This window comes from Lithobates pipiens, unplaced genomic scaffold (assembly GCF_037356315.1).
Source record: "Lithobates pipiens isolate NorthernLeopardFrog02 unplaced genomic scaffold, aLitPip1_a1.2 Scaffold_18, whole genome shotgun sequence".
NCBI classification, from domain to species: domain Eukaryota; kingdom Metazoa; phylum Chordata; class Amphibia; order Anura; family Ranidae; genus Lithobates; species Lithobates pipiens.
The window spans coordinates 353,935,834-354,059,216 of NW_027507758.1; the positions used below are offsets into that span (position 1 = coordinate 353,935,834).

Sequence of the window (123,383 nt, forward strand, 5' to 3'; positions counted from 1 at the left end):
TGCGCTGGAGCAGTCGCGAGACCACCACCGGGATACCGCCATCTCCCTCCAACTACACATGGAGGACCTGGAAGACCAGAGCAGCCGCAATAACCTGCGGCTCCGGGGGGTCCCGGAGGCGGCGGGACCGGAAGATGTAGGAGAGGTGGTCAGGGGCATTTTCCGCACGGTGCTCGGTGATCCGGAGGTGGTGGTGGCCTTGGACAGGGCGCACAGAGCCCTCGGCCCGAAATCGACTGACCCAGACAGACCATGGGACATTGTGTGCAGGCTACACCGCTACACGCAAAAGGAATCTATCCTGAGACACGCCTGGGAGCACGGTGATGTGGAGGTGAATGGCGCGAGCATCCGTATCCCGCAGGACCTATCCCGCTCTACGCTGTGACGGAGGGCCCTCCTCAGACCGCTCCTGGACCTGGCCAGGCAGCTCGGCGGTACGTATCGCTGGGGTTATCCCCTGTCAATCATATTCCGCAAGGAAGTTGGAATCTTCACCCTACAGACTGCCGCCGACCTGCCGGCACTCTTTCGGTTCCTGGGTGCGGAGCCTATCCCGGTTCCGGACTGGCTACAGCTGCTTCCGCGGCAGCTGGGTAGATCAGGCGCATCGGCCAACGTGAGTAGGCCATGGGCCACCCTCTCCAGACACTCATCCCACTCCCATATGGCAGGAATAGCACTGGCATAGGTGGTAGGAGCGCTCTGCACCAGTTTTGTTTGTGCCCTTGACTCCTTCACTATCTAGCCCTCCCATGGGAACACCCCCTGCCCCCTTGCCAGTAGATCACCCCATCACTTGCATGGAGCTCCCCCCAGAGAAGCACCATGGCCACGCTGGATCGAGCCGGTGACACGGGCTCTTAGCCACGTTTCCGGGCAGGACTCATTTTTGTTTCTGTTTTGTTTGTTTTTTAAGACCCGGCATCCCGGCCAGAACGAACAGACCCGTGGTGTCATGGGTTTACCATGGCTGAATGTCACCATTGCCACCCATTTTGTCCAGTGCAGGGATGCTCTTCATTGACTCTACGCCCCTTCTTTTTCTTGAGCCACGGTGCGGAGGAGCACATTGCCGGCCCTGACTATATTTTTTGCTGGGGGAGGAGATCTGGCTGGGACATCCTGACTCAGGTCAACAATCCTCAGGTCCGACAGCAGGTCCACTATCTGCAGGAACATTTTACACCCCAGTACAGAGGGAGCAGCTGGGACTTCCACCCCTGGGGACATGTTATATGACACATAGCAAGCAGATTGCTTGGGGGGAGGAGCCCGGGGGTTTGCATTGACCTGCTACCTTTTTGCACTAGGGGAGGTGGGGGGAACCACGGGTCTGCCAGAGAGCCTTTGAAGGCCTTTACGCCTGATTGAGCACTTGACCTGACGGTATTGGGGGAGGGGGTTCTCAGATAAACTGATCTATGCCTCCGCACCGGGGCATGTGTTCTGGAGAATGTGGGATTTCCTGGTGGGGCTGGTGGCCACAGCGGGGACACGGACCCCACTAGTTCTAGAGTTCGGTACAGGGCACTGGTGTCCCTCTGCGGCTTCCGCTTCCGCGTGGCGGTCCCTCATGATCCGTGCGGCCTCTTGCCATTGGTAGTATACCTTCCACACTGTTAAACTTGCGGGCGCAGATGCCAACACACATAAATGCTAACCTGTTGTCCTTATTTTTTGCTTTTCTTGTTATCCCGGTTTCTATATCTGTTTTTATTTTTTCTAGTGTATGGTTGTGGGTTGCCGGGGGTGGGGTACCGTGAAGGGCCGGGAGTTCACCTCTACAACTCGGTTCACCCCAGCTCCCACTTAGGTCTACGCTCAGTAACCAGAAGTAGCTCTGGAGATCGTTGCAGCCGACTGTGGTGACGGCCCCATACCCCACACATATTTTACTTACGTCCCTCCCCTTCCCTTCTGCTTCCCATTTATTATAACCCCCTCCCATCCCCCCTCCCCCCTGTTCTGTTTTTATTTTCTCCTTCTTCCTCCCTCCCCCCTTCCCCTCCCCTGACTTGGTATACTATTGCTTATAGCGATGGACTCTCTCCACATAGTCTCCATCAACGCAAAGGGTCTCAATATACCTGAAAAACGTAGGATCCTTATCCACTATATGCGACGTGCCAAAGCGGACGTGGTGTATATACAGGAAACTCACTTCAAGGACAGTTGTCTGCCATTACTTAAAAATCGACATTTCCCATTAGCTTACCACTCCAAATATACTGCAGCCAAATCTAGGGGGGTAACGATCCTCATCTCGGCAAGGGTGCCGTGGACACTGATAGAATCCCAGACAGATAAGGAGGGACGCTTCCTGTATTTGAAGGGTGTGATTGGGGGGAGGAAGGTCACGTTAGCAAACCTTTATGCCCCAAACGACCGTCAGGACGTATTCCTTCGCAAAAGACTGGAACACCTTCTACGTTTTGCTGACGGCCAGTTAATAGTGGGAGGCGACCTGAACATCCCCCTCAACCCTATCGAAGACACTTCTTCAGGTACATCTACTACCACGAGAGACACGCGCAAACGTATAGGCCTCTCCTTACATTCGGCACAACTCATAGACGTCTGGCGACTCCTCCATTCAGGGGAACGCGACTACACATTCTTCTCAAAGCCACACCAGACTTACTCACGTCTGGACTATTTTCTGATACCACACAGACAACTGCACGCAGTGGCGCACACTTCCATCGGGTCGATTACGTGGTCTGATCACGCCCCGATCAGCATGCAGTATAATTTGTCAGACAAACATACGCACCCTCAAACGCAGTGGCGCCTTAATGAGAGTTTGCTACAAGACCCCGTTGTCCTGGCAGACGTGATCAAGGAAATAGGCCATTACTTTGACACAAACAACACTCCGGACAGCGACATGGGCGTAGTGTGGGAAGCCCATAAGGCGGTAATCAGGGGGGTCCTCATAAAACACGGGGCCAGACTGAAAAGACAGAGGACTGAAAAATTTGACTCCCTCCTTGCTAAGCTTCATTCCACGGAACAGACGCATAAAACAGCCCCATCTCGGGCCCTTGGCGTAGAACTAGACGTTATCCGCTCACAAATAAATGACCTCCTCCAGTATAGAGCTAAAGCAGCTCTACAGAAATGTAGGCGGACGGTGTACGAGTCGGGCAACAAATGCGGACGACATCTTGCTCAGACCTTGAAAACGCAACGTATAGCGTCCTATGTCTCACATGTCACGACACCATCGGGACAGAAACAGTCGTTACCCCTACAGATCTCCCAAGAGTTCAAGAACTATTACAGCTCACTGTACAACTTGTCCGGGCCACCGCCATCCCCCGCTGCTATCTCACAATATCTTGTAGACTCCAAAATGCCATCCCTATCGCCAGAAATACGAGACTCCCTGGAGGGACCCATTACGTTGACGGAAGTACAATCGGCCTTGAAGAGTGCGAAACCGGGCAAAGCACCAGGCCCAGGCGGCTTGACACTCGCCTACTATAAGACCCTGCTCCTATCTTTGGGTAGCCCCCTAGTGGATCTCTTCAATAGGCTGGGGACAGGGACCAGATTACACGACACCACTCTGCGAGCGCATATATCGGTCATCCCCAAAGAGGGTAAGGACCTGTCCCAATGCGGGAGTTACCGCCCGATCTCCCTCCTAAACTTGGACCTGAAACTTTTCACCAAAATTCTGGGCACGAGGCTGCAGCAACATCTCCCCCAGCTGATCCACATGGACCAAGTCGGTTTTGTACCATCTAGAGAGGCAAGGGACAACACTACGAAAGTCCTTAACCTGCTCCACATAACCTCCAGAACCAAGACCCCGAGTGTGTTTCTGGGCACGGATGCCGAGAAGGCATTCGATCGGGTCGAGTGGTCTATACAAAGCCATCGGCCAGGGTACGAGTGAACGGGATACTTTGTGATGCATTCCCTATTACGAACGGCACTCGACAGGGCTGCCCCCTGTCCCCCTTGCTGTTTGCTTTGACCTTAGAACCCTTTTTATGCCATGTTCGTATTAACGCTGACATTACGGGAATAGGGACCAAAGAGACTCGGCATAAGGTATCTGCTTATGCCGATGACCTTATGTTCTCCTTAGCAAACCCTGAGACTTCTCTTAAGATCCTTATGCGGGAGTTTCATGTATATGGCCAACTATCTAACCTGCGGATCAACTTCTCCAAGTCGGAAGCAATGGGGGTGGGGATACCACACACACGACTACAACATCTAAAGGACTCTTTTAAACTGAAGTGGTCGGATACTGCCCTGAAATATCTGTGCACTTATATTCCCCCTTCATTATCGCATCTTTATAAACGTAATTTCCCCCCTTTACTGAAATTGGTACAGAAGCTTCTGGATAGTTGGGAGGGCGGTATGCACTCCTGGCTAGGCCGGTGTAATATTCTTAAAATGTCGATACTGCCAAACTTCCTTTATCTACTCCAGGCCCTCCCGATCCATATCCCCAGAGCCTTTTTTGGGCAGGTTCACTCACTTTTCACCCGTTTCTTATGGGCAGGTAACTTTCCAGGACCTTAGTAGGCAAGGCCTTTTCCAGGCGTCCCATTTTAGTGTAATGGGTAGGTGGAGGACATACACGGAACTGACGGACCCCAGGGGCCCATACCACCTAGACTTTCTGCGGGCTTCCCAGCTTACCCACTTTCTTAAGAACACACCGCCACCTCCCAATGATTCACAGAGACCCCTTACGAACCTAGAAAAGCTCTGCACGGAGAGCGGGACCCTCACCCACACATTGTCCATAACATACGCGATGTTGATTGAACCCCTGAAAGATTTCCAGCCCCCATATCTTGCTAAGTGGGAAGGAGACCTAGCTAATACCTTTACAGACAATCAGAAACAACAAATACTTAATTTCACTCACAAATCCTCACTATGCACCAGGCAACAGGAAACAAACTTTAAAATTCTCTCACGCTGGTACAAAACCCCCGCTCTTTTACATAAGATCTTCCCGACGACCTCGGACAGGTGCTGGAGGTGCCACTCAGACGAGGGCACCCTCCTGCATATATTCTGGTCCTGCCCCCGTTTGTATAATTTTTGGAGAGAGGTGTGGCGTATCACCCAGACATTCACTGACCGTGTGGTGCCGTTTTCACCGGCCTATTTTCTTTTCCACGTGACGGATATACCTTCCCGGAAATATGGCAGATCTGTGATACGGCACCTTCTGGATGCAGCTAAGACGTGCATACCTCTTAACAGGAAATCCCCAAACCCACCAACTACCGCCCAATGGCTACATAAAGTAGATGATATTAGCCGACTGGAGGACTTGATCCTCACCAGCCAGCACTGGCAGGAAACATATTCTAAAACGTAGCAGGCATGGAATGCCTTCAGATACTCTAATGAAGGCCGTGCTCTCAGGAGAGTTGACTGACAACCCTTTCAAGATAATGACACAGTACCCTCCCTCCCAACCCTCCCCTTTTTTATTTTTATTTTTTCCCCCCTTCTAATGACCCGACCCGTATTGCCCTGTCACACCCCTCCCCCGCGGACCCCCCCCCCCGGTCCTCTAATAACCTTAGGGACAACCCTAGAGAGAGAAAAAAAAAAAAAAAAGGCAAGACCACACTTACAGGGTCAGACACGCCGCCGCTCTCCTCGCCTAGTATTTTTGCAGTGCTTTTTGCGGTGCTTGCTGCGTTTTTGGACACGCGTTTTTACAGTGATTTTTCCCCGATTTTGCTGCGTTTTGCGTTTTTTTAATTTCTTTTTTTTTTATACACTGTGGTGCACCAGATATATACAGTGAAAAAAACTGAAAAAAAAACCCCCTGCAAAATGCAAATCATGGCAAAATCGCGGGAAAAATGCGGTAAAAATGCGGTAAAAGTGCGGTACTTGCATTTTTGATGCAGGTCCATTCACTTTTACATGCAAAACACTGCATTTTGCATGAAAAAAAAGTCCCCGACCCTTTCCAAAAACGCAGAGGCACAAAATGCATTGATGTGAACCTGTTCCATAGGAACCCATGTTAAAAAATTTCCTTGCATTTCTGCAAAATGCAAAATGCATCAAAAAACACGCTAGTGGGAATCGAGCCGAAGTGTATAGGGAGCACTCGAGTCTTGGAGCCTGTGTGCACTGCATGTATTTTGCACATTAGGGATACTCCACTAACTGCACCACACACATTGTTATGTGTTGACTAGGGATGAGCCGAACACCCTCAGGTTTGGTTCTCACCAGAACTTTTGAACGGACCGAAAATTTGTGCGAACTTTAGAACTCCATTGAAGTCTATGGGACTCGAATGTTCGAAATAAAAAGTGCTAATTTTAATGGCTAATATGCAAGATATTGTCCTACAAAAGGGTTTGGGGACCTGGCTCCTGCCCCAGGGGACATGGGTCAATGCCTAAAATGTTTTTAAAAAAGGACGTTTTTTCGGGAGCACAGTTTTTAATGACGATTAAAGTGAAAAAAAAAAGTGAAATATTCCTTTCAATATCGTGCCTGGGGGGTGTCTATAGTATGCCTGTGAAGTTGCACCTGTTTCCCCTGTTTAGAACAGTCCCTGCACAAAATGACATTTAACAGAAAAAAAGTAATTTAAAACTGCTTGCTGTTTTAATGTAATATCTGGTTCTGGCAATATGGATGAAAATCATTGAGAAAAATGGCATATGTAGCCCCCCCTGCCCATTACCAGCCCCTTTGGGTCTTGTACAGATATTAAGGGGAACCCCGTACCCATATTAAAAAAAGGAAAGGCGTAGGGCCCCCAGGCCCTATATATTCAGAACAGGAGTATACAGGCGGTGCAAAAAAGATAGGGACTGTGTAGGTTTGTTGTTTTAAGTAGAATCTGTTTGCAATTTTGAACCGGTACATTTTTAAAGTGTAGCTCCAGTCAAAAAATCTATTTTTAAGCTTTTTGGAAAACATAGGGAAGGGTTATTAACCCAGTATTATTTTTTTTGCCCTCCGTCTTTTTTCTTTTTTTTTTTTTTCCACAAAAATTTTTATTCGTAGATAAAGTACATGCATACATGTCATAGCAAACGAGTACAGAAAGGCAGCATCAATTACTGTGCGGTACAATGGTAAATCACATAGAAACAAAACAATCAAATTACTAGACATGAAGAGAGGGAGTACACAATGTACTAAGCAGAAGTAACTCATAAACAGATAGATTTAGTGTATTTACTACCAACAATTACTTGCTCCCGAGAGGCTCCAGTCTAGTGGCGGCAAGTTTAATCAAGAGTAGACAATGCCCACGGGGACCACCTATACTAGGTCCTCTCGTGGACTCAAAAAGATCATAAAACTTGCATATAGGTTTATGAAATGTGAAGTGCCTCCCGGTATCATTACTTCACGGGGTGAGGGTCATCCTTGTTGAGTAGTGTGTTAATGAAATGGAGTATACCTATGGGGAGTTGAAAGAAAGGGGTAAAAGCGGGAAAGGGAGGGGAAGACAGGGGGGAAGGAGGGAGCAAGAAGGTCCATATGGGGGACCTTAGAGGGGCATCGGTGTAGGGGTAGGGGGGAAGGGATGGAGAACGGGGAATAAGGGGAGTATGGGGGGGCCGCTCCTCTTCCCGGCCCCGCTACATCGTTCAGGCCCAGTCAGGGTCCAGCTCTGGTGGCTTATAGTTATAACTATCAATGTGGAAAGTAAGATTTGTATCTTTCCGTGGACTTAAAATGCGTCCAGCAGGCCCACGTGGTGGAGAATTTCTGCATACGGTCCTGAGAGGTATAGATCAGTTCCTCTATCTCCTCAATTTTAGTGATCCTTGTCAGCCAGTCTCTAATAGTTGGGGTCTTATTGGAGCGCCAAAGCGCAGGAATGCATATTCTAGCCGCATTTACCATGTGCATGGCCAGGGATTTGTAATATGACCGTTTGGTCAAAGAAGTGTGATGGAGGAGATACTGAGCAGCATTAAAATCTAGGGTGTATGTGGTGACTTGTGCTATTATGGCGTGTACTTCTTTCCAGAATGGTTGTAGCATGGTGCATTCCCACCATATATGGAGCATAGAGCCCTCTTCTTTATTACACCTCCAACATATATTCGGGATTAAGGGAGAGAATTTATGTAAGCGGGATGGTGTCCTGTACCACTTTGTGATAATCTTGTAGCCGTTTTCTTGAATGGCTACATTCAGTGACTCTGTATGTGCATACGTGGCAATAGTACCCCAGGTCTCATCTGTAAATGACAATTGCAGGTCCCTACCCCATGATGCTTTAGGGGGATCAGTCTGAGGGGTGTGGGATTCGTCTTGGAGGATAGAATAGATCTGGGATATTAGGTGTCTTTGTGGCGTGGTTTGGGAATGAAGAGATTCGAATGGGGTGAGTCGTCTTGTCCAAACGTCGGTGTGGTTCTTGGAAGTAAAGAAATGCATTAGTTGTCTATAGGTCCAAAAGGGAAACTCTTTCATGAGTGAGATAGATTTAAGTGCGTCATAGGATCTAAGTCGTCCTTTGTGAAAGAATTGCTGTGCGAAGACGTCATCATGTGGCCATTCCTGTGTAAGAAATGTGATTGACTCCCCGGGAGAGAAGTCAGGGTTCCCCCTCAGGGGTGTCAGTGGGCCTAGATATGAGGAGAGATGGTGGGAGGCCACAGCTTTCTTGAAGGCCAGCAAGGAGGTGTGAATGAACGGGTGGGTCTTGACGGAGTGAGACCAGTGCGTTGGTGAAAGCCAGGGAAGAGTGTGCAATGGGTAACCTGAGCAGGAGCTTTCCAGGGCCACCCAGGTCTTCCCTTTCCTATGAGCTTTCCAGTCCATCAGTCTCGTCAGGTGGCATGCTAGGTAGTAATGGTATAAATCAGGTAAGGCAATGCCACCCTTGGTCTTAGGGCGCGTCAGGCGAGTGTATTTAATACGGGGAGCATTGCCTCTCCAGATAAACAGTGTGCATAGCTTTTTTTATGACAGAAAAAAAGACGGGGGTAAATGGATTGGTATTGTCTGTAGGAGATATAATATGCGTGGAAGGATTATCATTTTTATTAAGGCAGAGCGGCCAAACCATGATACATTAAGGTTTGCCCAATTCTTCAAGTCTGTTTGGATTCTGGCTAGAGCCGTCAGGTAATTGTGGGCATAAAGGCCTGCCGTTCCCTTGGTGAGTTGAATGCCAAGGTAAGTGATCGCTTCCCTCTTCCACTGAAAGGGAAAGGAGTCTTGGCAGTGAGATACGTCATGTGGGGATAGAGAAATATTGAGGGCGTGGGATTTAGAATAATTGATTTTGAGGTTGGATAAGAGTCCAAAACTCTTAATGTCTTTTAAGAGGTTAGGTAGAGATGTCCGAGGCGTTTGGAGTGTCAATAAAATATCGTCCGCGAATGCGGCAACCTTGTATTCCCTGCGGTTAATAAAGATCCCTTGGATGTCTGTGTTGGCACGTATTCTGTTGAGAAGAGGTTCTAATGTTAGGACAAATATCAGGGGGGATAGTGGGCATCCTTGCCGAGTGCCGTTGCTAATGGGGAAGGCGTTTGACAGGAGGCCGTTGGCTCTCACCCTTGCGGAAGGATTTGTATATAGAGCGTTGATATATGCGAGCATACGGGGGGGAAGGCCAATGGCCCTCAGAACCTCCCACATATAGTCCCAGGCCACCCTGTCAAACGCCTTCTCTGCGTCAAGTGAAAGACGGAATCCCTCAGTCTCGCTTGTAGCAAGCCAGTGTTGGATATTTAAAGTCCGGATAGTATTGTCCCTAGCCTCTCTCCCCGGAACAAAACCTACCTGGTCGGGGGAGACGAGGCCAGGGACAAGAGGTGAGAGTCTATTTGCGATCATAGAGCTTGATATCTACGTTCAGTAGAGAAATGGGCCTGTAGTTAGAGACCTGGGAAGGGTCTTTACCCTCTTTGGGGATGACGGCTATATGAGCTCCTAGCATATGCCCCGCGTGGGTAGAGGGGTTCGCGAGGGAGTTCAGAGTTGTCAGCAGTCGAGGAGAGAGTATGTCAGAGAAGCTTTTGTAGTAGGTAAGGGGGAAGCCATAAGGACCCGGGCTTTTGCCTGGCTTCATTTGTTTTATGGCGAGGGACAATTCCTCGGTGGAAAATGGTTGGTCTAAGGTCGTGGTTTGCTGCGGGGTGATTGGGTTGGGGCTATATTGGGATAAGAAGTCTCTTATTTGTGAAAGTCGGTCAGGTGCGTCAGGGGGCCCTACGTTGCCCTCTGGTAGATTATAAAGTGCAGAATAAAATTTTTCAAAGTGCGCTGCTATGTCTTCGTTTTTAGAGAGGAGTGAGTCCTGGTCGTCTCTGAGAGTGTGGAGAGTATGGACGAGGTTTTAGCTGTTTGAATCGTGGGTGCCAACAGCCGCCCACTTTTATTGCCGTGTTCATAGAGCACTCTATGTTGAAGGATATATCTACGTCTAGTGCGTTTGCCCAATTCATCTATCAAAGAAGAGCGGGCGTATAAGAGGTCTTGCAGTGTGGCTTGCAGGGTCGATTGCTTATGTGCCGTTTCAAGTCTCTTGATTGTGCTAATAAGGGACGCGATCTTTTCTTGGTGTTGCCGTTTAGCCTTTGCAGCCATGGAGATAAGTTCCCCCCTCAATACGCATTTATGTGCTTCCCAGAGTGAGATGGGTGAAACGTCAGGGGAGGCATTTTCCTGAAAATATAGGCGTATTTTGGCGTTTAGGTGTTGTAGATTTTCCGGGTCTTTTAAAAGGGATGGGTTCAGCCTCCAGGTCTTGGATATAGTTTTAGAGTCGGGGAAGGTAAGGGTCATTTTTATGGGGTGGTGATCAGAAAGGAACATTGGTTCTATCGTGGCTTGGGAGAGGAGTGAGAGGTCGGTCTGGGAAAGAAATATGTAATCTATTCTGGAATATTTCTGATGTGGGTGGGAATAAAAGGTGTAGTCCTTGTCCGTCGGGAACATGTGTGCGCCAAGTGTCGTGGAGAGTCAAATTCTGTAGTTGAATTTTAATCTGTCTTAGTGTGCGGTAGGGAAGTGCAGAGGCTCCCGTAGAGGAGTCCAGGACCGGATTAAGTGGGACATTGAAGTCTCCCCCCAGGATTAGAATTCCCTCCTTAAATGAGGACAAAAGATCACAAGCTGTCCTGAAGAAGGCCACTTGGTGTTCATTCGGACAGTAAATATTAGCCACCGTAACAGGCTTGGATGCGCATGTGCCTTTGATAAAGATATATCTACCATCCTGGTCACTCAAGGTGTCAGTTAGTTGGAAGTCAGCAAGTTTGGAAATAAGGATAGATACCCCTTTAGTCTTGGAGGCAGGATTGGTGGAGTGAAACGCACGTTTGTACATATGGTTCGTCAGTTTAGGGATCACATCGGAGCGAAAGTGTGTTTCCTGTAACATGATAAAGTGTGCTTTATGTTTAGACAAGGCCGAGAGAACCTGTGATCTCTTCTCCGGAAGGTTCAAGCCTTTCACGTTGAGAGAGAGGCATTTCAGTGAGAGCTGTGTCTGCGCGTTCGAAACTTCCTGCATTGTGCTAGACTGTAAGGTCCTGGGATTAGGATCGTGAGGAAAAGTAATTATACTATATATAGAAAAAAAAAGGGAAAAAAATTTCCTTTCCCTTCTCTTTTCCTTTTTCTCTTTTGTTTTTTATATCTAGTGAGGATTGACTTTATGTCCCAAAAAAGAAAAAAAAAAAATGGGGGAATAGGAAGAGGAGGGGCCCCGCTTAAGAAGGGGGGGAGAGGAGCAAAAAATGGGGTGGGGAGGGGAAAGGGAAGGGGGGGTAAGGGCAGAGATGGAGAAGAGGGTAAGGAGGGGGAGAGGAAAGAAGGAAAGGGGAGAAAGTACTCAGGAATCCAAGTAGATTTCTGACAGGGATTTATACCGGAGGTGGGTGTAGGCGTGCCTATCCACCTAATGGGGGAGAACCGGGTTGTCAGCTCGGGTCAATGTGACCAGCTGTGTGGGGTCAGTGAGCTTGGGGAGGGTCAGGAGAAGCAGCACCGAGGAGGACGGGTATAGCAAACAGATAAGACAGAGGAATGTGCGTACTGTACAGGGCAGTACTCATTAATAAGCGTTAGCATGGGGACTAACTCGTAGTGTAGGATGTTTGGCCTAACTTCCACCTGCTATGTGTAAGATCAGCCCTCCAAAACTGGAGGCGAGGGCTTGCTAGGTATAAAAAATTGGAGGGAGGCCGCCTTATGGGCATGTGATATGCGGCAGGGAACACATGCAAATAACCAGTGTTGAAACTCAATTGCAGCATGAAAATAAACATATATAAGCAAAATACCCAAAGCATAAACAACATAATATACGCCTGTTTCAGGCCCCATAAATATGAGGAGAGAAAGAAAGCGTGAACAAATAACCTAACAAAGTGGCAACATAATGGTGCGCTGTGCCGTCTGAAGAGTAACACGACAGCCATGCAGTCCCAAAAAAATAAAAAAATAAAAAATAATAAAAAAAAGGGGGGAGGGAGGGATGCATGTAGAGGGGTCTATGATTACCATTACTGGAACAGTCCTGAGAGCAGAGTGGATGGTGGCACAGACCCGTTAAGGGGATAGGTTTCCATAATAAAGCTCTAGCCTGTGAACAGGCAGGTGCCAGAACAGTGACAGTACCTGGGTCCAAGTAGATGAGGACGTCTAGAGTGCTTGCTTCAGAGGGGTCTTCCAGAGAGGCCATCCTCACAGGGTGTTGAGCGTCAGAGGGGTCTTCCAAAGAAGCCATCCTTGCAAGGTATTGAGAGTCATCGGCTCTTCGTGCCTAGAGCAGGTTGGAGAGAAAAATAAAATGCCAAGAAAGAAAAAAAAAAGGTGGGGGGGGAAAGGGGGGGGGGAGAGGAGACAGCACCCGAAGCAGGTGGCTGTGGAGATGGAACTGGTAGACTGCCGTTGTCCTCAGACGGGAACGTGAAGAAGAGAAAAAAAAAAGTGTCAAGGTGGGCTAGTCATTCTGGCGATCTCGTCTTGGGGTGTCCGCAAGGTTTGCGCTGCGTGATGAGAGGTCTCTTCTGGATTGGCGGTCTCCAGGGGAGGTGGGGTCCAATCTGCGGCGTCTGGAGCTTGGTCGTTGGCTCTTAGGCGATGCGTTGAGGGCCACTGATTTCCACGGCTCAGTAGGAAAGTAAAAGGCACACCACTTCGGAATATCCACCAACGGTATGTCTAGCTGTTCGCAAAACATAGGTAAGTCCTCCGGGGTCCTGAGCAATGCGGTGCGCCCTCTGGAGGTGGCTGAAAGACAAAATGGGAACTTCTACCTATACTGGATATTGCGTGTTCGCAGTATGTCCAGCAGGGGGCGCAGCGTGCGCCTGCTCTGCAGAGTTATTTGTGAGAGATCCTGGAAAAGTTTTACTTCTGAGCCGTTAAATAAAATACGTCCCCGTTCTCTCGCCTTCCTGAGGACTTCTTCCTTAAGAGGGAAGTTAACAATACAGCAGATAATGTCTCTAGGGGGTTCGGAGTCTCGGGGGGGGGGGGTCTCAGCGCGCGGTGGATACGCTCCATCTCAATTGGGGTGTCAGCAGGCCGATCCAGCAGGTTGTTAAAAATGGCACAAACTGTTTGTGGCATGGCGGCTGCATCTACACTCTCCGGAACCCCTCTCAGTCTAAGGTTGTGTCTGCGGCCCCTATTGTCCAAATCTTCCACTTGGCGGTGGATCCCATATATGTGGGGAAGTTGTAAATCAAAAGATCTTTGTACTTGCCTGATAGCTGCAGCCTGTAACTGGGAAGTATCTTCTACTGCTGCCAGGCGGTGATTCATAGCATGTATGTCCGTCTTCAATTCAGCAATGGCAGATTGCAGGGTGTGTTTAATATCCAGCACAACGTTCTGCAGGTCCCTCTGGAGATCTAGAAGGCTAGGCGCCGCGGGGCTCTCCGACATCCGTTCCTACAGCTGACTGAAAGCTCAATTACAGAAGAGCAATATAGCTAGCTATATAGGTGGATAATGGTGTATACTGCGGTCAGGGCACGCAGACAACACCCACAAACTCCTACAGCTGACTGAAAGCTCAATTACAGAAGAGTAATATAGCTAGCTATATAGGTGGATAATGGTGTATACTGCAGTCAGGGCACGCAGACAACACCCACAAACTCCTACAGCTGACTGAAAGCTTAATTACAGAAGAGTAATATAGCTAGCTATATAGGTGGATAATGGTGTATACTGCGGTCAGGGCACGCAGACAGCACCCACAAACTCCTACAGCTGACTGAAAGCTGAATTACAGAAGTGCAATATAGCTAGCTGTATAGGTGGATAATGGTGTATACTGCGGTCAGGGCACGCAGACAACACCCACAAACTCCTACAGCTGACTAAAAGCTGAATTACAGAAGAGCAATATAGCTAGCTGTATAGGTGGATAATGGTGTATACTGCGGTCAGGGCACGCAGACAACACCCACAAACTCCTACAGCTGACTGAAAGCTCAATTACAGAAGAGCAATATAGCTAGCTATATAGGTGGATAATGGTGTATACTGCGGTCAGGGCACGCAGACAACACCCACAAACTCCTACAGCTGACTGAAAGCTCAATTACAGAAGAGTAATATAGCTAGCTATATAGGTGGATAATGGTGTATACTGCGGTCAGGGCATGCAGACAACACCCACAAACTCCTACAGCTGACTAAAAGCTGAATTACAGAAGAGCAATATAGCTAGCTATATAGGTGGATAATGGTGTATACTGCGGTCAGGGCATGCAGACAACACCCACAAACTCCTACAGCTGACTGAAAGCTCAATTACAGAAGAGCAATATAGCTAGCTATATAGGTGGATAATGGTGTATACTGCGGTCAGGGCACGCAGACAACACCCACAAACTCCTACAGCTGACTAAAAGCTGAATTACAGAAGAGCAATATAGCTAGCTATATAGGTGGATAATGGTGTATACTGCGGTCAGGGCATGCAGACAACACCCACAAACTCCTACAGCTGACTGAAAGCTCAATTACAGAAGAGCAATATAGCTAGCTATATAGGTGGATAATGGTGTATACTGCGGTCAGGGCACGCAGACAACACCCACAAACTCCTACAGCTGACTGAAAGCTCAATTATAGAAGAGTAATATAGCTAGCTATATAGGTGGATAATGGTGTATACTGCGGTCAGGGCATGCAGACAACACCCACAAACTCCTACAGCTGACTAAAAGCTGAATTACAGAAGAGCAATATAGCTAGCTATATAGGTGGATAATGGTGTATACTGCGGTCAGGGCACGCAAACAACACCCAAAAACTCCTACAGCTGACTGAAAGCTCAATTACAGAAGAGCAATATAGCTAGCTATATAGGTGGATAATGGTGTATACTGCGGTCAGGGCACGCAGACAACACCCACAAACTCCTACAGCTGACTGAAAGCTCAATTACAGAAGAGCAATATAGCTAGCTATTTAGGTGGATAATGGTGTATACTGCGGTCAGGGCACGCAGACAACACCCACAAACTCCTACAGCTGACTAAAAGCTGAATTACAGAAGAGCAATATAGCTAGCTATATAGGTGGATAATGGTGTATACTGCGGTCAGGGCACGCAGACAACACCCATAAACTCCTACAGCTGACTAAAAGCTGAATTACAGAAGAGCAATATAGCTAGCTATATAGGTGGATAATGGTGTATACTGCGGTCAGGGCACGCAGACAACACCCAAAAACTCCAACAGCTGACTAAAAGCTGAATTACAGAAGAGCAATATAGCTAGCTATATAGGTGGATAATGGTGTATACTGCGGTCAGGGCACGCAAACAACACCCAAAAACTCCTACAGCTGACTGAAAGCTCAATTACAGAAGAGCAATATAGCTAGCTATATAGGTGGATAATGGTGTATACTGCGGTCAGGGCACGCAGACAACACCCACAGACTCCTACAGCTGACTGAAAGCTCAATTACAGAAGAGCAATAAAGCTAGCTATATAGGTGGATAATGGTGTATACTGCGGTCAGGGCATGCAGACAACACCCACAAACTCCTACAGCTGACTAAAAGCTGAATTACAGAAGAGCAATATAGCTAGCTATATAGGTGGATAATGGTGTATACTGCGGTCAGGGGACGCAAACAACACCCAAAAACTCCTACAGCTGACTGAAAGCTCAATTACAGAAGAGCAATATAGCTAGCTATATAGGTGGATAATGGTGTATACTGCGGTCAGGGCACGCAGACAACACCCACAAACTCCTACAGCTGACTGAAAGCTCAATTACAGAAGAGCAATATACCTAGCTATATAGGTGGATAATGGTGTATACTGCGGTCAGGGCACGCAGACAACACCCACAAACTCCTACAGCTGACTAAAAGCTGAATTACAGAAGAGCAATATAGCTAGCTATATAGGTGGATAATGGTGTATACTGCGGTCAGGGCACGCAGACAACACCCAAAAACTCCAACAGCTGACTGAAAGCTCAATTATCGAAGAGCAATATAGCTAGCTATATAGGTGGATAATGGTGTATACTGCGGTCAGGGCACACAGACAACACCCACAAACTCCTACAGCTAACTGAAAGCTCAATTACAGAAGAGCAAGAATGTTAAATCAGTGGATAATGGTGTATACTGTGCTCAGGGCACACAGACAACACCCACAAACTCCTGCAGATGGCTGAAAGCTCAATTACAGAAGAGCAAGAATGCTAAATCGGTTGATAGCGAACGGTGTATACTGCGTTGAAGGTACACAGAGAACACCCACTAACTCCTACAGACGCCAACACACTACACAAGGCCGCCACGCTGGCGCCCTTATATAGTGTTGGGCGTGTACTACACAGCCTGAGCTATGATTGACCACAGGCATCCTGCCTGTGCCCAATCATGGCTCTCCTTGCTGCCGGCGCTGTGATTGGCCAAGCATGCGCGGTCACAGTGCATGCTTGGTCAATCATGAGCCAGCAATGCACTGCGATGGCGCAGTGCATTGTGGGCCGTGAGCGTCACACGAATTTGGCACGAATGGCCCATAACGTTCGGTATTCGCTGAACGTGCGAACAGCCGATGTTCGAGTCGAACGTATGTTCGACTCGAACACCTAGCTCATCCCTACTCACGATCCTGATGGGTTTACTTGGAGCACGGATCCCAGGAATCCTCCACAGAGAGGAATGTCTCATCCATACTATTTGCATATCCACTCTTTGGGCCATTGCCCTTCATTGGAAGTCTCCGTTGGTCCCCATAGCCTCTATTCAAAATAGAATAGATACAGTATGGTAATGATTATGGAGAGGATATTTTACACTCTTCAGTTTAGGATACACCTGTTTGATAAAAAGTGGGAGCCTTGGAAGTCATAGAGACACATCCTGTTGGAATAAATTGGAAAACGGCAAGGAACAGTTGGGCTCTAGATATTTAACACCTCCAAGCATAAGTTCTATGTGCTATTCTTTCTAAGTTCTGAAAATATGCCTTGTATCAAGACTGTGCAACATATTGTATTTGCTATACTTTAGATGTCAAAAGTATGATGTACACTATCACGTGGCGATATGTTTTAATTTTATTTTCTGTTTTGTTTTTTCATCTTTGAAGCAAGCAATAAAAATGTTTGCAATAAAAGATAATATTGGCTTAATAGGTGGTGTGATATATTTTTCTAGGCAACATTGTTGCATTATGAATAGTTAATGTTTTCAGCATTGGTAAACTGTATATATTATTTTGTAGTACACTTTATTGAATTTTAAATACATTGTCATCATTGTGACTAGAAAGTCCATCATCCAACAATTTTCTTTAATCTCTTGTTTGAGATAATGCTTTCTACAGATCAGCATGTGTTCCACCGTCCGTGCCAGAAGTGACGAATAAGGGATTCAGGCTTGACACATTTCGTCGTCTGAGTGCGATGTTATCAAAAGCAGACCTTTATCAATTTATTTAATAGTATTATTCATTTTATTAGTCAAACATTCCCAGGATTACCTTATCCAATTTGTATTTATTATTTAATTATTCATGTACTGTATTAGCACAGAAAGGTTCACATAAAGTTATTTGTTCAGACACAGAATAATCACACACAGATTTGTTAATTTACTTATAGGTGTGGTGAGGTAAGTGCTGTTTAGCTATATATATCAATTTATCATTTTCCTTCCACTTTACAATTATGTGCCACTTAGTGCTGGTCTATCATATAAAATCCCAATAAAATACATTTATGTTTTTGGTTGTAACATGAAAAAACGTGTAAAATTTCAAGGGGTATGAATACTTTTTCAAGGCACTGTACATTACACTACAAGCCTAATTGGTAATGACACCCCAATTGTGGTTAGCATGGTATTATGGTGATGCAAGCATGACGTTTTCAAAACTCATGGCAAAAGTGCTTTTTGTGTGGATTGGAAACACATAGATGTGACTGTAGCCTAATTGTTAATTACACCTTAATCGTTGTTAGCAATGCCATTATGGCAATGCACGTGGAATGCAACTTTGCAGTACATGGGAGGCAGTCAAAGATCTATAGAGTAAGGCCAGTGTAAGCCAGAAGGGCTGAATTTTTTATTTATTTTTTTAATGGAAGACACATTCTGAATACCCAGGTGAGGAAAACTCTGATTTTGAAGCCTGGAATTGTAATGAATCTTTCTTTTAATAAAATTGGATAAGAAAAGCCCTTAAAGAAGAAAAAGAAAGCAAGCGGCTGAGTCCTTAACCACCTCGCGCCCGCCCTATAGCCGAATGACAGCCGTAGGGCAGGCACGTTCGTCTGGGAGGCCGTCCCTGGACGTCCTAATGTTTACTTCCTCAATGCGCGTCGCCGCGGGCGCGCATCGTGGAAGTTCTGTGTTCGCCGTGTCCCCCAGGGACAGGCAAACACAGATCGCTGTAAATGGCCAATCACAGCGGCCGTTTACAGCGCAATCGGCGTGTCCAATGGGAGATGATCTCATATGTAATCATATGTGATCATCTCTCAGCGCCGCTCTCCCTCCTCACACAGACAGCGTGTGAGAGGGGAGAGATGAACGGCTGCAGCGGCAAAAGTAAAAAAAAATCACTGACCTGAGGAACATGTGCTAATGTAGATTTTTTTTTTTTAAAGTGTATTTATTTTTATTTTTTTATGGCAAGCATGTAATACCTGTTTTGTGCAATCCTCCTCTGCTGGGGTCCCCTGCTGCCCCAATCCTCCTCTGTTGGTGTCCCTTGCTGATGTGCCTAGCTTCTCCTGCTTTCTCAGTACCCCCCCAACAAGCTGCTTGCTAGGGGGTAGGGGTACATTTGCCACACCCCCTGCTCCCTCATCATAGCATTTGATTGATAGCAGCAGGATCCAATTGCTCCCACTGCTATCAATCTGCCCTGTGAGGAGAGAGAGCCAAGAGAGCCGCTGCTCTTGTGCACAGTGAACATAAATTGCATGTCTATTCGTTTTAATAAATATAAAGTGACACTCAACAAATTTTGCTCTATGATTATAGTATGTAAATAATATTTTAAGAAAATCTTTAAACAAATTGACCTATTGTGTAAGAATAGGACACCATGTGCATTCCCCTTTAAGGGGTCTCATACACTATTTTCAGATGTCTGGGGTTCACTCAACCAGGTCAACCCTTCATCAATCCCAACGGTCACAGTAGAACAAAGCTTTCTCCCCGATACATCCACTCAAAAAAGAAAAACTTGCATAGGGTTTTACCCACATATAAATACAATTCTTTATTAAAAGCAAAAAGAGCCCTTAACCACTTTCAGACCGGACCATTTTGCTGGTAAATGACCAGAGGTCTTTTTACACTTTGGCACTGCGCTGCTTTAACTGGTAATTGCGCGGTCATGCAATGTTGTACCCAAACAAAATTTGCGTCCTTTTCTTCCCACAAATAGAGCTTTCTTTTGATGGTATTTGATTGCCTCTGCGATTTTTATTTTTTGCGATATAAACGTAAAAAGACCGCAAATTTTGAAAAAAAATGATATTTTCTACTTTTTGTTATTAGAAAAATCCAATAAACTCAATTTTAGTCATACATTTAGGCCAAAATGTATTCAGCCACATGTCTTTGGTAAAAAAAAAGTCAATAATTGTATATTTATTGGTTTGCGCAAAAGTTGTCACATCTACAAACTAAGGTACGTTTTCTGCAATTTACGCAGCTTTTAGTTTACGACTGCCTATCTCATTTCTTGAGGTGCTAAAATGGCAGGGCAGTACAAAACCCCCCCAAATGACCCCATTTTGGAAAGTAGACCCCCTAAGGAAATTGATAAGAGGCATGTTGAGCCCATTGAATATTTTATTTTTTTGCCTCAAGCGATTGAATAATGACAAAAAAAAAAATTTTTTTTTTTTTTTACACAAAGTTGTCACTAAATGATATATTGCTCACACATGCTATGGGCGTATGTGAAATAACACCCCAAAATAAATTCTGCTGCTTCTCCTGAGTACGGGGATACCACATATGTGGGACTTTTTGGGAGCCTAGCCGCGTACGGGGCCCCGAAAACCAAGCACCGCCTTCAGGCTTTCTAAGGGCGTACATTTTTGAGTTCACTTCTCACTACCTATTACAGTTTTGAAGGCCATAAAATGCCAAGATGGCACAAAACCCCCACAAATGACCCCATTTTAGAAAGTAGACACCCCAAGCTATTTGCTGAGAGGCATGTTGAGTTCATGGAATATTTTATATTTTGCCACAAGTTGCGGGAAAATTACAAACTTTTTTTTTTTTTTTTTTTTTTTCACAAAGTTGTCACTAAATGATATATTGCTCACACATGCCATGGGCATATGTGAAATGACACCCCAAAATAAATTCTGCTGCTTCTCCTGAGTACGGGGATACCACATATGTGGGACTTTTTGGGAGCCTAGCCGCGTACGGGGCCCCGAAAACCAAGCACCGCCTTCAGGCTTTCTAAGGGCGTAAATTTTTGAGTTCACTTCTCACTACCTATTACAGTTTTGAAGGCCATAAAATGCCAAGATGGCACAAAACCCCCACAAATGACCCCATTTTAGAAAGTAGACACCCCAAGCTATTTGCTGAGAGGCATGTTGAGTCCATGGAATATTTTATATTTTGCCACAAGTTGCGGGAAAATTACAAACTTTTTTTTTTTTTTTTTTTTTTTCACAAAGTTGTCACTAAATGATATATTGCTCACGCATGCCATGGGCATATGTGAAATGACACCCCAAAATAAATTCTGCTGCTTCTCCTGAGTACGGGGATACCACATATGTGGGACTTTTTGGGAGCCTAGCCGCGTACGGGGCCCCGAAAACCAAGCACCGCCTTCAGGCTTTCTAAGGGCGTTACAGTTTTGAAGGCCATAAAATGCCAAGATGGCACAAACCCCCCCCAAATGACCCCATTTTGGAAAGTAGACACCCCTAAATTTAGGGGTACACTAGTGAGACTAGGTAATAAATGGCGGGTGCCCTGAAACTATAAAAAAATAACTAACCAACCAGCGTCACCTGTAACAGTTATATGGTGATCACTGGTGAAAGGGTTAACTAGGGGGCAATCAGGGGGCTTTATGCGGTAGTATATGGGGGTCCCTGGCGCTATAAAAAGCTGCGGCGAACCTAAATACCTACCTGCCTAACTAGCGTCACCTGTGACACTAATACAGCGATCAGAAAAACGATCGCTTATTAGGCTGGGTTCACACTGGAGCGATGCGGGAACGCCACGAATGCGCGGCGGGTTCCCGCATCGCATGCCTCCCGGCGGCAGTTCACACTGCCCTATGCGAACTGCTGGGAGTGTCAGTGAAATGTTACTGACACCCCCAGATCAGTTCGCATATCGCAGTGCGATCTGCAAACTCGGATCGCATGGTGTGAACACCCATGCGATCCGATTCTGCTGCGGGCCAAAAAAAGGGTCCCGTGCGAATTTGCGGCGGGTGCGGCGGGTGCGGCGGGTGCGGCGAATGGCTGAACTCGAATCGCACAGAGATCGGATGTGATTTGCACTGCAGTGCGGTGCGAATCACATCCGTTCTCATAAACCGCTGCAATGTGAACCCAGCCTTAGTGACACTGGCGACGGGGGGTGATCACGGGGTTAAACCTTTATTGGGGGGGTTAGGGGGGTACCTTAGAACTAAAGGGGGCTAACCCTAACTGCCCTAACAGTTATTAGTCACAAATGACACCCGCCGGGTGATCAGGGGGTTAAACCTTTATTAGGTAATAAATGGCGGGTGCCCTGAAACTATAAAAAATAACTAACCAACCAGCGTCACCTGTAACAGTTATATGGTGATCACTGGTGAAAGGGTTAACTAGGGGGCAATCAGGGGGCTTTATGCGGTAGTATATGGGGGTCCCTGGCGCTATAAAAAGCTGCGGCGAACCTAAATACCTACCTGCCTAACTAGCGTCACCTGTGACACTAATACGGCGATCAGAAAAATGATCGCTTATTAGGCTGGGTTCACACTGGAGCGATGCGGAAACGCCGCAAATCCGCGGCGGGTTCCCGCATCGCATGCCTCCCGGCGGCAGTTCACACTGCCCTATGCGAACTGCTGGGAGTGTCAGTGAAATGTTACTGACACCCCCAGATCAGTTCGCATATCGCAGTGCGATCTGCAAACTCGGATCGCATGGTGTGAACACCCATGCGATCCGATTCTGCTGCGGGCCAAAAAAAGGGTCCCGTGCGAATTTGCGGTGGGTGCGGCGGGTGTGGCGGGTGCGGCGGGTGCGGCGAATGGCTGAACTCGAATCGCACAGAGATCGGATGTGATTTGCACTGCAGTGCGGTGCGAATCACATTCGTTCTCATAAACCGCTGCAATGTGAACCCAGCCTTAGTGACACTGGCGACGGGGGGTGATCACGGGGTTAAACCTTTATTGGGGGGGTTAGGGGGGTACATTAGAACTAAAGGGGGCTAACTCTAACTGCCCTAACAGTTATTACAGTCACAAATGACACCAATGCAAAAAAAAAAAAAAAAAAAAAAAAAAATGACATTGGTGTCACTGTGACTGGGGGGCAGGGGTAATTGGGGGGGTGATCGGGGGGTAAAGGGGGGGTGTGAGTGTGCCTGGCATGTTCTACTGTGTGTGTAGAGTGTTGGTGCAACTCACCGATCCGCTCTCCTCCGTGTCGGAACGGAAAATACCGACACGGAGGAGAGAATACATCACTTCCTCTCCTGTGTTTACATTACAGGAGAGGAAGTGATGTCACGGGGGATTCCTATTCGTCGGGAGCGATCGCGAGGGGGTGGCCATGAACGAATGGCCGTCCCCTCGTCCGGGATCGCTCCCGCACGAATACCGACCGCCGCAGGCACCGGGCGGGGGCCCGATCGGGCCCCCGACCCGCGGGAGGCAAGGGACGTACATGTACGCCAATATGCCTGCCCGTGCCATGCTATCGACGTACATCGTCGTGCGGCGGTCGGCAACTGGTTAATAAAGGAATTTAAAGAAAAATGTAAGACATGAAGCCATCCTCCTTTGCCAGTAGTGGGTTGTTATAGTTTAGTAAAAAATAGTGTGGTTACCCCAACGCCTATTTTATTTGAACAGCTCACCAATATGGATTTCTGGAGTGTGGTTTAGGAAACTAGAGGGCCTTTTTAGAAATTTGATTTTAAGTAAAGGACAAGCTAGAGTTTGTCTGCTGGTACTGTAATTACCAAGAGATAAGAGTGGCCCAGCTTCAACAGGTGGGGGGCTGGTAGGTAGGTAATGACACCCCTAGCTATAACAGATGAGCCTTGTTGGCCTGTATGTCTCATGCATCCTTGGTTGAAGCATTAGAAGCAGACTCATTGGAAAAGGAGGTGCAACGCTCTACAGTACATCTGTTATTTTTTCGGTATTCAGGGTTCACAGAGTATGCGCCCATCTGGGGTAATAAAAAAATACCTGAGCTTGAGGGGCTAGAGAACTTTAATAACTGGAAACATGGGGAATGGTCAAACTGTTGCAATTAAATTCATCTGGGGTGTTGAAAACATTTCAGGAGTTGAAAAAGGAGTTTGGATTTTCAAATAGAACTTTTACCAGTACTTACAGTTAAGACACAAATTGACAACTCAGTTTAAAGTGATTGTAAAGTCTTGTTTTTTTTTTCCTATAAAAGTAAGAAACATATTATACTTGTTGCAGTGGATTTGCACAGGGCAGCCTGGATTCTCCACTTCTCGGGTCCCTCTTCTGTGATCCTGGCCACTGCCTCCTGTTCAGTGCCCCCACAGCAAGCGGCTTGCTATGGGGGTACTCAAGCCAAGTCACATCTCCCTGTGTTCATTCAGACATGGAGCCCAGACCTGGCCCAGACTCAGGCCCCACTCCCTCTCCCCTAATTGGCTAGCTGACAATGATTGACAGCAGTGGCAGCCAATGGTGCCAATGCTGTGTCTCAGCCAATCAGGGAAGAGAATCTTGAACAACTGAGAAACTCGTGAACATTGCTGGACAGAGAGGGACCTCATGTAAGTATTAGGGGGCTGATTGAGGCTGCTGCACACAGAAGGGTTTTTATCTTAATGCATAGAATGCATTAAGATAAAAAATCTTCTGCCATTACAACCTCTTTAAGGATGTGAGGTTAGAACGGAGTAAAGCCCCTTTACAAAAAAAAAGTTTGTAGATGCCACTTCCTTAACCACTTAAGGACTGTCCCATGCAGATTTAGTGCGGTAGGGTGGCCTTTAAGCGCAAATTCACATACCTGTATGTGATTCTCATGAAGGGCTCTGGGGCACTCCCGTGCGATGGCCACCTGCGATCGCTTGCTGGAGAGACAGAACCACGGTCTGCCTATATAAACAAGGCAGATTGTCGTTCTGTCAGACAGGAAAAGAGACATCTGTGATTTCTGCTAATCAGGAACACAGATGGCTCTCTTCCTTGAGTGCGTCCGTCCCCCACACAGTGAGAAAACACTCAGAGGGAACACAGTTAACCCTTTGATTGCCCCTGATGTTAACCCCTTCCCTGCCAGTGTACTTTATACAGTGTCAGTGCATTTTATTTAGCACTGATCACTGTATTGGTGTCACTGGTCCTCAAAAAGTGTCAGATTTGTCCGCAGCAATGTCGCAGTCCCGCTAAAAATCACTGATCGCCGCCATTACTAGTGAAAGCATTAAAAAAAAGTCAATAAATCTATCCCATAGATTGTAGACATTATAACTTTTGCGCAAACCAATCAATATATGCTTTTTGGGGATTTTTTTTTACCAAAAATATGGAGCAGAATACAAATTGACTTAAATTTATGTAGAAATTTGATTTTTGAATTTTTTTTTTTTACTGAGAATGTTTTATAGCAGAAAGTAAAAAATTGTTTTGTTTTTCCCCAAATTGTTTGTCTTTTTTTGTTTGTAGCGCTAAAAATAAAATTTGCAGAGGTGATCAAATACCACCAAAAGAAAGCTCTACTCGTGGGAAAAAGGACATCAATTTTATTCTGCGCAATCATCAGTTAAAGCAGCCCAGTGCCGTATTGCAAAAAATGTGAGGGAGTTAAGGTAGAGTTCCAATCAGAAATGGAACTTCCACTTATCTGGTCCCCCCCCCCCTCCAGTGTCACATTTGGAACCTTTCAGGGGGGAGCAGATACCTGTCTAATACAGAATCTGCGACTATATTGGCTTCTGGGAGACACACAGGTCACAGAAGACATCAGGGACCAGTCAAGACGTGCAGCGCGACTCGGGCATGCACAGTAGGGAACCAGGTTGTGAAGCCTTACTGAATATGCTGGTGCTTGCACCTGGAGCCGAGAGACGGGTCGACTTCGCAGGCACCCTAGACAGGTAAGTGTACATATTTTAAAAGTCAGCAGCTGCAGTATTTGTTAGACAGTATTTGGTAAAGACACCTCAACACTGCTATCCATGTGGGTACATGGAAAGTGTGTGGGATCTGCATCTACATGGATAGCAGTGTTGAGGTGTCTTTACCAAGCTAGGAAATTGATTACCTTTAAATGGATAAATCCTAGGCCTCCTACTATATTGGTCAAGAATGGTTAAAGGGTAACTCCACTTTCATGGGGAAAGAAAGTAGCAAATAAAGAAAAAAATAACATAGCATGTACAATTGCGATACAAGTCATATTGGAATTAAATGTTATTAAAAATGACCTTTCCTTTTCAATCTGCAGCCACTGTAAATTTTTATAAATGCAAAGCTATATGGCTACATGGAGTTGTTCTGTACACAGAATGTGTGCTGACCACTCCCCAGAAATATCACTTCCTGCTTGTGTGATTGGCTCACCAATTTTCCCAGAATCCTGCCTAAGATACAGGTCCGATTTCAGGCATCCTCTGCAACAAAAATTTTCTCATTAGTGCTCTGCAGCTGCCACAGCTGACTGATAAATATGAAAACACTCCCATTAGACTCACTGAGCACAGAGGCACAGACAAACACACATGGATTTCTTCAGAATAACAAAAGGTAGGAATCTGCAACAAAGCTTGTTATAATGCTTGCAATGTACATAGATCACCAAGGGGGGGATGTTTTTTTCTCCACAAAAGTAGAGTTACGCTTTAATAACATAATAATAATAAAATAAAAATGAGCCTATATAAGGAGGGGATATGTAGCTAGATTTGAAAGGATTTGGAAAGTATGGATTGAAAACCTGGGACTGGCACCTGGAGTCAAAGATACATAAAATGTTTGTTTTGGTAATATATTAAGCCTAACAGTGACTCAAGGAAGGGGATGGGGGGAGGGAAAACTCATATGTATACAATTATGTGACTGTTTTTATATTTTGTATGGAAGTGTATCCTATTGGAAAAGGAAAAAAAAAATATGAATAGAATTTAAAAAAGCAAACAAAAATAATTGCACTCACAAATAAAGTGTGCTGGAAACAACAGTGCACCACTTTAAAAGTCATATGCACATTCCAGGTGCATATCCCCTATAGCCTTATGCCTTGTGCACACCGTCGGACATTCCGACAACAAAATCCATTGGATTTTTTCCGACAGATTTTGTGCCAAACTTGTCTTGCATACACATGGTTGGACAAAGTTGACGGAAAATCCGATTGTTCGGAACGAGGTGACGTTTGTTGCTTACGATGGGACTACATAGAGGCTAGTAGCCAATAGCTTTGGTCTCGTAATTTAACCTGAGCATGCATGGCACTTTGTCCGTCGGAATTCTCTACAAACATTTAGAAAAAGTCTGATCGGATTTTGTTGATTTTCCGTCGAGATTTCCGACACAGAAAAGTCTGATAAAGCCCATACACGATCGGATTTTCTGACAACCTAATCCAATCGGACCTTTTCCATCTGAAAATCCGACCGTGTGTACAGGGCATAAGACCACAGCATCACCTTAACCAGCAATCCAATGGTGACTTTTGGGTGGTCATGAGAATATCAGTAGGCTCTGCCCTGACCTTGGGGACTTTTTTAAACAAATTCATGGCATTTGTAACTGTGAAAGCTAGTAAAACATTGGGGGTGTCACACTAAAGTTGCTGTTGTAAAGAACAGAAGCTAAGCACCCATTTTTAGACAGTAATGGTAGCAGGCTTATAACAGTGTCAGGAAATGTTCACAGTGGCAGATAGTGGGATGTCAAGTGGCTGGGTGTATTCATAGAGACCAGACATGGAAATGGTGGTAGCATGTGATATTTAGTTTGTGGCCGGCAACTGTGAAAGGAGCAGCTTTGGATGAAGCCCAAAAAAAGGAGGATTGCATAATCCCCCTCATTTTTATTAATCAACAACATCTGCAGCAGGGGCTTGGTAGCTACTGCCATCCAAGACTAGCTCATTTACACAAATGCCAGCATGTCAACAGTGTCCATGGACAGATATACTCATTTTTCCATCACAAAACCCACCATAGCACTTAGAGCACACTGGCAGCCTAGCAGCTAATTTGCATACTGGACAAGCTCTGACCTGTGGTCCAGCCACATGACTTAGTATTCACTTTCAAAATATTTTATTTTTGAATACAGCTTAGGAAACAAGAGATAGGCTCACACGGCCAGCAGATGATTTAACAAAACATTTAAACCATGCACAATCAAACATTTGAACAGAGGAAAGCTATGTCTTTTAGAGTCTGATCCAACCAACATAGGGTTATTAAGGTCCAGGAACCTAACGTATACCAGTACTCTAGAAAGGTAGAGCACTGTTCAGGGAAGAAAACAATCTAAAGAAGTCCCCTACAGATTCCAGGACCTGGGATAAGGAAAACACCCTAGCGGTCCCTGGGCCACTCGGCACCCCTCGCGGGATCATGCTGTGCCAAGTGAGGGACCTAGCCAGAGGGCTCCCATAAGTAGGAGGCCAATCCCCCCACCCCTAAACCCACAAAACGGATCATATCTGACATCATAATAAGGACATGTGAAAAAAAATTTGAGGTCAGCTGTCGGCCATACAAGCCAAACATAACCACAAAGAGAAGTAAAGAAGGGAGAAGATAAGGAAAAGAGGGGGAAAGATAAAGGGGAGGGGGATCAAGTAGAATGGTCCATAGTTAAACCAAAGGACTGTGCTATCTACCCAAGTTCTGATGCTCTAGAAGCAATAATAGGTGATCATAGCTCCAATGGGGCGTGGATTAAGGAGATGCCCATGAGCGTAGCCCATGGTTCCCAAACAATGTCAAATTTAGTGCGTTTATCAGATATAATGCTAGCCATTTTCTCTTGAGCCATGATCCAGGAGACTTTCCTTTGAGCCGCCTTGACCGAAACTGAGGGCTGTTTCCAAGCTTTTGCAATGGTGAGCTTGGCTCCTATTAGAATAAATCTGATCAGACTCATAGAATGCTTGGGGATCTTGATAATTGGAGCATTAAGAAGAGCAATGGTAGGGGACCGGGGGACCCGGCACCCAGCGATCCCGTCGATAATTTTAAAAATTCTTATCCAAAAGGGTCGTAACCGGGGACACTCCCACCACACGTGGGCCAGAGTACCCCTGAGGTGACAACCCCTGAAGCACAGCGGATCAGCAGAGGGGTATATGCCGGCCAGCCTAGCCGGGGTGTAGTACCAGCGTAGAATAACTTTTAGACTAGCTTCTACTAAAGACGTGTTTAGTATTCCTTTGTAGGCCACCGAGATCGCCGTGTGCCAGGACCCCAGGTCCCAATTAAACTGGAGATCCTCTTCCCATTTGGTCATGACTGATGTCTTAGATTTGGGCTGCGTCAGTGAAGAGTATATGCAAGAGATACCTCCCCTCTGCTCCGGGCCTTGACCACACCATGTCTCATACTCTGTGAAATTAGGAGGAAAAGGTTTTTCGAGCCAGATAGAATGTAGGAAGTGGGAGATTTGATGGAATCTGAACCTCTCCGACTGTGGCAATTCTAGCTTTTTAATGTAATGACTTAGTATTCAAGGGAAATCATCCATTCGTAGGATAATCTGATATCAAGTGATGTAGTTGTAGCCAAAAGGTGCTGTGAGCAGACAGCTCTAGGCACTGAGGACTCCCTCAGATAACCAACCACCCCCACCATATACTGTATCACCTAATTCCCTGAAATGTGTTTGTTAGTGTTCTTCTGAAAATATTCTCTTTATCCTGTTTCCTGCTTTTATGAAGCATTACAATAATCAGGGAAGCATTCCAATGTCCAATATTTTTTGTTTATTTAGGCAGGTTATAATCAACATATTACATGTCATAAATAGGCAAAGAAAGTGTAAAAGTTTTGAAGTAATGAAATACAGTATATAGAATTAGTTATTATCTTTACATTATCATCCTCATCCTCAAAAGCAAGGTGATTCTGGGCTCCTGCCTCTTTGCTCTTTACCCACATGTTGACATTTTCTTTTGTGCTCAGTTTATCTCTGTCCTTTGGTTCCCATGCAATGACAGACTGATCAGACCTGCTATCTTGTCACTTTCCACCGGCTAATTTACAGACTTATAGTTTCCCGTTTCTTAAAAGGTTTGTTAATCTACATTATTTACTTCATATAATCTGCTCAGTCTATCCTAAGGCTATGTCCCCCTGTGTTTGTGTTGTATTAAAAAAAGGCGTATATACCTTATCTGTGAGCGCTGATCTGTGGTCACATGCCACGCCACATCTCTCCTCTCCTCATCAGGGCTATCTCCTCATTAGGGCTATCATCAGGGCTGTGGATGACGGAGACATGCAAACTAACCACGGTTTCAGGGCTCAGCAGCCACGATTACTGTGGTCAATTTACATAGGGGAGGGTAGAATCTGGTAGGATCAGCCAGGTTTTTTAGGTGTTGCAGGGGTCCAAATGACACAGCACAACCAATGTGTCATATAACATGCTTTAAAGAAGCATTTTTTTTTCAAGTAAACGTACGCTTTAAGCTTCATCTTTTAAATTACTATTAAATGCCATATTTACTGGGCCCTTGACAATACATAGGGGAAAAGTATACTCTAAATCTACTTGATGAGATGTCACTTCCAGTTTCAAAGGGTTACGACGAGTCAAACACTCCATTCTTCTTTCTTCTATAAAAAGTAAAGGAAAATAATTAATCCGAAGCACAAGCTGTGTTTTGAACAGGTATACATTATTGTGTTTCATTATCACTTAACCACTTCAATACAGGGCACTTTTGCCCCCTTCCTTCCCAGCCCAATTTTCAGCTTTCATCGCTCTAGCGATTTCAGTGACAATTGCGCGGTCATGCTACACTGTACCCAAATGAAATTTTTATCATTTTGTTTGCACAAATAGAGCTTTATTTTAGTGGTATTTATTCATGACTCGGTTTTTTATTTTTTGCGATATAAGCGCAAAAAGCGGAAATTTTAAAAAAAAACAATATTTTCTTTTTTCTATTTTAAAAGAAATCCAATAAAATCAAATGTTGTCATAAATTTAAGCCAAAATGTATTTTGCTACATGTTTTTGGTAAAAAAAAATCCGTTAAGTGTATAATAATTGGTTTGTGTGATCAAGGACATATGTACGCAAATGATCATGTACATATGTGTGCAGGCGATCACGTATATACGTGTGCAGATAATCATTGGAACATGTGATTTTAGTGGGACATATGTGGGGGACATGTTTTTATTATTAGGGACATGAGTTTTTATTATTTGGGGACATATATGTTTTGGGGACATGTATGTTTTGGGGACATGTATGTTTTGGGGACATATGTGGGGACTGTGTTTATACTGTGTGGTGTGTGTGTTGTGTATTACACTAGACTGGTGATCAGTTAGTAAAAAGCTGTAAAAAACAGCTCATACTCACTGATCATCAGCCGGCTGCAGCGATCTGCTCTCCTCTCCTCAGCGATGACTTCTGTGTGAGGAGAGGAGGAGCCGATTGCCTAGCAACCGGCTGTTGTTTACATCACATGACGGCCGTGATTGGACACGGCCGTCATGTGATCAGGAGGGCCAATCAGAGAGCCCTCCTGTCGATCTGAGATGCGCCGTGTCGGGTGACACGGGCACATCGGGATCGCGCCGCTGCGCGGGCACACGCGCGCGTGATCCCGCTCCTTCTGATGGACGTTTCTGAACGTCCTATCAGAAGTAGACGGCTCCCACCCGGCCGTACATGTGCATTGGCCGGGTGGGAAGTGGTTAAACTACTGTAGCTGTGTGAGGGGAATTTAAAGTTCTAGTCGACACTAAAAAGAAAAGGAGAGACTAAAGTGCATTAAAAATGAAATCCAAGAATAAATAAAAATACTATTTAATGTAGTTGTGTTGTTCCTTTCGGTGGCTATGGGTGGTACTAGAAGCTAATCAGGCTCTACTGCACGTGTTGACAGGGATCATGCAGATAGCAGGAGAGAACAAGTGTATTTTTGCTCTGTTATTGGCTGTGTATTCCTTCAAGGGACACTGTCTCCTTGCCTTGCCCATAAAGAGCAAAGTGACAGGGTTTCTGCAAAGGGATCACCTCAACCTATAAATACTTAACTAAAGCCCCATACACACTATCAGATTTTCTGCTGATTGTTTCCTTCAGATTTACCAAAACCATGTAGTACAAGGGCCTGCCTGATTGCATACACATTGAAACTCCTAAGGTTTGAACTCATATTATAAGGTTTTGGTAAATCTGAAGGAAAAAATCAGCATACAATCTGATAGTGTGTATTTGGCCTTACTCTCACTTCCTCCTTTCCATTCTTTCCTCCATTGCAGCCAATACTAAAATCACCAGTGACAAGGGGGAGCAGTGATGTCATTTGAAGAGACACCCCCCCCCCCCCCCCCCCATTCAGATCCTTGTTTAGCAATCGACAACTTAACCTTTGCAGAGACACTGTCAATTTGCCCTGCATAGGAAAAAATACAGTGGAGGGAATGTGTCAAAAATCAAGCAGCCAGAATCTAGAGCAGCTGTGCATGGTAATCAATCAGCTTTTATCTTGTTCAGGTAACCTTTGTATATTAAATATAGAAGATGATTGGTTGCCCATGTACAGCTGCAGATTCTGGATGCTCCAATTTTGATGAACTGCCCTCAGTGTCTGTTTAAGGCTGGGTTCACACCGCTGTGGGTGGGAGACCCGGATGTGATTCGCACCGCACTGCAGTGCAAATCACATCCGATCTCTGTGCGATGCGAGTTCAGCCATACAGATAGTATGGCTGAATTCGCATCGCACCCGCCGCAAACTCGCACAGGACCCTTTTTTTGGTCCACAGCAGAATCGGATCGCATGGGTGTTCACACCATGCGATCCGATTCCTGTCCGAGTTTGCAGATCGCACTGCGATATGCGGACTGATCTGGGGGTGTCATTAAGATTTCATTGACACTCCCAGCAGTCCGCATAGGGCAGTGTGAACTGCCGGCGGGAGGCATGCGATGTGGGAAAACGCCGCGGATTCGCGGCATTCCCGCATCGCTCCGGTGTGAACCCAGCCTAACACAGAAAGGAGCAGCGACACTCCTGGTCATGCCGTCTGGAAGAAAGGTGGAAATCATAGGTGTGGCTTAACAAAAAAATATAAGACAGTTAACATACATGTATGTCAAATGTTGACTGGAGTTCATTTTTAAATACAAAATAAAAAATAAAAAATAAGTCACATGACAGGTAAATAGGAAAAAAACAAAGAGACACGTAGACATTATGTGAGTGTTTGCTCTGGTGTGCAGCTGGAGAAAGACAATGGGCATGTGAAAAAGAGGGGATATTTGGAAATATATATGTGTATATATACACACACACACACACACATACACACACACACACACACACACATACACACACACACACAGTATCTCACAAAATGAATACAACCCTCACATTTTTGTAAATATTTTATTGTCTCTTTTCATGTGACAGCACTGAAGAAATTGCACTTTGCTACAATGTACAGTAGTGAGTGTACAGTTTGTATAACAGTGTAAATGTGCTGTTCCCAACTCAACACACAGCCATTAATGTGTAAACCGCTGGCAACAAAAGTGAGTACACCCCTAAGGGAAAATGTCCAAATTGGGCCTAGTGTCAATATTTTTTTGTGTGGCCACCATTATTTTTCCAGCACTGCCTTAACCCTCTTGTGCATGGAGTTCATCAGAGTTTCACAGGTTTCCACTCCTATATGATGACATCATGGAGCTCGTGGATGTTAGAGACCTTGCTCTATTCTACCTTCCGTTTGAGGATGCCCCACAGATGCTCAATAGGGTTTAGGTCTGGAGACGTGCTTGGCCAGTCCATCACCTTTACCCTCAGCTTTTTTAGCAAGGCAGTGGTCATTTTGGAGGTGTGTCTGGGGTCGTTATCATGTTGGAATACTGCCCTGTGGCACAGTCTCCGAAGGGAGGAGGGTCATGCTCTACTTCAGTATGTCACAGTACATGTTGGCATTTATGGTTCCCTCAATGAACTGTAGCTTCCCAGTGCTGGCAGCACTTATGCAGACCCAGACTATGACACTCCCACCACCATGCTTGACTGTAGGCAAGACACACTTGTCTTTGTACTCCTCACCTGGTTGCTGCCACACACCCTTGACACCATCTGAGCCAAATAAGACTATCTTGGTCTCATCACACCACAGGACATGGTTCCAGTAATCCATGTCCTTAGTCTGCTTGTCTTCAGCAAACTGTTTGCAGGCTTTCTTGTGCAGCATCATTAGAAGAGGCTTCCTTCTGGGACGACAGCCATGCAGACCAATTTGATGCAGCGTGCAGCGTATAGTCGCACTGACAGGCTGACTCCCCACCCCTTCAACCTCCCCACCCCTTCAACTCATCTATTTCCCAAAGACAACCTTTGGATATGATGCTGGGCAAAAGCTCTAGACTTCTTTGGTCGACCAGGGCTAGGCCTGTTCTGAGTGGAACCTGTCTTGTTAAACTGCTGCATGGTCTTGGCCACCACGCTGCAGCTCAGTTTCAGGGTCTTGACAATCTTCTTAGCCTAGTCCATCTTTATGTAGAGCAAAAAAAATGTTTTTCAGATCCTCAGAGAGTTCTTTGCCATGAGGTGCCATGTTGAACTTCCAGTGACCAGTATGAAAGAGTGAGAGCGATAACATTCACATCTAAGATCTTGTAAAACTAATGAGTCACAAAACACCAGGGAAGGAAAATAGCTAATTGGGGCCAATTTGGACATTTTCACTTAGGGGTGTACTCACTTTTGTTGCCAGTGGTTTAGACATTAATGGCTGTGTGTTGAGTTATTTTGAGGGGACAGCAAATTTACACTGTTATACAAGCTGTACACTCACAACTTTACATTGTAGCAAAGTGTCATTTCTTCAGTGTTGTCACATGAAAAGATATAATGAAATATTTACAAATATGTGAGGGGTGTGCTCACTTTTGTGAGAGAGTGTGTGTGTATATATATATATATATATATATATATATATATATATATATATATATATACAATATAAATTACAAAAAAACATGAAAAAGACCTACCTAGACTTTGTCTGTAGAAACAATAAGCGATATTATGCAACGATAAATACAAAGCTGATGGCAAGGATTCCAAGCACAATGCCAGCTGCAGTGTACATAACTGTGTTGATCACTATAAGACAACAATCAGATATTTATTAGAATAGAATAAATAGAATAAGTTTAACAATAAAATAAATATGTGTCAAGTAACACAATACACAAAGTGACTCTACAAAATAGCAATATGACTAGGTATGCAATGTATGGTAAGAAAATAATAATTATTTGCTGAGATCTACTGAGACATGTATGCTAATGCAGCACGAGGGCAAATGTAATGCTCAACTGCAAATTCATTAAGTGCAATAACATGCAGAAACAGTTAATTTCTTAAAAAGCTGACCTCTGATTGGTTGCTTTAGATTACTGCAATTAACCACTTCTAGATCAAGCCTATTTTTGACACTTGTTTACAAGATAAATCAGTATTTTTTGCTAGCAAATTACCTAGAACCCCAAACATTATATATATATATATATCTATATCTATATCTATATCTATCTATATATATATATATATATATATATATATATATATATATATATATATATATAGATAGATAGATAGATAGATAGATAGATAGATAGATTTAGCAAAGACTCTGGAAAATAAAATGATGATTGTTGTAATATTTTATGCCACACGGTATTTGCGCAGCAGTCTTTCAAGCGTATTTTGTTTGGAAAAAAAAAATTCACTGAATCTAAAAAAAAAATGTTTGGAATAGCGCCAACCCGGGGTCAGACATAGGTTATGGGGGGCCGAATTTAGAGGGAGGTGTTACCTCGTTATCGACCCCAAATATTAGCTCCCTAATTTGTCAATTTAGCTCTTTCCTTGGTTGTATATACTATAATATAAGGAAAGCCTGAGACAAAGGAAATATGATGAATTGATATATTTTATGTCTGTATATGAAAATGCAATGAAAAGCATTTGGAAAGACTGTAAACACGATCAAACAATCCGGTGGAAAAGTCAATCCCCCAGTGTGTGGGCTCCGGCGGACTAAGAAAGTATTTTTGCACTCCAATCTGTCCACTGGTCTCGCATTTCGGCGGACAATCTGGCCGCGTGTGTGCCAGTCCGCCGTACTCTTGAAATGAATGGACTTTTCCCGCCTGGAGAAAAGTCCGCTCATTTTGAGCGCGTCTCCAGGTAGCCGGGGCCAGCGAACGAGGCGTCGCTGTCCCCGTCACTTGGTATGGACTTAAAAAATCGGCGAGGGGGTCCCCCCCAGGTCCATATCAGACCCTTATCCGAGCACGCTACCCGGCTGCCCAAGAAAGGGGGTGGGGACTAGCGAGCGGCCCCCCTTCCTCCTGAGCTGTACCAGGCCGCGTGCCCTCGACATGGGGGGGTGCCCCCCACCCCAAAGCACCTTGTCCCCATGTTGATGAGGACAAGGGCCTCTTCCCGACAACCCTGGCCGTTGGTTGTCGGGGTCTGCGGGCGTGGGCTTATCGGAATCCAGCAGCCCTCTAATAAAGGGGCCCCCGGATACCGGCCCCCCCACCCTATGTGAATGAGTATGGGGTACAATGTACCCATTCACCTGTGAAAAAAGGTAAAAAAAAAAAAAACACAACACACAAGGGTTAAAATAGTTTATTGCACAGCTCCGGGGGTCTTCTTCCGTCTTCGGGGGTCTTCTCGCCGGACTCCTCTGCTATCTTCTGCTAGCTCTTTTACTAGCGGAGGAGCCCATATTTCTTCTTCGCCACTGCCCTCTTCTTCCGACTTCGGGGGTCTTGTCCCCCTCTTTGGGGGTCTTGTCCCCCCTCTTTGGTTCTTCTTGCCGGGCCAACGCGCCTTCTTCTAGCTCTTTTACAAGCGGTGGCCCGGTCTTCTGTCGCCGGTGTCTTCTGGCCTTCTGTTCTTCTCTTCTAGAAATGTTGCCTCGTCGCTCTCTCCAGTCACAATGACAGAGAAGCGGCGTACGGCGACTTATATGGGGACATTCCGGATGATGTCCCCGCCCATTATGATGTCACAGTCCCAGCATCGCTCGTCCCCCCCCCTTTCCTGGCCGGCTGGGTAGCGCGTTCGCATAAATAAGGGTCTGATATGGACCTGGGGGGGACCCCCACGCCGATTTTTCGGCGTAGGGATTCCCCTTTAAATCTGTACCAGGTGACGGGGCCAGCGACGCCTCCTTCGCTGGCCCCGGCTACCTGGAGACACGCTCAAAATGAGAATACTTTCGTCTGCGTGTGTGGGCGAGTCCGTTCATTTCAAAAGTACGGCGGATAGTCCGGTGGACTTAGTACGCCGTATTAGTCTGCTGAAAAAGTGCCGTGTGTGGGCAAGTCGCTCATTCGGAAAGTCCGGCGAACAGTCTGCTACGAGTGTAGGTGGCATAAGTTTCCATTCTTGTTTAAAAGGAAAAAAAGGAGAAAAAATAAAGAAATTGAAAAAAAAATGCTTGGGATATTGTGAAAGATGATGCTATGCCAAGTACATAGATACCTAATATGTTACGCTTTAAAATTGCGCACACTCTTGAAATGGTGACCAATAGGGATGAGCTTGGTGTTCGAGTCGACCGTATGTTTGACTCGAATATCGGCTGTTCGCACATTCGGTGAATACCAACGTTATGAGCTGTACGCGCCAAATTCGTGTGGTGCTCACGGCCCACAATGCACTGCGCCATTGCAGTGCATTGCTGGCTCATGATTGGCCAAGCATGCACTGTGACCTCACATGCTTGGCCAATCACAGCGCCGGCAGCGAGGAGAGCCATGATTGGCCAAAGGCAGGATACCTGTGGCCAATTATAGCTCAGGCTGTGTAGTACACGCCCCGCACTATATAATGCCGCCAGTGCAGCGGCCTTGTGTAGTGTTGCGGCGTCTGCAGGAGTTAGTGGGTGTTGTCTGTGTGTCTTCAGCCCAGTATACACCTGTATCTACATATATTGCTCTTTTCTAATTGAGCCATCAGCCATCTGCAGGAGTTTGTGGGTGTTGTCTGTGTTCCTTCAGCGCAGTATACACCTGTATCTACATATATTGCTCTTCTCTAATTGAGCCATCAGCCATCTGCAGGAGTTTGTCTGTGTTGTCTGTGTGCCTTCAGCGCAGTACACACCTGTATCTACATATATTGCTCTTCTCTAATTGAGCCATCAGCCATCTGCAGGAGTTAGTGGGTGTTGTCTGTGTGCCTTCAGCGCAGTATACACCTGTATCTACCCTTTGTTGATGTTGTCTAATTGAGCCATCAGCCATCTGCAGGAGTTAGTGAGTGTTGTCTGTGTGCTTCCAGCGCAGTATACACCTGTATCTACCTTTATTGCTCTTCTCTAATTGAGCCATCTGACACCTGCAGGAGTTAGTGGGTGTTGTGTGCCTCCAGCACAGCACAATATACACCTGTATCTACCCTTTATTGCTGCTGTTCTATAATAAAGGCATCTGCAGGAGTTAGTTGGTGTTGTGTGCCTCCAGCACAGCACAGTATACACCGATATCTACCCTTTATTTGCTTGGGTTCTATAATAAAGGCATCTGCAGGAGTTAGTGGGTGTTTTGTGCCTCCAGCACAATATACACTACCCAATTGCTGGTTTCCCCAACTCCCTGCAGGCCATTACCATGTCTGGAAGGCCAACAAGGAGAGGAAGAAAGGCACAAGCCAATAAAAGAGGGCAAGCAGGCTCTGTGTCTAGAGACAACAGTGCTGGTCGTGGATGCGGTGCATCGTCATCAGCCATGGGACATGCTTGTCCTTATTTTTGGCAGCTGGACGTGTTGAGCCGCATCATGCCGAAGACTTGGTATAGTGGATGACCAAGCCCTCTTCATCCTCCTCATCCTCTCTCACCCAAGCTCAGGGTACTAGCAAAGCAGCTGCCAATGCATCCTCTTCCCTCGTCTCAATGTCATCATCAGTGACTCCTTCCTTAGACCCACCACGTCCTCCTGAGGAGTCCCCCAAACTGTTTAAGCACAGTGTTGGGTACATGCTCCAGGAGGATGCCCAGTGTTTTGTAGGCTCTGATGATGATACTCAGCTAGAGGAAGGCAGTGTCATGGTCGGTCCCGAGTCCCAGCAGCCCGTGGAAGACTTACCCACAATGTTGGTCCGTTGAGCGCTGATAGGTCTTCCCGGGCGCGCGTTAACGCGAACGGACGCACGCTGGTGCGAGCAGGCACGATCGGGCGCACGCGGGTGCGCAGGGTTGCAAACGTGCGCACGCGGGTGCGCGGGGTCACGGTCGGTTGCACGGTTTGACGTGGGCGCGAACGGACGTGCCGTGCGACCGCCCTTGGCGCCCAGAAGGCTTCTTAAGTGATTCATTCTAGTGGCCCGTTGCTGTCCTGTCTACAGCGTTCCTGAGAGTTGCCTCTGATTACCTGATTGTTCCTGTCTCTGATCTACCTCGGCTTGTTCCTGATTATCCTGCCTGCTGCCAGCCCTGACCTTCGGACCTCCTGACTATTCTTCTGCCTGCTCCTTCGGTACCTCTGCTGCCAGACCCGGCTTGTGTTTACCCCGCTTCTGCCTGCTGTTCCAGTCCGTGTTCTGTGACCACCGCTGCCTGCCGCCTGCCTGTCAGCCCTTCCGGTGTGCCCACCTGCTTGCTGCCAGCTGCTGACCTCCAGCCGTTCCAGAGTCACCTGTCTTCTTCCACTGCTGTCTGACGCCAGTTCCTGGACCAGGCCCACCTACACGGACTTGGCACTTGTGCCCTCTGCCCTCCAGAACCCCTGTTCTCACTCCCAGGGGGTCTCGAGCCAGAGGCTTACGAGAGGCCGCTCCCTGCACTCCGGGCTCTCACCACCAGGTACGTGACAGGCAGTAACGTGAGTGCAGAGAGAGGGGATGCTCAAGAAAGACAGCAATCATGTTCCACAAGCTGCAGCATACTGCCAGGTTTGCTCCAGTGATGAAGAGGTAGGGGATGATGAGGGCACTGACTCCACGTGGGTGCCTGATAGGAGAGAGGAGGAGGAGGAGGCACATCTCCAATGAGGCAGGATGCCCTTTGGGGGCCAGCTTAGGGGCAGCACACCGACTGAATCGCACCGCAGAGCTCCGCCTGTGCAGGGCGCTGCCTCTGTGCATTATTCTAAAAGTTCTTTGGTGTGGGCCTTTTTTGAGATGAGTGCATCAGATCGCACCGCTGCTATTTGCAGCATCTGTCTCAAGCGTATCTCACGTGGCCAAAACATCAGCCGCTTGGGCACCACATGCTTGACCAGACATATGTTGACCTGTCATGCACCTCGTTGGCAAGCTTACCTCAAAGACCCACACCAAAGAACAAAGCAGACCTCTCCTTGCTCCTCATCAGCTGAGATCTCCAACCCCACTAGACCTTCAGTCCTGTCTGAAACCTGCACTGAGAGGAATGAAGGTATAGAATTAGGTGTGTCACAGCCCATTACTTGCGGGCACTCTGCTAGCAGTACACCCACGTCCGATTGTAGCAGGCAAATTTCCCTGCCCCAGCTGCTGGACCGTAGAAAGAAGTTCACTCCCAGCCATCCACATGCCCAGTGGTTGAATGCTAGCTTGGCTAAATTGCTAGCACTTCAACTGCTACCGAGTTGGTAGACTCGGCCCCCTTCTGTGAATTTGTTCAATGTGCGGTTCCACAGTGGCAGGTCCCCAAACGACACTTTTTCTCATGGAAGGCGATTCCGGCTCTCTACCGGCATGTGGAAGGTAATGTCCTTGCCTGGCTGGACAGAGCGTTCAGTGGTAAGGTGCATATTACTGATGACTAATGGTCCAGCAGGCATGGACAGGGACGTTACCTATCTTTCACGGCCCATTGGGTCACTCTTCTAGCAGCTGGGAAGGATGCAGACCAAGATGCAGTAGTGTTGGAGGCCACCACGCCTCCAAAATGCTACTACTGGTTGTGACACACCTCTCTCCTCCACCCCCTCCTCTTCTTCTTCCTCCATAGGCTCTTCCAGTGATCTGTCCTCAGAACCAGCGGTGCTCCGTAGGCGTTCAAGGGGCTACGCAAGTACGCAGGCAAAACAATGGCATGCCGTGCTTGCGCTGGTTTGTTTGAGGGACAGGAGCCACACTGGGGTAGATATTTTGTCAGCTCTGCAGGGGCAGGCCGAGAGGTGGTTGACGCCACGCCAGCTTAAGCCAGGATTGGTGGTTTGCGACAATGGCACCAGCCTTCTCTCCTCCCTCCAACAAGGACAACTGACCCATGTGCCCTGTGTGGCTCACGTCCTTAACCTGGTGGTGCAGCGGTTCTTGGGCAGGTACCCGGGCTTACAGGATGTCCTGAAGCAGGCCAGGAAAGTCTGTGTGCATTTCCGCAGATCATTTAATGCCTGTGCTCGGCTGGCTGAGCTCCAAAGGGAGTTGAACCTGCCCAAGAACAGCTTTATATGTGACATGCCCACCAGGTGGACCTCAACATTGGCCGTGCTGCAGCGGCTGCACACGCAGCAGAGGGCCATCAATGAGTATCTGTGCAACTACGGCACCAGGACAGGGTCAGGGGAGCTCGGTTTTTTCTCACCACACCAGTGGGGCATGATCAGGGATGCATGCACTGTCCTGTCACCGTTTGAGGAGGCCACAGGGATGGTGAGCAGTGACAGTGAATGCATCAGTGACACTGTACCTCTTGTCCACCTGTTGGAGCATACGCTGCGTGGAATAATGGACAGGGCACTTGAGGCAGAACAGAGGCAGGAAGAAGAGGACTTCCTTGCCTCTCAAGGCCCCCTTTATCCAGACAGTGTTCCTGCTGTCCCACCCATCACACAGGAAGAGGACGAGGAGGATGATTGTGTCAGCATGGAGGTGGGGCCTGGCACTCAGCATCAGCAGCAGCAGTCTTGTAGGGATGATTTACAGTCCCAAGAAACCCGTGGACTTGTACGTGGCTGGGAGGAGGTAGCTGCGGATCATGTTGTCCTTAGTGACCCAGAGGACTCCGGACCGAATACCCCTCCTTGATCCTGCAAATCCTGCGGAAGGACCCTCGTATTCTTTGGATCAAGGAGAGGGACCATTACTGGCTGGCCACTCTCCTTGATCCATGGTACAAGGGTAAGGTTGCAGACCTTATCTTGCCATAGAAGAGGGAGCAGAGGATGAGACATCTCTGGGAGGCCTTGCAGAATGGTCTGTGCTACGCATTCCCAGAGACTGGGAGGTTACAAACTCCTGGTCCTGGACAACGTGTTGCTGAGGCATCGGTCAGAAGGAGCGGTGGAGAAGGTGGCCGTCTGATCGATGCATTCAGACAATTTTTTAGCCCGCAGCCCCAAGGTATGATTGGTTCCAGCAACCATCACCAGTGTCTGATTTACATGGTGCAGGAATACCTAGGGGCAAAGTCAGACTTGGACACCTTTCCCATCGAAAATCCTCTGGCTTACTGGGTCTTGAGGATGGATCACTGGCCAGAGCTAGCACAGTATGCATTTAAGCTACTGGCCTGTCCTGTATCCAGCATTCTTTCAGAACGCACCTTCAGTGCTGCTGGTGGCTTTGTAACCGATCACAGGGTGCGCCTGTCCACTGACTCGGTTGATCAACTGACTTTCATAAAGATAAATCAGTCTTGGATCACCACCAGCTACCAAGCACCTGAAGCTGATGTAACCGAATAATTTTTTTTGAAATATCACATCCCTTCAAGACTGCCTTTGCTGATGCTGAGTGACTGTCCTGTTATGTTGACTGTTTATCCTCTTCCTCCTCCGCTGATATCTTGGACGAACATTTTTGGTTCTGGGTGATGCCACCCACCCAATTTTTCAGCCCCTGTTGAACAGGGGCATTTAATTACAATTTTTGATGCAATGCTTTGCAGCAGTGCTCATTCCTGCACTCCAACTAGAGTATATGGGAGAGGTTGCAGTGTTGTGGCAACAGGAAACAGTGCCTAAGGCCCATTTTTTCAGCCCCTGTTTAACAGGGGCATGTAATTACAATTCTTGATATAGTATTTCACAGCAGAGCCCGTTCCTGCACCCACCGAGAGTAACTGTGAGGACTTACAGTGTTGTGGCACCAGCACTACTACCACCACCACAACCACCAAAGGCCCTATTTTTCTATTACTGTTCAACAATGGCATGTAATTACAATTCTTGATATCATTTTTCACAGCAGGGTTCTCCAGCGCCTACCAAGAGTCACTTTGAGGGCTTACAGTGTTGTGGCAACACCTTAGGTGCAAATTTCAGCAGAGCATATAGGGCAGGCCCCTACTTTCAAACATCCAACTTACAAATGTCTCCTATTTGCAAACGGAAGGAGACAACAGGAAGTGAGATGAAAAAAGACAGATGGCAAAACAAATTATACAGGGGTGATAACCCTTCTCTATGTTTTCCAAAAAACGTAAAAATAGATTTTTTGACTGGAGCTACACTATAAAAATGTACCAGTTCAAAATTACAAACAGATTCTACTTAACACAACAAACCTACACTGTTCTGAGTATATAGGGCCTGGGGACCCCCCCCGCCTTTTTTTAAATATGGGAACGGGGTTCCCCTTAATATCCGTACAAGACCCAAAGGGGCTGGTAATGGGCAAGGGGGGGGGGGGCTACCTATGCCATTTTTCTCAATGATTTTCATCCATATTGCCGGAACCAGATATTACATTAAAACCACAAGCAGTTTTAGCACTTTTTATTTCAAACGTTCGAGTCCCATAGACTTCAATGGGGTACTAAAGTTCGCACGAATTTTAGGTCTGTTCGAATGTTCTTGTGCAAACCGAACCGGGGGTGTTCAGCTCATCCCTAGTGACCAACTACAGTATTTAAAAATCTCCATAGGTGACGCTTTAATTTTTTATTAACTGTTACCAGTTTACAGTTTCAAAGGGGGTCTTTTGCTAGAATTATTGCTCTTGCTCCAACGATCGCTGCAATACCTCACATGTATCATTTTAACACCATTCATATTTGCAGGCACAACTTGCGTATGCATTTTCTTTGGTGCGGGAGCACGCAGGGATGGGGGGAGCTTTAAAAAATGTTTTTATTATTATTTATATTATTTTTTATTTTTTACACTGTCTCTTTATAAGAAATAAAAAAATCTGATGACTTTTATTACTGTCACAAGGAATGTAAACATCCCTTGTGACAGTAATAGGGGGTGGCAGGTACTCTTTGTGGAGAGATCTTAGGTCTAAAAGGCACCAAATCCCTCCATTGCACTTAAAAGTATTTAAAACACCAAAATCTACATTTTGGAATATTTTATATTAACCAGTTTTGTAGAACACAATAAACCATGTTCTGTGATAGGCTGACACAGGGGAGAACACATGACGTTACTGGACCTGAGGTATAGTAAGTATACAAATCTTTCTTACACAAGTTAGTAAGAATAGGAGGGGAGGGAACATTTTAAAATTAGTTAGGTTTATCCTGGAATTTGGAATTCTACTTTGAAGCCACTGTAAAATTATATATATATATATATATAGATAAATCAAAGACATTTACCTGGTGAAGGTGTATGAGGACTTGATGGTGTGGAAAATGCCTTTGGGCTTGCAGTGGAGAGAAATGATGTTATTGTAGATTCAGTAGTGGTTGAGATAGGATAAGGTGTGGATGTTGTAACAGAAGATGAAGAGGGTGGGCTGGTGGTGGTAGACGATAGATATGGTAGAGTGGTTGTGGTGGAGGAAGAATAGGGAAGACTAGACACAAAAGAGGTTGAAGTGGTGGTCATAGTAGACATTGGAGTATCCATTGTGGTAGTAAATGTTGCAGTAGATGTTGTACTGCTAGTAGAGGTTGTGGTGAATGTTTCAAAGGAACTACTTAAATGAGGAGTTGAAACACTGAAAGCAGTTGTTGTAGAACCTAAACAGAAAATTTAAATGTTGGGTTATACTTGGTAAGTCAAAGCATATCAGTAAGAGTAAAAAGCGTCATAGGACAAATATTCTGTATATGGAAAAAAATAATAATTGACAAACACTTGGGGCTGACATTGCTAGCCCTCTTTTAAACACGTTAGTTGCCTGGCTGTTTTTGACTGTAACACTTTTGAATCTCAGACCCAGAATATGCATGCTATAAATGAGAATTATAAATGTGTCGGAATTTATTTATCTCTATATCTTTTCCGGGTCAGGCACCTAGAAAATATTTAAGCCAGAAGTATGGGTATTGGTACATAAAGGAAATGGATCATATTTTTTGCTGTAAATATTTTTAGCCTGCTCTAGAATTCAAAAGAAAATTCTCATGTAATTAAAATGTATACACATTCAGATATACAGTAGTCAAATAATGTAAATTTTTGTAATATTACAATTTTCTGTGAGCAATATCAGATAGTGTTAATGCAAAATGCTGACTATGAAAATTATAGCTATTGTATGTACCTGATGGTTTTGATGTTGTAGTGGTTGTGGTAGTCGGTATACGTTATGCCCCGTACACACGATCGGACTATCCGGTGGTCCAGAGTCTGCCGGACAATCCACCTGTGTGTGGGCTCCGGCGGACTTTTTTTCCCCAAAAGTCCGTCAGACTTAGAAAGAAGTTTTGACTCAAAATGATCTGCCGGACTCGGCGGTCCGGCAGACAATCCGCCCGTCTGTGTGCTAGTCCACTGGATTTTTGAAATGAATGGACTTGCCCACACACGGAAAAAAAAGGCGTGGGGGTCCCCCCAAAGTCCATATCAGACCCTTATCCGAGCACGTAGCCTGGCCGGTCAGGAAAGGGGTGGGGATGAGCAAGCACCCCCCCTCCTGTGCTGTACCAGGTCATGTGCCCTCAACATGGGGGGGTGCTTTGGGGAAGGGGGGCCCTGCGCCCCCCACCCCAAAGCACCTTGTCCACATGTTGATGAGGACAAGGGCCTCTTCCCGAAAACTCTGGGGGTTCTGTGGGAGGGGGCTTATCGGAATCTGGGAGCCCCTTTAATAAGGGGGCCCCCAGATCCCGACCCCCCCACCCTATGTGAATGAGTATGGGTACAATGTACCCCTGCCCATTCACCTGGTGAAAAAAAGCGTAAATAAAAAAAACACAACTCAAGTTTTTAAATTAATTTATTGGACAGCTCCGGTGGTCTTCTCTTCTTCCGTCTTGTGGGGTCTTCTCGCCAGACTCCTCCACTATCTTCTGTTAGCTCTTTTACTAGCGGAGGAGTCCGGCTTTCTTCTTCGTTGTCACCGTCATCCGGGGGTCTTCTTCTGACTTCGGGGTCTTATCCTGCTCTTCGGGGGTCTTATCCCCCTCTTCGGTTCTTCTGCCAGGCCTCCGCTATCTTCTGCTAGCTCTTTCACTAGCTTTGGCCTGGTCTTCTGTTGCTGACGCTGCCGCCTTCTTCTCTTCTTCCTTGTGATGTTGATACAACGCTCTTTCTGGCCGCAATGGCAGGGACGCAACTGTGGCAACTTATATAGGGACAAGGGGCGGGGTCACCGGGTAATGTCACATGTTAACCCTGCCCCTTATGATGTCACAGTCCCGGAGGATGCTGGGACTGCGGAGGATGCTGGGACTGCGGAGGATGCTGGGACTCGCTCGTCCCCACCCCCTTTCCTGACTGGCCAGGCTAAGTGCTCGGTTAAGGGTCTGATATGGACTTTGGGGGGACCCCCATGCCATTTTTTTGGCGTAGGGCTTCCCCTTTAGGTCCATACCAGGTGACAGGGCCAGCGACGTGTCAATCTTGCCAATGGAGACGGCAACATTGACTTCCTTTGCTAATTCCATCTACCTGGAGCCGCTTTCAAAAAGAAAACTTTTCACCGTGTGTGGGCAAGTCTGTTCATTTCAAAAGTTCGGCAGACTCCCACCATAGTCCGGCGGATTGTCCAACGGAAAAGTCCAGTCGTGTGTGGGCAGGTCCGCCCGTTCTGAAAGTCTGGAGGACCTCCGCTGCAAAGTCCGGTGGACTAAGTCTGCCGGATAGTCCGATCGTGTGTGTGCGGCATTAGAGACAAAATGCATCATGTAAACTTCGGTTTTAAATCAACTGAACTATACAAGCAATTCTTCATGACATTTTCAATTGTATGAACAGTGATGCTCAAACTTTATACACTATAATTTAAAGATAAAGTCCAAAGAAAGGCCAGGGAACTATAAATGGATCACATGACTTACCAGAACAGTATCCTGGGAAGAAAGAGATATCATCAATGGCAACATCACTATGGACGTCTTCACCTCTAACACCTTCAATAATAATCTGTTGAAATAGATCAAATGTATAAATAAACTATATCTTTATAGGAATTATAGGATGCAAATATAATTTTCTTTTTTTTGAAGAAGAAGATTTATTAGGTTTTCAATAAACAATACAGTAGATAACTCAGCATGCGTATAATTGATCCATGGTACAGTACTCGAGTAAAGTGAGGATCCGCATTAAAAAAAGTAAAGAAAAAAAGGGGGGATGGGTGGAGGTGTGTGGGGGAGTGAACCCAGGTCAAGTATGCATCATCTGAGCTAAAGGGAAGCTCGGATAGTTCAACATAAATATTTAGAACATGGAATCACAGTTTGACTGTCAAAAAGTAAGACCTGAAGCCTTGGCACTTGTGGCCTCCTGAGAAGTACCTTTGTTCCTAATTTGCCATCATTTTCTTTTATTTGAAAGTGGTGGTGGTTCTCATATCCTCTCAAAACAAACAAAATACTTAATTTCTTACCTGGATAATTTGGCTGTCAGGCAGGAAAATGTTCTCTACATGCCACATGTCCCCCTTATTTCCTTCTATTCTGGTTACATATTCCAAGCCTTCCTCTCTTAATACTGCCACCCTCAGCATCATGGACTGTGCAACTCCATACATGTGATACCAGAATTGCAAGCAATGTCTTCCACTGAAACAATTAGTTGGACTCTCCAGTCTTGCAAAGTCTCCCTTTTGTGAAAACTGCCCATCAATGTAGAGATAGTACCCATCTGAAAAATCCGAAATCAATTTATCAATCTATAAATCACTGTTGTGATACTTTTTTTGTTTTTACTCAAGATTTTAATTTCATTATAGGACAAGTTAAATGTTAAGTACAAACATTATTTCAATAAGAATTTAATTAGTGAAGGAAGTGCTTACATCCTGTTGTGTGGTCATATGAAGGTCCAGTAAAAGAAGAAGATGTTGAGCCTGTCCAGTGTATCCAGTCCATGTTATCGGCCACTGACTGCTTCCAGTTGCAGAAGCTCACATCAAAAGAACAGTCTAAAAGGCAAAAACCTTTATAGGGTGATAAAAAAAAAAAATATTAGCATTTTGATTAGTGTTATTAAATACAGTACATTGAAAAAAATATTTTTGTTGAATCGATGCAGAAATTACACACATGTAGAACTGAAATAATCAGTTTGAAGTTTATGTAAATCCTAAAATACTGTATATGCATTGCACATGTATTGATTAACCTAATTATATAAATAAAATATTGTCAAACATCTCTCTGCTTATCAAATATATCTACAGTATATACAGTCAGACTAGTATATATGGCAAAGAACTTTCTGAGGATCTGAAAAAAATAATTTTTGATCTACATAAATATGGCCTAGGCTAAAAGAAAATTGCCAAGACACTGGAACTGAGCTGCAGCATGGTGGCCAAGGCCATACAGTGGTTTATAAGGACAGATTCCACCGAGAACAGGCTGTGCCATGGTCGAGCAAAGAAGTTGAGTGCATGTACTCAGCATCATATCCAGAGATTGTCTTTGGGAAATAGACGTATGAGTGCTGCCAGCATTGCTGCAGAGGTTGAAAGGGTGGGGGGTCAGCCTGTCAGTGCTCAGACCATATGCCGCATTCTGCATCAAATTGGTCTGCATGGTTGTTGTCCCAGAAGGAAGCCTCTTCTAAAGATGATGTGCAAGAAACCCCTTAAACAGTTTTCTGAAGACAAGGAGACTAAGGACATGGATTACTGGAACCATGTCCTGTGTTCTGATGAGACCAAGATAAAATTGTTTGGGTCAGATGGTGTCAAGCGTGTGTGGCGGCAACCAGGTGAGGAGTACAAGGACAAGCGTGTCTTCCCTACAGTCAAGCATGGTTTCATAGTTAGTAAGGTTGACTAAAGACACCAGTCCATCCAGTTCAACCTGAGTGAGTGTCTACAATTGTCCCCGTACATCGCACACTCACATCGGTCCCTACCCTCAAGGAGCCCACAATCCAAGGTCCCCATTCATATACTAGGGACAATTTTGGACAGAAGCCAATTAACCTACCTGCATGTCTTTGGGCTGTGGGAGGAAACCCACGCAGGCACAAGAAGAACATGCAAACTTTAAGCGGGTAGTGTTGTGGTTGGGATTCAAACCAGTGACCCGTTCTAACCACTACACCATTGTCTCACCCATGGTGGTGAGAGTGTCATGGTCTGGGCTGAATTAGAGAACCATGAATGCCAACATGCACAGTGGCATATTGAAGCAGAGCTTGATCCCCTCCCTTTGGAGACTGGGCCGCAAGGAAGTATTCCAGCATGATAATGTCCCCAAAAACACCTCCAAGAAGACCACTACCTTGCTAAAGAAGCTGAGGGACTGGCCAAGCATGTCTGCAGACCTAAACCCTATTGAGCATCTGTGGGGCATCCTCAAATGGAAGGTGTAGGAGTGCAAGGTCTCTAACATCCACCAGCTCTGTGATGTCGTGAGGAAGGAGTGGAAGAGTGGAGCAGTGGAAAAGGACTCCAGTGGCAACCTATGAAGCTTCATGTCCGGAAGGCCTCCAAGGAGTGGCAGACGCCTGCAGGCCACTAAAAGATGGCAAGCAGCCTCTGAAATAATATTTAACAGCAGGGGCAGTTCTTTCGCCCAACAAGAGTAACTGAGAGGGGTTACCGTGTTCTGCCACCACCAACACCTAAGGCCCAATTTTTCAGCAGAGTATATAGTGCAGTCTGTATAGAATATATACTGCGGGGGGGGGGGGCGTGGCCGGTGGGAACTGAGGAAGGACGCTTGCTGCCAGTGCTCCGCCAGTTGTATAGAAATCCACAGCCATCCTCCTCTCTGGAAGGCTCGGGTCTCCCGCAAAATAGCTCATCTTGTCCACCGGGCCTCCCTCTACAGCCCCATATGGCTTTGGTCGAGATCCGCTATCCGTAGGCCGCGTGATTCAGCCCGTTGCAGACTCTATCGGCCGCCCCGCCGACCGCCATCTTGCGGCCTAATAGGCCTCCAGGAGCACCGCGCTTGCCTACGGAGCCCGCCGAGAACCGCTCCGTCAGCGGTGACAGGACACCCGGGGAGGAGACACCCGGTCGCTGGGCCCACCCAAACGGGAGCCACCTGGGGTCCCCCTACTCTGACTCTCTCTGGCCCAGTGAGTCCCCTCATGGGTTGTTTTTGGACCCCCCTCCTAGTTCCCCCCCGCCGGGTGGGCGCTGCTTCTGTATGCTATAGGGGGGCTGAGGTCTACGTGTGTCCTGAGCAGGCCCAGCCAATCTCCCCTGATACTGCCCTGGTAAATTTTAGGCAAGGCCCTGGCTTCGGCCTATCCTGGGTGTAGGCGGCCATCTTGCTACACCCAGCACCTTACAGTTACTAATACCACAGCCTAATAGTGTGAGGAGGGAGTGGATTCTCCTGAAATCAATTGCATCCATCATCAGTTATCAATATGACCTTCACCACCTTTAATCAATGTGACTTTTAAATGAGTTAAAGGGCCTATCTGCTCCCCACGACCCCCGCAAAGCAACACTAGCTACTAAAAGCTCCGGGGGTAAGCTTTCCTCTTCATTACAGTACCAAAGCACCCCATGGGAAAAATTGGTCAGCAACAGGAACATTACAAACATATCCCTGAACAGCAGACAGGGCCTATTATGGACCGCTTTGTTACCAGATCCCAGCCTCCACCCTCCCATCCCCCTCCGGATCCTTTCTCCAATATGTACTCGCCTCTGGGAATGGAGGGCTCTGGCATCCCCCCAGCTACTGTTCCCCAAGCCTCTGACCTGGGTCCGCCACCACCGCAGGGGATCCTTACACCTGCTATTTTGGACGCCAAACTGGATGCCAAATTACATCTCTTGCTCCAACAGATCACAACTAATGTCTCAGCCGAGGTAAATAAACTTGCGGTGGAACTGAGAAAGGAGATTAACCAGCTTGGTGGACACACTCGAAAATACATTTGATGAGATGGTCAGCTATGTCCAGGCCGTTGAGGAGGACAACCACAACCTGCGCCTCTCAGTCTCTCAATTACAGCTGCAACAGGAGGACCTGGAAAATAGAGAGAGACGCCAGTACCTGCGCTTTAGAGGTGTCCCAGAGACTGTGGGAGATTATGATTTACGTGCTTATCTCCTAGGCCTCTTATACACCCTGGCCCCCACGGTCGTGGACATAGATTGGCGCCTTGATAGAGCCCACCGCTCTCTGGCCCCCAAACCTCCTGCAGGAGCTAGACCCAGAGATGTTATTGTCCTGTTCCACTTCTTTGAAAGAAAAGAGACACTGATCCAATCCACACGCAACCATCCTCAAATTGTCTATAAAGGGGTGAAATTGCAGATTTTTAGTGACCTCTCTCCCATCACCCTGGCTAAACGCAGGAACCTTCGGCCGTTCACCTCCTACTTGCAACATCACAAGGTCCCCTCTTGGCCTGGGTTGATACCCTGGGTCCCCTGAGGTACATGTTTCCCTCAGGCTCTCAAGATGTTCTATTCTTTTTTATTTTTCTGACGCTTTTGTTAATGTTTCTTTTTAACGTTTTTTGTTCTACTGTGTCCATTCTTATAGCTCAGTTTCACTGTTTACTTATGCACTACATAGGCTGGTATGGCCTCAGGTTATCCTGGCTCTGGGTATACCTAATCTTTCCCCACCGCCTGGGTATAACTGACACTAATGACACATTCTATCGATTGGAGTCCTGGTCCAATGTTACTTATTTTCGGCTGTACTGCAACCTCCAGGTACTTACATATGCTTACCCACCTAGACCGCTCTTATGGCTTTAAAGCTTTTGTCATACAATGTAAAGGGCCTAGGCTCTATACGTAAGCGCTGGTTGGCCCTGAAGAAATTCAGGTCCTCTGGTGCAAACGTGATTATGTTGCAAGAAACTCATTTTAAAGCTGATGGCTCCCTTAAGTTTGCCTTCAAAGACTTCCCCACCTCCTTCCTAGCCTCCGATCCCACAGGCAGGGCAGGTGTTGCGATTCTGATCAAAAAGTCATGCCCCATTAAGGTTAAAACCTCCCATGTAGACCCCCATGGTAGATACCTAATCCTAGACTGCCAATACTTTAACACCTCTCTAACCCTCGTCAACCTGTATGCTCCTAATGTTGGTCAGATTGACTTTCTTAGTGGCCTGTTTGACTCTTCCCATTATACATCACAGCCCTTTATGATAGTCGGCGGGGACTTTAACTTGGTTATGTCCCCCTCTAGAGATGGACAAACACTGTTCTCTTCAACACCCTCCAAGAAGCTTGCCTCTCAAGCTACCTCCTTCCGTCAGCTTATTAGATCCCACCAACTTTTCGACTCATAGAGGATTAAACACCCCACAGCTCAGCAATTTACCTTTTATTCTCCAGCTCATAAAATGTATTCACAGCTCGATCACTTCCTTATCTGCCCCTCTCATTCCACATGTGGTTGACTCTGAGGTGATGCCGATTACCTGGTCTGACCATGCCCCCATTACCCTAGATCTCTTGCTCACCCAGGCCTACCCAAGATCTTGCCACTGGCGCCTTAATAATCACCTCTTACAATCTGAAAGCTCCCGCTCTGTCATTGCGCATAGCCTCGCATAATTTTTCCAACTAAACAGAGGGTCGGTCTCTGATTTTTCCACCCTGTGGGAAGCCCACAAGGCCGTTTTTAGATGTGCTTGCATTGCGGTGAGCTCTAGACTGAAGAGAGACAGAATCAAATACATTTGATCTCCAACTTCTGCTCTTCTCTCAGCGGAGCGGAGGCTTTTGGGCTCCCCCACGGTGGAGAGACTGCGGAGACTCATTCTACTCAGGGAACAGATTAAAACAGCGCAACTCGACCAGGCAGCCAAATCGCTGCTCTGGATGAAGCAGAAATTTTATGCATTTTCCAATAAACCCCATAAAATGTTAGTTAATAAACTACGTCCACGCACATTCAACTCCTTACCTGAGTTTCTCTCCCGGCCTGCCGGATCTAAGACTCATTGCCCTCGTGAAATCTCAAACACCTTTGGTGATTTTTACCATAAACTCTATAACTGTCTATCCCCAGAAAACCACTTCCACTTTACACAAGAGAAATGTAAGTCCTTTTTCTCCAACCTGAAACTACCCAAGCTCTCGTCAACTGATTTAGAGGACCAAAAATAAAACAGTAACGGCAGACAAGCTCTCAGCTATTATACAGGAGCTGCCTTCGCATAAATCTCCTGGCCCTGATGGTCTCCCCTATTTCTACTATAAAACCTATCTGGACATTTTGGGACCACACATGCTCACTTTATTCGATTCTCTACTAGAGGGCACCCCTCCCCACCCTCATTTTTCACACTCCTTCATCTCAGTGATCCCCAAGCCGGATAAGGACCCCTCCATCCCAGATAATTATAGGCCTATAGCCCTTCTAAATTCGGATTACAAGATATTTACGAAAATCCTTGCTTCTAGACTGTCAGTTCTTGCCCCCAAACTTATTCACAGAGACCAGGTTTGTCCCTGGCAGATAAGCTACTATCATCCTTTGGGGGTATCTCTGGTTACAAAGTTAATACCTCAAAGACTGAAGCTCTACCCATACACATACCCGCTACACAACTCTCTAGGCTGAAAGAAACTTATCCTTATAGATGGTGCAATGACTCACTAAAATATCTGGGTGTTTTTTTGACTCCTTCATACTCCCACCTGTTTCGTGCAAACTTCCCCACCCTATTCCAGGACATAAATAATTCCCTACTGACCTGGTCCAAATACCCTCTGTCCCTCTTGGGCAGGATCAACGTCCTTAAAATGTCAGTCTTGCCCAGATTGCTCTACCACTTTGAGACACTGCCAGTTGCTATTCCAACCCCACAGCTTAAACTTCTCCAAAGACGGTTTTTAAAATTGATATGGACTGACAGGTCTCACCGCTTTGCCAGTTCAGTGGTATTTGCGCCTAGAGATCGGGGAGATCTGGGCGCTCCGGATATTGTGAAATATTACCATGCTACTCATTTACGAATTATTACCACTTAGTTAACGTTCATGTTATAACCTATATTCACTTCTGCTTATTGATTATTTCAATGCTCGATTATATTGTACTTGCTTTGAAATTTAATAAAAATTACAATTATAAAAAAAAAAGAATATATACTGCAGTTCAGAGTATATAGTGCAGTTTGTATAGTATATATTGACGTGGAAATTTCTCTATACATTGCATGTAATCCATGTCTTCTGCACTAAATAAGCGACCTTTCAGCCTTTTGGTAGCATCTTAGTACACCCGTATCTTCCCAAGTAACACAGCCATGACCACTGTCCTCACATCCTTAGCTGAGCTCCACAGGTAGACTCTCCTCTGCTTTGTTTATTTATAGTACTTAACAATAGAGGCTTGATAGCTTCACAATCGGCCAATCAAGTACAGGCATTCCTTCAAGCAGGAGGAGGTATACAAATCTCAACCAATGACCAATGACTAGGGGAGTTTATGGGCATGTCTGGCCAGTGGCAATGTGTATGATTTCCTGCCCCCTGTCCTTGTAAGCCATGCTCTTCGGCTAGACAAAGAAAGCCTTATTGCTGTCTGAAATCATGAACGCTGTCCCCGACCAAAACACACTCAAAGACTTCCGTATTTCCATTGTCGTGGATCCTTATTCTGCATTGTTCAGAGAACAATGCTTACCCGGATTATCCTACCATTCCTGTCAATGGGAGATTATCTGCAGGGACACGCCATAGTCCCCCTATGTACTGGTCAGACACTCAGAGACACATGAGCGTACATCCCCATAACTGATAAAGTCTTTGCAGAGTGAGCACATCCCCCCCAGGCAATTGTCTGTGCATTGCACAGAGACCTTTCACTGGCAAACATATCCACACTCTGCAAATACTTCTTTACACCTTTACAGGCAGGCATGTACTGGCCATTGGGACTACAGGGAGTTTCCCGGTGGGCTGATGGCTCAGTGGGCCAGTTTCAGTGACAAAGTAATGGCTGCGCGGCTCGCCCCCAACTTCACGCAGTGATGTGAGAAAGATGAGTAAAAATACAGAGGAGAATAAGTGAAATAATAAAAGAGGTTAGTGAGGATTCCTTATGTTATACTACGTATGTTTTTTTGCACAATTGCGTATAGTTTTATAAACAGTTTTTGTGTTTGTTTGCAAAATTAAAGTGGGCTCGTCTGGATGAAGTCCAGGGCCAAATTTTTGTACCAGTCCAGCCCTGCTTACAGGAAGCTTTTTACTACCAAAACTGGTCTCAACTGATGTCTTTTAGAGTGGGCAACAGGAGAACTAAAACTGGGAGACACTGTGACAATACATTTTAAATACATCTTAATAATATATAATAATAATATACTGCAGTTCAGAGTATATAGTGCCCTCAGTGTAGTATACTGTATACAATACAATGCAGGGTATATAGTGCAGTGTACACTATACAATATAGTGTATCGAAGTGGTTAGGGGGAGCCCTATGACAGAATTAGGAAAAAAAACGCATGGGTTCCCCCCGTCCATACCAGGCCCTTTGGGTCTGGTATAGATTTGGGGGGAGTGGACCTCATAGCCATTTTTTTAAAACAATTGGCATGGAGTTCATCTTAATATCAGTATGGATTTGGGTGGGGGGAAACCCACGCTGTTTTGTTTAAATGATTTTTTATGTATATTGCCAGGATCTGGCAATACATTACAGCCGTGAGCAATTTTAAATACATTTTTTTCCTTTAGAAATAAATTTTTTGTACTTTTCTAAACAAGGAAAAAATTCTACTTTACAAGCAGACTAAAGGGATGATATTTAAAGGAATATTTCATTTTTATTGTTTCACTTTAAGCATTCTTAAAATCACTGCTCCTGAAAAAACATACCATTTTAAAAACTTTTTTTGCATTGATACATGTCCCCTGGACAGTACCCGGGTCCCCAAACACTTGTTATGGTGATAACAGGTATATACAGTACCTTGCAAAATTATTCACCCCCTTGTCATTTTTCGTGTTTTGCTGCCTCACAACCTAGAATTAATATGGATTGTTTGAGGATTTACATCATTTAATTTACAGAACATGCCCACAACTTTGAAGATTTATTTTCTTTATTGTGAAGCAAACAAAAAATAGAACAAAAAAACTGAAAAAGTCAATGTGCATAACTATTCACCCCCTTAACCACTTTCAGACCGGACCATTTTGCTGGTCAATGACCAGAGGTCTTTTTACAATTTGGCAATTTTGCGTCCTTTTTTTCCCACAAATAGAGCTTTCTTTTAAAGGTATTTGACTGACTCTGCGATTTTTATTTTTTGCGATATAAACGTAAAAAGACCGCAAATTTTGAAAAAAAATGATATTTTCTACTTTTTGTTATTAGAAAAATCCAATAAACTCAATTTTAGTCATACATTTAGGCCAAAATGTATTCAGCCACATGTCTTTGGTAAAAAAAAAGTCAATAACTGTATATTTATTGGTTTGCGCAAAAGTTGTCACATCTACAAACTAAGGTATGTTTTCTGGAATTTACGCAGCTTTTAGTTTATGACTGCCTATCTCATTTCTTGAGGTGCTAAAATGGCAGGGCAGTACAAACCCCCCCCCCCAAATGACCCCATTTTGGAAAGTAGATACCCTAAGGAAATTGATAAGAGGCATGTTGAGCCCATTGAATATTTTATTTTTTTGCCTCAAGCGATTGAATAATGACAAAAAAATTTTTTTTTTTTTTTACACAAAGTTGTCACTAAATGATATATTGCTCACACATGCCATGGTTATATGTGGAACTGTACCCCAAAATACATTCTGCTGCTTCTCCTGAGTACGGGGATACCACATGTGGTCGACTTTTTGGAAGCCTAGCCGCGTACGGGGCCCCGAAAGCCAAGCACCGCCTTCGGGATTTCTAAGGGCATACATTTGTAATTTCACTCCTCACTACCTATCACAGTTTTGAAGGCCATAAAATGCCAATATGGCACAAAACCCCCACAAATGACCCCATTTTAGAAAGTAGACACCCCAAGCTATTTGCTGAGAGGCATGTTGAGTCCATGGAATATTTTATATTTGGCACAAGTTGCGGGAAAATTACAAACTTTTATTTTTTTTTATTTTTTTTTCACAAAGTTGTCACTAAATGATATATTGCTCACACATGCTATGGGCATATGTGAAATGACACCCCAAAATAAGTTCTGCTGCTTCTCCTGAGTACGGGGATATCACATATATGGGACTTTTTGGGAGCCTAGCCACGTACGGGGCCCCGAAAACCAAGCACCGCCTTCAGGCTTTCTAAGGGCGTAAATTTTTGACTTCACTCCTCACTACCTATTACAGTTTTGAAGGCCATAAAATGCCAAGATGGCACAAAACCCCCACAAATGACCCCATATGCGAACTGCTGGGAGTGTCAGTGAAATGTTAATGACACCCCCAGATCAGTTCGCATATCGCAGTGCGATCTGCAAACTCGGATCGCATGGTGTGAACACCCATGCGATCCGATTCTGCTGCGGACCAAAAAAAGGGTCCCGTGCGAATTTGCGGTGGGTGTTTTTGCTTAGGTGTTGCAGCCTCTGGGGCCTTTAAAAAAGGAGTGTATATGTAATGACAGATCACGTGACACTTAGATTGCACACGGGTGGACATCATTTCACTAATTATGTGACTTCTGAAGGTAATTGGTTGCACCAGAGCTTTTTATGGGCTTCGTAACAAAGGGGTTGAATACATACGCACATGCCAACTATCATTTTTTTTATTTCTGAAAAATAGTTTTATGTATATATTTTTCTAATTTTACTTCACCAACTTAGACTATTACAGGCATACCCCATGTTTAAGTACACAATGGGGTTTATTTACTAAAGCTGAAAAGTGCAAAATCAGGCTCACTTCTGCATATAAACCAATGAACTTCTAACCCCAGCTTGTTCGATTAAGCTTTTGTAATAAAACATGGAAGCTCATTGGTTTCTATGCAGAAGTGAACCTGATTTTGCACTTTCTAGCTTTAGTAAATAAACCCCATTGTGCACTTAAAAGTGGAGTATGCCTGTATGTTCTGATCCATCACATATAATTCAGATTAAAAAAACATCAAACTAAAGGCTGTAATGTAGCAAAATATGTAAAAAGCCAAGGGGGGTGAATACTTTTGCAAGGCACGGTAAGCCTTTAAAATTAGCACTTTAGATTTTTCATGTTCGTGTCCCATAGACTTTAACTGTGTTTTCACAATTTTTTTGTCTGTTTACAAGTTCTAATGCGAACCAAACCGGGGGGGGGGGGGGGGAGGAGATGTTCGGCTCATCCCTATTTATAAATATGGGGCTTCCTTACTGAAGCAAAGAGTAATGTTAAGCAAAGAGTGTTATGCACTTCATGGTATTTTATAGCTACCAGTTTTGTAAAACATAAAAAAAAATTTTTTTTGACAGATACAATATACACATTACCTTAAAGCGGACCTTCAGTAAGTTTTCCAACTTTCCATCTATTAAATCTTCTGCCCTTGTTTTAACTTTGGATAGTAAAACATTTTTTTCTGCCATTAAATACTTTATACAGCCCACTTCCTGTTTCTTGTCTGGTAAAAAGCCTAGGCTTATGACATCATGCACAGCTCTCTCTCACTCTTGTGAGAGTTTGCCAGGAAGGGGGATAAGTCATAAGAGGACAAATCAGAGATTCCGGGCTGCAGAGCTGGAGGTGTGCCTCAGCTGCCCTCAGTTAAAATGGATGCAGCCAGACTTAGCGGAGAGAGATTTCAGCAGCATATTTGGCAAGTACAGAATCACTGTATATATAAAATAATATACAAAGTGGTTAGAGGGAAGCTTCAAAATGGCAAATATGTTTTTATTACAAATTATGTGAGCAGACTGCAGTTCCTCTTCAAGACTTCAATTGCAGAAACCTACATCATAAAAATCAAATATATTGTAAGGCATTTACCTGGTGAATCTGTATGAGGATTTGATGATGTGGAAAATACTACAGGGTTTGTAGTAGATAGGAATAATGTTATTGTGTGAAACATGAATCAAAGGACAGGAAGGGAGATTAGGGATTTTTGCGGTGCTAATTAGCAAAGTACAATTAATTAAAGTACAAAGTTAGTAGTACAAAAATTTATTAAGTTTGAGGTTAAAATCAGTAGCAATATATGCTTAAAAGATTCAGAATAATGCAATACAGTGGTTGTTCTCGTCAAGCACACATAGTCCCGACATGTTTCGCATTAGATTGCTTCTTCAGGGGATGTGTGAATGTTTGAACAAGATCTAGACCGAAAATACAAAATACAAAATAATAATAAAGTATATCACAAAATTCATAAGTGCAGAAATAGGGAAAAAAAAAAAAAAAAAGAGAAACCACACACAAACACACATCAAACCCACCTTCAACCACTACGTTGGTGGTAAAGTAGTGGGATTGTCCACCTCGGGGGTTAGCCGCAGCAGTGCTGAATCGCAGGGGGCTAAAAAGCCAACCCAAGGAAACTGATAGAAAAAGGGATATATAGTAAAAAACCAAATTTGAAATTTTGGGATGATTTAAAGTTCTTTGAATACCTAACTTAATTTTAAGGTTGCTAAAATAAAACAGCCTTTTGGGGGTGAAAAACCCTCTAAAGTATAAAAATTGAGAAAAATAGTACAAGGATATATTTTAGTTTCAAATGTATTACTTACGTAGGTTGGATAATTGTAAGCAATGGGGACGCTCGTATTTTGAAAAAAATCTTTTTGAGCACTCAGGGAGACACACCTGCACAGAAATACCAGCTGGGTGGCCAATCAAAGAGAAAACAAAACGAAGATTAGAAGAGTTAAAGTAGATAAAAAAGTGTATCTCAAAAGGGTGGTGTGTACATCATAAACTGAGTGTTATAAAGACACAAACCCTCAGGCATATAGATATACGCAAAGAGTTAAACATTCGCATCCCAAGGCATAGAATTCAGACATATGCAGACATATAGAAAGAGACATGGACAGTAGCCTAGGTCCAAAGGGTTGAAACACCGGCAAAGGGATAAGTGAACGTTTTTTTTTTTTTTTTTTCTTATTGTTTTATTGTATTATTGTATTATTTGAAATTTGTCTGTATTGATTTGTTTTGAGTATAAAAATACATCATGTATATGTTTATATGTTTATGATATTACTATGTTCTGTTATGTGCAGCTTTTAGAGAAATATTTTTTGTCCTTCCCTTTTATGATTTCCCACCCGAATGGTCCACCTCTACGGTTTCCCCATCAGTGCTGTTCGCACGGACGCCCGGGGGCATAGGCGCCTTGTGTGCCACTGCCCCTCTTTAGCGCTGCGACGCTCCCCTTACATTGATCGGAAGGATTGGCCATTTCTTTTGCCATTCTGTTCCGACCCTTTTTTCCATCGTTTTTTGCCTCTACGCCTGACTGGGCGGTCGGATTGGTGGTCGCGTTCGTCTATGCCTTCGCCTTTTACGAAGGCATCGATCGTTCCCCTCTTTCCTCCGCCCACATGCCTGAGGCATTATGGGATTTGTAGGCTTATTCAGTCTCGTCCCATTGGTGAGCATGCGCAACAGCGCTCCTTTTGTCCGCATCAGGCCGACTACGTCAGACGCCGGCTTGATGGCGGGGCATATAAAAAGCCTTCGTAATATCGTCATTCCGTTGCGGGTCGCAGCCAAGGGTGACGCTTGATCGTTCAGACTCTGTACTTTTCGGTAAGCTTACTGTTATATCCTCCAACATTTACTCGATCGGTCTCTTTTTTTCATTTGCAAACGTTCACTTATCCCTTTGCCGGTGTTTCAACCCTTTGGACCTAGGCTACTGTCCATGTCTCTTTCTATATGTCTGCATATGTCTGAATTCTATGCCTTGGGATGCGAATGTTTAACTCTTTGCGTATATCTATATGCCTGAGGGTTTGTGTCTTTATAACACTCAGTTTATGATGTACACACCACCCTTTTGAGATACACTTTTTTATCTACTTTAACTCTTCTAATCTTTGTTTTGTTTTCTCTTTGATTGGCCACCCAGCTGGTATTTCTGTGCAGGTGTGTCTCCCTGAGTGCTCAAAAAGATTTTTTTCAAAATACGAGCGTCCCCATTGCTTACAATTATCCAACCTACGTAAGTAATACATTTGAAACTAAAATATATCCTTGTACTATTTTTCTCAATTTTTATACTTTAGAGGGTTTTTCACCCCCAAAAGGCTGTTTTATTTTAGCAACCTTAAAATTAAGTTAGGTATTCAAAGAACTTTAAATCATCCCAAAATTTCAAATTTGGTTTTTTACTATATATCCCTTTTTCTATCAGTTTCCTTGGGTTGGCTTTTTAGCCCCCTGCGATTCAGCACTGCTGCGGCTAACCCCCGAGGTGGACAATCCCACTACTTTACCACCAACGTAGTGGTTGAAGGTGGGTTTGATGTGTGTTTGTGTGTGGTTTCTCTTTTTTTTTTTTTTTTTTTTTTTCCCTATTTCTGCACTTATGAATTTTGTGATATACTTTATTATTATTTTGTATTTTGTATTTTCGGTCTAGATCTTGTTCAAACATTCACACATCCCCTGAAGAAGCAATCTAATGCGAAACATGTCGGGACTATGTGTGCTTGACGAGAACAACCACTGTATTGCATTATTCTGAATCTTTTAAGCATATATTGCTACTGATTTTAACCTCAAACTTAATAAATTTTTGTACTACTAACTTTGTACTTTAATTAATTGTACTTTGCTAATTAGCACCGCAAAAATCCCTAATCTCCCTTCCTGTCCTTTGATTCATGTTTCAAACTTTCAGGGATGAGGTGCCATCTTTGTTAGGTGTTGCTTGAGGCTGAACCATCAAAATTATTCCAATGTTATTGTGTATTTGTGTATGCAGTGGTGCTTGAGCTAGGATAAAGTGTGGCTGTGGTGTGTAGTAAGTAATAAAAAAGGTGAGGTAGAGGTGGTAGACGATAGTTATATGGTAGAGTGGCTGTGGAAAAGGAAGAAGAGGGTAGACTAGTAACAGAAGAGGTTGGATTGGATACTGTGGTCATAGTAGAGGTTAGATTAGATGCTGTGGTTGTAACAGATTGTAAGAGTCCAGGGCTTACTATGCATGCACCAATGGCACTTTGCCACAAGAGGAAATCTGTACCAACTGAGCATGCGTCAAAGACGCCTCAGGGCGCCAACCCGCAACCTGCGCAGAAGACTTGATGGAAAAGGCGGGAAAATACCCAGGAGGCGCACAGGAAGTGACATCAACCTGATGGAAAAAAGTGAAAAAATGCCCAGGAGGCACACAGCTTCCAGATTGGAACCGGCCCCGGCTTGGATCTCGACCATTCTTCTTCTGATTAACCCATATATGCTTTGTTGCCCAACTGGACTTGACCTTGGCTCGGATCTCGGACTAAGGATTGTGGTTCTCGTTACACAGATGTTGGAGTATCCATTGTGGTAATAAAGGTTAGAGTAGCTGTTGTGGTGAATGTATTAACCCCTTCAACCCCGGACCATTTGGCTGGCCAAAGACCAGAGCAATTTTTGCAATTTGGCACTGCATCGCTTTAACTGACAATTGTGCGGTGCGACATGGTTCTCAAACAAAATTGACTTCCTTTTTTCCCCATAAATAAAGCTTTCTTTTGGTGGTATTTGATTACCTGTGGTTTTTATTTTTTGCGCTATAAACAAAAAAATAGCAAAAATTTTGAAAAAAAAAACATTTTTTATTTTTTGCTATAATAAATATCCCCAAAAAATATATAAAATTACATTTTTTTCCTCAGTTTAGGCCAATACATATTCTTCTACATATTTTTGGTAAAAAAAAAATGCAATAAGCATTTATTTATTGGTTTGCGCAAAAGTTATAACGTCTACAAAATAGGGGATAGTTTTTTGGCATTTTTATTGATAATGTTTTTTTTTACTAGTAATGGTGGTGATCAGCGAGTTTTATCATGATTGCGACATTATGGCGGACACATTTGACACTTTTTACGCAATTTTGGGACCAATACACATTTATACAGAGATCAGTACAATTAAAAATGCATTGATTACTGTGTAAATGTGACTGGCAGTGAAGGGGTTAACCACTAGGTGGCGCTACAGGGGTTATGTCCTAGGGAGTGATTCTAACTGTGGAGGGGAAGGGCTGTGTGTGACACATCACTGATCACAGCTCCCGATCACAGGGAGCTGTGATCAGTGACAGCGTCATTAGGCAGAACGGGGAGATGCTTGTATACATTAGCATCTCCCCATTCTTCCTGACCGTGAGATGATCGCGGGTATCCCAGGGGACATCGAGTCCGCGGGATCTTTGATCATGGCCACGGGGCTGCCAGCATTACCTTCTGCCACAGTAAATCTGTGTGAGGCGGTTTGGAAGTAGTTAAAGGAAGCACTTGAAAAAGAAACTGAAACTCTGGAATGAGCTCTAGTAAAACCCATGCAGAAAATTAAAATGTTGTGTTATACTTGGTAGGTCAAAGTATATCAGTAAGAGCAAAGAACAGCACACCACAAATGTTCTGCATATGGGAATAGTCTAAAAGCCATAAACCTTTATAAGGTAATAAAAGATAAATACATTTATAACTACTGTTATGCAAGAGTCAAGTCCTGGGGAAAAAAGTGTGGGAACTCCCACTCAAGATCCACTCGCCCACCAAAAAAAAAAAAAGATACGCTCATATGCACAAACGCTTCAAAAGTGGTATTTTTCATCCAATTTTCATATTGTGTGTATGAAGCTTAGTACATAAAAAAAACAATCCTCAATAAACATAAATACGGTAATTCTCTGAATAATCAGCATTCATTTAATTGTGCTTCCATGCAAATGTGAACATCAAGTTCTGATCTTTATTGGGGAATTTTATTTTGTATACAGAGTGTTTATGTGGTGAGTTTACACTTTTCATTGAAAAGAGTTTGGATAACACAGGGTTAAACGGAAAGGTCATAAATCAACTGCACATTATTTGGACAGAATGCTTGGGGAGATAGTGATGTGTTCCTGCTTAGGAGATGTATATTAGCTTGGGGGGCTGCAAACTCTGCAGGGCTCCAACACACACTCGCTGCTATTCCAACCCTTCACATATTTACACATCAACTTCCATCCTGGCATTAAACTTTGCCAGGTATTGTGCTCAGCTTACCACCCCAAACTGATGTTCCTCCCTTAGCTCACCTCTCTCCCTGCATGTCCTGTGAGCAGAATAGCTGTGCACCTCCTCTGGGTTCTCTCATCATATGGCACTGAAGAAAGAGGAGGGGGGGATTCAGCGGGACACACAGAGCAAGTATGCAGGAGACTGGGGGACTGGGGGGGGGGGGGGGGGGTGAGGAGTCAGAAAATCAGGAGGGTCCGGCGGGGAGGAGTGCATCATGAGAGGTCTAACTAAATACAATCTCTTAGCAGCAAGGACCTGATCTACCCATCAGCTAGCTGTGATTGACAGGTAGATCGAAGCGGAAGCTGTCATGGAGCCCCCTACTGGCAATGCCTGAATGGTCAGGTGTGCGGCACTTACTATTGTGAGCTGTGTTGGCAGCTGCTGGTGTAGCACTTGCCACATAGCTCGCATACTTCAAAGTCTTGCAGGACACGGCTGCTAATGGGAACTGAGTTCCTGTTGCGGTACAGGAACTCCGTTCCCATGCGTTCCCGCAGGACTTGAGCCCTGCTGTTATGACATATATTATAAAAATATTTTTGTAAAACTGATGCAGAAATTGCACACATATAAGGCTGAGTGGATCAGTTTGAAAACACGTGAATTCCCGAATTGTAATAATGAGCCAGATTTTTTTCTGATGTAATGGTTTCTGCTCAGAGACAAAAGTATTAAAAGCGGCACTTAAAAATATAGGAGCTTCCCCAATAAGGCAAAGATTAACATAAAACAAAGAGTAACATGCACTTCATTGTATTCATTGTATTTTATAGCTACCACTTTTGTAAAACACAATCAAAAATAGTTCAGACTTCAGTTGGAGAAAACTACATCAGATAAATCATACATATTGTTAGACATTTACCTGGTGACGGTATATGAGGGCGGGATACTGTGGAAACAGCTGCTGGGTTTGTAGTGGATAGGATTGATGGTATTGTGAATGCAGTACTGCTTGAGGTAGGATAAAGTGTGGTTGTTGTGACTGGAAATGAGGAGGGTAAACTAGTAACAGAAGAGGTGGAAGTAGATGTCATGGTCACAGTAGAGGTTGGATTAGCTGCTGTGGTGGTAACATATGTTGGAATGTCCATTGTGGTTGTGCTAGTAAAGGTTGGTGTGACTGTTATGGTGGTAGTAGAGGTTGTGGTGAAGGTTTTAAAGGAAGTACTTGAAAGAGAAGTCACAACTCTGGAAGGAGTTGTAGTAGAACCTAAACAGCAAATAAAAAAATTGTGTTATACTTGGTAGGTCAAATTATCAAAAGAGCATCGCATGATAAATGTTCAACATATGCAAAAAAAATAACTGACAAATGCCGCGTACACACAACCGGACATTTCAGCGGACTCGGTCCAGCGGACTGGAATCCGTTGGACAATTCAATCATGTGTGGGCTCCAGCGGACTTTTTCTTCCCAGAAGTCCAGCAGACCTAGAAATAAAACTGGCTTCAAATCTTTCTGACAGACTTGAGTCGGGTCAAAAAATCCGGTCATCTGTGTGCTAGTCTGATGGACTATAACCAATGCTAGGGCTACTGGCTATGAACTTCCTTATTCTATGTCACCACGTTCAAATCCGCCGGACTTTTAGCCCTTGTACACACGGTCGGACATTCCGACAACCAAATCCGTCGGATTTGTCCAAAACTGGTGTTGCATACACACGGTCGGACAAAGTTGTCTGAAAATCCGATCATTCAGAACGCGATGACGTTATTTCGTTACGACGGGACTACGTTCAGGCTAGTAGCCAATAGCTTTTGTCTAGGAATTTGATCTGAGCATGCGTGGCACTTTGTCCGATCGGAATTCTCTACAAACGACAAGGTCCGATCGGATCATGTTGTCGGAAAGTTTTATAGCCCAGCTCTCAAACTTAGTCCGTCGGATATTCCAACGGAAACAGTCCGATGGAGCCCACACACGGTCGGATTATCCGACAACACGGTCCGATCGGACATTTTCCGTCGGAATATCCAACCGTGTGTACAAGGGCTTAGAGTGATTGTGTGCGGCCAAGTTTGTTTGATTGAAAGTCCAGCGGACCTCAGCTGCAAAGTCTGTCGGATTGTCCTCCGGACCAAGTCCGTCGAAAAGTCTGGTCATGTGTACGCGGCAAAACACTTCTCAGTGAACATTTAAGGCAACTTTGGCAAGGGAGAAGTATTATTCTTTTAAAAATGTTAGTTACAGGGCTGTGTTTGGCTGTTATACTTTTGAGTCACAGACACAAAATGTAAATGCAATAAATTAACACACCAGAACTGTTTCAGATTTTCTTATCTCTATATTTTGTCTCTATCAAACACAAAGTTATGAAGCCAATTGGCATGGATACAAAAATATAAAAAAGACATTGATCATAGACATTTTTCCTCTAAATCTTATTGTTCATAAAGGATTTTCGGTCTCAAATTTTTTATTGTGAATAATACAAAAGTAAAGAACACAAACAGAAGTATTCATGACCGCGAGCACGGCACAGAACGTTAAGTACAAAAAGAAAGAGCATGGTGTTCACAGCACTGTGTTCATAAAACGCTAAGCACATTACTAGCGTACTTTACATTGGAACAAGGAAACATACCGGTGCATTCGATAGAAAAACAGCCAGTTAGGAAGGGGAAAACCCCCCCACCACCATCAACCCAAAACATATAACCATCATGGTAGGGACACAAGAGAATGCAGGGCAAACGGGGTAGTCGTCCGACTGACCTTGTTCATGGCACAGAGAATACAGTTAGACAGAATGTAGTCATAAGCTAGGAGGAGGTAAAGAAGGGGAGGTACAATGGGAAAAAGGAACGGGCTAGAGAGAAGGGGGCAGAGAGGGAGAGACAGAGTCAGTGTCGGCAGGACGGCACAGGGCCCCCGGGGACCATCAAGTATTTAGGTCTGAATTTAGGGTGCAAGGAGGCTTGTGTCAAAGTCTGGGGGGGAGGAAGTTATCCACCCAAGGGGTCCAAATTCAAGAATGGTGGGGGACACGATCCAGTAATGTTGCCTCAATCTTGCTATGAATCATGGCTCGGGTTACCCTATTTTTAGTTTCAATTATATACAGGTTCGGGGTTTTCCAGGCTTTGGCAATGGTCTGCTTTGCAGCCGTAGTCAACTGAAGAAGAAGGCGAATTTGGGCTTTGGTATAGTCTCTTTGTACATGATTTAAAAGTGCAAGGGCTGGGTCAGGAGCCAGGGTATCATGAAGTAGTATGGAAGCTATTTGAAACACTGCTAGCCAGAATCGTTTCACTATCGGGCATGTCCACCATATGTGGACATGTGTACCCCTTTCTCCACAGCCTCGGAAGCAAGCCGGCGAGTAGGTTGGCAGAAATTTCGAGATCCTAGCAGGGACCAGATACCCTCGCATAAGCACTTTATAATTAGCCTCCAGAGCCACTATATTTTGGGTGGATGATTTGGTATTGGCCCATATTTGGGACCAGTCCTCCTCATCAAGAGTCAGTTGCAAGTCCTTGGACCACTGCGCAGCATAGAGAGGAAGGTTGGATGGGAGGGTGGTGAGATGAGTATAGATGGTTGAAATGATACCCGGTGCGTGGGGGTCTGAGGAGCATAACTTTTCGAAGAAAGACAAACTTACGAGAGAGGAGCAAGAACCGATCGTTTCCCTGACAAAGTGGGCTATTTGAAGATATCTGAAGGTTTCAGTTGGGGGTAATCCAGCCTGAGTTTGAAGAACTGAGAAGGGTTTAAGAGAAGTATTAGTGACGAGATCGAGTATTCTGCAAAGGCCAGCTTGAGACTAATGGTAAAAAGACCTAGGTTCCGTGAAAGCCGGGCAGAATAGGGGGTGTTCATAAAGGATTTTAAAAGCCCCGATATGACATCTCAAAAATCTATCAAGCTTACTTCTGACTTCAAATAAAAATTTGCATGTGATTAAAGTATATGTAAACCACCACCTTGTAAAACAACACATTCAATTTTATAAATAAATGAAAGACAAAATATTTGTGCAAAGATATAAAAAAAACAAAAAACCTTTTTTCCTTTTTTATAAGTGATCACATAACCTCTGTTCTCAACTGCATAAAAGCTGGGGGAGGAAAAACAGAAGCACACTGAACTACCCAGTGATAGACTGCAGGGGGGGGGGGGTGCCAGGACAAGTCTTATCATTGGAGGAGAGCACACTGAGTTCCCAGTACAGCTAGAGAACTGAATATGTTATTCTCCGCTGCTTAGTGTGGTAATTCTTTAACCACCTCAATACAGTGCAGTTACACCCCCTTCCTGACCAGACCAATTTTCAGCTTTCAGCGCTCTCACAGTTTGAATGACAATTACTCAGTCATCCTACACTGTATCCATATGAAACTTGCGTCCTTTTTTCCACACAAATAGAGCTTTCTTTTAGTGGTATTTAATCACTAGTGGGTTTTTTATTTTTTGTGCTATAAATAAAATAAAACGTAAATTTTGTGAAAAAAATGCCTTTTTCTTCGTTTCTGTCATACATTTTTGCTAATTAGTAATTTTTCTTCATAAATTTTGGCCAAAATTTAAACTGCTACATATCTTTGGTAAAAATAACTCACATTAGTATATATTATTTGGTCTTTGTGAAAGTTATAGAGTCTACAAACTATGGTGCCAATCACTGAAAATTGATCACTTCTGATCAGGCCTTCAGTACATCAGGTGTACCTCATTTCTTGAGACACTAACAAGTCAGGAAAGTACAAATACCCCCCAAATGACCCCTTTTTACAAAGTAGACATCCCAAGGTATTAAGTAAGTAGCATGGTGAGTTTTTTTAAGTTGTCATTTTTTCCCACAATTCTTTGCAAAATGAAGATTTTTTTTTTTTTTTACTAAATTGTCATATTATCAGGTTATTTCTCACACACAGCATATGCATACAACAAATTACACCCCAAAATACATTCTGCTACTCTTCCCGAGTACGACGATACCACATGTGTGAGACTTTTACACAGCCTGGCCACATACAGAGCACTAACATTGATGTAGTACCTTCAGACGTTCTACGAGCAAAAATTACACATCTCATTTCTCAACCACCTATTACACTTTTGAAGGCCCTGGAGTACCAGGACAATGGAATTTCCCATAAAATTACCCCATTTTGGAAAGCAAACACCCCAACGTATAATCTGTGAGGCATAATGAGTCTTTTGAACGGTTCATTTTTTTCCAGAAGTTTTTGGAATATGTGGAAAAAAATTAAAACGCATTTTTTTTTTACACAAAATTGTCAATTTATAAGATATTTCTAACATATAGCATGTATATAGCAAAAATTACACCCCAAAATACATTCTGCTACTCCTCCCGAGTATGGCGATACCACATGTGTAGGACTTTTACACAGCCTGGCCACATAGAGAGGCCGAACATTGAAGTAGTACGTTCAGGCGTTCTAGGAGCATAAATGACACATCTCATTTCATTCCTACCCATCACACTTTTGAAGGTCCTGGACCACCAGGACAGTGAAATTACCCACAAAATGACCCCATTTTGGAAAGCAAACACCCCAACGTATATTCTATGAGACATGGGCTGGAGATAGGTACTCGGGTACTCTGATGGCCTGGTGACAGTTACTCGGGTACTCTGATGGCCTGGTGACAGGTACTCGGGTACTCTGATGGTCTGGTGACAGGTACTCGGGTACTCTGATGGTCTGGTGACAGGTACTCGGGTACTCTGATGGTCTGGTGACAGGAACTCGGGTACTCTGATGGTCTGGTGACAGGTACTCGGGTACTCTGATGGTCTGGTGACAGGTACTCTGGTACTCTGATGGTCTGGAGGCAGGTACTCGGGTACTCTGATGGCCTGGTGGCAGGTACTCGGGTACTCTGATGGCCTGGTGACAGGTACTCGGGTACTCTGATGGCCTGGTGACAGATACTCGGCTACTCTGATGGCCTGGTGACAGGTACTCGGGTACTCTGATGGCCTGGTGACAGGTACTCGGGTACTCTGATGGCCTGGTGACAGGTGCTCGGGTACTCTGATGGCCTGGTGACAGGTACTCTGATGGTTTGGTGACTGGTATTTGGGTACTCTGAAGGGCGGTGACAGGTACTCATATGGACTGTGACAGGTACTCGGGTACTCAGATGGACTGTGACAGGTACTCTGGTACACAGATGGACTGGAACAGGTACTCGGGTACTCAGATGGGCTGTGACAGGTACTCGGGTACCCTGATGGACTGTGACAGGTACTCGGTACTCTAATGGACTGTGACAGGTACTCGGTACTCTAATGGACTGTGACAGGTACTCGGGTACTCTAATGGACTGTGACAGGTACTCGGGTACCCTGATGGACTGTGACAGGTACTCGGTACTCTAATGGACTGTGACAGGTACTCTAGTACTCTAATGGACTGTGACAGGTACCTCGGGTACCCTGATGGGCCGTGACAGGTACTCGGGTACCCTGATGGGCCGTGACAGGTACTCGGGTACCCTGATGTGCCGTGACAGGTACTCGGGTACTCTGATGTGCCGTGACAGGTACTCGGGTACTCTGATGTGCCGTGACAGGTACTCGGGTACTCTGATGGGCTGTGACAGGTACTCGGGTACTCTGATGTGCCGTGACAGGTACTCGGGTACTCTGATGTGCCGTGACAGGTACTCGGGTACTCTGATGGGCCGTGACAGGTACTCGGGTACTCTGATGGGCCGTGACAGGTACTCGGGTACTCTGATGGGCTGTGACAGGTACTCGGGTACTCTGATGTGCTGTGACAGGTACTCGGGTACTCTGATGTGCTGTGACAGGTACTCAAATACTCTGATGGACTGTGACAGGTACTCTGATGGACTGTGAGTGACAGGTACTATGAGGGGTGGTGACAGGTTCTCTTTATTGGGGGGGGGGCAATCAGTATGATTGGTGTACACTGTATGCGGTAACGAGATGTTACCGCAATCTCCTCCTCACACACGATCGGCCAATGGCTGTTTACCAGCGTCGGTGACGAGCAGTGTTCCCGGGGAACACGCCGCCACCGACGTGCACGCGCAGCGCGCTCGCGATCGCGCGCATGCGCCGTGCACGTTCGGGGTGTGACCATCTGTGATCGGCCGTGACTTCATCACGGCCGATCACGTGGTAAACAGCCATAACGAATGGCTGTTCACCCCCTTCGGTGGCGAGCGGTGTCTCCGTGACACGCCGCCACCGAAGAAACAGGGATGCGCGCGCATGATCGCACGCATTCCCTGTTTAAACGGGAGGCCGTCATATGACGGCCTCCCGCCACAATAGGTGCGCCACCTGGCCGTCATTTGACAGCCGGCGGTCAGCAACTAGTTAATAGGAAATCAGGGGGACTGACAGGAACACCAGGGATTTCACACAAAGGAAGTAAAAAAAAGAGAACAAGATACTTTTTCATACAAGCACACCGTACAGCAGGCACATATCAGGCACATATCATGAATATGAAATGTTGGGTTACATACTCTAAGTATGTACACATTAAGACATATCTCACTCCTGACTGATACAATTTTCCAGTATTGGAGGGTGGAGTGGCTTCTGTAATTACTGTCTAAAGTAAAAAAAATTACTCTGTCAAGAACATGTATACATATGTGTGGTGTATACACAGCCAGATCTATCTTTGGTTGTTGGCAATTTTATCCTATACACTTAGCGAGGTGTTTTTCCTGGAAACATGGCTAATCACACACAAACTGCCCCCGTGGAATGTTCAGGGTATTAATGATACTCTTACAGGACAATTTGTATTTAATTATGTAAATTTCTTCCACCCTTCCATGATCTGCTTTCCGGAGACGCATGCCACCAAGGAGAATGTTAATTTCCTTCAACATTGAGGTATTCAGACGGCTTATCACTCGGTATATTCTTCATACTTGCATGGAGTTTTTATTTTGGTTTGCTAAGGGGTGACATTCTCCTGTAGGTGGGTCTGAACTTTATCTCATTTTGAAATGGTACTTGTTACGGTACATATTCCACCTCCATATACTGTAGCTCTGAGCTCAAAAGATCAATGACTGCTAAATGCCCATATTACCCTGCAGGAATTGGAAGAAGTAGTGATGAACTTCCCTAATTGTAAAGCTCCTGGGACAGATGGGCTCCCTACAGAAATTTTCTAAGAAATATAGGATGGTACTATTACCCAATTTACTACTTACCCTGAATAAGGTGTTTAACACTGGGAAGCCCTATAAGACAATGTACGATAGTAGTTGTTCCTCAGAAGGACAAAGACCCTCTCCATCCTAAATCATATAGGCCAATATTTTTGTTATCTCCTGATGTCAAATTCTGGCAAAGGTATTTGGAAATAGACTTAATGAAACTATCACTCATGTTATACACCCCAACCAGGTGGGTTTCCTACCCAACATGTCAATTGCAGTGAACATTGGGCACACATATATAAATTTGCAGGTCCCACTGAGCAATAGACATATTGGTTATATGGCATTTGACATGGTGGAATGGGCCTATCTGTGGGGGCTCGTTTGGAGAGATTCCAGGTTGGCACTATGTTTTGTAAATAGATGAAAATACTCTATGCTGTCCGTGAGAGCCTGTGTTAGGGCTAACAGTTCCCATTTTTTTTATCAACATAGAGGCACTAGACTGGGGTGTCCTCTGTCTCCTCTTCTTGTTGCCATTTCTATAGAGTTATTGGCCTGTCTGCTTCGCCACTCATCAGATATCTCTGGGTTAGTGAGAGGCTTGCTGGAGGAGAAGATTGTTTTGAACGCTGATGACATACTCTTATTCATGAAATTAAGTTTTGTTGTCTCCACACTTCTCAGTGATAGTGCAAATTATTAACACGAAAAAACAAAAACACTGATTGCAGCCAGACATGCATTCCTGCACCAATGGTAATAATATTCCTTGAAATGGTGCAGCGCAATCACAATATAATCAAAAGAAATCCACTACTGACTCGTGTTCATGTGAAAATCCAACTTCAATGCAATATTAAGAGTGACATTACATCAATCCATGTACAAACAAATGACATGCATTAACAAAAGGTCATACTATCTATTTTCAGTGAAGATTGTCGTGCATCATGTTAGTTTTTACAGTGGTGCACATTTTATGTTCTCAGCACCTTTTTTATTGGTATATTGAATTGTAAGCTGCAGCGATATTGCACATTGTATTAATATCTTTGGGGTATTGTATGTCTGTATGGCTGAGTTGGGTGATTATGCCAGAGCAGAGTAGTTAGGTGACAGTGTAGCACCTCTACTTAGGTAAGTGCTAGAGTAGGATTTCTATACTGTAGTGTACATAAATTTAGGCAGGCCTGACTGGCAGCCGGGCCATTTTGTTTTGGTTTGTGTGGGCTTGGAGTGGCTCAGAGCAGCAGTTGGGGACTCACAATCGGCCTCACTGAGACCTCACTCTTTCTTCTAGAGGATTCTGGAAGCAGAGCAGGAGAGGAGAGGTGGAGCTGCCTGGGGTGTTCTAAGGAGCCCGAATCAATCCCCAACCTGGTTTGGCAGGCCTCCTTAAATACCCAGAGTCAGCCCAGCTGGGGAGGAGTTGTTAGGTGGAAGAACTGGAGATGGAGTACTAGGTTGTTGGGGCATTTGAGGGAGCTCCCCAGTCGGGGAGGGGGGTGACCTTGGGCCTGGGGCTCGGGTGCAGTATGGAGCCCTTCAAGAAAGTGTGAGGTTCTGGACAGGAGGCACAGGAGGAGCAGGAGAGGGCAGCAGGAGCTAGTACTGCCGGGCAAGTCTTCAGGAAGGAACCACTGGTTGCAACCAGGAGGCTGGCGAGTGAGTAGTCCATGTGTAGGACAGCTATCACTAAATAATTTCTACCTTTTATCTGCTACACTATAAGGGCCTGGTATCCCTGCCTGCAAAGGGCAATTGCTGAGGCCTGGCTGAGCCAGTGTCAGGCTTAAACATGTGATAGCTGCTCCTGGGAGTCAAGAGTTGTGCAGGAGGAAGAGAGAGCAGTAGTCTGCAAGCAAAAGTTGTGCAGGAGGAGTCTGGGATATGTGTATAGAAAGTGTACATAGTTGTCCCAATTGATTGCTATACAATCCACCAATTGATTGCTTTACAATTCAACAATTGATTGTTCTACAATCTACCAATTGAACGTTCTACATTTCACTGGGCATCCTATATATTCCTTTTCCCAAGTCAAGTTAAATTCTTTCAATAAAACAAACAAAAACAAGCATATGGACAATGCATTGCCTTGAAGTGACTGGGAAGTGAATGCCAGGCTGGGCAGGGTGACAGGTGGGACACAACACTTAGCAGCCCCTACGGGGGTACCGCTACAATAGTTAGACGGGGAAGAGGGAAAAGCATTAGGAAGGCCAGTCCTGAGCTTATACATCCCAAAGTAAATACACCAGGTTGCATGATGTTGGGGATATCAGTCAAGGAGTGGCAGTGCTGGAGTGACTGCTCTAGCTGCCAGGGAAACAACTCCTTCAGCGAGGACAGGGGCAAGGCTAAGGGTAAGGGTAGACAGATCCTGGTGGTAGGGGATTCAATTATTAAAAAGACAAACAGAGAAACCTGACATAAAGACCACAATCGCCTAACAGTATTTAATTTTCCAGGCGCTTGGGTTCTGTCCCTCATGGATTGGATGGACAGATTGTTGGGTGGGACTGGGGAGGACCCAGTTGCCATGGTACATATTTGAACCAATGGCGATGTTAGGAAAGGGGATTATCCTAAAAAAAAAATATTTTAAGGGGAACTCCACGTCATTTTTTTTTTCATTTGGCGTGTAGTTCCCCTTAAAATCCATACCAGACCTGAAATATGGATATTTAGGGGGAACCCCACATCATTTTTTTTTTATTTGACATGGGGTTCCCCTTAATGTCCATACCAGACCTGTAGGGCCTGGTAATTGAATTTGGGGGAACCCACACTTTTTTTTTTTTTTTTTTTATAAATGACTTTCAAAGTGTTCTCTGTATTACGGGGAGCCGACAATTCATTATAGCCGCAAGTGATTTCAAATGACTTTTTTCCTGCAGAAATTACACTTTGTGCAGGGACAGTTCTAAGCACAGGAAACATGCACCCCTTTACAGGCACACTATAGACACCCCCCAGGTACGAAATTTAAAGGAATATTACACCTTTATTGTTTCACTTTAAGCATTATTAAAATCACTGCTCCTGAAAAAAATGCAGTTTTTAAAACTTTTTTTTGCATTGATACATGTCCCCTGGGGCAGGACCCAGGTCCCCAAAAACTTTTTAGGACAATAACATGCATTTAAAATTAGCACTTTAGATTTTGAGTCCCATAGACTTTAATAGGGTTCTAAAGTTCACACAAAGTTTAGGTCTGTTCGCAGATTCTGGTGCAAACCGAATTGGGGGGGGGTTCAGCTCATCCTTATTCAGAAATACTTCCGGGACCTCAAGTAACTCCAGAGAGGTAGCAGTATACTACTTAACAAGTTGCTGAGGAACTGCTACAGGCAGGAGAACTGGACTGACTTTTTGGTCGGTTACCTGCTCTATAGTAGGGAAGGACTGCTATAGAGCAGGAGTGACTTGTAAACTAAATGGCAGGTGGGGGGATCAGAGGAAGTAATAGCTGGCAGTGATTAAAGGTCAGAGGGTACTATTGGGGGCATTCGTGGTAGTATAACCAAAACACCAAAACCAAAGGTGAATAGGTTGGCAGAACACAATTGCAGCCTCAGAACTAAGGAGAAAAAAATATGTACTTGTATAAAACTAAAAGGTATGTACACAAATGCTAGAAGTCTACCTAATAAAATGAAGGAATTGGAGCTGCAAATACACAAGGAGGATTTTGACTTAGTGAGAGACCATGTATTTCAGAACATGCCAGCCTTCAAGGGGTTAAGCAACAGTATTTAACGTTGCACCTCTAAATCTGGGGCTTCTCTAATAAAGCAAAGAGTAACATAAAAAAAGAGTAACATGCACTTTATGACACAGCATAAGAGGTATTTCAACACTTCAGATGAAGACAACTACATCAGAAAAATGAAATGTACTTTAAAATATTTACCTGGTGAAGATGCATAAGGATGTGATGCTGTTGGGTTTGTAGTGGATGCCATGGCGCTTGAGGTAAGATAAAGTGTGGTTGTAGTGACTGAAGATGAAAAAGGTAGGGTACTAGTGGTAGATGATAGATATGGTAGATTGGTTGTGGTAAAGGAAGAAGAGGGAAGACTAGAAACAGAAGAGGTGGAAGTAGATGCCGTGGTCATAGTAGAGGTTGGACTAGTTGCTGCTGTGGTAACAGAATTTGGTGCATCCATTGTGGTGGTGAAGGTTGGAGTAGCTGTTGCAGTGGTAGTAGAGGTTGTACTGAATGGTTCAAAGGAAGTACTTGAAAAATAATTGGAAACTCTGGAAGACGTTGTAGTAGAACCTAAACAGGAGATAAAAATGTTGTATTATACTAAGTAGGTTAAAGTATATCAATAGAGCCCTGTAGAATAAAAGGATAGTTGCATAATATGTTCACAACTGTCTATCAAACGTATGTTTTCAGGAAAAATATGATAATGTTAATTTTAGTGCAAATGAACACAATTTGGTAAAATTTGAAATATGGGGTTATGGCAGGTAAACAGATACCAAACATGCTAAGTCTTAGGCCGCGTACACACGGGCGGACTGTTCGCCCAACCTTGTCCGCTGAACAGTGTTTGGGCGGACAGTCCGCTCGTGTGTGGGCTTTCAGCGGACAGTTTCAGCGGACAGTTGGACGGACAAAGTCTTTCGGAAATTCCGAAAAACTGTCCGCTGAAACTGTGTTTGAGCGAACAGTCCGCCCGTGTGTGGGCCTGTCCGCTGTACTTTCGAAATGAGCGGACTGTTCCCGCTCGGAAAGTCCGCCCATTTCGAGCGCGTGTACAGGTAGGCGGGGCCCGCGAAGGAGACGTCGCGGGCTCCGCCGCCTGGAATGGGCTTAAAGGGGAACCCCAACGCCGAAAAAAATCGGCGTGGGGGTTCCCCCAAAGTCCACACCAGACCCTTGTCCGAGCACGCTACCCGGCCGGCCAGGAAAGGGGGGCGAGCGAGCGCGCCCCCCCTCCTGAGCCGTACCAGGCCGCGTGCCCTCAACATGGGGGGATGCCTTGGGGAAGAGGGGGCCGCGCGCCCCCCCCACCCCAAAGCACCTTGTCCCCATGTTGATGAGGACAAGGGCCTCTTCCCGACAACCCTGGCCGTTGGTTGTCGGGGTCTGCGGGCGGGGGGCTTATCGGAATCCGGGAGCCCCCTTTAAGAAGGGGGCCCCCGGATACCGGCCCCCCACCCTATGTGAATGAGTATGGGGTACAATGTACCCCTACCCATTCACCTGTGAAATAAAGTACAAAAAAAAAACCCAACACAGGGGAAAAAATATTTTATTGCACAGCTCCGGGGGTCTTCCGTCTTCGGGGGTCTTCTCGCCGGACTCCTCCGCTATCTGTGTGTAGCTCTTTTACTAGCGGAGGAGTCCGGCTTTCTTCCTCCCCGCCGCCGGCCTCTTCTCCCGACTTCGGGGGTCTTGTCCCCCTCTTCGGTTCTTCTGCCGGGCCACCGCGCCTTCTTGTAGCTCTTTTGCAGGCGGTGGCCCGGTCTTCTGTCGCCGCTGCCTTCCGTTCTTCTGTCGCCGCCTTCGGTTCTTCTGCCGGGCCACCGCGCCTTCTTGTAGCTCTTTTACAGGCGGTGGCCCGGTCTTCTGTCGCCGCTGTCGCCGCCGACTTCCGTTCGTGTTCTTCTTCTTGTTCTTCTTGTTCTTCTCCAGGAGATGTTGACACGTCGCTCCCTCTGGCCGGAATGCCAGTGCCGCGCTGTGCGGTCACTTATATAGTGACGATGGGGCGGGTCACATGGTATATGTCACATGGGTTGGTCACATGGGTTGATGTCACATGGGGACTATGACATCGTAAGGGGGCGGGGTCACCATGTGACCAACCCATGTGACATATACCATGTGACACCGCCCCATTGTCACTATATAAGTGACCGCACAGCGCGGCTCTGGCATTCCGGCCGGAGAGCTCGTCGAGTCAACATCTCCAGGAGAAGAAGAAGAAGAACAAGAAGAAGAACAAGAACGGAAGGCGGCGGCGACGACAGCGGCGACAGAAGACCGGGCCACCGCCTGTAAAAGAGCTATAAGAAGGCGCGGTGGCCCGGCAGAAGAACCGAAGGCGGCGACAGAAGAACGGAAGGCAGCGGCGACAGAAGACCGGGCCACCGCCTGTAAAAGAGCTATAAGAAGGCGCGGTGGCCCGGCAGAAGAACCGAAGAGGGGGACAAGACCCCCGAAGTCGGGAGAAGAGGCCGGCGGCGGGGAGGAAGAAAGCCGGACTCCTCCGCTAGTAAAAGAGCTACACACAGATAGCGGAGGAGTCCGGCGAAAAGACCCCCGAAGACGGAAGACCCCCGGAGCTGTGCAATAAAATATTTTTTCCCCTGTGTTGTGTTTTTTTTTTTGTACTTTATTTCACAGGTGAATGGGTAGGGGTACATTGTACCCCATACTCATTCACATAGGGTGGGGGGCCGGTATCCGGGGGCCCCCTTCTTAAAGGGGGCTCCCGGATTCCGATAAGCCCCCCGCCCGCAGACCCCGACAACCAACGGCCAGGGTTGTCGGGAAGAGGCCCTTGTCCTCATCAACATGGGGACAAGGTGCTTTGGGGAGGGGGGGCCGCGCGGCCCCCCCTTCCCCAAGGCACCCCCCCATGTTGAGGGCACGCGGCCTGGTACGGCTCAGGAGGGGGGGCGCGCTCGCTCGCCCCCCTTTCCTGGCCGGCCGGGTAGCGTGCTCGGACAAGGGTCTGGTGTGGACTTTGGGGGAACCCCCACGCCGATTTTTTTTCGGCGTTGGGGTTCCCCTTTAAGCCCATTCCAGGCGGCGGAGCCCGCGACGTCTCCTTCGCGGGCCCCGCCTACCTGTACACGCACTCGAAATGGGCGGATTTGCCTCCTCCTTACGTGGGCGAGTCCGTTCATTTCAAAAGTTGAGCGAACTGTTTGGCAAACAGTTCGCTCAAACAGTCCGCTCGTGTGTGGGCAAGTCCGCTCATGCAAATTTTGAGCGGACTGTTTGCCGAAACTGTTTGACGAACAGGGTTGGGCAAACAGTCCACGCGTGTGTACGCGGCCTTAAAGAGGAAGTAAACCCTGATGGGTTTACTTCCTCTTTGTCTCCCTGCAAAGGTAAAGCATAATGGGCTACTATGCATCGCATAGTAGCCCATTATGTGTCACTTACCTGACACAGGAGCCAGTGATATCACCGCTGTCCCCTGTAGTCTGGAGCATCCATCTTCTTCCGGGTATCGCTGCTCCGGACACTCACAGCGCCGGAGCAGTGATGACGTCACTCCCACGCATGCGCACAGGAGCCGCCACTAACGGCATATCACGACTGCGTTCCGTTGTCTATTGCGCATGCGCCGTAGACAGCTGTCACTGTCTTTTAGTAAATATCTCCTAAACCGTATAGGTTTAGGTGATATTCCTTGGACCTTGATCTAGGCTTACCTGTAGGTCAAAGTGGTTTGTAAGGGTTTACAACCACTTTAAATTTGTGTGCGCCTATGATATCGTAAAAAAATATTGGACCTAAAAATCTCCATGTTTTTAAAGCCTTTACTAGTCATCAGTTTTGAGTTAACCTCCAGCTATGGCACTAGAATTATTGCTTTCATTCTGACATCCGGCAAAATATCTCACATGGGTGGTACAGTATTCGTTTTACATACACATACACACCCTATGCCGGATTTGCATTTTTGTCTATATGTGCAGAGCAACGAGGGTTAAGTTTATTTATCTGTCATTTTTTTTATGTTTATACATTTTAATATGCTTTTTTTTAAGTTTTACTTTTTGATACCAATCATTAGATGTGGTGGCTGCATTCTTTTTTTTTTTTTTGCACTTGAATATACAAATCAATGCATTGCAAATTTTTGGAATATTCTAAATATATGGATGAAGGATTGTCAAATCTACCGAGAATTATACAAATCATACATTTTGAAACAAACCTCTCTCTACTGATCAAATCGTTCTACTGTACATGCAGACAAAGAGTAATGAGCCAGAATTGTATTGAATTGTTTCTACTCAGAGGTAAAAGTATTCAAAGCGGCACTTATTAATATAGGAGCTTCCCCAATAAGGTAAAGATTAACATAAACCAAAGAGTAACATACACTTAATTCAGTTTTAAAAATAAAGGAAAGACAAAATATTTGTGCAAAGATAAAAACAAAACAAAAAAACAAAAACACATTTTTTCCTTTTTTTATAAGTGATCACATAACCTCTCTTTTCAGCTGCATAACAGCTGGGGGAGGAAAAACAGCAGCACACTGAACTACCCAGTGAAAGACTGTGCAGGGGGAGGGGGGGGTGCCAGGACAAGACATCATTGGAGGAGAGCACACTGAGTTCCCAGCACAGCTAGAGAACTGACTATCTTGTTCTCCACTGCGTAGTGTGGTAATTTAATAATAGGAAATCAGGGGGGGCTGACAGGAAAACCAGGGATTTTACACAAAGGAAGTAAAACAAAGAGAGCAAGATACTTTTTCATATAAGTACACCGTACAGCTGGCACATATCAGGAATATGAAATGTTGGGTTACATACACTAAGTATGTACACATTAAGACATATCTCACTCCTGACTGATACAAATTCCCAGTATTGGAGGGTGGAGCAGCTTCTGTAATTACTATCTAAAGTAAAAAAATGTACTCTGTCAAGAAAATGTATAAATATGTATGGTGTATACACAGCCAGATCTATCTTTGGTTGTTGGCAATTTTACCCTTCATCTACTTAGCGAGGTGTTTTATTCTGGAAACATGGCTAATCACACACAAACTGCCCCCGTGGAATGTTCAGGGTATTAATGATACTCTTAAAAGACAATTTGTATTTAATTATGTAAATTCCTTCCACCCTTCCATGATCTGCTTGCCGGAGACGCATGCCACCAAGGAGAATGTTCATTTCCTCCAACATTGAGGTATTCAGACTACTTATCACTCCGTATATTCTTCATACTTGCATGGAGTTTTCATTTTGGTTTGCTAAGGGGTGACATTTGTGAGAATATCAGAAACCTGGTTTGACAGCTCACATGATTGCCACTGTCCAGGGGTACTCCTTGTATTTGAGACCATGTTAGTCTTCAAGGGTTAAGCAACACTATTTAAAGTTGCACCTCTAAATGTGGGGCTTCCCTGATAAAGCAAAGAGTAACATAAAAAAGAGTAACATGCACTTTATGACACAGCATAATAGATATTTAAACACTTCAGATGAAGACAACTACATCAGAAAAATGAAATGTACTTTAAAATATTTACCTGGTGAAGATGTGTAAGGACGTGATGCTGTGGAATCTGCTGTTGGGTTTGTAGTGGATGCCATGGTGCTTGAGGTAGGATAAAGTGTGGTTGTAGTGACTGAAGATGAAAAAGGTAGGGTACTGGTGGTAGATGATAGAAATGGTAGACTAGAAACAGAAGAGGTGAAAGTAGATGCCGTGGTCATAGTAGAGGTTGGACTAGTTGCTGCTGTGGTAACAGAATTTGGTGCATCCATTGTGGTGGTGAAGGTTGGGGTAGCTGTTGCAGTGCTAGTAGAGGTTGTAGTGAATGGTTCAAAGGAAGTACTTGAAAAATAAGTGGAAACTCTGGAAGATGTTGTAATAGAACCTAAACAGGAGATGAAAATGTTTTGTTATACTAAGTAGGTTAAAGAATATCAATAGGGCGATGTAGAATAAAAGGATAGTTGCATAATATTTTTCACAACTGTCTATCAAACGTATGTTTTCAGGAAAAATATGATAATGTTAATTTTAGTGCAAATGAACACAATATAAAACCCAATTTTTGGTAAAATTTGAAATATGAGGTTGTGGCAGGTAAACAGATACCAAACATGCCAAGTCTTAAAATTGTGTGCGCCTATGATATCGTAAAAAAATATTGGACCTAAAAATCTCCATGTTTTTAAAGCCTTTACTAGTCATCAGTTTTGAGTTAACCTCCAGCTATGGCACTAGAATTATTGCTTTCATTCTGACATCCGGCAAAATATCTCACAAGGGTGGTACAGTATTCGTTTTACATACACATACGCACCCTGTGCCGGATTTGCATTTTTGTCTGTATGTGCAGAGCAACGGGGGTTAAGTTTATTTATCTGCCTTTTTTTTATGTTTACACATTTTAATATGCTTATTTTTTAAGTTTTACTTTTTGATACCAATCATTAGATGTGGTGGCTGCATTCTTTTTTTTTTTTTATTGCACTTGAATATACAAATCAATGCATTGGAAATTTTTGGAATATTCTAAATATATGGATGAAGGGTTGTCAAATCTACCGAGAATTATACAAATCATACATTTTGAAACAAACCTCTCTCTACTGATCAAATAGTTCTACTGTACATGCAGACAAAGAATAATGAGCCAGAATTTTATTGAATTGTTTCTACTCAGAGGCAAAAGTATTCAAAGCAGCATTTATAAATATAGGAGCTTCCCCAATAAGGCAAAGATTAACATAAAACAAAGAGTAACATACACTTCATTGTATTTTATAGCTACCACTAAAAATGCAATAAAAAAATGTTCAGACTTCAGCTTTAGAAAACTACATCAGATAAATCATACATATTGTTAGACATTTACCTGGTGACGGTATATGAGGGCGGGATACTGTGGAAACAGCTGCTGGGTTTGTAGTGGATAGGATTGATGTTATTGTGAATGCAGTAGTGCTTGAGGTAGGATAAAGTGTGGTTGTTGTGACTGGAAATGAAGAGGGTAAACTAGTAACAGAAGGGGTGGAAGTCGATGTCATAGTAGAGGTTGGATTAGCTGCTGTGGTGGTAACATATGTTGGAATGCCCATTGTGGTTGTGCTAGTAAAGGTTGGTGTGACTGTTATGGTGGTAGTAGAGGTTGTGGTGAAGGTTTTAAAGGAAGTACTTGAAAGAGAAGTCAAAACTCTGGAAGGAGTTGTAGTAGAACCTAAACAGCAAATAAAAAAGTTGTGTTATACTTGGTAGGTCAAATTATCAAAAGAGCATCACATGGTAAATGTTCAACATATGCAAAAAAAATAATTGACAAATGTCACGTACACGCGGCCGGACTTTTCGATGGACTTAGTTCGGCGGACTGGAATCCGTTGGACAATTTGATCATGTATGGGCTCCAGCGGACTTTTTCTTCCCAAAAGTCCAGCAGACCTGGAAATAAAATTTGCTTCAAATCTTTCCGACGGACTGGTGTCCTGTTGAAATATCCAGTTCTCTGTGTGCTAGTCAGACGGACTAAAATCGATGCTAGGGCAGCTATTGGCTACTGGCTATGAACTTCCTTATTCTACGTCATCACGTTCAAATCCGTCACACTTTGGGAGTGATCATTGTGGCCAAGTCCGTTCATTTGAAAGTCTGGCGGACCTCGGCCGCAAAGTTCGTCAAAAATTCCGGTCGTGTGTACACGGCAAAACACTTTTCAGTAAAAATTTAAGGCAACTTTGACAAGGGAGAAGTATTAGTCATTTAAAAATGTTAGTTACAGGGCTGTGTTTGGCTGTTATCCTTTTGAGTCACAGACCCAAAATGTAAATGCAATAAATGAACACACCAGAAATGTTTCAGATTTTCTTATCTCTATATTTTGTCTCTATCAAATACAAAGTTATGAAGCCAATTGGCATGGATACAAAAATATAAAAAAGACATTGATCATAGACATTTTTCCTCTAAACCTTATTGTTCATAAAGGATTGTAAAAGCCTCAATATGACATCTCAAAAATCTATCAAGCTTACTTCTGACTAGTGATGGATGAACTTCCGATGGGACGTTTCGCGAACCGCGAACGCGTCCGATAGTTCGCGAACCGTAACGTTCGCGTCGGACCCCATTGACTTCAATGGGAGGCGAACTTTACAAACCTACAGGTCAAATTTGCAGCCACAAAATAATTACTAGCTGTGCACACATAGTCCCACCACATGGCCAATGACATAACACATGTATGAGGTGAATCTAGGATCGACAACTACAAGCATTCTTTTTTTTTATATGTGAAATTGTGACAATTCAGGACTGTGGAGCGCATGAAGGCAATGGAGGAGAGGAAAGGTCAGGGTAGGCAAAGAAGAGGGTGCAGGAGATGATCAACCGCACCGTGATAGAGAGCACTGACATCAGCAGCGTGACATACAGCAATGACACCTGCACCGTGATATAGTGATCTGACACCAGCACCGTGATAGAGAGCACTGACATCAGCAGCGTGACATAAAGCACTGACACCAGCACTGTGATATACAGCACTGACACCAGCACCGTGATACACAGCACTGACACCTGCACCATAAGCAGCCCAAGGAGGAAGTCAGCATAGCACAGGGATGGTGGGAGCCCCTCATAATGAGCATAGCACAGGGATGGTGGGAGCGCCTCATAATATGCACAGCAGAGGTACAGCCCCAGGAGTAAGTCAGCATAGCACAGGGATGGTGGGAGCCCCTCATAATAAGCAGCCCCAGGAGGAAGTCAGCACAGCACAGGGATGGTGGGAGCCCCTCATAATATGCACAGCAGAGGTACAGCCCCAGGAGGGAGTCAGCACAGCACAGGGATGGTGGGAGTCCCTCATAATAAGCATAGCACAGGGATGGTGGGAGCCCCTCATAATGAGCATAGCACAGGGATGGTGGGAGCCCCTCATAATATGCACAGCAGAGGTACAGCCCCAGGAGGAAGTCAGCACAGCACAGGGATGGTGGGAGCCCCTCATAATAAGCAGCCCAAGGAGGATGTCAGCATAGCACAGGGATGGTGTTGGGTCCTCATAATAAGCAGCCCCAGGAGGAAGTCAGCACAGCAAAGGGATGGTGGGAGCCCCTCATAATGAGCATAGCACAGGGATGGTGGGAGCCCGTCATAATGAGCATAGCACAGGGATGGTGGGAGCCCCTCATAATATGCACAGCAGAGGTACAGCCCCAGGAGGAAGTCAGCACAGCACAGGGATGGTGGGAGCCCCTCATAATAAGCAGCCCCAGGAGGATGTCAGCATAGCACAGGGATGGTGGGAGCCCCTCATAATAAGCAGCCTCAGGAGGAAGTCAGCACAGCACAGGGATGGTGGGAGCCCCTCATAATGAGCATAGCACAGGGACGGTGGGAGCCCCTCATAATATGCACAGCGGAGGTACAGCCCCAGGAGGAAGTCAGCACAGGGATGGTGGGAGCCCCTCATAATGAGCACAGCAGAGGTACAGCCCCAGGAGGAAGTCAGCACAGCACAGGGATGGTGGGAGCCCCTCATAATGAGCATACCACAGGGATGGTGGGAGCCCCTCATAATATGCACCGCGGAGGTACAGCCCCAGGAGGAAGTCAGCACAGAGATGGTGGGAGCCCCTCATAATATGCACAGCAGAGGTACAGCCCCAGGAGGAAGTCAGCACAGCACAGGGATGGTGAGAGCCCTCATAATGAGCACAGCAGAGGTAAAGCCCCAGGAGTAAGTCAGCATAGCACAGGGATGGTGGGAGCCCCTCATAATAAGCAGTCCCATATAATATGTGGTGGTGGTGGTGGTGTTGTCTTTGGGGGTGCACATAGCAGAGAGTGAAGAAGAGGGTGCAGATCGAGAGGATGAGGAGGGTGCAGAAGAGTAAGGCTGAGTGAGCCAGTCAACCAATTCTGGTGCTTCCTTTGACGTAATCGCACGCACCTTCTGCAATTTCCCACTTTGGCTCAAGCTTGTTGCTCCTGCCCTACCCCTACCACACCTGCGGAAGGACCTGCCTCTTCCTCTGCCTGTCATTTTTTAAATGACCCAGTGACAAAACTCTCAGTCCCTATACTGATAAAGGACTGCTGCTGAATAGGGCAGCAGTCAGCAGTAGTGCACCTCAACCCTATATATTGTGGACCTATACCAGTCCTTAAGGATTTGCAGACTGTACCTCACTCAACCCTATATACTCTAGTACACTATACCTTACCAGTCCTTAGAAGGACCTTTGTGCAACTAGTAGGTTGTAATTAGCAGACTGTACCTCAGTACCTATACTGATAAAGGACTGCTGCAGAATAGGGCAGCAGTCAGCAGTAGTGCACCTCAACCCTATATATTGTGGACCTATACCAGTCCTTAAGGATTAGCAGACTGTATCTCACTCAACCCTATATACTCTAGTACACTATACCTTACCAGTCCTTAGAAGGACCTTTGTGCAACTAGTAGGTTGTGATTAGAAGACTGTACCTCAGTCCCTATACTCATAAAGGACTACTGCAGCAGAAGGGCAGCAGTCAAGTATAATATTCTTTCTATATTTGGAAGAAAGAATATTATACGTGTACAAGCCTATTACCATACCAGCCCTGAAAAGGACCTTTGTGGACCTAATAGTAACAGCTAATGATTAAACTGACTGTCCCTCACTGCCACACACAGCTTCCTGTCTGTCCCTATTTAAACTGACAAAACACAGCCTGCTGCAACAATAACTTGAATAGCACTCAAAACTATATCCTGTACTACTACACCATACCAGTCCTGAAAAGGACTTTTGTGGACCTAATAGTAACAGCTAATGATTAAACTGACTGTCCCTCTCTGCAACACACAGCGTCCTATCTGTCCCTCTCTCAGCACTGACAAAAGACAAGCTGCTGCAACAATGACTTGAATAGCAGTGCCTCAAACCTATATCCTGAACTACACCTATACCATACCAGTCCTTAAAAGAACTTTGTGGACCTAATAGCTAGCGATTTGGGTCACTGCAGTGTCTCCCTGCTCCACACAGCAACCTCTCCCTATAGTGACATACGAAAGAATGTAAAATGGCCGCCGGATGGGGTCTATTTATAAGTTAGGGGGAATGTCTAAGTGTCCATGTGCTGTAATGTCTCAATTGGCTGTCCTGTACCACATGATGGATGTGTCATCATAGGTCAAAGTTCTTTTACACAGTAAACACGTAAGTCCGCCGGGCAAACAGTGGCAATAGTCCGCCGATCGGGCGGACCGCGAACAGCTGAAATTCACCGCGAACGGACCGCTGGGCGAACCGTTCGGCCATCCCTACTTCTGACTTGAAATAAAAATGTGCATGTAATTAAAGCATATGTAAACCACCACCTTGTAAAACAACACATTCAGTTTTAAAAATAAATGAAAGACAAAATATTTGTGCAAAGATAAAAAATAAAAAATAAAAAAAAATAAACACCTTTTTTCCTTTTTTTATAAGTGATCACATAACCTCTCTTCTCAGCTGCATAAAAGCTGGGGGAGGAAAAACAGCAGAACACTGAACTACCCAGTTAAAGACTGTGCAGGGGGGTGCCAGGACAAGACATCATTGGAGGAGAGCACACTGAGTTCCCAGCACAGCTCGAGAACTGATTATGTTCTTCTCCACTGCGTAGTGTGGTAATTTAATAATAGGAAATCAGGGGGGCTTACAGGAAAACCAGGGATTTCACACAAAGGAAGTAAAACAAAGAGAACAAGATACTTTTTCATACAAGTACACTGTATGGCTGGCACATATCAGGAATATGAAATGTTGGGTTACATACTCTAAGTATGTACACATTAAGACATATCTCACTCCTGACTGATACAAATTGCCAGTATTGGAGGGTGGAGCAGCTTCTGTAATTACTATCTAAAGTAAAAAAAAATGTACTCTGTCAAGAAAGTGTAAATATATGTGTGGTGTATACACAGCCAGATCTATCTTTGGTTGTTGGCAATTTTACCCTTCATCTACTTAGGGAGGTGTTTTTTTCTGGAAACAAGGCTAATCACACACAAACTGCCCCCGTGGAATGTTCAGGGTATTAATGATACTCTTAAAGGACAATTGGTATTTAATTATGTAAATTCCTTCCACCCTTCCATGATCTGCTTGCCGGAGACACATGCCACCAAGGAGAATGTTCATTTCCTCCAACATTGAGGTATTCAGACTGCTTATCACTCTGTATATTCTTCATACTTGCATGGAGTTTTTATTTTGGTTTGCTAAGGGGTGACATTTGTGAGAATATCAGAAACCTGGTTTGACAGCTCACATGATTGCCACTGTCCAGGGGTACTCCTTGAATTTGAGACCATGTTAGTCTTCAAGGGGTTAAGCAACACTATTTAAAGTTGCACCTCTAAATGTGGGGCTTCCCTGATAAAGCAAAGAGTAACATAAAAAGAGTAACATGCACTTCATGACACAGCATAATAGGTATTTAAACACTTCAGATGAAGACAACTACATCAGAAAAATGAAATGTACTTTAAAATATTTACTTGGTGAAGATGTGTAAGGACGTGATGCTGTGGAATCTGCTGTTGGGTTTGTAGTGGATGCCGTGGTGCTTGAGGTAGGATAAAGTGTGGTTGTAGTGACTGAAGATGAAAAAGGTAGGGTACTGGTGGTAGATGATAGAAATGGCAGACTAGAAACAGAAGAGGTGGAAGTAGATGCCGTGGTCATAGTAGAGGTTGGACTAGTTGCCGCTGTGGTAACAGAATTTGGTGCATCCATTGTGGTGGTGAAGGTTGGAGTAGCTGTTGCAGTGGTAGTAGAGGTTGTACTGAATGGTTCAAAGGAAGTACTTGAAAAATAAGTGGAAACTCTGGAAGATGTTGTAATAGAACCTAAACAGGAGATGGAAAGGTTGTGTTATACTAAGTAGGTTGCATAATATTTTCACAACTGTTTATCAAACGTATGTTTTCAGGAAAAATATGATAATATGAATTTTAGTGCAAATGAACACAATATAAAACCCAATTTTTGGTAAAATTTGAAATATGGGGATGTGGCAGGTAAACAGATACCAAACATGCCAAGTCTTAAAATTGTGTGCGCTTATGATATCGTAAAAAAATATTGGACCTAAAAATCTCCATGTTTTTAAAGCCTTTACTAGTCATCAGTTTTGAGTTAACCTCTAGCTATGACACTAGAATTATTGCTTTCATTCTGACATCCGGCAAAATATCTCACATGGGTGGTACAGTATTAGTTTTACATGTATGTCTGTATGTGCAGAGCAACGGGGGTTAAGTTTATTTATCTATCATTTTTTTTTATGTTTATACATTTTAATATGTTTTTTTTTTTTTTAAGTTTTACTTTTTGATACCAATCATTAGATGTGGTGGCTGCATTCTTTTTTTTTTTTTTTTTTTTTTTTTTGCACTTGAATATACAAATCAATGCATTGCAAATTTTTGGAATATTCTAAATATATGGATGAAGGGTTGTCAAATCTGCTGAGAATTATACAAATCATACATTTTGAAACAAACCCCTCTCTACTGATCAAATAGTTCTACTGTACATGCAGACAAAGAGTAATGAGCCAGAATTTGATTGAATTGTTTCTACTCAGAGGCAAAAGTATTCAAATATACTTATAAATATAGGAGCTTCCCCAATAAGGCAAAGATTAACATAAAACAAAGAGTAACATGCACTTCATTGCATTTTATAGCTAACACTAAAAACTTAATAAAAAAATGTTCAGACTTCAGCTGGAGAAAACTACATCAGATAAATCATACATATTGTTAGACATTTACCTGGTGACGGTATATGAGGACGGGCTGCTGTGGAAACAGCTGCTGGGTTTGTAGTGGATAGGATTGATGGTATTGTGAATGCAGTAGTGCTTGAGGTAGGATAAAGTGTGGTTTTTGTGACTGGAAATGAAGAGGGTAAACTAGTAACAGAAGGGGTGGAAGTCGATGTCATAGTAGAGGTTGGATTAGCTGCTGTGGTGGTAACATATGTTTGAATGTCCATTGTGGTTGTGCTAGTAAAGGTTGGGGTGACTGTTATGGTGGTAGTAGAGGTTGTGGTGAAGGTTTTAAAGCAAGTACTTGAAAGAGAAGTCAAAACTCTGGAAGGAGTTGTAGTAGAACCTAGACAGAAAATAAAAAAGTTGTGTTATACTTGGTAGGTCAAATTATCAAAAGAGCATCACATGGTAAATGTTCAACATATGCAATAAAAATTATTGACAAATGCCGCGTACACACGACCGGACTTTAAGATGGACTTGGTTTGGCAGACTGGATTCTGTTGAACAATTTGATCATGTGTGGGCTCCAGCGGACTTTTTCTTCCCAAAAGTCCGGCAGACCTAGAAATAAAAGTGGCTTCAAATCTTTCCGACAGACTGGTGTCCGGTCCAAAAATCCGGTCCTCTGTGTGCTAGTCCGACAGACTAAAATCTATGCTAGGGCAGCTTTTGGCTACTGGCTATGAACTTCCTTATTCTACGTCATCACGTTAAAATCCGTCTGACTTTTGGAGTGATCGTGTGTGGCCAAGTCCGTTCATTTGAAAGTTCGTCAAAAAGTCCGGTCGTGTGTACGCGGCAAAACACTTTTCAGTAAACATTTAAGGCAACTTTGGCAAGGGAGAAGTATTAGTCTTTTAAAAATGTTAGTTACAGGGCTGTGTTTGACTGTTATACTTTTGAGTCACAGACCCAAAATGTAAATGCAATAAATGAACACACCAGAAATGTTTCAGATTTTCTTATCTCTATATTTTGTCTCTATCAAATACAAAGTTATGAAGCCAATTGGCATGGATACAAAAATATAAAAAAGACATTGATCATAGATATTTTTCCTCTAAACCTTATTGTTCATAAAGGATTGTAAAAGCCCCGATATGACATCTCAAAAATCTATCAAGCTTACTTCTGACTTCAAATAAAACTTTGCATGTGATTAAAGTATATGTAAACCACCACCTTGTAAAACAACCCATTCAGTTTTAAAAATAAATGAAAGACAAAATATTTGTGCAAAGATAAAAAACAAAAAAATAAACACCTTTTTTCCTTTTTTTATAAGTGATCACATAACCTCTCTTCTCAGCTGCATAAAAGCTGGGGGAGGAAAAACAGCAGCACACTGAACTACCCAGTGAAAGACTGTGCGGGGGGTGCCAGGACAAGACATCATTGGAGGAGAGCACACTGAGTTCCCAGCACAGCTAGAGAACTGACTATGTTGTTCTTCACTGCTTAGTATGGTAATTTATTAATAGGAAATCAGGGGGGCTGACAGGAACACCAGGGATTTCACACAAAGGAAGTAAAACAAAGAGAAGAAGATACTTTTTCATGCAAGTACACTGTATGGCTGAAACATATCAGGAATATGAAATGTTGGGTTACATACTCTAAGTATGTACACATTAAGACATATCTCACTCCTGACCAGGCCCGGACTGGCCATAGGGCAGACCGGGCATTGGCCTGGTGGGACGGGGCTGCCCGTGGCCTGTTGATGATCAGGCCGCACAGCGGGAGGTAAGCGGCGGCCGTGGCCTGATCCTGGGTAACACAGGCCACGGCCGCCGCTCGCCTACCACCATACGACTGTGCCTGTGTCATGCGGAAATGGCGGCTGCATGGGCTGAGCTGTGTGTCTCTCTCACACACAGCTCAGCCTCATTGCCGCGCTGACAGTTCCGCTCTCCTCCTCCAGCCATGGGCGTCTGCACGGTGGGGAAAGCTGCTGCTGTCACTATTACCCCTCGCTCCCCCTCCCCTTCTCACTTCGGCAGCAGGGGAAGAGAAGGCATTCCTGTATGGTTGTTTTCTCTCCCCATTGGTCAAAACAGAAGGCCAATCAGAAGAAACTAGAGGGGCATCATGGGAAATGTAGTCCCAGAGATACATGGCACCATTGGTCTCAGCAGGGAGCAGACTACAGTCCCCAGCATGCACTCTGCTGGGGTGAAAGAGAAAACCCAGAAACAAGCTGAGGAGTGCTTGTAGCAGCTACTACAGGAGACATGGCAAATGAAACAGAGGACTGTGCTGGGGGAACTAATAGCCCCAGCACAACCAGAGAGAGAGCTACACTGTACCTGCACCACCAGAGAGAGTCAAGCTGCATCGCACCACCAGAGAGAGTCACGCTGCACCGCACCACCAGAGAGAGTCATGCTGCACCGCACCACCAGAGAGAGCCACACTGGACCGCACCACCAGAGAGAGTCACGCTGCACCGCACAACCAGAGAGAGTCACGGTGCACCGCACCACCAGAGAGAGTTACGCTGCACCGCACCACCAGAGAGCCACGCTGCACCGCACCCCCAGAGAGAGCCACGCTGCACCGCACCACTAGAGAGAGCCACGCTGCACCGCACCACCAGAGAGCCACGCTGCACCGCACCCCCAGAAAGAGCCACGCTGCACCGCAGCACCAGAGAGAGCCACCCTGTATCCGCAGCACCAGAGGGAGCCACCCTGTACCGGCAGCACCAGAGGGAGCCACGCTGTACCACACCACCAGAGAAAGAGCCACGCTGTACCTGCACAACCAGAGAGAGAGACACGCTCTACCGCACCTCCAGAGAGCAGGTCAGTGTCACTGGGCCATGGACACAATAGGAGACAGACAGTACTGGCATGGCCACAATAGGACTGGGACACTATAATATACAGGGGACTGCCCTGTAAAAGGACACGGTAATCATTGCAGTGCCCCTTTTTAGTGCAGTTCCCTTTATATCACAGTGTTCTTGCACATTACAGTGTGGAGGATTAACACCAGCCACCCCCGCTAATGTCTACCGAACCCCTCCCTCCCGATCCCTGGAAAGGTTGGCTGCTCTGTCTAAAATGCCCGGGCCTATTTTTTGTCCCAGTCCGGGCCTGCTCCTGACTGATACAATTTCCCAGTATTGGAGGGTGGAGCAGCTTCTGTAAATACTATCTAAAGTAAAAAAAATGTACTCTGTCAAGAAAGTGTATAAATATGTGTGGTGTATACACAGCCAGATCTATCTTTGGTTGTTGGTAATTTTACCCTCCATCTACTTAGCGAGGTGTTTTTTTCTGGAAATATGGCTAATCACACACAAACTGCCCCCATGGAATATTCAGGGTATTAATGATACTCTTAAAGGACAATTTGTATTTAATTATGTAAATTACCTCCACCCTTCCATGATCTGCTTGGCGGATATGCATGCCACCAAGGAGAATGTTCATTTCCTCCAACATTGAGGTATTCAGACTGCTTATCACTCTGTATATTCTTCATACTTGCATGGAGTTTTTATTTTGGTTTGCTATGGGGTGACATTTGTGACAATATCAGAAACATGGTTTGACAGCTCACATGATTGCCACTGTCCAGGTATACTCCTTGTATTTGAGACCATGTTAGTCCTCAAGGGGTTAAGCAACAATATTTAAAGTTGTACCTCTAAATGTGGGGCTTCCCTAATAAAGCAAAGAGTAACATAAAAAGAGTAACATGCACTTTATGACACAGCATAATAGGTATTTAAATACTTCAGATGAAGACAACTACATCAGAAAAATGAAATGTACGTTAAAATATTTACCTGGTGAAGATGTGTAAGGACGTGATGCTGTGGAATCTGCTGTTGGGTTTGTAGTGGATGCCGTGGTGCTTGAGGTAGGATAAAGTGTGGTTGTAGTGACTGAAGATGAAAAAGGTAGGTTACTGGTGGTAGATGATAGAAATGGCAGACTAGAAATAGAAGAGGTGGAAGTAGATGCCGTGGTCATAGTAGAGGTTGGACTAGTTGCCGCTGTGGTAACAGAATTTGGAGCATCCATTGTGGTGGTGAAGGTTGGAGTAGCTGTTGCAGTGGTAGTAGAGGTTGTACTGAATGGTTCAAAGGAAGTACTTGAAAAATAAGTGGAAACTCTGGAAGATGTTGTAATAGAACCTAAACAGGAGATGAAAATATTGTGTTATACTAAGTAGGTTAAAGTATATCAATAGGGCCATGTAGAATAAAAGGATAGTTGCATATTATTTTCACAACTGTCTATCAAACGTATGTTTTCAGGAAAAATAAGATAATGTGAATTTTAGTGCAAATGAACACAATATAAAGCCCAATTTTTGGTAAAATTAGAAAAATGGGGTTGTGGCAGGTAAACAGATACCAAACATGCCAAGTCTTAAAATTGTGTGCGCCTATGATATCATAAAAAAATATTGGACCTAAAAATCTCCATGTTTTTAAAGCCTTTACTAGTCATCAGTTTTGAGTTAACCTCCAGCTATGACACTAGAATTATTGCTTTCATTCTGACATCCGGCAAAATATTTCACATGGGTGGTACAGTATTAGTTTACATACACATACGCACCCTGTGGCGGATTTGCATTTTTGCATGTACTCAACGGGGGTTAAGTTCATTTATCTATAATTTTTTTTTATGTTTATACATTTTAATATGCTATTTTTTTTTAAGTTTACTTTTTGATACCAATCATTAGATGTGGTAGCTGCGTTCGTTTTTTTTTTTTTTTTTTTTTTTTTTGCACTTGAATGTACAAATCAATGCATTGCACATTTTTGGAATATTCTAAATATATGGATGAAGGGTTGTCAAATCTGCCGAGCATTATACAAATCATAAATTTTGAAACAAACCTCTCTCTACTGATCAAATAGTTCTACTGTACATGCAGACAAAGAGTAATGAGCCAGAATTTTATTGAATTGTTTCTACTGAGAGGCAAAAGTATTCAAAGCGGCACTAATAAATATAGGAGCTTCCCTAATAAGGCAAAGATTAACATAAAACAAAGAGTAACATGCACTTCATTGTATTTTTTAGCTACCACTAAAAACGCAATAAAAAAATGTTCAGACTTCAGCTGGAGAAAACTACATCAGATACATCATACATATTGTTAGACATTTACCTGGTGACGGTATATGAGGGCGGGATGCTGTGGAAACAGCTGCTGGGTTTGTAGTGGATAGGATTGATGGTATTGTGAATGCAGTAGTGCTTGAGGTAGGATAAAGTGTGGTTGTTGTGACTGGAAATAAAGAGGGTAAACTAGTAACAGAAGGGGTGGAAGTCGATGTCATAGTAGAGGTTGGATTAGCTGCTGTGGTGGTAACATATGTTGGAATGTCCATTGTGGTTGTGCTAGTAAAGGTTGGGGTGACTGTCATGGTGGTAGTAGAGGTTGTGGTGAAGGTTTTAAAGGAAGTACTTGAAAGAGAAGTCAAAACTCTGGAAGGAGTTGAAGTAGAACCTAAACAGAAAATAAAAAAGTTGTGTTATACTTGGTAGGTAAAATTATCAAAAGAGCATCACATGGTAAATGTTCAACATACGCAAAAAAAATTATTGACAAATGGCGCGTACACACGACCGGACTTTACGGCGGACTTGGTTTGGCGGACTGGAATCCATTGGACAATTTGATCATGTGTGGGCTCCAGCAGACTTTTTCTTCCCAAAAGTCCGGCAGACCTAGAAATAAAATTGGCTTCAAATCTTTCCAACGGACTGGTATCCTGTCGAAAAATCTAGTCCTCTGTGTGCTAGTCCGACGGACTAAAATCGATGCTAGGGCAGCTATTGGCAACTGGCTATGAACTTCTTTATTCTACGTCATCACGTTCAAATCCGTTGCACTTTTGGAGTGATCATTGTGGCCAAGTCAGTTCATTTGAAAGTCCAGTGGACCTCAGCCACAGAGTTCATCAAAAATTCCAGTCGTGTGTACGCGGCAAAACACTTTTCAGTGAACATTTAAGGCAACTTTGGCAAGGGAGAAGTATTAGTCTTTTAAAAATGTTAGTTACAGGGCTGTGTTATCTGTTATACTTTTGAGTCACAGACCCAAAATGTAAATGCAATAAATGAACACACCAGAAATGTTTCAGGTTTTCTTATCTCTATATTTTGTCTCTATCAAATACAAAGTTATGAAGCCAATTGGCATGGATACAAAAATATAAAAGAGACATTGATCATAGACGTTTTTCCTATAAACCTTATTGTTCATAAAGGATTGTAAAAGCCCCGATATGACATCTCAAAAATCTATCAAGCTAACTTCTGACTTCAAATAAAACTTTGCATGTGATTAAAGTATATGTAAACCACCACCTTGTAAAACAACACATTCAGTTTTAAAAATAAATGAAAGACAAAATATTTGTGCAAAGATAAAAAATAAAAAAAAACAGCTTTATTCCTTTTTTTATAAGTGATCACATAACCTCTCTTCTCAGCTGCATAAAAGCTGGGGGAGGAAAAACAGCAGCACACTGAACTACCCAGTGAAAGACTGTGCAGGGGGGTGTCAGGACAAGACATCATTGGAGGAGAGCACACTGAGTTCCCAGCACAGCTAGAGAACTGATTATGTTCTTCTCCACTGCGTAGTGTGGTAATTTATTAATAGGAAATCAGGGGGGCTGACAGGAACACCAGGGATTTCACACAAAGGAAGTAAAACAAAGAGTACAAGATACTTTTTCATTCAAGTACACTGTATGGCTGGCACATATCAGGAATATGAAATGTTGGGTTACATACTCTAAGTATGTACAGATTAAGACATATCTCACTCCTGACTGATACAATTTCCCAGTATTGGAGGGTGGAGCAGCTTCTGTAATTACTATCTAAAGTAAAAAAATGTACTCTGTCAAGAAAATGTATAAATATGTGTGGTGTGTACACAGCCAGATCTATCTTTGGTTGTTGTCAATTTTACCCTCCATCTACTTAGCGAGGTGTTTTTTTCTGGAAACATGGCTAATCACACACAAACTGCCCCCGTGGAATGTTCAGGGTATTAATGATACTCCTAAAGGACAATTTGTATTTAGTTATTTAAATTCCTTCCACCCTTCCATGATCTGCTTGCCAGAGACGCATGCCACCAAGGAGAATGTTCATTTCCTCCAACATTGAGGTATTCAGACTGCTTATCACTCTGTATATTCTTCATGCTTGCATGGAGATTTTATTTTGGATTGCTAAGGGGTGACATGTGTGAGAATATCAGAAACCTGGTTTGACAGCTCACATGATTGCCACTGTCCAGGGGTACTCCTTGTATTTGAGACCATGTTAGTCTTCAAGGGGTTAAGCAACACTATTTAAAGTTGCACTTCTAAATGTGGGGCTTCCCTAATAAAGCAAAGAGTAACATAAAAAAGAGTAACATGCACTTTATGACACAGCATAATAGGTATTTAAACACTTCAGATGAAGACAACTACATCAGAAAAATGAAATGTACTTTAAAATATTTACCTGGTGAAGATGTGTAAGGACGTGATGCTGTGGAATCTGCTGTTGGGTTTGTAGTGGATGCCGTGGTGCTTGAGGTAGGATAAAGTGTGGTTGTAGTGACTGAAGATGAAAAAGGTAGGGTACTGGTGGTAGATGATAGAAATGGCAGACTAGAAACGGAAGAGCTGGAAGTAGATGCCATGGTCATAGTAGAGGTTGGACTAGTTGCTGCTGTGGTAACAGAATTTGGTGCATCCATTGTCGTGGTGAAGGTTGGAGTAGCTGTTGCAGTGGTAGTAGAGGTTGTACTGAATGGTTCAAAGGAAGTACTTGAAATATAAGTGGAAACTCTGGAAGATGTTGAAATAGAACCTAAACAGGAGATAAAAATGTTGTGTTATACTAAGTTGGTTAAAGAATATCAATAGGGCCATGTAGAATAAAAGGATAGTTGCATAATATTTTCACAACTGTCTATCAAACGTAGGTTTTCAGGAAAAATATGATAATGTGAATTTTAGTGCAAATGAACACAATATAAAAGACAATTTTTGGTAAAATTTGAAATATGGGGTTGTGGCAGGTAAACAGATACCAAACATGCCAAGTCTTAAAATTGTGTGCGCCTATGATATTGTAAAAAAATATTGGACCTAAAAATCTCCATGTTTTTAAAGCCTTTACTAGTCATCAGTTTTTAGTTAACTTCCAGCTATGGCACTAGAATTATTGCTTTCATTCTGACATCCGGCAAAATATCTCACTTGGGTCGTACAGTATTAGTTTACATACACATACGCACCCTGTGCTGGATTAGCATTTTTGTGTGTATGTGCAGAGCAACGGGGGTTAAGTTTATTTATCTATCATTTTTTTTTATGTTTATACATTTTAATATGCTTTTTTTTTTTAAGTTTTACTTTTTGATACCAATCATTAGATGTGGTGGCTGCGTTTGTTTTTTGTTTTTAGTTTTTTGCACTTGAATGTACAAATCAATGCATTGCAAATTTTTGGAATATTCTAAATATATGGATGAAGGGTTCTCAAATCTGCCGAGCATTATACAAATCATACATTTTGAAACAAACCTCTCTCTGCTGATCAAATAGTTCTACTGTACATGCAGACAAAGAGTAATGAGCCAGAATTTGATTGAATTGTTTCTACTCAGAGGCAAAAGTATTCAAAGCGGAGCTTCCCCAATAAGGCAAAGATTAACATAAAACAAAGAGTAACATGCACTTCATTGTATTTTATAGCTACCACTAAAAACGCAATAAAAAAAAATTTCAGACTTCAGCTGGAGAAAACTACATCAGATACATCATACATATTGTTAGACATTTACATGGTGACGGTATATGAGGACGGGATACTGTGGAAACAGCTGCTGGGTTTGTAGTTGATAGGATTGATGGTATTGTGAATGCAGTAGTGCTTGAGGTAGGATAAAGTGTGTTTTTTGTGACTGGAAATGAAGAGGGTAAACTAGTAACAGAAGGGGTGGAAGTCAATGTCATAGTAGAGGTTGGATTAGCTGCTGTGGTGGTAACATATGTTGGAATGTCCATTGTGGTTGTGCTAGTAAAGGTTGGGGTGACTGTTATGGTGGTAGTAGAGGTTGTGGTGAAAGTTTTAAAGGAAGTACTTGAAAGAGAAGTCAAAACTCTGGAAGGAGTTGTAGTAGAACCTAAACAGCAAATAAAAAAGTTGTGTTATACTTGGTAGGTCAAATGATCAAAAGAGCATCACATGGTAAATGTTCAACATATGCAAAAAAAATTATTGACAAATGGCGCGTACACACGACCGGACTTTTCGACGGACTTGGTTCGGCGGACTGGAATCCGTTGGAAAATTTGATTATGTGTGGGCTCCAGCGGACTTTTTCTTCCCAAAAGTCCGGCAGACCTAGAAATAAACGTGGCTTCAAATCTTTCTGACAGACTGGTGTCCGGTCGAAAAATCCGGTCCTCTGTGTGCTAGTCTGACAGACTAAAATCTATGCTAGGGCAGCTATTGGCTACTGGCTATGAACTTCCTTATTCTACGTCATCACGTTAAAATCCGTCTGACTTTTGGAGTGATCGTACGTGGCCAAGTCTGTTCATTTGAAAGTCCGGCGGACCTCAGCCGCAAAGTTCGTCAAAAAGTCCGGTCGTGTGTACACGGCAAAACACTTTTCAGTGAACATTTAAGGCAACTTTGGCAGGGGGGAGAGGTATTAGTCTTTTAAAAATGTTAGTTACAGGGCTGTGTTTGACTGTTATACTTTTGAGTCACAGACACAAAATGTAAATGCAATAAATGAACACACCAGAAATGTTTCAGATTTTCTTATCTCTATATTTTGTCTCTATCAAATACAAAGTTATGAAGTCAATTGGTGTGGATACAAAAATATAAAAAAGACATTGATCATAGACGTTTTTCCTATAAACCTTATTGTTCATAAAGGATTGTAAAACCCCCGATATGATATCTCAAAAATCTATCAAGCTTACTTCTGACTTCAAATAAAAACGTGCATGTGATTAAAGTATATGTAAACCACCACCTTGTAAAACAACACATTCAGTTTTAAAAATAAATGAAAGACAAAATATTTGTGCAAAGATAAAAAAATAAAAAAAAATAAACACCTTTTTTCCTTTTTTTATAAGTGATTACATAACCTCTCTTCTCAGCTGCATAAAAGCTGGGGGAGGAAAAACAGCAGCACAATGAAATACCCAGTTAAAGACTGTGTGGGGGGGTGCCAGGACAAGACATCATTCGAGGAGAGCACACTGAGTTCCCAGCACAGCTCGAGAACTGACTATGTTGTTCTCCACTGCGTAGTGTGATAATTTAATAATAGGAAATCAGGGGGGCTGATAGGAACACCAGGGATTTCACACAAAGAAAGTAAAACAAAGAGAACAAGATACTTTTTCATACAAGTACACTGTTTGGCAGGCACATATCAGGAATATGAAATGTTGGGTTACATACTCTATGTATGTACACATTAAGACATATCTCACTCCTGACTGATACAATTTCCCAGTATTGGAGGGTGGAGCAGCTTCTGTAATTACTATCTAAAGTAAAAAAATTTACACTGTCAAGAAAGTGTATAAATATGTGTGGTGTATACACAGCCAGATCTATCTTTGGTTGTTGGCAATTTTACCCTTCATCTACTTAGCGAGGTGTTTTTTTCTGGAAACATGGCTAATCACACACAAACTGCCCCCGTGGAATGTTCAGGGTATTAATGATACTCTTAAAGGACAATTTGTATTTAATTATGTAAATTCCTTCCACCCTTCCATGATCTGCTTGCCGGAGACGCATGCCACCAAGGAGAATGTTAATTTCCTCCAATATTGAGGTATTCAGACTGCTTATCACTCTGTATATTCTTCATACTTGCATGGAGTTTTTATTTTGGTTTGCTAAGGGGTGACATTTGTGAGAATATCAGAAACCTGGTTTGACAGCTCACATGATTGCCACTGTCCAGGGGTACTCCTTGTATTTGAGACCATGTTAGTCTTCAAGGGTTTAAGCAACACTATTTAACGTTGCACTTCTAAATGTGGGGCTTCTCTAATAAAGCAAAGAGTAACATAAAAAAGAGTAGCATGCACTTTATGACACAGCATAATAGGTATTTAAACACTTCAGATGAAGACAACTACATCAGAAAAATGAAATGTACTTCAAAATATTTACCTGGTGAAGATGTGTAAGGACGTGATGCTGTGGAATCTGCTGTTGGGTTTGTAGTGGATGCCGTGGTGCTTGAGGTAGGATAAAGTGTGGTTGTAGTGACTGAAGATGAAAAAGGTAGGGTACTGGTGGTAGATGATAGAAATGGCAGACTAGAAACAGAAGAGGTGGAAGTAGATGCCGTGGTCATAATAGAGGTTGGACTAGTTGCCGCTGTGGTAACAGAATTTGGTGCATCCATTGTGGTGGTGAAGGTTGGAGTAGCTGTTGCAGTGGTAGTAGAGGTTGTACTGAATGGTTCTAAGGAAGTACTTGAAAAAAAAGTGGAAACTCTGGAAGATGTTGTAATAGAACCTAAACAGGAGATGAAAATGTTGTGTTATACTAAGTAGGTTAAAGTATATCAATAGGGCCATGTAGAATAAAAGGATAGTTGCATAATATTTTCACAACTGTCTATAATATGAATTTTAGTGCAAATGAACACAATATAAAACCCATTTTTTGGTAAAATTTGAAATGTGGGGTTGTGGCAGGTAAACAGATACCAAACATGCCAAGTCTTAAAATTGTGTGCGCCTATGATATCGTAAAAAAATATTGGACCTAAAAATCTCCATGTTTTTAAAGCCTTTACTAGTCATCAGTTTTGAGTTAACCTCCAGCTATGGCACTAGCATTATTGCTTTCATTCTGACATCTGGCAAAATATCTCACATGTGTGGTACAGTATTAGTTTACATACACATACGCACCCTGTGCCGGATTTGCATTTTTGTCTGTATGTGCAGAGCAATGGGGGTTAAGTTTATTTATCTATCTTTTTTTTGTTTCAAATATTTTTATTGAGTTAATGCAGATATACATAAAACCAAATACAGAATAAAGCACATTCAGAAAGTATGGTGGTACAAATAGAAAGTGCAATGGTATAGTAGTCAGCCAAAATGTAATAAAACATTAGAAAAACATAAACAATTGCATATAGGTAAGTAGACATAAGCAGGTCAGAGCTTAATCATAGTAGGAGAGTTATTCAAATATCAACTCAAGAACATGTCTAACATGCAGGATTTTTAGGGGGGTTGTTCCCCGTCCACTCACCCCCTTGGGGCGCAATCTGTGAGTGGAGGGGAACAACCAGCGGACCTATAGTTGAAAAAAGCAATCAACGGGGGTAGGAAAGGTTACCAGTGGCGGTCATTTAATTAGTAGCGGATCGTCCACTGCCTGTACGGCAAGAGAGGATAATGCGTAGATACCGTATTGTGTAATTTAGCCGCTCCGGATTATCTATCTTTTTTTTATGTTTATACATTTTAATATGCTTATTTTTTAAGTTTTACTTTTTGATACCAATCATTAGATGTGGTGGCTGCATTCTTTTTTTTTTTTGCACTTGAATATACAAATCAATGCATTGCAAATTTTGGGAATATTCTAAATATATGGATGAAGGGTTGTCAAATCTGCAGAGAATTATACAAATCATACATTTTGAAACAAACCCCTCTCTACTGATCAAATAGTTCTACTATACATGCAGATAAAGAATAATGAGCCAGAATTTTATTGAATTGTTTCTACTCAGAGGCAAAAGTATTCAAAGCGGCACTTATAAATATAGGAGCTTCCCCAATAAGGCAAAGATTAACATAAAACAAAGAGTAACATGCACTTCATTGTATTTTATAGCTACCACTAAAAATGCAATAAAAACATTTTCAGACTTCAGCTGGAGAAAACTACGTCAGATAAATCATACATATTGTTAGACATTTACCTGGTGACGGTATATGAGGGCGGGATACTGTGGAAACAGCTGCTTGGTTTGTAGTGGATAGGATTGATGGTATTGTGAATGCAGTAGTGCTTGAGGAAGGATAAAGTGTGGTTGCTGTGACTGGAAATGAAGAGGGTAAACTAGTAACAGAAGGGGTGGAAGTCAATGTCATAGTAGAGGTTGGATTAGCTGCTGTGGTGGTAACATATGTTGGAATGCCCGTTGTGGCTGTGCTAGTAAAGGTTGGTGTGACTGTTATGGTGGTAGTAGAGGTTGTGGTGAAGGTTTTAAAGGAAGTACTTGAAAGAGAAGTCAAAACTCTGGAAGGAGTTGAAGTAGAACCTAAACAGCAAATAAAAACGTTGTGTTATACTTGGTAGGTCAAATTATCAAAAGAGCATCACATGGTAAATGTTCAACATATGCAAAAAAAATAATTGACCAATGCCGCGTACACACAAACGGACTTTTTGACGGACTTAGTTCGGCGGACTGGAATCCGTTGGACAATTTGATCATGTGTGGGCTCCAGCGGACTTTTTCTTCCCAAAAGTCCGGCAGACCTAGAAATAAAATTGGCTTCAAATCTTTCCGATGGACTGGTGTCCTGTCGAAATATCCGGTCCTCTGTGTGCTAGTCCGATGGACTAAAATCGATGCTAGGGCAGCTATTGGCTACTGGCTATGAACTTCCTTATTCTACGTCATCACGTTCAAATCCGTCGCACTTTTGGAGTGATCATTGTGGCCAAGTCCGTTCATTTGAAAGTCTGGCGGACCTCAGCCGCAAAGTTCGTCAAAAATTCCGGTCGTGTGTACGCGGCAAAACACTTTTCAGTGAACATTTAAGTCAACTTTGGCAAGGGAGAAGTATTATTCTTTTATCTTCTCAGCTGCATAAAAGCTGGGGGGGGGGGGACAGCAGCACACTGAACTACCTAGTTAAAGACTGTGCGGGGGGGTGCCAGGACAAGATATCAATTGAGGAGAGCACACTGAGTTCCCAGCACAGCTCGAGAACTGATTATGTTGTTCTCTACTGCGTAGTGTGGTAATTTAATAATAGGAAATCGGGGGGCTGACAGGAAAACCAGGGATTTCACACAAAGGAAGTAAAACAAAGAGAGCAAGATACTTTTTCATACAAGTACACTGTATGGCTGGCACATATCAGGAATATGAAATGTTGGGTTACATACTCTAAGTATGTACACATTAAGACATATCTCACTCCTGACTGATACAATTTCCCAGTATTGGAGGGTGGAGCAGCTTCTGTAATTACTTTCTAAAGTAAAAAAAATGTACTCTCTCAAGAAAGTGTATAAATATGTGTGGTGTGTACACAGCCAGATCTATCTTTGGTTGTTGGCAATTTTACCCTTCATCTACCTAGGGAGGTGTGTTTTTTTCTGGAAACATGGCTAATCACACACAAACTGCCCCCGTGGAATGTTCAGGCTATTAATGATACTCTTAAAGGATAATTTGTATTTAATTATGTAAATTCCTTCCACCCTTCCATGATCTGCTTGCCAGAGACTAGGGATGAGCCGAACACCCCCTGGTTCGGTTCGCACCAGAACTTTCGAACGGACCCCAAATTCGAACGAACTTTAGAACCCCATTGAAGTCTATGGGACTCGAACGTTCGAAATTAAAAGTGCTAATTATAACGGCTAATATGCAAGATACTGTCCTAAAAAGGGTTTGGGGACCTGGCTCCTGCCCCAGGGGACATTGGTCAATGCCTAAAATGTTTTTAAAAATGGCAGTTTTGGCGGGAGCACTGATTTTAATGACGATTAAAGTGAAAAAAAAAGTGAAATATTCCTTTAAATATGGTGCCTGGGGGGTGTCTGTAGTATGCCTGTGAAGTGCCACGTGTTTCCCGTGTTTAGAACAGTCCCTGCACAAAATTTAATTAAACGGAAATAACACCATTTAAAACTGCTTGCGGTTTTAATGTTATATCTGGTTCCTGCAATATGGTTGAAAATCATTGAAAAAAATGGCATGGGTAGCCCTCCCTGCCCATTACCAGCCTATTTGGGTCTTGTGCGCATATTAAGGGTAACCCTGTACCCATATTAAAAAAAGGAAATGCGTGTGGCCCCCAGGCCCTATATACTCAGAACAGCAGTATACAGGCGGTGCAAACAAGACAGGGACTGTGTAGGTTTGTTGTGTTAAGTTGAATCTGTTTGTAATTTTTAACTGGTACATTTTTAAAGTGTAGCTCCAGTCAAAAAAACTATTTTTAAGCTTTTTGGAAAACATAGGGAAGGGTTATCACCCCTGTATAATTTGTTTTGTCGTCCATCTTTTTTCATCTCACTTGCTGTTGTCTCCTTCCGTTTGCAAGTAGGAGATGTTTGTAAATTGGATGTTTGAAAGTAGGGGCCTGCCCTATATGCTCTGCAGAAATGGCGGAACAAGGTGTTGGTTTTGCCACAACATTGTAAGCCCTCAAAGTGACTCTTGGTGGGCGCTGGAGCGCCCTGCTGTGAACGATTATATCAAGAATTGTAATTACATGCCATTGTTGAACAGTGGTAGAAAAATTGACCTTTGGTGGTTGTGGTGCTGGTGCCACAACACTATAAGTCCTCACCGTTACTCTGGGTGGGCACAGGAAGGGGCCCTCCTGTGAAATATTATATCAAGAATTGTAATTACATGTCCCTGTTAAACAGGGGCAGAAAAATCGGGCCTTAGGCACTGCTGCTGGTGCCACCACACTGCAACCTCTCCCATATACTCTAGTTTTATTGCAGGAATTAGCCCTGCTGCAAAGCATTGCATCAAAAATTGTACTTAAACGCCCCTGTTAAACAGGGGCAGACAAATTGGGCCTTAGGCACTGGTGCTGGTGCCACCACACTGCAACCTCTGCCATATACTATAGTTTTATTGCAGGAATTAGCCCTGCTGCAAAGCATTGCATCAAAAATTGTACTTAAACGCCCCTGTTAAACAGGGGCAGAAAAATTGGGCCTTAGGCACTGGTGCTGGTGCCACCACACTGCAACCTCTTCCATATACTCTAGTTTTATTGCAGGAATTAGCCCTGCTGCAAAGCATTGCATCAAAAATTGTAATTAAACGCCCCTGTTAAACAGGGGCAGAAAAATTGGGCCTTAGGCACTGGTGCTGGTGCCACCACACTGCAACCTCTTCCATATACTCTAGTTTTATTGCAGGAATTAGCCCTGCTGCAAAGCATTGCATCAAAAATTGTACTTAAACGCCCCTGTTAAACAGGGGCAGAAAAATTGGGCCTTAGGCACTGGTGCTGGTGCCACCACACTGCAACCTCTTCCATATACTCTAGTTTTATTGCAGGAATTAGCCCTGCTGCAAAGCATTGCATCAAAAATTGTAATTAAACGCCCCTGTTAAACAGGGGCAGAAAAATTGGGCCTTAGGCACTGGTGCTGGTGCCACCACACTGCAACCTCTTCCATATACTCTAGTTTTATTGCAGAAATTAGCCCTGCTGCAAAGCATTGCATCAAAAATTGTACTTAAACGCCCCTGTTAAACAGGGGCAGAAAAATTGGGCCTTAGGCACTGGTGCTGGTGCCACCACACTGCAACCTCTTCCATATACTCTAGTTTTATTGCAGGAATTAGCCCTGCTGCAAAGCATTGCATCAAAAATTGTAATTAAACGCCCCTGTTAAACAGGGGCAGAAAATTGGGCCTTAGGCACTGGTGCTGGTGCCACCACACTGCAACCTCTCCCATATACTCTTGTTTGATTGCAGGAATTAGCCCTGCTGCAAAGCATTGCATCAAAAATTGTACTTAAACGCCCCTGTTAAACAGGGTCAGAAAAATTGTGCTGATGGCATCAACCAGAACCAGAAATGTTCTTCCAACATATCAGCGGAGGGGGAAGAGGATAGACAATCAACATAACAGGACAGTCACTCAGCATCAGCATAGGCAGTCTTGAAGGGATGTGATATTTCCAAAAAAATTATTCTGTTACATCAGCTTCAGGTGCTTGGTAGCTGTGGGTGATCCAAGACTGATTCATCTTGATGAAGGTCAGTCGATCAACTGATTCGGTGGACAGGCGCACCCTGTGATTGGTAACAAAGCCACCAGCAGCACTGAAGGTGCGTTCCGAAAGAACGCTGGATGCAGGCCAGTAGCTCAATTGCATACTGTGCAAGCTCTGGCCAGTGATCCATCCTCAAGACCCAGTAAGCCAGAGGATTTTGGGTGGGAAAGGTGTCCAAGTCTGACCTTGCCCCTAGGTATTCCTGTACCATGTAAATCAGACGCTGGCGAAGGGTGCTGGAACCGATCATACCATGGGGCTGCGGACTAAAAAATTGTCTGAAAGCATCAGTCAGACGGCCACCTTCTCCACCGCTCCTTCTGACCGATGCCTCAGCAACACGTTGTCCAGGACCAGGAGTTTGTAACCTCCCAGTCTCTGGGAACGCGTTGCACAGACCTTTCTGCAAGGCCTCCCGGAGATGTCTCATCCTCTGCTCCCTCTGCGATGGCAAGATAAGGTCGGCAACCTTACCCTTGTACCGTGGATCAAGGAGAGTGGCCAGCCAGTAATGGTCCCTCTCCTTGATCCGAAGAATACGAGGATCCTTCCGCAGGCTTTGCAGGATCAGGGAGGCCATGCAGCGTAGGTTAGCTGAGGCATTCGGTCCGGAGTCCTCTGGGTCACTAAGGACAACATGATCCGCAGCTACCTCCTCTCAGCCATGTACAAGTCCACGTGTTTCTTGGGACTGTAAATCATCCCTACAAGACTGCTGCTGCTGCTGCTGCTGATGCTGAGTGCCAACCTCCACCTCCATGCTGACACAATCATCCTCCTCCTCCTCTTCCTCCTCCTCATCCTCTTCCTGTGTGATGGGTGGCACAGCAGGAACACTGTCTGGATAAAGGGGGCCTTGAGAGGCAAGGAAGTCCTCCTCTTCCTGCCTCTGTTCTGCCTCAAGTGCCCTGTCCATTATTCCACGCAGCGTATGCTCCAAGAGGTGGACAAGAGGTACAGTGTCACTGATGCATGCACTGTCACTGCTCACCATCCTTGTGGCCTCCTCAAACGGTGACAGGACAGTGCATGCATCCCTGATCATGCCCCACTGGCGTGGTGAGAAAAAAACGAGCTCCCCTGACCCTGTCCTGGTGTCGTAGTCGCACAGATACTCATTGATGGCCCTCTGCTGCGTGTGCAGCCGCTGCAGCATGGCCAACGTTGAGTTCCATCTGGTGGGCATGTCACATATAAGGCGGTTCTTGGGCAGGTTCAACTCCTTTTGGAGCTCAGCCAGCCGAGCACAGGCATTAAATGATTGGCGGAAATGCACACAGACTTTCCTGGCCTGCTTCAGGACATCCTGTAAGCCGGGGTACCTGCCCAAGAACCGCTGCACCACCAGGTTAAGGACGTGAGCTACCCAGGGCACATGGGTTAGTTGTCCCTGTCGGAGGGCGGAGAGGAGGTTGGCGCCATAGTCACAAACCACTATTCCTGGCTTAAGCTGGCGTGGCGTCAACCACCTCTCGGCCTGCCCCTGCAGAGCTGACAAAACATCCGCCCCAGTGTAGCTCCTGTCCCCCAAACAAACCAGCGCAAGCACGGCATGGCATCGTTTTGCCTGCGTACTTGTGTAGCCCCTGGAACGCCTACGAAGCACCGCTGGTTCTGAAGACAGAGCACTGGAAGAGGCCATGGAGGAAGAAGAAGAGGAGGGGGTGGAGGAGAGAGGTGTGTCACAACCAATAGTAGCATTTTGGAGGTGTGGTGGCGGAACAACCTCCAACACTACTGCACCTTGTCCTGCATCCTTCCCAGCTGCCAGAAGAGTGACCCAATGGGCCGTGAAAGACAGGTAACGCCCCTGTCCATGCCTGCTGGACCATGAGTCAGCGGTAATATGCACCTTACCACTGACTGCCCTGTCCAGCGAGGCAAGGACATTGCCTTCCACATGCCGGTAGAGAGCCGGAATCGCCTTCCGTGAGAAAAAGTGGCGTTTGGGGACCTGCCACTGAGGAACCGCACATTGTACAAACTCACGGAAGGGGGCCGAGTCTACCAACTGAAAAGGGAGCAGTTGAAGTGCTAGCAATTTAGCCAAGCTAGCATTCAACCACTGGGCATGTGGATGGCTGGGAGTGAACTTCTTTCGCCGGTCCAGCAGCTGGGGCAGGGAAATTTGCCTGCTATAATCGGATGTGGGTGTACCGCTAGCAGAGTTCCCGGAAGCACTTGGCTGTGACACACCTAATTCTACACCTTCATTCCTCTCAGAGCAGGTTTCAGAGAGGACTGAAGGTCTAGTGGGGTTGGAGATGCCAGCTGATGAGGAGCAAGGAGAGGTCCGCTTTGTTCTTTGGTGTGGGTCTTTGAGGTACGCTTGCCAACGAGCTGCATGACAGGTCAACATATGTCTGGTCAAGCATGTGGTGCCCAAGCGGCTGATGTTTTGGCCACGCGAGATACGCTTGAGACATATGTTGCAAATAGCAGCGGTGCGATCTGATGCACTCGTCTCAAAAAAGGCCCACACCAAAGAACTTTTAGAATAACGCGCAGAGGCAGCGCCCTGCACAGGCGGAGCTCTGCGGTGTGATTCAGTCAGTGTGCTGCCCCTAAGCTGGCCCCCGGAGGGCATCCTGCCTCGTTAGTCATGTGCCTCCTCCTCCTCCTCCTCCTCTCTCCTTCCAGGCACCCACGTGGAGTCAGTGCCCTCATCATCCCCTCCCTCTTCATCGCTGTAGCAAACCTGGCAGTATGCTGCAGCTTGTGGAACATGACTGCCAGATTGCTGTCCTTCTTGAGCATCCCCTCTCTCTGCGCTCACGCTACTGCCTTCCTCTAGCTGAGTGTCATCACCAGAGCCCACAAAACACTGGGCATCCTCCTGGAGCATGTACCCAACACTGTGCTCAAAGAGTTCAGGAGACTCCTCAGGAGGACGTGGTGGGTCTAGGGAAGGAGTCACTGATGATGACATTGAGAGGAGGGAAGACGATGCGTTGGCAGCTGCTTTGCTAGTACCCTGAGACTGGGTGAGAGAGGATGAGGAGGATGAAGAGGGCTTGGTCATCCACTCTACCAAGTCGTTGGCATGTTGCGGCTCAACATGTCCAGCTGCCGAAAAGAAGGACAAGCGCGTCCCATGGCCACGTGCTGATGACAATGCACCGCGTCCACAACCAGCACTGTTGTCTCTAGACACAGAGCCTGCTTGCCCTCTTTTATTGGCTCGCGCCTGTCTGCCTCTCCTTGCTGGCCTTCCAGACATGGTAATGGCCTGAAGGGAGTTGGGTAAAAAAGCAGTTGGGTAGTGTATATTGTGCTAGAGGCACACAACACCCACTAACTCCTGCAGATGCCTTTATTATAGAACACCAGAGATAAAGGGGTATATACAGATGTATACTGTGCTGTGCTGGAGGCACACACAACTTCCAATAACTCCTGCAGATGGCAAGTGGTCTCAAATAGAGAAGAGCTATGTAGGTGGTATGTACTGGGTACAGAGCACGCAGACAGCACGCACTAGCTCCTAACACTACTGACAGCAAGCTCTATTATAAAAGATAGATCACTAGCTATATAGGTGAGGTGAATATAGCGGTGTATACTGCGGTCAGGGCACGCAGACAACAACCACTACACAACAGCAAGATCGAAAATCGTCCGAAACAATCGGTGTGTACTGTGTTGAAGGTACACAGAACACCCACTAACTCCTGCAGATGCCTTTATTATAGAACACCAGAGATAAAGGGGTATATACAGATGTATACTGTGCTGTGCTGGAGGCACACACAACTTCCAATAACTCCTGCAGATGGCAAGTGGGCTCAAATAGAGAACAGCTATGTAGGTGGATATAGCGGTATGTACTGGGTACAGAGCACGCAGACAGCACGCACTAGCTCCTAACACTCTGACTGCAAGCTCTATTATAAAAGATAGATCACTAGATATATAGGTGAGGTGAATATAGTGGTGTATACTGCGGTCAGGGCACGCAGACAACAACCACTACACAACAGCAAGATCGAAAATCGTCCGAAAACAATCGGTGTGTACTGTGTTGAAGGTACACAGAACACCCACTAACTCCTGCAGATGCCTTTATTATAGAACACCAGAGATAAAGGGGTATATACAGATGTATACTGTGCTGTGCTGGAGGCACACACAACTTCCAATAACTCCTGCAGATGGCAAGTGGGCTCAAATAGAGAACAGCTATGTAGGTGGATATAGCGGTATGTACTGGGTACAGAGCACGCAGACAGCACGCACTAGCTCCTAACACTCTGACTGCAAGCTCTATTATAAAAGATAGATCACTAGCTATATAGGTGAGGTGAATATAGCGGTGTATACTGCGGTCAGGGCACGCAGACAACAACCACTACACAACAGCAAGATCAAAAATCGGCCGAAAACGATCGGTGTGTACTGTGTTGAAGGTACACAGAACACCCACTGCTTCAGACGCCAACACACTACACAAGGCCGCCGCGCTGGCGGCCTTATATAGTGTGGGGCGTGCACTACACAGCCTGAGCTATGATTGGCCACAGGCATCCTGCCTGTGGCCAATCATGGCTCTCCTCGCTGCTGGCGCTGCGATTGGCCAAGCATGTGGGGTCACAGTGCATGCTTGGCCAATCATGAGCCAGCAATGCACTGCGCCATCGCAGTGCATTGTGGGCTGTGAGCGGCACACGAATTTGGCGCGAACGGACCAAAATGTTCGGACTTCGCCGAACGGACGAACAGCCGATGTTCGAGTCGAACGTATGTTCGACTCGAACACGAAGCTCTTCCCTACCAGAGACTCATGCCACCAAGGAGAATGTTCATTTTCTCCAACATTGAGGCATTCAGACTACTTATCACTCTGTATATTCTTCATACTTGCATGGAGTTTTTATTTTGGTTTGCTAAGGGGTGACATTTGTGAGAATATCAGAAACCTGGTTTGACAGCTCACATGGTTGCCACTGTCCAGGGGTACTCCTTGAATTTGAGACCATGTTAGTCTTCAAGGGGTTAAGCAACAATATTTAAAGTTGCACTTCTAAATGTGGGGCTTCCCTATAAAGCAAAGAGTAACATAAAAAAGAGTAACATGCACTTTATAACACAGCATAATAGGTATTTAAACACTTCAGATGAAGACAACTACATCAGAAAAATGAAATGTACTTTAAAATATTTACCTGGTGAAGATGTGTAAGGACGTGATGCTGTGGAATCTGCTGTTGGGTTTGTAGTGGATGCCATGGTGCTTGAGGTAGGATAAAGTGTGGTTGTAGTGACTGAAGATGAAAAGGGTAGGGTACTGGTGGTAGATGATAGAAATGGTAGACTAGAAACAGAAAAGGTGGAAGTAGATGCTGTGGTCATAGTAGAGGTTGGACTAGTTGCTGCTGTGGTAACAGAATTTCGTGCATCCATTGTGGTGGTGAAGGTTGGGGTAGCTGTTGCAGTGATAGTAGAGGTTGTACTGAATGGTTCAAAGGAAGTACTTGAAAAATAAGTGGAAACTCTGGAAGATGTTGTAATAGAACCTAAACAGGAGATGAAAATGTTGTGTTATACTAAGTAGGTTAAAGAATATCAATAGGGCCATGTAGAATAAAAGGATAGTTGCATAATATTTTCACAAATCAAGGGGTTAAGCAACACTATTTAAAGTTGCTCTTCTAAATGTGGGGCTTCCCTAATAAAGCAAAGAGTAACATAAAAAAGAGTAACATGCACTTTATAACACAGCATAATATGTATTTAAACACTTCAGATGAAGACAACTACATCAGAAAAATGAAATGTACTTTAAAATATTTACCTGGTGAAGATGTGTAAGGACGTGAGGCTGTGGAATCTGCTGTTGGGTTTGTAGTGGATGCCGTGGTGCTTGAGGTAGGATAAAGTGTGGTTGTAGTGACTGAAGATGAAAAAGGTAGGGTACTGGTGGTAGATGATAGAAATGGCAGACTAGAAACAGAAGAGGTGGAAGTAGATGCTGTGGTCATAGTAGAGGTTGGACTAGTTGCCACTGTGGTAACAGAATTTGGAGCATTCATTGTGGTGGTGAAGGTTGGAGTAGCTGTTACAGTGGTAGTAGAGGTTGTACTGAATGGTTCTAAGGAAGTACTTAAAAAAAAAGTGGAAACTCTGGAAGATGTTGCAATAGAACCTAAACAGGAGATGAAAATGTTGTGTTATACTAAGTAGGTTAAAGTATATCAATAGGGCCATGTAGAATAAAAGAATAGTTGCATACTATTTTCACAACTGTCTATCAAACGTATGTTTTCAGGAAAAATATGATAATATGAATTTTAGTGCAAATGAACACAATATAAAACCCAATTTTTGGTAAAATTTTAAATGGGGTTGTGGCAGGTAAACGGATACCAAACATGGCAAGTCTTAAAATTGTGTGCGACTATGATATCGTAAAAAAATATTGGACCCAAAAATCTCCATGTTTTTAAAGCCTTTACTAGTCATCAGTTTTGAGTTAACCTCCAGCTATGACACTAGAATTATTGCTTTCATTCTGACATCTGGCAAAATATCTCACATGTGTGGTACAGTATTAGTTTACATACACATAAGCACCCTGTGCCGGATTTGCATTTTTGTCTGTATGTGCAGAGCAACGGGGGTTACGTTTATTTATCTATCATTTTATTTATGTTTATACATTTTAATATGCTTTTTTTTTTAAGTTTTACTTTTTAATACCAATCATTAGATGTGGTGGCTTCATTCTTTTTTTTTTGCACTTGAATATACAAATCAATGCATTGCAAATTTTTGGAATATTCTAAATATATGGATGAAGGGTTTTCAAATCTGCTGAGAATTATACAAATCATACATTTTGAAACAAACCCCTCTCTACTGATCAAATAGTTCTACTATACATGCAGATAAAGAATAATGAGCCAGAATTGTATTGAATTGTTTCTACTCAGAGGCAAAAGTATTCAAAGCGGCACTTATAAATATAGGAGCTTCCCCAATAAGGCAAAGATTAACATAAAACAAAGAGTAACATGCACTTCATTGCATTTTATAGCGAACACTAAAAATGCAATAAAAAAATGTTCAGACTTCAGCTGGAGAAAACTACATCAGATAAATCATACATATTGTTAGACATTTACCTGGTGACGGTATATGAGGACGGGCTGCTGTGGAAACAGCTGCTGGGTTTGTAGTGGATAGGATTGATGGTATTGTGAATGCAGTAGTGCTTGAGGTAGGATAAAGTGTGGTTGTTGTGACTGGAAATGAAGAGGGTAAACTAGTAACAGAAGGGGTGGAAGTCAATGTCATAGTAGAGGTTGGATTAGCTGCTGTGGTGGTAACATATGTTGGAATGTCCATTGTGGTTGTGCTAGTAAAGGTTGGTGTGACTGTTATGGTGGTAGTAGAGGTTGTGGTGAAGGTTTTAAAGGAAGTACTTGAAAGAGAAGTCAAAACTCTGGAAGGAGTTGTAGTAGAACCTAAACAGCAAATAAAAAAGTTGTGTTATACTTGGTAGGTCAAATGATCAAAAGAGCATCACATGGTAAATGTTCAACATATGCAAAAAAAATTATTGACAAATGGCGCGTACACACGACCGGACTTTTCGACTGACTTAGTTCGGCGGACTGGAATCCGTTGGACAATTTGATCATGTGTCGGCTCCAGTGGACTTTTTCTTCCCAAAAGTCCGGCAGACCTGGAAATAAAATTGGCTTCAAATCTTTCCGACGGACTGGTGTCCTGTCGAAAAATCCGGTCCTCTGTGTGCTAGTCCGACGGTCTAAAATCGATGCTAGGGCAGCTATTGGCTACTGGCTATAAACGTCCTTATTCTACGTCATCACGTTCAAATCCGTCGCACTTTTGGAGTGATCATTGTAGCCAAGTCCGTTCATTTGAAAGTCTGGCGGACCTCAGCCGCAAAGTTCGTCAAAAATTCCAGTCGTGTGTACGCGGCAAAACACTTTTCAGTGAACATTTAAGGCAACTTTGGCAAGGGAGAAGTATTAGTCTTTTAAAAATGTTAGTTACAGGGCTGTGTTTGGCTGTTATACTTTTGAGTCACAGACCCAAAATGTAAATGCAATAAATGAACACACCAGAAATGTTTCAGGTTTTCTTATCTCTATATTTTGTCTCTATCAAATACAAAGTTATGAAGCCAATTGGCATGGATACAAAAATATAAATAAATATACATGTAAAAATATAAAAAAGACATTGCTCATAGACATTTTTCCTCTAAACCTTATTGTTCATAAAGGATTGTAAAAGCCCCGATATGACATCTCAAAAATCTATCAAGCTTACTTCTGACTTCAAATAAAAATGTGCATGTGATTAAAGTATATGTAAACCACCACCTTGTAAAACAACACATTCAGTTTTAAAAATAAATGAAAGACAAAATATTTGTGCAAAGATAAAAAAAAATAAAAAAAATAAACACCTGTTTTCCTTTTTTTATAAGTGATCACATAACCTCTCTTCTCAGCTGCATAAAAGCTGGGGGAGGAAAAACAGCAGCACACTGAACTACCCAGTGAAAGACTGTGCAGGGGGGGTGCCAGGACAAGACATCATTGGAGGTAACACACAGTTCCCAGCACAGCTCGAGAACTGACTATGTTGTTCTCCACTGCATAGTGTAGTAATTTAATAATAGGAAATCAGGGGGGCTGACAGGAACACCAGGGATTTCACACGAAGGAAGTAAAACAAAGAGAACAAGATACTTTTTCATACAAGTACACTGTATGGCTGGCACATATCAGGAATATGAAATGTTGGGTTACATACTCTAAGTGTGTACACATTAAGACATATCTCACTCCTGACTGATACAATTTCCCAGTATTGGAGGGTGGAGCAGCTTCTCTAATTAATATCTAAAGTAAAGAAATGTACTCTGTCAAGAAAGTGTATAAATATGTGTGGTGTGTACACAGCCAGATATATCTTTGGTTGTTGGCAATTTTACCCCCAATCTACTTAGCGAGGCGTTTTATTCTGGAAACATGGCTAATCACACACAAACTGCCCCAGTGGAATGTTCATGGTATTAATGATACTCTTAAAGGACAATTGGTATTTAATTATGTAAATTCCTTCCACCCTTCCATGATCTGCTTGCCGGAGACGCATGCCACCAAGGAGAATGTTCATTTCCTCCAACATCGAGGTATTCAGACTGCTTATCACTCTGTATATTGTTCATACTTGCATGGAGTTTTTATTTTGGTTTGCTAAGGGGTGACATTCTCCTGTAGGTGGGTCTGAACTTTATCTCATTTTGAAATGGTACTTGTTACGGTACATATTCCACCTCCATATACTGTAGCTCTGAGCTCAAAAGATCAAAGACTGCTAAATGCCCCTATTACCCTGCAGGAATTGTAAGAGGCAGTGATGAACTTCCCTAATTGGGACAGATGGGCTCCCTATAGAAATATAGGGTGGTACTATTACCCAATTTACTGCTTACCCTGAATAAGGTGTTTAACGCTGGGAAGCTCCCAGAGACAATGTACAATAGTAAGAAGGATAAAGAACCTCTCCATCCTTATTCGTATAGGACAATATTTTTGTTATCTCCTGATGTCAAATGTTGACAAAGGTATTTGGAAATAGACTTAATGAAACTATCGCTCATGTTATACACCCCAACCAGGTGGGTTTCATACCCAACATGTCAATTGCAATGAACATTAGGGGCACATATATAAATTTGCAGATCCAACTGAGCAATATACATATTGGTTATATGGCATTAGATACCATAAAGGCATCTGACATGGTGGAATGGGCCTATCTGTGGGGGCTCTTTTGGAGAGATTCCAGGTTGGCACTATGTTTTGTAAATATATGAAACTACTCTATACTGCCCCGGGAGCCTGTGTTAGGGTTAACAGTCCCCATTTTTTAATTAACATAGAGGCACTAGACTGGGGTGTCCTCTGTCTCCTGATCTTTTTGCCATTTCTATAGAGCCATTGGCCTGTCTGCTTTGCCACTCCTCGGATATCTCTGGGTTAGTGAGAGGCTTGCTGGAGGCGAAGATTGTTTTGTACGCTGATGACATACTCTTATTAATGAAGTTAAGTTTTTTTGACTCCACATTAACCAGTGATAGTGCAAGTTATTAACACGAAAAAACAAACACATTGATTGCAGCCAGCACTGACATACATTCCTGCACCAATGGTAAAAATATTCCTTGAGAAGGTGCAGCACAATCACAATATAATCAAAAGAAATGCACTTCTGACTTGTGTTTATGTGCAAATCCAACTTTAATGCAATATTAAGAGTGACATATGAATCCATGTACAAACAAATGACATGCGTTAACAAAAGGTCACCAATTGATTGTTCTACACTCTACCAACTGAATGTTCTACAATTCACTGGGCATCCTATATATTCCCTTTCCCAATCCAAGTTAAATTCCTTTAATAAAACAAACAAAAACAAGCATATGGACAACGCATTGCCTTGAAGTGACTGGGAAGTGAATGCCAGGCTGGGCAGGGTGACAGGTGGCCCACAACACTTAGCAGCCCCTACGGGGGAACTGCTACAACAGTCAGGGTAGAGGGAAAAGCATTAGGAAGGCCAGTCCTGAGCTTATACATCCCAATGTAAAGACACCCGGTTGCATGATGTTGGGGATATCAGTCAAGGAGTGGCAGTGCTGGAGCAGAGTGACAGCTCTAGCTGCCAGAGAAACAACTCCTCCAGTGAGGACAGGGGCAAGGCTAAGGGTAAGGATACACAGATTCTGGTGGTAGGGGATTCAATTATTAGAAATACAAACAGAGAAAACTGTCATAAAGACCCCAATCGCCTAACGTTATGTTATTTACTAGGTGCTTGGGTTCTGCCCCTCGTGGATCGGATGGACATATTGTTGGGTGAGGCTGGGGAGGACCCAGTTATCATGGTACATATTTGAACCAATGACGATGTTAGAGGAAGGTGGATTACCCAAAAAAATATATATTTTAGGGACTTAGGAGCTATATTGAAGAAAAGGACCTCCAAGGTGGTATACTCAGAAATATTGCCAGGACCTTGAGCCACTCCAGAGAGGCAGCAGTATACTACTTAACAAGTTGCTGAGGAACTGCTACAGGCAGGAGAGTTTGAGGTTCCTGGAGAACTGGACTGACTTTTTGGTCAGTTACCTGCTCTATAGCAGGGAAGGACTGCTATATAGCAGGAGGGACTTGTAAACTAAATGGTGGGTGGGGGGATCAGAGGAAGTAATAGCTGGCAGTGAGTAAAGGTCAGAGGGTACTATTGGGGGTATTAGTGGTAGTACAACCAGAACACCAAAACCCAAAGGCGAGTAGGTTGGTAGAACACAATTGCAGCCTCAGAACTAAAGAGGAAAGAATATGCACTTGAATAAAATTAAAAGGTATGTACACAAATGCTAGAAGTCTAGCTAATAAAATGAAAGAATTGGTGCTGCTGATACACAAGGAGCATTTTGACTTTGTGAGAATATCAGAAACCTGGTTTGACAGTTCACATGATTGCCACTGTCCAGGGGTACTCCTTGTATTTGAGACCATGTAAGTCTTCAAGGGGTTAAGCAACAGTATTTAAAGTTGCACTTCTAAATGGGGGGCTTCCCTAATAAAGCAAAGAGTAACATAAAAAAGAGTAACATGCACTTTATGACACAGCATAATAGGTATTTAAACACTTCAGATGAAGACAGAAAAATGAAATGTACTTTAAAATATTTACCTGGTGAAGATGTGTAAGGACGTGATGCTGTGGAATCTGCTGTTGGGTTTGTAGTGGATGCCGTGGTGCTTGAGGTAGGATAAAGTGTGGTTGTAGTGACTGAAGATGAAAAAGGTAGGGTACCGGTGGTAGATGATAGAAATGGTAGACTAGAAACAGAAAAGGTGGAAGTAGATTCCGTGGTCATAGTAGAGGTTGGACTAGTTGCTGCTGTGGTAACAGAATTTGGAGCATCCGTTGTGGTGATGAAGGTTGGAGTAGCTGTTGCAGTGGTAGTAGAGGTTGTAGTGAATGGTTCAAAGGAAGTACTTGAAAAATAAGTGGAAACTCTGGAAGATGTTGTAGTAGAACCTAAACAGGAGATCAAAATGTTGTGTTATACTAAGTAGGTTAAAGTATATCAATAGGGATGAGTAGAATAAAAGGATAGTTGCACAATATTTTCATAACTGTCTATCAAATGCATGTTTTCAGGAAAAATATGATAATGTTAATTTTAGTGCAAACGAACACAATATAAAACCCAAGTTTTGGTAAAATTTTAAATATGGGGTTGTGACAGGTAAATAGATACCAAACAGGCCAAGTCTTAAATTTGTGTGCGCCTATGATATCGTAAAAATATTGGACCTAAAAATCTCCATAGGTGATGTTTTTAAAGCCTTTACTAGTCATCAGTTTTTTAACCTCCAGCTATGGCACTAGAATTATTGCTTTCATTCTGACATCCGGCAAAATACCTTAAATATTGGTACACTATTTGCTGGTATGTGCAGCGCAACAGGGATTACGTTTATTTATCTATCATTTCTTTATTTTTATTCATTTTAATATGCCCTTATTTTTAAAGTTTTACTTTTTGATATCAATCATTAGATGTGGTGGCTGCATTCGTTTTCTTTCTTTTCTTTTTTTTTTTTTGCACGTGAATCCACGAAATCAAAGCATTGCAAATTTTTGGAATATTCTAAATATATGGATGAAAAGTTGTCAAATCTGCCTAGAATTATACAACTCATACATTTTGAAACAAACCCCTCTCTACTGATCAAATAGTTCTACTGTACATGCAGACAAAGAGTAATGAGGCAGAATTTGATTGAATTGTTTCTACTCAGAGGCAAAAGTATTCAAAGCAGCACTTATAAATATAGGAGCTTCCCCAATAAGGCAAAGATTAACATAAAACAAAGAGTAACATGCACTTCATTGTATTTTATAGCTACCACTTTTGTAAAACACAATAAAAAAAAAAAACACATCAGATAAGTCATACAAATTGTGAGACATTTACCTGGTGATGGTATATGAGGACGGGATGCTGTGGAAACAGCTGCTGGGTTTGTAGTGGATAGGATTGATGGTATTGTGAATGCAGTAGTGCTTGAGGTAGGATAAAGTGTGGTTGTTGTGACTGGAAATGAAGAGGGTAAACTAGTAACAGAAGAGGTGAAAGTAGATGTCATGATCATAGTTGAGTTTGGATTTTCTGCTGTGGTGGTAACATACGTTGGCATGTCCATTGTGCTTGTGGTAGTAAAGGTTGGTGTGGCCGTTATGGTGGTAGTAGAGGTTGTAGTGAATGTTTCAAAGGAAGTACTTGAAAGAGAAGTCAGAACTCTGGAAGGAGTTGTAGTAGAACCTAAACAGCAAATAAAAAAGTTGGAGGGGGGGGGGGCAAGCCAGGACAGCCAGGTTCAAGTGCCATCAGGGTTGAAGGTTCTGGAAAGTTGGCTTCAGGCCCAACTGAGGCCACATAGTTTGTAGAATTGTTTCTAAGAAAATTGTGCAGAATGCAGCAGGCATGCACAATATGGTTCAGTTTATATTCCGCCATGTGGATTGGTGTCATAAATAGGCGGAACCGGCTGGCCATTAAGCCTGAAAGCGTTCTCCACCACTCTTCTGGCTCTGGCCAGCCAATAATTAAAAACCCTCTGGTCCAGGGTGAGGGTCCTCATAGGGAATGGCCGCATAAGATGGTCCCCCAGCGCAAATGCTTTATCCACGACGAAGGCCAAGAGGAGTCCTTCCACATTGTCTTCTGGAGGTGGCAAGCCCAAGTTGCCATTCTGGAGCCGTCAGTAAAACTCAGTCTGGGCGATGACTCCACCATCCGACATCTGGCCATTTTTCCCCACGTCCACATAGAGGAACTTGTAAGTAGCTGACACCACTGCCAAAATCACAATACTATTAAACCCCTTGTAATTATAATAGTATGACCCCCGAGTTGGGGGGTGGGACTATGTGGACATGTTTCCGATCAATTGCCCCTCCACAGTTGGGAAAGTCCCAATGGGTGGCAAAGTGGGAGGTCACAGTCTCCCATTCCTGCGGCATTGAAGGAAACTGGAGTCAAACAAGAAAAAAAAAAAATATAGTCTTTTTACACACAAACATTGCAAGCAGATCAGCACAAACATTCTTGGCCAACATCAGTATAACATTTATTGAAATTAGTATTTAAAGACAAAAGTATCAGATCCACTTATCAGATTCCTCAACCCATCTGATGGCCCATTGCAAAAATTTAAGGGGGGGGGGGGGAGATGTTTTGAACAGGTAACCCTCTCCACTTCATTGAGAGCTGAATGCATAAATAATGTGCGTTAACTTTGGCGAGCCCCTCCTTACTTACACTATTGGCAGCCCACTGGATAGGTAAGAAGTGTCATAATAAAAAAAATAAAAATACACACTGAACAAATGTAAGCACATTTTTACATTCTGCTATTACCTATCAAGATAATAATAGGAGAAACAAACTTTAAACAGTACCATTTGAAAATATTCAGACATGCCCTTGCACTACATGCTTTGGAGAATTCATCCCTAAATCTGACCACAAAAGAAGTAGGTATAGTGTGTATTGGTTGCCAAAGTCAGCAGATAGACGATTGCTATCAGCTTAGTTAGCGGTTGGGGGAGGGGTTCCAAATGAGTTTGCGACACCAAAAAAGGCACTCTGCTTGAATTTAAGGACACAAATAACATTTGTATACATTTTAGGGGGTGTTTAGGGTAAGCACTGCTGTGGAGGTTAGTGAAGGCATATATGCATGGAGGGCAGAAAAAGAGCATTAAAAGCTTCCAGCATGCCTGAGGATAAAGGAGAAATTCACAGAATATTACAATCATGGTAATTAGGGAACGATGAAAGAAATACAATACATTAGAAAACATTCAATACATAGAATGTGATGTTAATGGATAAAACTTACCCTAATATAGTCCTTCTGCAGGACCTGGATGATGGCAGAACAGTTTTTTGAGATAATGATGCCCAGAGCCCGGGGGGAGATGCCTGTTAAGAACTTGAGGTCCTGCAGACTTCTCCCAGTCGCCAAGTACCACAACGTGGTGACTAGCCCCTGCTCCAGAGTGATGGCTTCCGGCATGCAGGTATCCTGCTTGCTGATATAAGGGGACCGCAAAGCCAACAGATGGTGAAAAACGGGGTCCTTCATCAGGAGATAATTCCTGAAATCATCAGGAATTATTCTCACGGATCTCACAAATCAAAGGCATGTGCGAGAACTGGTCATGCTGGAGTAACCAATTCTTGGTCCATGAACTCCTCCTCGCCCTGTTCATGGACTGGGCTTCTGTCAAAGCTAGAAGCCCAACACCAAGCCCCCACACAGCATGAACGCTACAACGAGTACGTACCCGCAACATGGCTTCAAAACGGTCGGCTGGTCAGAACGAACTAACAGAAAGCACTGAAAAACAGCAAGGCCTGAAAGAACAAGCTGAAAATAAAAAACAAGTGGACAAGAACGCACTGAAAATCAAATACTGTCCTATAAATAGCAGACACTGACAAACAAATGCAAACTAACTGCACACTGAAAACCAGATACGAACCCACAAGCACAAACTGAAGAGCAGTAACGATCTGAAGCACACGTCGGAAAAGCGTGAATCGTCTCTAACCAAACTTCTACAAGATAAACATGAGATTAGCAGAAGGAGCCCAAAGGGTGGTGCACTTGGTACTGAACCTCCCTTTTATAGTCCCGCCGTGCGTGTTGTACGTCACCGTGTTCTTGACGTTTGGAAATTCCGACAACTTTGAGCGACTTTGTGTATACAAGACAAGTTTGAGCCAATATCCGTTACAAAAATTTTTTAGTTACAGGGCTGTGTTTGGCTGTAATACTTTTGAGTTAGGCCCCATTCACACGGGCGGCTGTTCTGCCGCAGTTTATCACGTTTATTTTTTTCTGCAAAATTCAAGGCTCCAGGCACAGCGATCAGCTGCGTTTGCACAGTGCGCTTACCTGCGTTTACGTGCGTTTTTATGCGGTTGCGTTTAACTGCAGTTTTTATTCCCATAGCAACCCTTTTATTTATTTATGTTTTTGTTCCCTGGAATGTACCCATGATGCATTGTGGTCCTCTGTATTTCAAACCTGTTTCTTTGTTCTCTGGCTGAGTGTGTGTTGGAGTTTTGCAGGGAGAGGAGTGTTCAGTTTTGTGCCAGAGTTTTTTGAAAAAATGAATGCAAATATGGGTAGTTTGCTTGCAATGCTCATTTTGCTG

The 123,383-nt window shown here is 44.1% G+C and overlaps 1 protein-coding gene across 1 annotated transcript; it reads right to left on the reverse strand.

Moving 5' to 3' along the window:
* Positions 1–29,638: 29,638 nt before the first annotated feature.
* On the reverse strand, positions 29,639–120,358 carry LOC143986717 (uncharacterized). The gene is made up of 23 exons (XM_077485121.1): positions 120,130–120,358; positions 118,836–119,186; positions 114,212–114,553; positions 112,882–113,232; positions 112,253–112,603; positions 103,019–103,360; positions 101,239–101,589; positions 98,867–99,208; positions 97,537–97,887; positions 95,174–95,515; positions 93,831–94,181; positions 90,030–90,371; positions 88,749–89,099; positions 83,085–83,426; positions 81,747–82,097; positions 76,415–76,783; positions 65,221–65,568; positions 48,037–48,177; positions 47,626–47,882; positions 47,075–47,159; positions 44,444–44,809; positions 34,938–35,049; positions 29,639–30,517 (listed from the first exon to the last, which is right to left on the reverse strand). Exons 1-22 carry the CDS (start codon positions 120,356–120,358, stop codon positions 34,970–34,972), a joined length of 6,735 nt encoding a protein of 2,244 aa, XP_077341247.1. The 3' UTR covers positions 29,639–30,517; positions 34,938–34,969.
* Positions 120,359–123,383: the final 3,025 nt, after the last annotated feature.

What these genes read in the sequence shown, in the direction of transcription:
- LOC143986717 (XM_077485121.1), bottom strand. Translation starts at nt 120,358, where the DNA reads ATGGACATGCCAACGTATGTTACCACCACAGCAGAAAATCCAAACTCA. An exon ending in CCCTCATATACCGTCACCAG is followed by an intron (nt 101,590 to 103,018) that starts GTAAATGTCTAA and finishes TCTCCTGTTTAG; the next exon opens with GTTCTATTACAACATCTTCC. An exon ending in TCCTTACACATCTTCACCAG is followed by an intron (nt 95,516 to 97,536) that starts GTAAATATTTTA and finishes TTTTCTGTTTAG; the next exon opens with GTTCTACTTCAACTCCTTCC.